Source organism: Cricetulus griseus, chromosome 3, assembly GCF_003668045.3.
Source record: "Cricetulus griseus strain 17A/GY chromosome 3, alternate assembly CriGri-PICRH-1.0, whole genome shotgun sequence".
In the NCBI taxonomy this organism is placed as follows: domain Eukaryota; kingdom Metazoa; phylum Chordata; class Mammalia; order Rodentia; family Cricetidae; genus Cricetulus; species Cricetulus griseus.
Genome location: NC_048596.1, coordinates 105,935,237 through 106,079,415, shown reverse-complemented (window position 1 = coordinate 106,079,415; position 144,179 = coordinate 105,935,237). Strand labels below are relative to the sequence as shown.

Sequence of the window (144,179 nt, the reverse complement as noted above, 5' to 3'; positions counted from 1 at the left end):
TGGCAGTAGTAGGAGTATTTTGAGAGTTTAGAATTTAATGTGGGCTTTAAAAGTAGGATAGGAGTCATAGAAAGTGCAATGGAATTGTGGTTCTTGGGTTCAGTTTTATAGAAATGTAACCCAATGCACAAATGTTATGCTTATTTGATGAAAGACAATTTACTAATCATGAAGATCAAGGGCAGAACAACAAAAGCATCCGTTGACAGGGGAATCTATATTCTCTTCTCATATTGAAGGGTTAGAGGCGAGGGCTTAAAATGTAAGTGTGGTGTCCTAAGACTTGAAAGTGCTCTCTTTTAACTCATTTCCTCCCTTGATGTACTCAGGAAGTGCTCTCCTGAAAGAACAGGCAAGCTTAATGCAATTATTCAGTGCCCGCCCTCCCCAGTGTAGCTCTGCGCTGGGCAACTCCAGCTGGCCTCTCACAAGAGAAAGTAAACCTCAAATGTCCCTCTCGCCATTGTTTTAGTAGTCTGTAGAGATGTGTTCCAGGGGCTGATCGGAGCTGCTTAAGCTGTTTAATTGAATGAATTCAACCTCATATAATAGGATCTAGGTCTTTAAGCATTTCCGTCTGGTGCACCGGATATTGAGCTGTTGGGCTGCTCCAGGGGCCAGGCCTTACCTCAGCACTGGGTGTTTTTAGCTCACATTCTTATATTTTGCTGCAAACCTCTGTGAGCTCACAGAAGACTTAGGCTTTGTTCTGACAGATGCCACTCCACATCAATGCAACTGGAGTCTAGTATCCCTAGGAATTTGAATAAAGTCTGAGCTAAAGAGGATGCCCTGTAGAAGTTGTATAATTTCCCTCATTTCCAGGAAGAAGAAACATTGTTACTCAGAAATCAAAGCCTTCAGCTCCATCTTGGCCTCATCTGCTTGAGTCTGCAGTGGGAGTGCCATTCACTCTTTGGATCAAAAACTGGTGAATTAGAACAGAAGAGGACGAAAGAATGGAAAGCAGGTTGATTTTTAGTCGTTTTTTTTTTAACTGTCAATACAATTTATACTGATGAGAAGCTGACTTTTCTTTCTTTTGTATAATTTATAAAGACCAACATGATGGATCTTAAATATACAGATTTGACTTTTGGCTATGGCTGGAGAGCCCTCCATGGCTTCATCTGATGAAATGCAATGCAACCCTTATTGTGAGGCTGGCGATTATCTGGGTATGGTGTTTAGAGGCAAGGATGGGGGCATAGGAAGTGATTAGGATTAGATAAAGTCATTAGGGTGGACCCCCATGTTTGAATCCTGGAGGCTTTATAAGAAGAGAGAGAAAGACCAGAAGACACACACACACACACACACACACACACACACCACACCACACAACACACACACACACACACACAGAGAGAGAGAGAGAGAGAGAGAGAGAGAGAGAGAGAGAGAGAGAGAAGGGTGGGGTGGGATATTATATACAACATGTACACATACATATGTTCCTCATTTCTAGCCATGGAATGCCCTGTACCACTTTGGGACTTTGACAAAGAGAAGGTCATCAGGGTTAGAGAAATGGCTTGTAACTTAAGAGCACTTACTATGTAGTCATGAGGTAAGGACTGCCTAACAAGATGGGCATCTAGCAACCACCTTTCACTAGCCCTGCAGGATCTGATGCCCCATTTCTGGCCTACATGTATAGACAAGAACATATAATAACACACACACACACACACACACACACACACACACACACACACACACACACACACACAATACAGTAGCTTTTTAAATGAACACAAACAGATGAGCTCCCCAGACCTTGGACCTCTAAAACTGTGAGCTAAAATAATCCTTTTTATAAAGTAGCTTAGGAACAAAGATGGACTAATATACATCTGTAAATTCAATGAGGATTTAAGACACACTTTTTCTGACATGAAAGTTGTTCTGTGATGCTGGTCAGTCAATCCTGTGGGCAACTGCTATTCCGTTTCCATGCATCCTACTTGTCTCATTTAATATCTTTTGATATTAATTTATATTGCACCTATGCTTTGGACTTTTTAATAATAAATCATATTCCATTCCATTACACAAAGTAATATCTAAAGTAACCCAACACCCATTCTTTTTTTCATTCATTTATTTAGCTCATAAATAAGGTCATGCACAATTATGATACACAATACAGTATGTTCACAATTGCATGGCTAAATTAAACTAATTAACATGTTATATCACACATATTCATCATTTTTGTTTTGAGAACACTTAAAGTATGCTATCTCACAACTTTTAAAATATAGCATATTGTTATCAACCATATTTATCATGCTTTCAGTAGACCTCAAGACTTCAGAGTCCATGCCTCTTGTCTAACTGCAGTTTTATATCCTTAAACCAATCGTTTCCCCATTGTTAAAAGTCCCACATTGAAGCCTAATAGCCACTATTTTTCTCTCTGTTCCCATAAGTTCATCATTTCTATGTTACACATAAAATTGAAATTGTGTGACATTTGTCTTCCAGTGTATCATTATTTTTTTTTGGCAAGCATGTAACTTTACTACTTACTAATGCATCAAATTTGCATGCACAGGTGAGCACTCACTGAAACACCTTGGATTCATCACATATTTGAGTTTCAATTAGCATATATATATATTTATATAAAAAGAGCAATAATGGCAATATGTTATGCATCAATAGCAACAACAGCTTTTCCAGGTTCTGCAGTCATTTGAACAAGATTGTAGAGACATCCAGCACACTCCGTTTTAAAAAAACAAAAACAAAAAAACAGAAAAACAAAAAACAAACAAACAACAACAACAACAACAACAACAACAAAGTAAAAAACAAAATCCCAGAAAACAGCGCAGTTCTGTTACTCTTGTGGTACTTGGCACAATTTTTTTTTTAAAATTAGCTTCTTAGTCATCATCTGGGAGGAAACCATTCTGAGCAACATCATTAAAAACAGCTCTGATAAAGCATGGTCACTACTATGTATCATAAAGCAGGTCCACATATGAGTGAGTACATATCATGTTTGTCTTTTTGTGATTGGGTTACCTCACTCAGAATGGTTTCTTCGAGTTCCATCCATTTTCCTGCAAATTTCAAGATTCCATTGTTTTTTGTTCTGCTGAGTAGTACTCCATTGTGTAAATGTACCACAATTTCTCTATCCATTTTTGGGTTGAGGGGCATCTAGGCTGCTTCCAATTTTTGGCTATTACAAATAATACTGCTATGAACATGGTTGAACATATGTCTTTGTTATATGAATGTGATTCTTTTGGGTATATGCCTAGGAGTAGAATTGCTAGATCTTGTGGTAGACTCATTCCCATTTTCTTGAGGAGTCGCCATACTGATTTCCAAAGCGGCCGTACATGTTGGCACTCCCACCAGCAGTGGAGGAGTGTTCCCCTTTCTCTGCATTCTCTCCAGCATAAACTGTCATTGATATTTTTGATTTTAGCCATTCTGACAGGAGTAAGATGGTATCTCAGAGTTGTTTTGATTTTCATTTCCCTGATAACTAAGGATGTTGAACACTTCCTTATGTGTCTTTCAGCCATTTTAGATTCCTCTATTGAGAATTGTCTATTTAGTTCTGTGACCCACTTTTTAGTTGGGTTGTTTGGTGTTTGGGGGACTAGCTTCTTGAGTTCTTTGTATATTTTGGAGATCAGCCCTCTGTCAGATGTGGGGTTGGTGAATATTTTTCCCAGTCTGTCGGCTGCCATTTTGTCTTGATGACTGTCTCCCTTGCCTTACAGAAGTTTGTCAGTTTCAGGAGGTCCCATTTATCAATTGTTGACCTCAGTGTCTGTGCTACTGGTGTAATGTTCAGGAAGCGGTCTCCTGAACTAATTAATTCAAGGGTATTTCCCACTTTGTCTTTTAATAAGTTCAGTGTAGCTGGATTTATGTTGAGATCTATGATCCATTTTGACTTAAGTTTTGTGCAAGGCAATAGGCTTGGGTCTAACTGCAGTCTTCTACATGTCTGCAATCAGTTATGCCAGCACCATTTGTTGAAGATGTTCTCTTTGTTCCATCGTATAAATTTGGATTGTTTGTCAAAAATCAGGTGTTCATAGGTGTGTGGGGTAATATCAGGGTTTTCAATTCTATTCCATTGGTCTACCAGTCTATTTTTGTGCCAATACCAAGCTGTTTTCAGGACTATAGCTCTGTAATAGAGCTTGAAGTCAGGGATGGTGATGCCTCCCGAAGTTCCTTTATTGTATAGGGATGTTTTGGCTATCCTGGGTCTTTTGTTTCTCCATATAAAGTTGAGAACCAACAACCATTCTTTGTTCACAAAATTCCTCATTGTCTCCCTGCTGTTTATACAGTAAGACCATGGATTTGTATTATAACATTCAAACTCTACAATCCAGCTATGACCTCTTCTCTTGTCTCTCATACCAATGCAAACCATTTTCCACACAAGAACCTAACTATCCTTCAAATACATTTATCTATCTCCTCTGTGTAGTGTATCTGAGGGGCTTTTTCATTACTGGAAATGCTCTTTGTCCATCTTACCCCCCATGCAGGCCTTTTCAGCCTTCAGATCTATATGAAAGTTCCCTGCTTTCTTAATTAGGGTATTTATTGCTATGAATAGACACCATGGCTAGGGCAACTCTTATAAATGAAAACTTTTAATTGAGGGGATTCACTTACAGTTTTAGAGATTCAGTCCATTATGATCATGGTAGGGAGCATGGCAGCATACAGGAAGATGGAACTAACAGTCCTACATCTTGACTAAGAGGCCACAGGAAGCTGACTAATTATCACATTGAGTGAAGCTTGAGAAAAAGACATCTATGCCTACCTCTACAGTGACACACTTCCTCCAACAAGGGTACGCCTTCCTAATAGTGCCACTCCCTTCGGGGGCCATTTTCTTTCAAACTACTACACCCACATTGGTCATCTAGTTACTTCTTTTGCCTCACCTGACATTTCTCTGTATTACAAATTGTATCTTGTGATTTGAGAATGGGAAGGTGACTAATGGGATGTTGTGGCCAAACTAGTGTCAGAACAGTGCTGAACTCTGAGTAAAGAATTAAAATATGCATATTTCATTTACTTTTTGAAATTATAATATCATCACATCATTTCCTCTTTTGCTTTTTTCCTCCAAATGTACCCATATACCCTCATTCCTCTCTTTCAAATTAATAGTCTTTTCATTAATTATTATATACTTACACACATATGTATCTATACATATACATATGTTTTCACAAATACATAAGACAACCTGCTCAGTTTGTGTAATATAACTTGTATAATGTTTTCAGCACTGACCATTAGGTATTGGATGGCCAGTAAGTATGCAGTGGACAATTTTAAGAGAGAAAATTGAGAATTTAATTGTATTAACATTTGAGGTGATAAAGTTGCCAAACAACTAGAGTTCCACATGAATTAGGACTTTGTGGCAATCGATAAAACTGGCTGGGAAGTGTGAGCAGTGAAGGGTTATTTCTCAATTGTTGATTCTATTTTTAGATATCTGGTATCCATCTCTGACAATGTAGGGAATTTTTTCTCTGAGTTTTCAGAAATATATATACACACAGTGATATATACAAATAAACACACACAAGTAAACTTACATGTACATAAATATACACACACATGGACACACAGTGTCATATATTCTAAGGTTCACTCTTTTAAAAATTTTCTATAGTTGAAATCATTTTATTTTGAAAATTTATTTGACAAGTAATAATTGGATATTATAAAGTACTAATGCTGTGTTTTGGTATAGGAGGCATTGTGGAATGATTAATCCAAACTAACACTATAGCATACCATTTATTTTTTATGGTGACAATATCTGAAAATTACTCATTTTTAAATATGTAATGCTTTATTATTGACTATACCCATCATGGTATAAAATATAGGTCAAGTATTTACTCTTCTTGTCTGACACGGTATTTGTTTTATTTTATAGTTTTTAAGGACATGGTCATAATCTGAAGACTCAGCAGGCCTAAAATTCATTTGTAACCCAGGCAGGCTTGAAACTCAAGGTACTTTTTGTCTCAGCCTCACAAGTGCTGTGATTATAGGCATGTACAGCATGCCCAACAGCTTGGTACATTTTAGTGAACATTCCTGCCCCACAACATATCCCTATTGGGCTCTCAGTAACTACCATTCAACTGCATAAATATGAGTTTGATTATTTTTCTATTGTAAGATTACAAATGAGATCAAGCTGGCCATGGTGGTGTATGTTTATAAACGAAAGCTTCTAACCCACAACACTGGAAGTTTGTGATATATATATATATATATATATATATATATATATATATGTATACATACATATACATACATATATGGTAAGTGCTTGCCTAACTTATGTAAAGCTCTAGGTTTCAACCCTCCGTTCTTTTACAACCCTCATTTTCTTTAACAAAGTAAGCACAATGTGGGTGGCTGCTAGTGATTAAAAAGACTCAAGAGATACACAAATTCCTTGTTATTTCTTTATCAGAAGGGTAGAAGCTAATGTCCCATCTCTTAAATTATTGCTAGCCTTAATCACTTGCTTAACCAATAAAAAAAACAGCAAAAGTGACATCCTGAGGATTCAAGGACTAGAAACTTGAAAGATGCCTCATGGAGCCTCTTTGAACATCTCTGGGACCTCCTACATTTCTTCCTAAGAAATTGGAATCCCCTTACAACAGAATGCTGGAGACACCAGCGTGTGTTGGTACAGGAGCCAGCCTATGAAAGATGTTGATTTGGATCCTCTAAGTCAGCTGTTTTCAAGGTTTCAGACTAGATGCTTCAACCAGTCAAATTACTGATCTATAACATTTCAAGCTTTGATAACATGGCTATTGTTTTGAACTGCTGAATTTTGGAGTGACCTACTGCATAATGATTAGATGGGAAAAGTAACACATCATAATTTTTAACTTGTATTTTGCATTTATTTGTGTATGCATGTGCATGTATGTGCATGTGTATGGGCCATGGTACTTGTGTAGAGGTCATAAGATATTTTGTAAGAGCTGGTGCTTTCCTTCTATAGTGTGGGTCTTAGAGATGGAACTTAGGTCCAGGCTTGGTGGCAAGAACCTTTATCCACTGAGCCATCTCCCTTGCCCAACATTTCATATTTTAAACCAGAAGTTGAGATGTTGTGTTGGTAGATGGTTTATGGGGCTGGGTGGGGTGTGGGGTAGGGTTGGGTGAGAAGGCAAAAGACACATTGGGTATGTGTATGTAACATTTGTAAGGTAACAATGTATTAGGATGAAAATGATACCTTATAAATTGTGTGAGGAATTAAGTTGCCTTACTTGAGATCTCCCAACTATCCAGTGATAGCAAATTGGTTTGGGAAGAGAGAAAAAAAGATGCATGATTATTTCTTTCATTATGAATGTGCATTCCTGACATCTCTGAGGACTAAGATTGTCCTGCAGGGAATATGATTAAAGTTAAAGAGAGAAAACAAAATAAGTAAGTCAGCTTTTGATCGTGCTGCTATATTTACCCACAGAAAGGAGGCAGCTCTCAGGTGGGCTTTTGTTTGAGTAATGTCCTGAAATCCTTGTGCAAAAGAACAATATGAAATCTCAATTCTCCCAAATGGTTTGGGGCGAGTTCAGCTCTTGAGCCCCTGGGGGGCTCGGTTCCCAAGGAGACTAATCCCACTTGCTCAGCATTAGGCATCACCAGGAGGAAAGAGCTCTCCATTGGAGATCTGCAGATCCCCTGGTGCAGGCTGGAGTTGAGTCCCTAGGATCTATAGGAAGTGAAATGTATTGATGTCAAAGCCATCAAGTGAATACTTTCACTCAGGGGGTAGGAGGAGGGGCTGCAGGACCTGGCAGGAGTGAGCCACTGGCTCAACTGAAACCAATTTTATCCTAGATTGGGCTCTTCCAAAAAAGGAAAACACATGTAGGGAAAAAGCAACTGAGGCTACTGTCTGGATAATATAACTGTATAGTTTAAGCCCTTAGAACTCCCTCTGGTTTCAGGAATAGAATAATTCAAGCAAAAGTATTCTCTGTTGATTATTTTCCATAAACATCATTGCTTTCACTTTTACTCATGGCTCTGGGCTGTTCTATCAGAGAGATAGAGCATATTTGCTTGAAACACTCAGACATATCTTTTGAGTCTTTGCTCCAATACTGTCTTTGTAAATAGCTTATCTTCTTTGGGCAGCCTTGAGGGTCCTTTTATCCCATCAGCTCTGGCGTCTTTAACTACTTAGGTTATATACTACAATGACTTGTGTGCATGTCTGCTTTTCTATTAGAAAGATCTGGAATCATAGCTTCTTACCTCTGTATCCCCAGTATTAGCTCCAGTATATGCATAGCCCAGAGTGAGTGTCAATATTTTCTGCCAACTGAATAAGTGATTGGATTGGCATAGATGTCAGCATTGTGAATCATGAAAAGTTATAAGTATTTTACTTTTCTATACATGTAGTTGTCAAAAGTTTTTCACTTCTATTGTCTTGTTGGTTTTTCACTGAGCAGTTCTCAGGTTATTTCTATTTTGTAGGTTAGAGTCTGCAGGAGAAGTTTTGCACTGCCGGGTAATAAGGCAAAATTGTTAGCCTTTGGATAGAATTTCAGCACTACTTCCACTATAGCCCACTGTCCTTTTAAAGTTCCTGTAACCCACTAGCACAGCTGCTTTCTTGCACTTGGAAATAGGCACTTGGTTGGGGGACAAAGGACAAATGATGCTGATTTTATAGTCTGCTATGTTGGAATAGAATGGGTTGGACATAAGAAATCAAGAACATGGAGTTCACTGGGTCACAATTTTATGCCAGATGAGCAAGTGAGAGACCATTTACCATACCAGGAGAAGAATATGACTTGCCAGTAACATATGCCTATTATGTCATATAACCCTCTCAAAACCCATAAAAATAGGTATGACTATTCTTATTTCTTAGATGAGGAATGGCAATGATATGGAAAAATAGCTTTGATGTGTGGAAATCCAACTGTCTAGAAATCAAGTATTTTGAGGAGAGGAGGGGAGGGAGAGGGAGCTGGGATTGACATGTAAAACAATCTAATTCTTATTTGAATTTCTAATTCAAATAAAAAATGGCAAAAAGAAAAAAGAAATGAATTATTTTTACAGATGAATCTTCATAGTCCATTTATTTTAAATATGATTATGTTATTAGAAGTTTGGTTTCTTTCAGACTTTCAAGTGTAAAATCCTGTGCAGTTGGCCTCTGGACATTTCTAATTAAACTCTTGGCATCTCTCCTGGACTCTGGGTGTCTCTGATCTAGGACATTGCTGACTGAACCTGAATGAAAGGTACATGGTAATTGAGCCAACTTGGATTCAGCTTTCCAGGTTTGAATAAGTGCCTATTTCCATCACTTAAATAAACCTGTCCTCTTTGGTAAGAGTGTATGGATGCTCCAACATGTTCCTGTTAGTGCTGCAGAAAAATGAGGCTTGAAATAAAGCTTTGGAAGAGATGGTCTGCACCTCCTTGGTGACTGACACCATGATAACCAAGAGAACTCTGTCATGTGCATAGGGCTTTCCTATTTCGGCATCAGCTAATCTTCACAAAAACCTGTGACTGAGAGGGCATGTCAAGGAGTGTAGCCATTTCCACCGGCTGCTTCTTTTATAATAAATCCTGTATATGCCCTGAGGGCAGCCTCACCTGTGTTTAACATGAGTAAGCTAACCAAAACGAAGTATTGTGGGCTCAGAAAAGCAAGGCATTCAATACGAGTCACAAGTCATTTGAATGGTAAAGCTTAGAACAGAACCCACGTCTTTTTCTCAATAACTTTTCATGTTGGACCATGTTTATTTTCTCTGTCCCAAGAGGAATGAACCTGTGGTTAAAAGTATGTCTTAGGGAACTTCAAGGTGGTCATTTAGATACAATGGAAATGTGCGAAGGACAATCTGTGTGGCTTGAGAGGTAGGACAGAGGAAAACCTATGGGGCTGGGAGCTGTACACACACACACACACACACACACACACACACACACACACACACACACACACAGAGAGAGAGAGAGAGAGAGAGAGAGAGAGAGAGAGAGAGAGACAGAGAGAGACAGAGAGAGACAGAGAGACAGAGAGAGAGAGAGACAGAGAGAGACAGAGAGAGAGAGAGACAGAGAGAGAGAGAGAGAGAGAGAGAGAGAGAGAGAGAGAGAGAGAGAGAGAGCTGGGGCTGCCACCTGGCTCTTTCCATCAAGAACTGGCATAGGGAGACTGACTTATTTCTCATTTGCCTTTTCAGCCAAGTGTTGCCTTTGATTCACGATAAGCCAATATTAACTTCTAACAATCAAGCAGTAAGAACTTGAGAGTCCCAGGGAAACTGAGGAATTTTGGAAGTGGAGTTTGAAGAAACACAATTTTCCTCCCACCTTCAGAAAGACGAGACCAACAAAGAGCACAGATTAATCAGTTTGGGAATGACGTCTGACTGGGCTTGATGTGGCTGTGGCCAATTCTCTGAACTTCTCAGAGGTCCAGTTTCTTTTGTTGAATGGTGACAAAAACACGCAGTTCACGAGGCTGTTGGACAGTATTAAAAGTGATGAAGTATGGACAATGACTGGCTCAGGGTAACCATCCAGGAGCTGGAAGCTGGTGGATCTCACTGATTCCAGAGCTGGGATTGAAGCCCAGGTTTGAGGACTCATGACTACTCTGCTTTAGGCACCCAGCCCCGGGCCAGGGTGTGGTTTTACATGGCCTGAGCTGGGGTTTGAACACAGGCTTTCTCCTCACCCCTGGCGTTTGAGGCCAGTCAAAACAAATGCCCCAGGGCACAGGGTAAAGAAAGGGTTAAGGCTTGTGAAAGCTCCGAAAACAAGAAAAGCCCGAGTTCACCCCCACTCCCCACCCCTGGCCCGCCCTTTAAGCTTGGCTAGGCAAGCCCCACCCCTCCCTCCGCTACCGGGGCGGTCGCCTCGCGCTCCCACCCTCCGCCTCTGCCTTACAAGATCTAATGAGCTCCCCCGGGAGGCTGAGCCGCGAGCCCCGGCCGGAGCGAGCAGATAGCGCCGCGCCTGGAGCGGGTGGGGAGCGGGCGGGGAGCAGACCGGCCGTGTTGCGGACCGCTCTGGAGCTGTGGCGATGGCGGTGCAGGCTGCGCTGCTCAGTTCGCACCCCTTCATACCCTTTGGTTTCGGAGGTTCCGCGGACGGACTGGTGAGCGCCTTCGGAAGTTTGGACAAGGGCTGCTGTTTCGAGGACGATGAGAGCGGGGCGCCTGCAGGAGCGCTGCTGTCCGGATCCGAGGGCGGGGACTTACGCGAGGCCACCCGCGACCTGCTCAGCTTCATAGACTCGGCGTCCAGTAACATCAAGCTGGCGCTGGACAAGCCCGGCAAGTCCAAGCGGAAGGTTAACCACCGCAAGTACCTGCAGAAGCAGATCAAGCGCTGCAGCGGCCTCATGGGCACCGCGCCTCCCGGACCTCCATCCCCTAGCGCAGCAGACGCTCCCGCTAAACGGCCGCCGGGCGCCCCGGGAGCCCCGACTGTCGCGGCCCCAGCGCACTGCAAGGCCACCCCGAGGAGGGAGGCGACGCAGGCCGCGGCTGCCGCCAGCCTGCAGAGCCGGAGCCTGGCTGCACTTTTCGACTCTCTGCACCACGTCCCCGGGGTCGCAGAGCCGGCAGGCGGTGCTGTGGCCGTGCCGGTCCCGGGTCTCGGGGCAGCGAGCGCTGCAGGAGACGGGGCCAGCACCGCGGGGAGCTCAGCGACCCCTGGCGCTAAGAAGGTCCCTCTGCGCGCCCGCAACCTGCCCCCGTCCTTCTTCACTGAGCCGTCTCGAGTGGGTGGCAGCGGCAGCGGCGGCTGTGGCTGTGGCCCCTCGAGCCAGGGAGTGAGCCTGGGTGACCTAGAGAAAGGGGCGGAGGCCGTGGAGTTCTTTGAGTTGCTGGCGCCGGACTTCGGTGCTGGCAACGACTCGGGCGTCTTGCTGGCCGCAGAGCCCCTGGACGCGTTTCCCACTGGAGCCACAGTCCTACGGGGACCCTTGGAGCTGGAGTCTGGCCCCTTTGAACCGCCGGCGATGGTGGGGAACCCACTATACTCCGAGCCCTGGAGCGCCCCGAGCTGTCCCCAGACCAAGAAACCTCCTCTGGCTGGCGTTCGCAGCGGCGTGACCTTGAACGAGCCTGTGCGCCTCCTGTACCCCACCGCCTTGGACTCTCCAGGTGGGGAGGACACACCAGCGTTGGCCTCTTTCGCCCCCTTCTTCCCAGATTGCGCACTGCCGCCGCCCCATCAAGTGTCCTATGATTACAGTGCGGGCTACAGCCGCGCAGTTTACCCCAGCCTCTGGAGACCCGACGGGTTCTGGGAAGGGGCTTCTGGGGAAGACAGGGCGCACACAGTCTGACTGCGAGGTCCCTTCGTTTCCCTTATGACTGCTCTGGGCTGCGTGCCACTGTGGGTCTCTCCTGAGTGGAGAGAAGATGTGAAAACGCCCGTGAAGACGAAATGGGATTAAAAGAAAAACAAACAAACCACAATTCATCTAATAAAAGAATCTTCAGGAAAAGAGATGAAGAGGAGTTGGGAGTTGTTTTAAACAGAGTGTCAGATTTTATTTTCTTTCTTCTGAGTGGCCATTAGATTCTTACTTGGACCAGAAGAGCCCCCAAAGCCCGAGACGGTTTGGGGAATAATAGGGTGGGGATGATGGAAGGGTCAAAAACAAGACAGGGCTTTTGTAGCCACCTGTCTCATCTCAGTTCAGCCAAGGTCAGGGTGTTTAATGTCATTACCCCTTTAAAGCAGTGCCCTGGTGTCTCCCCTTGAGTACATTATGAATTAAAGCTTTTATTGAAAGAATCGGAGCAGAGATATGTGGTCATTGAGTTGAGTGTTTTCTTAGTCTTAGTGTTTTCACAGATCTCTCAATGTCGCTAGGTGGACGCTGTGGGTGGTGGTTGCCTTCTGGTAAGGACTTATCCCAACGCTGGTCTCTCTTCTTTCCCTTTTTCTTTTCTTGCTGGTTTTTGGGAGTAGGGTGGGGGGTGGGGGGCAGATGGTGCCATTACAACTATTCTTTTTCATGGTGCTGGCTATTGAACCAAAGGGTTCAGACAGGCTAAGCAAAGTGCTCTACCAACGAGCTTTATCCCCAAGCTGTGAGTGTGAGTTTCTTCTTTCATTCTTGAGATCCACCCCCTCTGGCCACACACACTTTCCCTTCTCTTTCTGCGGTTACCTGCGCAGGGGTACCTCTCCCTCTTGCTAGAGCAAGCCTCTCATTGCTCTCTATTTCTGTTTGCTATCTTTGGTTCTCTTAAATCTCTGAGTCAGAAAAAGACTTGGCAAGTCTAGAAGCCCATTTCTCTTTTCCTTTTCCAACCATTTTGGGAGGGGGAAGGGGGCGGGAGCCTCTTTGATTCTAAGTTTCCTTTTTTACAACAAAGAATGACAACCTTTCTCCACTTCTAACTTTACAACTGTTTGGGTGGCTCAGAAGTGAAGTACACAAAATGTCTCGAGACTGTTGCATTGTGCGGGCTTGAGGATATATATGTGTCTTTGTAAGCATATGGCTTCTACTCTGGAAACCACTGGACATGTTATTCTCACATTTTATTCGTTTGTTTGATTTTGGGCCTTAAGACAGCTGGCTGTACAATTTTACTAACTCTTTTCCATCCACATCCTGGCTCCCCAGCCCCTACCTCCCTGATCTTCCTCACTCCTTGTCCCTAACCATGACAGGGGGTGGTGGAGGGTACACTATTTCCAAAGGAGATTTTCCATTCTCTTTATTAACTGGTCAGACAATTGTATCTAACTGGGAATGGGGTGCAGTGGGGGTGGGGGTGAGGCTGGAATGGAGACTTCCAGGGGGTAAAGGCTTCCAGAGAAAAAGTTTAACCAGTCCTGAATGTGGCTGAGAGGATTTACAACACCGTCAGGATGATTGAGGTCAAGAGGAAGAAAGTGCCTGTGGGAAGGGAGCAGCTGGAGACAAGAGAGGATGCTGCTGAGTACAGGTCCACAGGTAAGAATGCAAGAAAAGACCAGTGCCCAGAAACGGGGTCACCTACAGATTGACTGCTGCTTCTGTACAAGACAGCCAAGACTGTCAGAATAGCTACAGGTGAGAAAGAAAAGTCAGTGCTGCTGCCAGGAATTAAAAAGCCAGGGCCAATGTCTACCAAAATCAAAAGTACTGCTGTAGATTTTGGAAAGGTGTATGAAGCAATGATGGGTAGGGCTCCAAATGCTGTTACCGAATCACTCTTCTCCGAGCAAAACTTTTCTTAGGAAAGCTAAGCGTTGCTAGGGACAGAGCAGTAACATGAAAAGAACCTTCCAATTCCAGAAACCTGGCTGCTGAATTCCTTCACAGGGCAGAAAAGGGATTCATTTCATGATGTTAGCAGTGCAGTACTCAACAGCCATTTAACTTCTCTGAGTTATTTTACAGTGAGAAGAATCCAGGGTAGAATTTCAGTCAGACATTACCACCATGGCTGTTTGTAAGGTTTGAGGCTACTGTAGTGTTTTCTGACTCTCTTCTTTCTCCTAACCCCATTTAGAAAGAACAAGATCTCTTTTGATCAGTGCCATGTTTTCTATGCCTTCTGTTCATGATAATAATGCTGACAGCACATGTTTCTATGTGCCAGGTGGTGGTGGTGGGGCAGTTGTGTGTTGCTGCTCTGAAAGCCGAGGTTCAGATGGGCAAAGTTCTAATTCACTGAAAGCAAGTGGTGGTCCAGATCATAAGTACCTGGACACCAAGACCTCTCTTTGAGGTTTTGCCAGGATTTGCACACACGGGTTTCCCAGCCTTTACACTAAAAACAGGTTCCTAATCCTCAGTGCTGTTGAAATTTTGGGTACCACAATTCTTTACTTTGCTTACTGTCCTGTGCATGGCCAAATGTTCACCTGGGCTTGTCCATTAGATGCCAGTGGTACTCTGCTGGTTGTGATAATGAAATCTATCCCCATTGTCACATGTGCCCTCAGATGCAGAATTACTACTAGTTGAGAACTATAATGCTGGACAAACATAATCTCAGTGGTCTGTGAGGTGTCCGGCACTTTCATATGATTCTTATTTATTTATTATCATATTTATTATACATATATAATATTGATAGAGGCTCAAATTTAGGTATTTTTATTTTTCTTAGTATTGGTAAATAATAAAAAAGACTGAGGGAAGGGTTAAATCAGTTAACTTAGTTACATATTACTATTGTTTATTTACTGGCCATGGTCCAGTTACTGTATCGAATTGTGGTTTTCCCATTGAAAAACTGGAGAACAATCTATCACAGAGGATTATTGTAAGAATTTGTCATAAGGTGTTTATAAAAGCCCACTAAGAGGGAGGTGTAAGTATTTGATAGTTCAGGTTCGCCATTATGCTAAACTGTCTTGTTTTCCAGGCTTCTATGTATACCAGGCCCTGACATAGCCTCCCCCCAACCCATTTCCTTACCTCTGATTCCTCTTTTCCCATGCTCCCTTCCAATCTGAGTTTGTCTGAATCTGCTATGACACACACTGTAGGACATTAAGTGATACTTGTAGTGTCCCTGCCAAAGGTGTCCTTTCAGTCATTTTCAAATCTGTATCTTATCTCTTGTGTAGCCACGTAATTATCCATAAAAATATTTTTAAGAGCAATGAAAGATACTTCTCAAGGAGTATAATGTACTTCTAATTGTTAAGACTGGGCAATCTTTATTTAGTTGGAAATGATAATTATGTATGTAGAACATATATTCTTTATTGCCTCTTCTGTCTGGAATGAGTTCTTGGTGTCATCCTGCAATTTTGTAATGTCTCAACTCTTTGTCCATCTTCATTCAAGCTGCTACATACCCATTATCACACCACTGGGTCCTGACAAGATAGAGACCCTTTGTTTCAGTCTCCTCTTTTCCCATACCCTTTCATCTTTTTCCTGCAGTTACCCACCTTTCTGTTCCAGGATCCTGCCTGCCCCACTCCAGGGAGAAAACATTGCTCCATTTGTTATTTGTATTCTGTATCATTGGCCTTCCTATTTCCTCATTTCCCCTCACATTTGGGAAATATTTTTTCAGCATAAGTTAAAAAATTACAAGGGGAGAGGAATACTTGAGTGAAAATTTCAACTTTTGACCATTTTCCCTCTAAGCACCAATCTATTATCTCAAGGATCAAGTTTCTTGGGGAAGAGCCCACACCATTTGCCTCTACCCCATTGGCTATTAGAACTTTTATTATTTTGAGTCTAGTGTGATCAACATTCTAGCTTTTCAGGGATGCCCAGGTTTAAGACTGCAAGTCGCACATATTAAAAAAATCCCTAAATCCATAGTATGTTCTGTCTTTGCCCACCATTTCCCAGGAATTCATTCCAATGAGGCCCCACCAGAACTCAGTTTTTTTGCCTTCTGTCCTTCATATGAATAGAAGTGTTCCATTTTCCTTAAACATCCACCATGTGATTGTGGAACGTCATTTTCCCTTCCTTAACCTTGTGCCCTTGTCTTCTCTCCTCACGGGATCCCTTGCTTGTTTGTGTTCTTCAGAGTTCTTTTGTCTGCCCTTTATTCTTCACACTCCTTCCATTCTTCCCAGAGATGGTGGCTTTCCTCACATCTTCATCTATTCTGTATGATCGGATGAATACCACCCTAACTCAGATGTGTACTTATAACTTCTTTCCTCCATATTAGACAGTTACATACTCTTTAGACAGTATATCCTGGGACCTCCTTAACTCCCCAAACTCTATGTTTGAAATTGAACATACACTCAAACTGACTAGTCACAGTCAACTTAACCACACCATCTCTATCCATCCAAATGGCTACCGAGGCCTGCTAAGTAAGTATAAATATTTTTGTGTGACATCTTGCTCAATATGCCTATATCCACATTTATATAAATTCATGCTTGTATATTCTTATACTTAAGAATTGAAGTGTTACTAGGTCATTATCTATACTAAGATGTATTTCTCTGTTTCAATAAATGACTTAGAAAAACAAAGCTTATGCTCTTGCCAAGGAGTTCTAGGACACTGATATTTTATTTTCCATTTATTCTTAAACACAGCTAGTGTTCATTAGACTGAAGTCACTACCTCCTTGGTGTTCTAGTAGCTAGGATGATTTAACAATAATGAATGGGTTGAATCTTCAGTTTAAAAGGTAGTGGTTTAAATTCTAGCCTATTTCTGTTTTCCCCATTCTGCTAGTTACACTTCCTTAGTTTGAACCCTCCGTACTTGTCACCTGGCCTACTCCATTGGTCTCTCAATGACTTTCTTGTCTATGGGCTTGCAATCCTCTTATTCATCCTCTCCATTCTTTGCTGAGATGAGATTTCAAAAAGCAACCCTGCTGTAACTACTTTCCTTAAAATTCTTGAATGGCTTCCTGTTGCTTCCTTAGTCAACTTCGAAGTTTTTGCATATAGGTGTAACTTCTGCCATCCTCTCTAGCCTCATCCATGACTCCTCTAAGAGAACTTAAGTTTAAGGAATTTGATAGTAATCACAGTTGCTTGACTGCTCCATCTCCTTGACTTTACTGAACTCTATTATGAGTTTACTTCTGCCCCACTTAAGCCCAGAATACACTCTCCTGATTTTTCTGCTTTCTTTTTCGCATCAGCATCACCCTATTCTAATGATCCAATTCCAAGATTATTTTTTAGCAGTCTTATTGCATTTGGAATTGGACAGCAGCAATGATGCATAATCGATGATTTCTGGATGAATTTTATAATCATAAAAGAGACTTCCCACTCAATCTCTCATTTGAGTCTTATCCAAGTCTTGTAAAATGGCATTCACTGAGGACACATTATGCAAAGAGTAGGCCCCTTCTGTAGGAATTAACTTGTGGAAGGAATTGTGCATAGGTGTAGCACCCTCTTGAATAATTGCAGAGAACCCAAAGGCACAGTTATTTTGCCTGGAACAGCACATTTGTGGCAAGCAGAGAGGATATTGGTGATATGCTTCTAATGATTTGCCCTGTCTGGTGTGGCCAGAACTGTCCTCAGTGAGTTCATCAGACTAGAAGCTTTTCTCTTTCTATAAGAGTTTTCATTTCTCATAAGTAAGTTTTGATTAAATTCAAAATTAGTGGAGCTAAGAACACTATTGTTCAATTTTTTTTGCCCATGATGCAAAAGTAACAATTTTTCTCAGGGTAGAAGCAGTAATGAAGAATTGTCAGGTTTTCTTATGACAAGTGTCCAAATGCCACTTTCATCATGCCTTTGTGACAAAGGTTGCTGCTTTTGACATGAAAATTTGGGCACACACTCTTGTACACGTTTAAAGAATTACTTGGAAAGAGTATCTTTTCTGATGAGGGAAATTGCCTGGGTGAAGAGTCATCCATGTAACATTAATTTAGTTGCATAATCAGAGATCATTTATAGAGCTTCTGTGTGCCTTCCATTGTGTGCCAGGCATGAAGCTGAATAGATGAGAACAATACAGTTCCTAGCATAGGTATCTTGTAACTTACTGGGGCAGATGGGACTGAGACACATAATACTAGCACCAAATAATAGGTTTTGAAAGTAAGGCATAAATGAGATCCCAGGATCACCAGTTTGGATCACTCATTCTAGAAACCTCCCAAGAGTTGTACCACCCCTCTATCATTTTAAATATCTTTATTAAACTGCCCACTGAGAGTAAGCACTGCTAAATGCTAGGGATATTATGATGGGAAAGATTGATAAAGGAATGTACCTAGTGTGTGATAAAAGTGCAAGAGCATACATCCCATGGAGAAGAGAGGATGGGCATAGCAGCCATTTGCAGAGATTTGATGGCCCTTGGTCCAAATTGACCAGTGTGAGGCAGAAACCATTTTTTTTGTTCCTGTAAACAAGCTAGTTTTGCTTATTCATTGTGGCACTTGCTTTCTGATCATAACTTTAGCTTCATCTACTACTATCCTACTATCTTCCCAAGTTAAAGCCTGTCTCCCATCTGGAATTTCTTTATGTAGTGACAGAATTCATCCAATGGTGGAAGATTGATTTGTGATATCCAAAAAAGTCACAAAAGTTCAACTTACAGGCCATAAGTAATTTTGCTAATATTCAGGACTAAGTAGACATAAATCAATTACCACTGACCAGAAAAATTCCTAGGCTCTCCCTACATAAAAGATATGCAAACCAGAACTCAGGGAGCAGGCACTTTGGGCCAGAGATGTAATATATCTGTGAGAACAACTCAAGTTGGGACATCAAAGACTAGATTCCTTTTATGTTCAATTTGCTGTTTAAGCTTTATCAAATATGCCTCAGAATCTGTATCTTAATGTCATTCCTTTTCCCAAGAGTGTACCAGAACCTTGTAGGAGTATATACCCCAAACACTTATTTAATCCAAAGAAGGGAATCAGGGATTTCCATTCAGGGGAGTCCAGACTTTGAGTGGGTAGTCTAGTAAATGTGCTATCATAATTGTTTGTCATGAAACACTGGGTTGCAGAGATCATACATCATGAGCATGCGTAGCCAATGAGATGAGTGGAAGGTAAGATGGAGCCTATGGTTTCTCTAGCTACTGTTACAGAACTAAAATGCAGCGTTGTCAGCTATGAGGCTTGAGTTGTCCCCATCAAGGCTTCAGGGAGATTCTTGCTCTGAAGGTGCACACAGGTCCTTGATATCTGCCACAGGAAATGTTTTCAGAAAGAGTCAAGAGTGGAGGAAAGTTGTTTATTGATACACTTGCATCAAGTGCGGGTGTAAGGGGAGGAAGGTACCCACATGCCTCAGAAGTTATGTATGTGATTTGTTTCTTCAAGCTGCTTAACATGTAAGTTTAGATGCTAGGGAAAGTATGTGCTGGTTAAACCCCTTTTCCTCCCCACAGAATCCTGCTCCTGAAGAGATTCTTTCAGTATACTGGTGTAGACTGGCAGTAAGTAGACATAAAACACTCACCAAATGGCCACTTCCTAACCCATAGGTCACAGGGACTTTGAACTTCTGCATAGTCTAGTAGCTCTTTGTAGCAATTCTGCTTGTGAAGTTTCTCAGAATGGGGGATATAGTTGTCTGGTCAGTTATGTTGAAACCTGGACAGTAACCAGCCAGGGATGGAACCCAGACTCTGGAGACAAGGGAGGCCGTTCTAAACGCCTTCTCATGATGTCATTGTTTCCTAACCATCTATCCTGTCATACTAGTTGCACTCCTGTGAAATAGTCTTTTAAAAAGTGTTCTCATAGCCTCCACATAGCTAGTGATAGTCTTGAAAGCCACCCTGGCAAATTTGTTATACCCAGAAAAGCAGACCAGCTAATGTTGAAAGTTTCACTTGCTGCAGAGCTGTTCCCCTCCACATGCATTGTGGGAAAACAATCTCTTTTGGGGTCAGGCTTCAGGTGTGCTGGACCAGAATAGATTCAGAAACCCGACACCACTAGAACTCAGAACTACTACAATTCCTCTTTATTTCTGGGGTCTGATTGAATCATGCAATTTTTGTTTTGCATCCTGGATTATCAGATCCTTGGGCCTAAATCTTTGTTTACTTCCTGTTGCTGATAAACCGAATTTGTTAACTCTTCTTATGAAGTCTTCTCTACTGTTGTGTGTGTGGTTCCTGGCTACCCGGTAAAGGAATCTGAATGTTGATGGACTTCTTTGTATCCACCGGAGTCCCCAGAGGTGTGCCCTTGGGCAGGTATCACTAAACTAGAACTCCACGTTCCTCCTCTGTCAAATGGAATCAATGGCACCACAGGGAGTCACAACTGCCTTAGATACATAGACAAAATGAGTGCCCGACGTTCTATAAAGACCAACTTTGAACAGTGACTATTATTGTCCAAAGAGGATCGATCAGAAAGCTGAAAAAGAGCCTTGAACTTCCCAGTGCCTTCCCACTGCACCCAGACGAGAAGAACTAGATGCTGTGGGGTATTCTGCTCAGGATTTAAAGGGCTGGGCGAAGCTCTGCTACTAAAAACATGCTGGCTCTTCTCAATACTTGGAATCCGTGACTAACTGGTCCCTTCAGATGAGCTGGCTTGTAAAGAAGTGATGGTGGAGTGAGCTTTTGCCCTGGAAGACAAAACAAACGCCACACAAAGGGCTGCTGCCTCTGGGCAGGAGTGATCCCCCCACTCCTCCCTCCCCCAGCAGCTAGGAGACACTGTCTAGTCCTTCTGGAGCTGAGCAGGCCTCCCTTGAGGGCCCGATCCTGGGTGGTCAGCTTTGTGCTTGAGCCTCAGGGCTTCCAAGTTCTGGGTGCCCAGTGCTGCTCAGACTTGGATCTCTTAATTCCCATCCTTAGCGACAGGATTTCAAAGCAGCGCGGAGGATAAAGTGGCCCAGAGAGACTCGGGACACGTTTGAACAGTAGCCCAAAACTCAGATGCAATCTAAATCGTATTGGCACTGGCCCCGGTCATGGGTTGCTGCCAGAACATTGTAAGAAAACCCATTCTTGTCTGTACAATGGTGGGGAGGAAACAGGAAGTGAGGCAGCACGGCTTCAATTATTATCCTCTCTGAGAGTCTGAGCAGAGAGGTTTCCCCTACCCGCCTGTAAATTGCCACACATCAAGTGCAGAGAGTGAGTTGGACAGCAGTGGGGAGTGATGCAGCAGCAGCAGCAGTAGCAGCAGCACAGATCTGAGTGGCCAGGGCCAGGCTCTGTTTCTGCTGTTTCCTACTGCTGCCACTTTGCAGAGCTGCTAACTTTGTCAAACAAAAGTATCACCTGGAAAGTGGTTCTAAAACCATTCTCTGATTTTGGGAGGAATGTGAGGATGAAAAAAAAAATCATGCGTGTAGCTACTGCCAAGCATCAGACATGGAACAGGATCCCAGGGTCTGGTATTATTACTTCAAGACCTAAGATCTGGAAATAACCCACTCAGGGATGCTCAGTATCAGCCACTTGACACACTGAGCATCAGCGTTCTTGACCTGAAACGCAACTACCTTCTAACACTGATTACTAATGCTACGTGCAAGGCATTGCAAATAGTACAGGAGCTAGAAATCACACAGGTAGGGGATGAAATACACCTCACCCCTAGCTTCCAGGACTGATATTTAAACTTAGGGCCTTACATGTGCTAACCGATCACTCTATATTTCCAGTCCTAAAGCTACATTTCAACTGTGAACTTATTTCAGATTCAGATGAAGTCAAAGATTTGCATGCTATCATCTAATTAGTCACACCAGACTCTATGCTAACACTCACAATTGACTTTCAAATTGCTGGTATATTTCCTCTGAGTGGCTTAAAAGAAATGCTTTTAGATGTATTTATTTTATTTCGTGTGTATGAGTGTTTTGCTCAAATGTATGTGTGTTCACCTACCAAGTGCCTGTGGAGGTCAGAAGGAGGCATCAGATCCCCTGGAACTGGAGTTACAGGTGGTTGAGAGCTAATATATGGGTGCTGGGAATCAAATCCAAATCTTTTGGAAGAGCAGCCAGGGCTCTTAACAGTTAGTTGAGCCTTCTCTTTAGATCTTCATGAGTGGTATTTTTGACTTCCTTTGGCTGAGGTGGAAGTTTGGAGCTAGATCCTATCTTAGTGAGGTGAATGATCTTCAGTTTGTGGGTTTCACCCATGCAAGGTGAGAAGGCTGAACAAACAGCCCTTGGTCCATCCCCAACTTCTGCAGCTGGACCACTGTGGAGAACACAGATGTTTCTCACAGAGACACCCTGGAGTGACTGCTTACTTTCTCACCCACAGGCTCTTCAACCAATTATTATTATTATTATTATTATTATTATTATTATTATTAGGGCTGATTTTGACATGGACCAAAATTATAGGATCATGTTTAAAAGGAGAGACGGAAAAGATTTTTTTCAAAACAGTTGAAAATAATTTAAATATTTAGTCAGTGTATCTGACAGCAAGTGGGGAAAATTTTATTGACTGATAGTCATGATGCTAATATTAACGAATGAATGCTAAGAAGAAATACAGAAATGGAAGTTATATATACCCTTATGCTTCCCCAAATGGAAAGGTTACCTCTGAATCCAGGGTCTCCCCATTTATGCAGTGAATACACAGTGTATCTCCTGAGGGCAGTACTCATCCTCCTTAGTGAGAAACACTGGCAAGTTTAATAAAATTCATCACAGAGGAATGGCGACTGATTTACTTGCATCAGACCTCGGCAAATTATTTGTCAATTTTGTCTCTTTTAGTTTCCCCACTTGCAGTGTGACCTCCCTTGGATGCGCTCAGACTAAAGCAGACTAAAGAGACGCTTGTGAAGGCACCTGGAGAAGCTGGAGAAAGGCATTAAAGAAGCATTAGGTAACCATTCCACAGGAAATGAAACCGAGGTAGCATGAGGCTATGCCCCACTGAGCACTCCAGGGCAGAGCTGCAGCTGCGGCCAGGGTTTCCACGCGGAGTGTCTGCTTTCAACGGACTCCCCCAAGCTTAGATTAAGCGCTCTGACTTCTCTTTTTTTCCAGATTACCAAACTCCCCGAGGTGGGGGCAGGTCCAGATCAATTCTTTGAGTGAGGCTTGGAATGAATAATAGGGTCATTTACATCTCTGCTTAGACGACTGGAAAATCCTTTTATCCTCTTCACTGCAGAGGAGGCAGAGCAAAACTTGGGGACTCCACAGCCCTACAGAGCCATCTTGTGGTCACACAGGAAAAATGGTTTCATTCTTTTTCAGGTATCTTGGTGATAAAAATATTGCTTGCTTGTTTTGTGGTCTTCAGTTGCTAAATAAATTTCCCCCCTGGAAGCCACTAAACAGGGATTGCTATAACTGTCCAAATTCTCTACTTGGAACCCTACTCTTCAGAGGGATTCTGGAGGAAGGGAAGCAGATCTGAGGTGCTGTAGAGGCGTGGCTTCCAGGGACCCTGTTTGGTGCTGGACCACCTCTGTGAATCTGAGTTGAGGTGATAGAGTGTGAATGGGGGATGGCTTTCTCCCCCGCAGGTCGGGACAACTGATATCTCCGCTCCCTTCCTCTCCCCCCCACCCAGTCTCTTTCTTCTTTGGTGGTCTTGGACAAATGGGCACGGTAGTCTTAGAATTCATGTGTTGAAGCTGGAGCCACAAGACAGGAGGAATCTGTTTCTTGCGTTTTGAATTTTAAACGTCTCTCCACAGTCTTATGTTTTGAGAGTTTGATCCCCCTGTTTGTGGAACTATTTTGGGAAGCCATGGAGCTAGGAGGTAGGAAACAGCTGAAAGAAGTGAGTCACTATGGGTGGGCCTCGGAAGGTTAAAGATAACCCTTGGTCTGGGCCTCCTTCTTTCCTTCTTTGGTGCCCTGAGTTGTAAATAGACTATGCTGCACGCTCTCACTGCTCTGCCTTCCCCACTGTAATGAATTCACTGAAATAGGGAACGAAAATAAATCTTTCCACTCTTATGTTCTCAGTTATTGTGCTTACAACAATATAAAACTAACTGACAGCCGGGTAGTGATGCATGCCTTTAATCCCAGCACTCGGGAGGCAGAGGCAAGCGGATCTCTGTGAGTTCGAGACCAACCTGGTCTATAAGAGTTAGTTCCAGGACAGGCTCCAAAGCCACAGAAAAACCCTGTCTCGAAAAACAAAAAACAAAACAAAACAAACAAACAAACAAAATGTAACTGACAGTCTCCAACATCTTAGAGGAGAGCTGACAGTCAGTTATTTGTTACAGCAGTTAGAGTTCCTGAACCAGTACTAATCAAGTTAACAGTGGGAGTCAGAGACAGACCTCAAATGAAACAATGGACTGTCTTCAGGGACCCTCTATTGCACAGGCATTTCTAAGGTCTTGGGCTTGTGTGCCATTGGGTGTATTGGTGCCATCATCTAGCATTGTGTTCTAATAGTTACTTTTTTTGGTGAAATGTGCAAAATTAAGTTTTAAATCACAGGCAATTCGTCAGGACCCCTTTCCCCCATATCACCTTTAGCTTTGTGTTGAATGATATTGGTCAGGTCACAGGCATTTTTGAGATCTGGATAATGGGAAGTTGAGTACAGATACCTTTAGTTTGAACTGTTTTTTTTTTTTTTTTTTTTTTTTTTGACCCTGTGGCTTTTGATCTCTTCCACGTGGAGTTAAATGGTCACCAGAACTTCTGGTTTTTCTCTGGTTTCCAGAAACGGTTCTGTACCACTGTACAGTTGGGAGAAGATTCAGGGCCTGGGGTTGTCTTGTGTGTGAGGATCTCTTCACAGTGCCTGGTGCAGAGAAGATGGAGGGAAGGAGAAATTAGCTTGAAGTTCATGGACTCAGAGGGAGTCTTACACTTTTTTCTAGACCTCTAAATGTGTAAAATTATAAGTAGAAGTTCAGCTTTTACTCTTTCTTTGTCAAGATTGAGTTTCCCTTGTCAAGAATGGACTTGCTGGCTTTGAAAAGAAGTCTATCTGACTCTCAATCTATTTTACATGATCCCTCTTGTTTGTGATGCAAATGGCTTAACTGATAAAGCTTGAGCATATCATTTAGCCTGCATCTCCAACAAGTGTTTGGGGGCATTTTAATGAAAGGGAGGTGAAATTGGAGATGTTTGATTTGGAAGTCACTTTAAATTTAGCTATTTATGGACCGACAAAGAAAGCAATACATAAAAACTCACAATGAACAATAAATATTCTGACTTTGAGAAGTGAGTTGTAACAATTCTTTTCAGCCATATTCAAAGAAATAATTCATAAGAAGAGAGGGAGTTCTAACAGTAGCATTTAGCTTAATTGAACAATGTAGTACTATTCCACTTACTGGTGTGGAGCGAACATGCCAAGATCAACTTAAATTTACTGTCAACTTAACATAAAAAATTCTGACATTGAAAAGGTAACAAATCCCTTGAAATACATCACTCCAGTGAGAACGCTGGCAGGCTTAATGAGCACAGCCCATTTAAGACTAGGTTGAGACTCTCAACTACAGAAGAAATCTGGAAATCAATTGAAATCTTGTCCTTCCATCATGAAAGAAAATGATAGAGGTTTAACCACATGTAATACCAGCTCTAAAAATGTCCAAGCTATTATTGATAATAAGCTGTGAAGGTAAAAAATAACTTTTTCCTTTTCTGACATGGGGAGGGCATCATAGACAAAAGTCTGGTTTGACCACAGAAACAGCTGACCTGAACAAGTGGGAGATCATGGACCCCAGATTGATAGCTGGGAAACCAGCATAGGGCCGACCCAGATCCCTGAACGTGGGTGTCAGAGGAGGCCTGGGCAATCTATGGGGCCTCTGGTGTGGATCAGTATTTAGCCTAGTGTACGAATGGGCTTTGGGAGCCCATTCCACAGAGAGGGATACTCCCTTAGCCTAGACACATGGGAGAGGGCCTAAGCCCTGTTTCAAATGCTATGACAGACTTTGAAGATTCCCCCATGGAAGGCCTCACCCTCCCTGGGGAGCAGAAAGGGTGTTAGTGGGGAACAGGGGAGGAGGGGACGGAAAGGGAACTGTGATTGACATGTAAAACAAGCTTGTTTCTAATTTAAATAAAAAGTAGGAAAAAAGGTCTGGTTTGATTTTCTATTATTTCTGTGGAAAATTGCAGGGGGTCCAGCTTTGGCTCAGGTTCAGGTCCTGAGATGGGGAAGGAGCATTGGCACAAGGAGAAATTCTGACTACCAGGTGGATTGCATTCAAGTGGCCTCAAATAGCTAGGGCTCTTTTTATTTATACTTAACAGAGTATTTTTTCCTACCAGGCTTACATGAACAACTTTAAAATTAGCTTTTATTTTTGACTTTTAAGAAATACGTCGTATTTTAAGAAACATCATAGTCATTATAAAAGCCCCCATTGTTCCTCTTTATGCTTCCCCAAATACACTTTCCCACCTTCTACATACCTTATTCTAGACACAGAGTTCAGCATTTTTGCAGGTTTAACTAAATGTAGAGCCAGACACATCCTGCTCTTGTAGTACTTAGGCCAGCTGGCAGCTACTTGTGGTTCCAAAGTTAAAAAGTAATAGACATGGGCACAGTGCTCTAAGAACAACACTATTCAAACACAAACAATTCTTTAAGGTCTGCAAGGTATACTTTTATACAGTTCCCTTTTCTACAAGAGGGTCCCATGTCTCAATTTTTTTATAAAAGGCAGACTTTGAGAAGGAAGTCTTTTCCCATTCCACTCCATCATACTTGTTCCACTAAGCTCCTGTGTATGATAAAAATGGATCCATCCATCCCATATTTTACACTGCATTTTTCCTACTGTATTCTACCAATGATTCTATGCTTGGTGTCTAGGGAACTTACTCTCGACAGTTCACATGATGTTTCCCCCTATTCTGTATATGTATGCCTTACTCTACATTCTAGAACTGTGGGATATGATTAATGCAAGGTTTTTTTTTTTCTCATATGTACCTACCTGTTTCTACTGAGTCAGAGAAGTTCCCAGGATTAGGAGGTGTAGTTAGCAATTCCAGATAAGAGATTTGAGATGCATTAGCCCCCTGTTGAGTCTTAGGAGAAAATATTCCAGAAAGAACAAAATTTCCAGGGAAAATTACAACTGTTGCAACAATAATTTCTCCAGGACTATGATAATACCATTAAGCTGAACAAGACCAACTAAAGATCAGCTTTGGACTACAAACTGCTCAGAACAGTTTTTAGGTGGCTAGCTGAGATGATCCAGCCTCACAGACTACTCTAGCTAGGACTTGAGACAAGTCCTGTACTTTCCCATTATACAGAGACTGGACAAAAATGATACAACTTGACAGTTAACCAAACATTTCCTTTTCAGGATCCCCTAAAGATGCCACATTCATGAGAGGTGGGGTGGGTGGTTTTTGGTCACTCATTGGGTTATAGATATTTGTCATTGTTTAGAGGGATTGATTAAAAAATGTTGTTGGTTACAGTCAGGAAGAAAGTTGAGCAAAGGGGATTAGATTCAAGGTTTTTGTTTAAAAAGGGGGGGGGCAGAAATTCAGATACAATAGGATAAAAAGGGTAGATTATCGAATCTATTCTGAAAAGAAAAAAGGGAGGGTATAGATATAAGATGAAAAGGTATATTATTTTATCTACTTTTAAAAAGTAAGTACTAGTTTTGAATATTTTACATTGAATTGGACTTTTGCATATTGTATACAAATATTGTATATTAATACAAATTTGAGATTAATTTTGTTAAAACGTACTGTACATATATTTATAATATTATTCAAAGTATTGTACCTATACAGTTCATTTAACAATGCAATGTAAAATTTTAGTCTTTGAAAGTTATTATTATCAACTATATAGGATAATAAGGAAATGTAGGTTAGTAATTAGTCAACTATTATAATCAAACTTGTAGTCATATTAGACATATTTTCTAGGTCAAACAGAGATATTTTAGAAAGACAGGTTGTCTTCAAATACTTCAAATACTACAGAATATGGCATTTAAGAGGTATTAATAACATAGGTTTTTTTGTTGATTTTTTTTTTTAGATTTTATTTATTTATTATGTATACAGTCTTCTGCTTGCATGCCAGCAGAGGGCACCAGATCTCATTCAAGGTGGTCGTGAGCCACCATGTGGTTGCTGGGAGTTGAACTCAGGTCCTCTGGAAGAGCAGTCAGTGCTCTTAACCACTGAGCCATCTCTCTAGCCCCTTTGTTGATGTTTTTACAATGAGACATGTATGCTCTTGGCAGCATCAATCCACTTCAGAGAAGATGATGGGCATTGAAGAAACTCCACACAGAGTTTACTGTCCCATGCGCGACAGTCTTGCTGGCAAGAACCACACAGGACATTCGGATCCTTCTGTAGTAAAGCTTTAATGCGTCTTGAGAGGAGAGCATAAGCTTACCAGAGCGGAGACCCCGAGCCAAGAATTCCGTCCCCTAATAAAGGCTGGCAGCCGCCGCCTGGGACATGTCACCCTATGATTGGCTGCAGCTCATCAGGCCATATGACGCCACGGAATAGGCAGAGATCAAGGAATGGAAAATTACCCAGCGCCTGTGCAATAATCTTGTTTACATTCGGTGCCTGCCGGATGCAGGCGCCATCTTGTAATGGAGAATGCAGGGACGGCTCCCTACAGTTTACTTTCTTTGTGGTAAAAGTTAGCCACTGGGCAAGAAAGTGCCCTTGCCTTGGCTGCTGACAGTATGCTGTACAAATTGGACAAACAAGACACAGAAGAAAATGACTGCAAAAACCTTGCCAAGACAAGGCAGAACAAACCTTCAGATAATCCTGCTTCACAGAAAGGTCTGACAGATGCTCGGTCTGTAGGCCAAAGATGGATGCCCCAAAGCTGCAGAAGAACCTTGGGTGACTGTCCAGGAAACCAGCTGTTTTTGTCATTTCTCCATTTTTTTAGAAGTCACTTGCTTGCTCTTCCTGCTTACTCAGTTAATATTATTTACTTCTCAGGTCTCTGAAGGAGCTGAAGACTAGATAGTGATAGTTACAGTTTTCCTTGTTTATACCAGACTCAGAAAAGAAACTCATTAAAGATATGTAAATTATAAAAGGTTGAGAGACATTAAAAGATAATTTGATAATGCAAATAGAATAGAAAGTAAATTGGGAACAAGACTTTGGACTCACCAAGATAGGATATATAATGAAGTATTTTCTCTGAATTTGTCAAATGCAAATGGACTAGACATAGTTGATTAACTTGTTGCCTGTATATATTACATATACTGATTGTATATAGTTTTCTTGTGTTAGTTGTAGCCTTCTTTTTTTTGTATTAGACAGAAAAGGGGAATTGTGGTGACATATTACTTATGATTTATTAAAGCTTGCCTGAGGATTCAGAAAGCAAAAGCCAGCCACAAGCTATAGATGTCAGGCAGTGGTGATACACACCTTTAATCCCAGGACTCAGGAATAAGATGTAGAGGGGTCTCTGTTAATTCAAGGACACAGTAACTACATGAAATTGATTCAGTCCTAAAAGAAACAGCTCACACAAAGGTGATCTCAGCACCTGGGATAACATACCTTTAATCCCAGCACTAGGTAGATGGGGACAGGAGGATATGGCTGGGCAGGGAAAGGAATGTAAGGAGAAGGAGACAGGATTTCAGAGCCTTTTGCCTCTGAGGGTTTGTGGAGACAGGATTTCCATTTCAGCCTGAGATAGAGGTAAGAGCTACAGGCTTGGCTGCTTTGCTTCTCTGATCTTCAGCTTGAAGCTTGAACCCCAGTATCAGTCTCTGGGGCTTTTATTTTTTGGGTTACAACATCAAGTCTCCACAGTTTGAATCTTGTGGCTTCTCTCAAATTCCTCTCCTGTCACCACACATTTTTAAATGCTTTGCCATTAGAATAGGCATGCTTGGATAATTTCCCTTTTAACTATTAGTTGGATAATAAGATATAACTCAGTCACAGCAATGATAGCTCTTTACATTCAAGGGTTCTGGGGATTAGAATGTGGATTCTTGAAATTCTAGAAATTCTGTCGACTGCAGACTGCAGTTCCTGTTTGGTGTCTGTTCACGTTGGCTCCTGTTCTGTCGCAGATCATTTAACATCGTCTCTAATCTTGCTTCCTCATATCCAGAGTGGTAATGTTTTCTACTGTTGTTAATTCCTGGGTCATCACTGTCCATTACTGCTTCCCTCATCTCTGTATTGTATTATCTATAACTAACTAGCATTTTGTAAAACTGTTCCCAGTTTCTTTTTGAGCACACTGTCTACTTCATGCTGAAGCTTTTGATGTTGACCTAGGAAAACATATTTAGTGAGAAGTCGTCATTTTTGCATTCTCTGTATATTCTGAAAAGATACTAGATTGTAGACTTGAGACAACCCCCAGGGAAAGGACAGAATTTTAGTCATGACCTGTGAAGACAGAAAATGTATTGTTTATTCCTTGTTGAGGATGGAATCTGCTAATTATGTCAACGTGATTCAGACAAAGCATGGGGTGGCCTTATATTGCTTATGTTCAAAATGTGACTCATAATTTATCAGTTGTGTGCTCTTATTTGTTTTCTCACCTGGAAAATAAGGATGACAGAAATATTCCCACAATTAAGAGGAGTAAATGAGTTGATCCATGTAGGACATCCATAGTGCCTGACCCATAATTAGTACATGGTTGATATTCCTGATATTGTTTGGGCTATCTTAATATAATCTATATCCCATAGATTTTCCAGGACTGGGCCTGGCTATGACATGGTAAAGACATAATGACATTTGCTTTGTGTGTTTTTGATCTCTATATTCAAAGTCTGAAATCTCTGAGGGTAATCTTACCTGAAAGATGGATTTTAAATTTTTCTTTTCTATTTTTTCATTGCTACCTTTAATTAATTAATTAATTAATTAATTAATTCTCTTTGAGAATTTCATACATTCACATCATTCCAATGCAGCAAATATCTTAAATATAAATTATGATACGAAGAGAAAATACCCCAAATTACTAAGGAAATTTTCTGCCTGTGTCCTATGCTTCCCAATTTGTAATTCAGAGAAGTCCCATTCTAGGTGGGTAGTAGATTTGCCAGTTAATAATAATAGTTAAGATCATTGTCCTTAAAGTTTGGTCCCTGACGGGCAAGCATCTGTATTGCCAAGGGACTTGTTAAAAAATGTACAACTCAGAGCCTATCCTAGACCTAGCATATTAGAAGTTCTGGGATGGTGATACTTTTCAGGTAACTCAAATATGTCCAGAAGTTTTGAATTACAATGCTGACAGGTTTGAACCTTGTTTTAATTAACCTGAACTATTTTGCACTTGAGAAAATAAAATCAAATGCAGTAACTTGTCTCTTTCACAATCTAGTCCTTCTATATTCTCCTCTAAATGATTCATCACTGATTTTCTTTGTCTTTTAACTTGGATCTCAGAGTATAGTGTTGAGGTAACAATAATCCTGAGGCACCTTATCATCATTGGCTTCTGTTATTCTTCGCTCACATATGTGTGTGTATGTGTGTATGTGTGTGTATGTGTGTGTATGTGTGTGTATGTGTGTATTCCTATCCATTCATTTATGTATGTGCTTAATATGTATTTTTCTTAGTGTTTTGTAAAATGTGTATTATTTTGTGTGTGCATACTTTTATTCACAAATTGGCATCGTGTTGAACATCCTGCCATCCTATTTCATCGATGTCCCATTACTCCTTACATTTGAAAGACTTATTTGTATTGTTCTGTGTTCCTACTGGCTGTCACTTCTTACTGTTCTGGTGCAAGGTGGGCCTCTGTCACATTTTACCTGATGGAAATCCAGAGTGCTTCTAACTCTAACTTTATAAACCATTGTTTATGAGGAACTTCTAGCCCAAGAAACTCCTGATCTAGCTTGAGAACCATGCTGTTGGGTCACCTGGAAAACTGGTTCAACTGAAGTTTATTTGCTCAGGGCTCTGAGGATTCTCTATCTTAAGGAATAGAAATGCCCTGATAGAGACATGTTATCCAGCAAGGAGGTCTCTGCTAGAATGTCTCCTCATCCGGTCCAGGGTGGCGGGGGGGGGGGGGCGTTCTGTGTTCCTTGGAAAGAGGACTAATGAGTATGAACAGTAGAGAGACTGTGAGATTCACGTGCTGGTTGCTGGGTTTGCTTCTAAGTACTGGATAAGACATGTTCTGTGTGTTATTAGACATACTGTGATGGAACTCAATTTACATATAAAAGCAGAGGTAAGGCATTCCGCCGACCGACCCAGGAACTAGGTAAGTGAGTCTCTGCTCTTACCCAACTCCCGCCCAAAACATCACTCACCCAGAACCCCCCCTCGCCTGCACCTGCTAGCTTGGGATAGACACACCCAGGCAGGGAGGAGCTCCCTGCTCCCTGAATCTGGTAGCACACCACTCTTCAATCCTTTCTGCCTTCCCAGGAACGAGGTGAGTGAGCCTCTGCCCTTACCTAACCCCCACCCAAACCATCACTCACCCCGACCACCCTGGGCCTGCACCCGCCTGCTTGGGGTAGACATGTATAGACAAGGAGGAGCTCCCTGAATCTGGAAACACCCCACTCTTCCATCTCTTTCCGCCAACCGATCCACAATGAGTGAGGAGACTACCAGGAGAGGGAAGACCATCCAGAGTTGTCGACATTGAATTCCTGGCCCCCACAAACCACTGGGTCACAAGAGGAGATAGAGAAACCCCACCTGCACCCACTAAAAGAAGATATGGGAAGAAGACAGAATAAGATTTCACTCAACAACAGAAAGACCAATATGACATGACCAGAATCTAGGGACTCCACTCTAGCAAGATCTGAAAAGCCCAACACAGAGCATGAAGATGAGATGGATCTCAAAAATTATCTTAGCAAGATGATAGAGACCTTTAAAGAGGAAACAAGAAAATCCCTTAAAGAAATAGAAGAAAAAGCAAACAAAAAATTACACCAAATGGAGGAAAAGACAAACCAAAAATTCAAGAAATAAACAAATCTCTTAAAGAATCTAAAGAAACCCAAGAAAAAACATCCAAACAAGTGAAGGAAGTTCTTGAAACAGTTCAAAGCATGAAAGCTGAAATAGACACAATAAAGAAAACACAGAATGAGGCATGCTGGAAATGGAAAGGCTGGATAAACGATCAGGAACTAAAGATGTGAGTATAACCAATAGAATTCAAGAGATGGAAGAGAGAATCTCAGCTATTGAAGACTCGCTAGAGGATATACATTCATCAACCAAAGAAAACCACAAGTCCAACAAATCCCTAACACAAAATATCCAGGAAATATGGGACACCTTAAAAAGACCAAACCTAAGAATAATAGGTGTAGAAGAAGGTAAAGAAACACTGTTCAAAGGTACAGAAAACATATTCAACAAAATCATAGAATAAAACTTCCCCAACCTACGGAAGGATATGCCTATGAAAGTACAAGAAGCTCACAGGACACCAAACAGACTGGACCACAAAAAGAAGTCCCCTCAACACATCATAATCAAAACACCAAATCTACAGAATAAAGAGAAAATATTAAGAGCAGCAAAGGAAAAAGGCCAAGTAACATATAAAGGCAAACCAATCAGAATCACACCCAACTTCTCAATGGAAACTCTGAAAGCCAGAAGGTCTTGGATAGATACCCTACAAGCACTAAGGGAGCATGGATGTCAACCCAGACTACTGTACCCAGCAAAACTTTCAATCACTATAGATGGAGAAAACATGATATTCCATGACAAAAACAGATTTAAACAATACGTATCCACAAATCCAGCACTACAGAAGGTTCTGGAAGGAAAACTCCAACCCAATGAACATAACTACAATCACAAAAAAACTGGCAATAGATAATCTAATTTCACCAAACACAAAAAGAAACAGGAGGGCGAAATCCACACACAATGACACCACCAACAATAAATCCAAAATAAAGAAGAACCAATGAACAATGGACATTAATATCCCTAAATGTCAATGGTCTTAACTTACCCATAAAAAGATATAGGCTAACAGAATGGACATGAAGACAGAATCCATCCTTCTGCTGTTTACAAGAAACACACTCAATTTCAAAGACAGGCGATACCTCAGAGTAAAAGGATGGGAAACAATTTTCCAATCAAATGGGCTAAAGAAACAAGCTGGTGTAGCAATCCTAATATCTAACAAATTAGACTTTAAACTAAAATCAATCAAAAGAGATGAAGAAGGGCATTTCATACTCATCACAGGAAAAGTCCATCAAGATGAAGTCTCAATCCTGAACATCTATGCCCCAAATGCGAAAGCATCCACATTTGTAAAAGAAACATTACTAAACTCAAACCACACATAAAACCACACACACTTATAGTAGGAGACTTCAACACCTCCTTACACCACTAGACAGGACCACCAGACAGAAACTTAACAAAGAAACAAAGGATCTGAAAGAAGTTATGACCAACTGGGTTTAACAGATATCTATAGAACATTCCATCCAAACACAAAAGAATATACCTTCTTCTCAGCGCCACATGGAACCTTCTCAAAAATTGACCACATAGTTGGCAGCAAAGCAAACCTCCACAGTTACAAAAGAATTGAAATAACCCCCTGTATCTTATCAGACCACCATGCATTAAAGCTAGAATTCAACAGCAATACGAATTGCAGAAAACCTACATTCACGTGGAAAATGAATAACACCCAATTGCACCATTCCTGGGTTGAGGAAGAAATAAAAAAAGAAATTAAAGACTTCCTAGAATTTAATGAGAATGTAGACACAACATACCCAAACTTATGGGACACTCTGAAAGCAGTGCTAAGAGGGAAGTTCATAGCACTAAGTGCCCACATGAAGAAACTGGAGGAAAGTCACATTAGAGAATTGACAGAACAACTGAAAGCATTAGAGCAAAAAGAAGCAAACTCACCAAGGAGGAGTAGACGCCAGGAAATAATCAACCTGAGAGCTGAAATCAACAAAGTAGAAACTAGGAAAACAGTACAAAGAATCAATGAAACAAAGAGTTGGTTCTTTGAGAAGATCAATAAGATAGACAAACCTCTAGCCAAACTAACCAAAAGGCAGAGAGAGAGCATGCTAATTAACAAAATCAGAAATGAAAAGGGGGATATAACAATGGACACTGAGGAAATCCAGAGAATCTTCAGGTCATACTTTGAAAACCTGTACTCCACAAAATTGGAAAATCTAAAGGAAATGGACAGCTTTCTGGATAAATATCACTTACCAAAATTAAACCAAGATCAGATAAACAGTTTAAATCGACCTATAACCCCTAATGAAATAGAAGCAGTCATCAAAAGCCTCCCAACCAAAAAAAGCCCAGGGCCAGATGGCTTCACTGCAGAATTCTACCAGAAATTCAAACAAGAGCTAATTCCAGTACTCCTCAAACTGTTCCACACAATAGAAGCAGATGGTATATTGCCAAACTCTTTCTACGAGTCTACAATCACTTTGATACCCAAGCTACACAAAGATATGACTAAGAAAGAGAACTACAGACAGATATCCCTCATGAACATCGATGCTAAAATACTCAATAAAATATTGGTGAACCGAATCCAAGAACATATTAGAAAAATCATCCACCATGATCAAGTAGGCTTCATTCCAGGGATGCAAGGATGGTTCAACATATGAAAATCCATCAATGTAATCCACCATATAAACAAACTGACAAAGAAAAACCAAATGATCATCTCACTAGACACTGAAAAAGCCTTTGACAAAATCCAACATCCCTTCATGATAAAGATCTTGGAGAGAACAGGAATAACAGGAACATATCTAAACATGATAAACACAATATACACCAAACCAATAGCCAACATCAAACTAAATGGAGAGAAACTCAAAGTGTTTCCTCTAAAATCAGGAACAAGACAAGGCTGTCCACTCTCTCCATATCTCTTCAATATTGTACTTGAAGTTCTGGCTAGAGCAATAAGACAAGAAAAGGGGATTAAAGGGATACAAATTGGAAAGGATGAAGTCAAACTTTCACTATTTGCAGATGACATGATAGTCTACATTAGTGACCCTAAAAACTTTACCAGGGAACTCCTATGGCTGATAAACACCTTCAGCAAGGTAGCAGGATACAAAATTAACTCAAAAAAATCAGTAGCTCTACTATATACAGATGATAAATCCAATGAGAAAGAAATCAGGGAAACATCACCTTTCACAATATCCACAAGCAACATAAAATATCTTGGGGTAACACTAACCAAAAAAGTGAAAGACCTGTACAATAAGAACTTTGAGACTTTAAAGAAAGAAATTAAAGAAGATACCAGAAATGGAAAGATCTCCCATGCTCTTGGATAGGTAGAATTAACATAGTAAAAATGGCAATCCTGCCAAAACCAATCTACAGATTCAATGCATTCCCCATCAAAATCCCAACACAGTTTTTCACAGACATTGAAAAAACAATACTCAACTTTATATGGAAAAATAAAAAACCCAGTATAGCCAAAACAACTCTTTACAATAAAGAATTTTTCTGGAGGCATCACCATCCCCGACTTCAAGCTCTACTATAGAACCATGGTTCTGAAAACAGCTTGGTATTGGCACAAAAATATACAGATAGACCAATGGAATCGAATTGAAAACCCTGATATTGACCCATGAACCTACAAATACCTTATTTTTGACAAAGGTGCTAAATCTATACAATGGAAAAAAGATAGCATCTTCAACAAATGGTGCTGGTACAATTGGATTCGGACATGCAGAAAATTGCAGATAGATCCATACCTGTCACCATGCACAAAACTTAAGTGAAAATGGATCAAAGATCTCAGCATAAATCCAGCCACACTGAATCTTCTAGAAGAGAAAGTGGGAATTACCCTTGAACAAATTGACACAGGAGACCAATTCCTGAACATTACGCCAGTAGTACTGACATTGAAGTCTGCAATTAATAAATGGGATCTCCTGAAACTGAGAAGCTTCTGCAAGGCAAAGGAAACAGTCAGTAGGACAAAACAACCAGCCACAGAATGGGAAAAGATCTTCACCGATCCCACATCTGACAGAGGACTGATTTCCAAAATATATAAGGAGCTTAAGAAGCTAGCCACCAAATCACCAAATAATGAAATTAAAAAGTGGGGTACAGAACTAAGTAGAGAATTCTCAACAGAGGAATCTGAAATGGCTGAAAGACACTTAAGAAAGTGTTCAAAATTATTGGCCATCAGAGAAATGCAACTCAAAACAACTCTGAGATACCACCTCACACCTGTCAGAATGGCTAAAATAAAAAATACCAATGACAATCTGTGCTGGAGAGGATGTGGAGAAAAAGGAACACTCCTCAATTGCTGGTGGGAGTGCGAACTTGTAAGACCACTCTGGAAATCAGTATGACGGTTGCTCAGAAAAATGGGTATCAGTCTACCTCAAGATCCAGCCATTCCAATCTTGGGTATATACCCAAATAGTGCATGTTCATACAACAAGGAAATATGTTCAACCATGTTCATAGCAGCATTGTTTGTAATAGCCAGAACCTGGAAGCAACCTAGATGCCCCTCAACTGAAGAATGGATTGAGAAAATGTGGTATATTTATACAATGGAGTTCTACTCAGCAGAAAAAGCAATGGAATCTTGAAATTCGCAGACAAATGGATGGAACTAGAAGAAACCATCCTGAGTGAGGTAACCCAGTCACAAAAAGACAAACATGGTATGTACTCACTCATATGTGAATTTTAGACATAGAGCAAAGGATTACTAGCCTATAATCCTCTTCACCAAAGAAACTAGGAAACATGAAAGACTCTAAGGGATAAATGGTCCCCAGGAATGGAAGTGGCATGAGCTCCTGAACTAATTGGGAGCATGAAGGTAGGGGGGAGGGAGCTGCTACAATAAGAGCAAGAGAAGAGGAGTAGAGGAGAGGAAATGTAGGGGCAGAAATATTGAGTTGGGGAAAGAATAGAGGAAAGAGAGCAGGATGAGAGATACCATATCAGAGGGAGCCACTATAGGTCCGAGAAGAGATCTGGAACCAGGGAGATCTCCAGAGACCTACAAGGATGACATAATCTGACAATCCAGGCAGTGGTGGAGAGGATAACCTAAAAGCTCTTCCCCTAAAATGAGATTGATGACTTCCCTTTATGTCATCCTAGAGCCCTCACTCAGTGGCTGATGGAAGCAGAGAGACATCCACAGATATACACTGAGCTGAAATCGGGAATTTAGTTGAAGAGAGGGAGGAATGAAGAGCGAAGGGGTCTGTACCAGGTTGGAGAAACCCACAGGAACCGTTGGCCTGAACAAAGGAGAGCACATGGACCCCAGATGCTGTCGGGGAGGCCAGTACAAGACTGATCCAGACCCCTGAACATGGATGTCAATAAGGAGGCCTCTGCACTCCAGGGAGCCTCTGGTGGTGGATTAGTATTTTTCCCTGGTGCAAGAAGGGACTTTGAGAGCCCATCCCACGTGAAGGGTTACACTCTGGACCTGGACACATGGGGAAGGGCCCAGGACCAGCACAGGAAGATTTGGTGGACTTTGCAGAGCCCCCTTTGAGGGCCCTACCCTGCCTGGGGAGTGGTGGGTGGATGGAGTGGGGGGTAGGCTGGGGGTGGGGGAGGAGGGATGGGGGTGAGGGGATGGACTGGGAGAAGGGACTTACATATGAAACAAGCTTGTTCCCTAACTAGAACTAATAAATAAATTAAAAAAAAGCAGAGGTAAGAAAGAATAGAATTTGAATTTATTTTGTGGGGAGCGAGGGTAAAGAGTTTTACTATATAGCCTAGAGTGGCCTTAAATTTATGATTCTCCTGCCACTGACTCTTAGAGTTCTAGTACTGCAGGTCTATGCCACTGTACCTAGTGCCTCCAATGTCATTCACAGATACAGTTTTGAAGCTTTGGACATGTGACCATACAAAGAAACTGAAACCCTTTCAGATATATTCTTTCACCTTGGGTATAGACACTGAACTCTATCACCATGTACTAGATACTGAGTTGGGGCTAATAGCTGCAATTCAGTTTGTGCCTGGCCTAGGGCATGGATTTTTGTTAGGGAACTGTTGTCCCCAATAAGACAGTTTTCAGTGCTTAGTCATTGCTATGGCTTTATCAATACAATTGTATAACAGGAAAGATCCAATGAAAGCTATTTTGTATGTTTAGACTTAGGTGATTAAAGAAATGAATTGTTGCTGCCATCTCCCCATTAAAAAGGAGGGCTGATAAAGTTAGGAATGCCTCCCCCCCCTTGCTGGACTGTGATCCTCATGTAGTTTTTTTGGAAACTATTCTGTTCTGGAATATACTTCAATGAGCTCTTAATCCCCTAATTAAACAGTTCTGCTGGATTATCCAAATACATGGTGTGGGATGAAATGTTTTACAAGATTTTCCTTTAATAAATCTCATTGGGCTCCAACTGAAGTCTAATTAGTTCCTTTGATTGGTGTGTTGTACACAAGGGTACTAGAGCCAACTGCTGGTACTAAAGTGTTCTCACTCTGCTAAGAGCTTCAACCCTTGATTTTTGGCAGCTGTTATTTACAGAGACAGATGGTGGGTGGGCTCATCATCACAATGACTTGTGTACCTGGTAGAAGAGAGAAAACGAATGCTCAAAGCAAGAATTTTAATTAGGTCTCTAGAAAGTGGCTTTATGAATTAAATGAGCCTTATTTTCAAATTTTCAGCCATAGGTCATGTTACAAAGCTTAATTTGCATGAAGGTGTACATCCATGGGATACCTTGGACTGCCTCTTTTACTTGTTTTGTGTATCTGTGTTGGTTAGTTTTCTCATCACTTGGTCCAAACAACTGAATACAGTAGGAAGGGTTAATTTTGGTTCAGAGTTCTAGGGGCTTCTGTGTATGGCCACTTGGCTATGGTGCTTCTGAGCCTTGGTGAGACAGGGCATTGTGGGAAGAAGCATGTGGTGGTGTTCACTGTACAGTGGGGAGGAGAGACAGAGACACAGAGAGAGACACACACAGAGAGAGACACAGAGACAGAGACACAGAGAGACAGAGACACAGAGAGACAGAGAACAGGGCCCAGGACAAGGGCTATCTTTTCCAGGGACCTTGGAATGATTTACCACATTGCCCAGCTTCAACACCTCCCATGAGTCTTTCCTAATTTCCCATCCAGCAATGGATTGATCCATTGATGAAAACAGAATCCTCATGACCCAATCAGTGCCTTCAGAGCCCCTCCACTGAGCATTGGTTGAACCAGGAACCAGGCCTTCAAGGAGTGAGCATCTTGATGGCCGAGCACCTTACCCAAAGCACAACACTACCTTTCTCCTAGTCCAGGCCCCATTTAAATGCTAGCTCCTTGACAAATCACCTGTGACATTCACCATAAAAGGCAACACAGTGTCATTTACAGACTGTGGGTTATGAAGCTAAAGTTACATTTGTATTTAATTTCCAGTAATGGTTAATTTTGTGTTGTTCAGATTCCATAAAGTCCCCAAATCTCAGTACAATGAGTAGATATAAAATAAGCTTAGGTATGGGAAAAGAACACATTGTGATGTGACAACATGCATTAAGTTGGAAATAACCATTTCATTATGTATGCTTTTCCTCACTGATAACTATATCTACTTGTCATTACCTATCTATCTATACACCATTCTCCCTTATACAGGCATAACGCTGAAACTCACACAGAAGCACAAAAGATCTCAACTTACACTAGAGTCATAGGAACAAAAACAGCAGGTGAAGACTAATGGAGTAGAGCAAAGGACTCATAAATGAACCTGTGCAATTACAGCCACCTGCTTTTTTCCAAAGATGTCAAGCATGTTTCTTTTTCAACAACTGGTGCCGGGGAAACTGGATATCCATGTAGAGAAGAATGAAACTAAGCCTTTTTCTCTTACCTTATACAGACATCAGTTTCAAATGAGTCAGCAAGCTTAAGTTATAACTGGAAAAACTGAAAGTGCTAGATGATAGCATTTCCAGATATAGGAAAAAGCAAGCACTTTCTGAAAAAGTCTCCAACAGCTCATGGAACCATTGTAAGTATTGGTAAATGGGAGTTCATGAAAATAAGAAGCCTCCTCATAGCACAAGAGGATTAGCATCTGTAAGATATAAAGAACTCAAAAATTAATCATCAGGAAAACCAACATTTCAATTAGTAAGTGGGATAATGCAATGATCAGACAGCTCTCAAGAAATTCAGACAGCCAATGAAAACAGGAAAGGCATTCAATACATTTAGCCATAAGGTGAATACAAATTAAGACCATGGGGAGATTTCATTCTACCTCAATCAAAAGGCCTATAATGAAAAAAATATCAAATTATGGTTATGGAATCTTACACATTATTAGTAGGAATGTAAATTATTGCAAATAAGTATGGAAGTTACTTAAAAAACTAAGACTGGAATTGATATATACCCAGCTGTACAACTCCTGGGGATACACCTGGAGAGTTCTAAGGTAGTGTGCCACAGAGGTACTTGTAAATCTATTCTTATTGCACTGTTCACAATAATGAAGACAAGTAACAAACCCAAGTGTCCATTAACACATTGGATAAAAAAAATGTGCGCAATGGAGTTTTATCTATTTGTACATCATTAAATTCGGTAATTTTCAGAAAAAAGAATGGAACTGGAAAACATATTAACCAAAAAAGCAAGACTCAGAAACACGAGTAGCATGTTTTCTCTCATATGTAGGATTTAGATATCATGTCATATATAGGACAAGAAAGCAGAAGGGAGATTATTTGGAAAAGAAAGGGGACCAGCAGGAAGGGGGAAGAGTACAAACTAGGGTAAGGCATTGGGGAAATGTGTTTAAAATACATTATATACTTGTATGGAAACATCATGAGACCCATCACTCTGTACAGAGAATATGCATTGATAAAAATTTTTAGAAAGAAGAAATATGTGTGTCCAGTATATGGCATGATAGCTCTGCAAAGTCTGCACTTTGTTGGATGTTCAGAGCTGCTGGGGACCACATTGATGATGGGGAATGTACTGTGTATGTTTATCTTATTGATTGTTAAATAAAATACTGTTTGGCCAATGAGACAGCAAGTAGACGGGACTAGGAGTCAAAGAGGATTCTGGGAAATGTAGTAGAGAAGTGCTGATCCAGGCAGGAAGTGACATAGCAAGGAGACTCATATTTAAGCGAAGGAGAAACAGGAAGGGCCCCTTTTTCCTCTCCTCTCTTCCTCCAGCAGCGCAATGTGATCCACCGACAAGGAGGGATGCCAATAAGGCATCCGATAAGATAAGTCTTATAAAATATATAGATGTATGATGATTGAGATTGAGCTAACAGATGAGAATCCTAATCATTGGCCAAGCAGCATTGTACCTAATGCAAGTTTCTGTGTATTAATTTGGGCCCTAACTCGGGCGGGCAGCTGGCGTAAAGCACACATGTGGCCATGGGTGGTGGTGGGGTTTGGCGGCTTTTGGTGGAAAGATTTATCATAACACATTGATGCCTTCTGAATAACAGACTTTCATGTCCCTTCTAAGTGACATGTGAAGTCTCTACAATATTAGTAGTTTTCAGGTTGGCCAAGCATGAAGATGCTGTTACTATTATATTGAAGTGCACTATAGAAAATTCAAAGAACTCATGTAAAAAGATGGGGGAGGGACCCCCAGCATCTTTGAATTTGAATTAGATATTTTGGTTCTGGACAAAACATGTGTGTGTGCACGGGCATGCACGGGCGTGTGGGCATGCACGGGCGCGTGTGCGCGCGCGCGCACACACACCGAGGGAATGTGATTAGTTGCTCTGGTGATGGAAAAGGTGTTAAAACAAAAAAAAAGAAAAGGCTGCCACAAGAAAATTTTTTTTCCTTTAACTTAAATGTTCAAATGGACCATTCATATTTAGCTGGGGAAATAGCTATGCCTTTTTCAATGAGTAACAGGTCACATAAAATCAATAAGCTCAAAAGTTATGTGATCCAGATGTTTGTCCAGTGTTTCAAAGTTGCTATAAGGACCTCAAAAACAGTTTTTGGTTTATCATTGACTGGTTCACTTTCATAATTTGTTGTTTACAAGATAAAGTGTTATATTTGGATGAATTTGGGGTTTTGCTTAAAATATAGAGATATTCTGGTTAATGAATAATCCTTGACTGGGAGAGCCAGCAGTGACATTTGGACAGCAGAGGTAGAATTGGAGAAGACAAGTCTGAGATTGCATATGGAATAGAATGGCTTTGGGGGATGCCTTAGCAATGAGACTTGTGGAAGAGAGAGAATGGAATCAATTAGACAAAGGAGCCTCATTACAGCCTCAATAAGGACAGCTCCAGCTGAGTTAGTTCTTGAGGAGCTCTGGAGTGAGAATAACCCTTCAGCTGTGTTTTGGGTTAGCCTGGCTTTTATACCAACAAATCAATCAGTCGCTGTATGTCTGTCACCCTGGGAATGGCATGACCTTGGGCGAGGCACCTTTCCTTAGGAGAGACAAGTAGCTGGAGTCTTTCTTCCAGGAGCATATTGCCAGCAACAGGAAACAAATTCTTCATGTAGAGGAGTGAGTATACATGACAATGTGTGTGTGTGTGTGGGGGGGGGCAGGGAGGAAGAGAAAGGAAGGGAGAGTTGGAGATAGGAAAGGAAAGAGAGAGAGAGACAGAGCAAGCAAGCTAGTGAGTGAATGAGATAGCATTATTAACTATAATTAGACTGATACAGGGGGTCTTACTGCTGTCCTGTTTATGTGGCTCAATCTGGATGGAATAATGAGCATTGAACAGAAGATGGCAGTATAGTGCCAATTTCGATGTGCTTTTATGTAGCTCAAATTTCAGAGGTAAGAAAGTAGAATCATCTTATTGTTTTAATAAAGAAAAAGAGCAAGAAAGATGAGATGCTGTTTTCATGTTTTTTTTCTCACAGCTGAAATACTTTGAAGAGGTGACATGTGGTGTGTGTGTGTATACGTGCAGTGCAGTGCATGTTGGCAGCTACAAAGGAGGTATCAAATGGCAAAGCTGACTCTTCCTTTTTCTTATCTCTTCACCTTCTTCCTGTAAATCTCTCTTCTTCTTCGCTTTCTTCCCAAATTCCCAAATGCCAGCATCTGTCCTCTAGGCTCTTCATGGGAAGTTTTGGTAGATTAAGGAAATGGTACCCCTATGAATCTTGCAAAATGTAAGTACCATGGCTGTTAGAAACCCAACTCAGAGGTTAAGAAGTGATTGAAGGTGCTGGGGAGGATGTGGAATAAGTCTCAGAAGGTGGCAGTTAGTACCGTGTTTGAGAAGTGCTTACAGTAGAGTGATGAGCCCATTGATGTAGAGTCACATTGGTGTCTCTGTCTGCTCTTTACAGATGCTCAGAACTCAGATGATTGTCTCTCTCTGTGCCTTTAAATGCCCTCTTGGCTGGGAGAATTAGTAAAGCTTATCTAGCATAGGTCTGCTTGATGAGTGGCAGCCAACAAGTATAAATGATTAAGTTCAATGAAGGACAATGAAGGCTTGGTAAAGTCTTACAGTTTTTATTGCTGTGAAGAGACACCATGACAATGGCAACTCTCATAAAGAAACCATTTAATTGGGGTGGCTTGATTACAGTTTCAGAGGTTTAGTCCATTCTCATCATGAAGGGGAGCATAATGGTGTATAGGCAGAAATGGTGCTGGAGCTGAAAATCCTATTCTTGCAGGAAACAGGAAGTTGGCTGACACACTGGGTGGTATCCTGAGCATATGAAACCTCAAAGCTCAGCCCCACAGTGACACACTTCCTCCAACAAGGCCATACCCACTCCAACAAAGCCACACCTCCTAATAGTGCCACTCCCTGTGAGATTATGGGGTCAATTACATTCAAACTACCACAGTAAATGTTAGTGATTAAAAAAAATGGTTTTTAAAAATTCTTGAGAATGTATACTATGTTTGAAATTGACCTGTCTGCCTCAGGAGCAAAGATGAACACAGTATCCTCATGGAACTCACGAGAGGGCACATAAAATCAGATAGTGTGGCCCTAATACTGAAATACAGGCACAGATTATGGGAGAACAAGGAAGGCACAGAATTCTGTGATGATGGAAATGAGCTTGAGGAATGCTTCCTGGGGGTTACTTTTCTTTTTTAAACATTTTTATTGATTCTTTGAGAATTTCACATCATTCACCCCAATCCCACTCATTTCCCAGTGAAGCAAAAAAAAAAAAAAAAGGAACCCCACAAACACACACACACACACACACACACACACACACACACACACACACACACAAAACAAAAACGGAAAAGCAATCAGCACTTCGCTCCTCCATCTTTCCTGCCTCTCCATTGCCTATTCAGTCGTCTTAGTGGCATAGGTGGTAATAGGAGCCACGGACATCAGCACAGACCCTGGCTACAGTAGGGCCATGGACCCAGACATGGGCCTTGGCTACAGCTCAGGCCCAGATGTCTCCTTGGCCCCTGGTGGCAGTGCAGGCCATCCAGATTGGGATGATCCCTGTGGTGGCATGACCCTCAGAAACTAATGTGGCCACATGTGGTGGCCCAGTCCCTGGGCATCCTCATGGGTGTCTGGTAATAGAAACCATGGATATCAACATAGACTGTGGTTGCCGTAGGTCAAGGATCCAGACATGGCCCTGGGTGGCAGCCAGGACATCCAGATCTGTATAGCCCTGGCTGTGGCACCATGGCCCTCTGATAACAACATGACCTCAGGTGTCAGCCCAGACCCCAGGCATCTGCATGACCTTTGGTGGTAACATGAGTCACAGACATCAATATAGACCATGGCTGTGATAGGGCCACAGACCCAAACATGGCCCTCAGCTGCAGCTCAGGCTCAGTTCTGGACTTCTCCTTGGCCAGGAGTGGCAAGCAGGCCATTCACATAAGCCTGTTCCTCACCACCTTTGCCTCTTCAGATCTGTCTCCACAGGACATGAGTCATTCTGCCTTTGGGGAGGCATCAGAACATGAGTGTGGGTATGGATAACTAGGCTGGAATGATGAGGTGAGAGAAAGACAGGGAAGCCAAGCTAAGATACTTGTGAGCAGGGCTTGACTGACCATTTAGTGTTGCCAAATGACAGAGTTGGAGTAGGAAGCAGAAAGGGTGTAGGTTATGGGGGCAGATCACATGCTTTGTGGTGTTTCAATGCCTGGAGGACCAGCCTCCAGCAGTGCAGGGCTCAAAGGGAATCCATGAAGTCTGTGTACTATAACTTTTTATCTGAGAAGGTAAAGGGAAAAGACACTCACATTCTCTTTATGGTTTCCTTCAGACCTTTCCTTTATTTTTCTTTGCATTCTCTATTCTTTATTTTCCTGGTGATTTCCTTCTCTCATTCTTGATGTTTTCCTTCTATTTCATTTTAACTCTATCTTTATTCTTTCCCTTACAGCTTATATACCCCAGAAAAATCTTTCAGGCAATATAAAAATTACAATGTGATTATAACCTTTCAAGTGAATAATTACAATGAATACAAGTAAAAGCAGCATGTTTTCCATATCTCTTACATGAATAAATATTTTACATATTACACATGAAAAACAAATTATCCCAAGAAACCAGGTACATTCATACCTAAGCAACTTGTTATAGATTAACAGTGTGTAAGCAAGCAAGATATTCTTTTACTGGAAGGCTGCATTTTGAGGTTACAAAGTAAGGACCAATCACTTTATTACTTATCTAGAAAGGTAATCTTATAAAGAATCTTAAAGGAATCACAAATCTAAACTTTTATATGTGAAAAAGAATCAGCTCTACTTTAAATCGTTAGGGAACATACCCATTCACCAATAATTTTTATATTAGGTTATTGAGGGAAAAATGGGTACAAGGAATTAATCATCATCTTTGATTGCCAGCCAATCCTAGCAAGAAAAGTATGCCGGCTAGTAATAACTGGACTGCTTTGTATTTGTTCCCTGACCATAAAGAGTTTCTCACTCAAATATGTGACTTTCTAAAACTTTAGATTGTCTTCTTGGGTTTTTCACCTCAAAGCTATTTGACAAAAACATTTAGTCTAACTTTCAGTTATTTTCAAAGCTTTGTTTCAGCTATGATGCACTCCAAAACCTGTGAACACATCTCCCAACATTAAGATTAAAAGAATTTAAACTAGCTGGGCTACTGGGACTCAATTGTTTTTCTTAATCATTAACCAAGGCCACAGTCTATGTGACTCCTCAATAGAAACTCATGTGTTCTAGCTGTGTGACACTTCCATGTTTTTTTTTTTTTTTTGTTTTTTTTTTTTTTTTTTTTTTGTTTTTTCGAGACAGGGTGTTTCTCTGTGTAGCTTTGGAGCCTATCCTGGCACTCGATCTGGAGACCAGGCTGGCCTCGAACTCACAGAGATCCGCCTACCTCTGCCTCCTTAGTGCTGGGATTAAAGGCGTGCACCACCAATGCCCGGCCCATGTTTTATTTTTTTATCATTAAAACTCTATTTAAACCAACATCATTATTATCAATTAGACAATACAGCTTAAGAAGAAATCATCTTCATAATAATTCACAAGTAAATATGCTCAGTAGAATGGGATAGTTCCATGAGATAAACACACTACATTACAGGCAGTGGGGATCTCCGTACACCCATTCACACAATGTCAGTTACCAGAGAAAGATGGTCACAGCAAACATTTAAAGGCACAGAAACAAAAGACATTCTGGAGGGTGTGGTCTCAGGGCCTTACCTATCCAATATTCACCCATCATGGATTTTCCTCCTGGTGGACTGACACCTGAACTTCAAATGCCATCTGCTGCTCCTCTGATGAGGCCACTAGCAGTGTTGGCCCAGATCACTGACTGGCTGCAGTTGACTTTGAATTCAAATCTTTTACTTAACAACCTCCTAAATATCCTACCTGTTAACATCACACTAGTGATTTAATTTCAACAGATGAGAGACTGAACCAAGGCAAAGGTTCTTGTACTGAACTAACCCCCCAGACTTTGACATAAGAGTTTTGAGGCACACATTTAAACCACAACAGCAGCAGGGTGTGTGAACAAAGAGATGGTGAGATTTTCACTTGATTGTCACCTGGGTGTGCTTTCAAATGTTAGAAAAAGTAACCCCTCAGCCATACTCCTGTAACTACCCTCAACAAACTCTGACTTGCTAAATTTGGCACTGGCACAATTTCTTCTTTCAACTGTAACTGGACAAGGTGACACCTGGGATGCAACCATCCCTAAATGGACCTTTGAAAGTGTGGACCTATTTCAGTTCTTTTACAGTGTGTGTGACCAGTTCTGTTTCTTCTCATCTTTGAGGACAGTGAAAACCACTAAGCCTTAAATATTTTGCCAGACTAACAAGGATGTAAATTAGCATCTCAGTGTTGATTTGATTTGTATCTTCTTAATTATGAATGTGATGAAGCATGCTAAAAATCTATTTATTGGACATCAGTATTTCTATTGAGTTGTATAGCTTTTCATTATTGATTTGTGGAACTCATTTGCAGTAAAGAAATTAGCCTGCTGTCTAGCAAAAGCACAGCCAATACACTCCTGGGCATTTTTGTAATCATTTAACTTTGTTTTTATATGGATTCAAATTAATGGTTTTACTTTAGAGGTTCTGGGATTAAATCATTTTTGAAATCTATTTACCTTTATTTTAAAAATGATTATTTTTCCTGTGTATATATCTGTGCAGCATGTGTGTGCAGTGCCCTCAGATTTATTCAGATTCCTTGAAACAGGAGTTACAGATGATTGTTAGCTACCATGTGCATGCTGGGAATTGAACCTGGGTTCTTTGGAAGAGCAGTCAATGCTCTCAACCACTGAGCCATCTCTGTAACCTGAGGTTATGGGTTTTATGTCATGTTTGAAAAATGTTGTCCATTCCAATATTATAAAACTACAGATACTTCTCAATTGGTAGTGGGATTATATTCTTATAAACCTATCATAAGTTGAACATATCAACTTAGGTTGTAAATGTGTTTACTATACCGGGTCTATCAAACATTATAGCAATACATTACAATGTACATTATTGTATACCTTCATGATCACATGGTTGAGGGGGACTGCTCAGCACCAAGGACAATATCATATGCCTTATAACTTACCAGGGAAAGGACAATCTTCAGATTTATTTCTACTGTTTCTACTGAATAAATCCATTTTACTGTTATGAATAATTATGTCAAATTATCATAAGGCAGAATCTATTTGTTAGATCATACTTGTCTATTATATCTACTATTCTGTTTTTGTTTGGTGTTTTGAGGGTCTCATGCAGCCTAGTCTTAAATATGCTCTGTAGCCAAAGATGGTCTCAGACTCTTGATCTCCCTGCTCTCACTGCCTGAATTCTAAGATTACAGCTATGTGCCAACATGACCAGCTAATTCTCTTTTAATTTTAAAGTGAATTACATTTTTTATGAATTTTATTTTGTTTAAAACAAAAAAGAAAAAAAGCCAACCATTATCCCAACACCTAGACAGGTAGCTTCTGTTAACAGCAATTACCATAGTTAAGAAAAATTATACACATGAGATTTTATAAAATTAAGAGGATAGAATTTAAATATTAAACACTTATCTTTATCATGAACACAGAGATCCCTCAATGCGCCTCTCCCAAGAGGTTTGCCTGCCACCAATTTCTTATGTCCTTTTTACTAGAAGTATAATTAAAGAATATGGGAAGGAAAGGCAGAAGATAAAATTCTCAAACGCTGAGTTGGCACAGGATGTCTCAGCTCTGTGTTTAACCACTTGTCTTCAATTAAGTTCGAGCTTTATTCTCATTATTATTTATAAATGTAGCACAATGTTTAATGAGTGTTAATGATGTTTAGTTTAATGTCCCATAGTCTGGAACTGTCTCCAAATGGCATATTAGTGTGTTTAATTGTGTGAATGTAAAGTAAAAAATATATTTGTCTAATGAATAAAAGAAAAATGTAAACTTTGGCATCTATAAATCTTTTGAAAATGTATGTACTATGTTGCTGTTTTGTCTTCCATTCAAAATAAGATGAATTATTGTTAAAAAATAGAATTGTGCTTAAAAATACCCCTGGGAATTGTCTCATCATAAGAAACAACAAAAGAACGTAGCCCAATTCACTTTTATAAAATGCCACCAAGAAATTTCAGTGCTATTTGTTGAATAGGCTGTCTTTTCCTGCTGACTTGAAATGTCTGCTTTTCCAAATAGTAAAGCCTTTTGTCTGTTTACAAGAACTTGGCCTTGTCACCACTTGAACTTGTCACTAATCTCTGCATGATCATCTTTGAAGGGGTACCCTGGACCTAAGCTTACTTCTGTGTTGGCCACAGGATCAGGCATTGTATTACTATTTATTGTGATGAAATGGCCAGCAGAAGCAAGTTAGGGAGCAAATATTTCCCTTATTCACTATGGAGAGGAAGGTACAGTGGCTGGGGTAGGTAGATCTGTGGTAGTGGGAACTTGAAGAGATACGGTGCTGACCAGGAACTAGAGAGTTAGCCTAGAACTGGAGACAGGATAGCTTTCAAAGCCCACCCCTGACAACCTTCTAATCCCTATATCCAGAGACTTCCACAGCTTCCCAAACTGGGAATTAAGTATTCAAACACATGAGCCCATGAGATGCACTGCTTGTCTCCTAGTCCTATCCTGTATACTGCCCCAGTTTCATTGTGATGTCAGGTTCTCCTCTTGATTGAGTCTTCTTCAGCCCATGATGGGGACAAGCTCTCCTCTCTCCTGGTACCTGCTATCTGTCCTCAGACCTTCATCACTTAATTTTTTCATTATCTTTTTGTTCATGAAACCATTTTATTGAAAAATTGAAAGTATAAGCACTCTCTCATATAAATTGTTGCGTGATTTGTTGCAACGAAAAGAAGGGACTGAGAGGGTCTTTATAGACGCTTTTAAAATTGGGTCTTTGGTTCTGTGGTCTCTGTGTCTAAGGAATTGTGAAGACAGCAGTGGAAGACACTTTTTTAAAAAAGAACTTTAATTCAACATAACTCATATTGGTTAATAGAAAACAGTTATCCTACATAATAGAACACATCCTACAATCTTGACCAGTAACTCAGTACATAGTTTACAATGAAAACATTGCAATATGGTTTATTTCTATCTATTACAAATGTATAAAAGATCCTCCATCAAATGCTTCAGAAAGCATCAGAATCCTGAGACATACACTTTTGGTTTGCCTCAGAAAGGTACCACTTATTACACTGTAAAGAGAGATGCTCTTTAAGAACTTGAAAAGCTTTCTGAAAATCGGAATGTATAGACTCTCTTTAACATCAGATTTTCTTGCTGTGTAGAAGAAGGCTTTCTACACAGTGACTACAAACTAGTTCATGCTATTCAGGGGAGAAATGAGCAAGCATGTGTGGAATTCCAGGTTCTCTGCACATAACATTCAACTCATTTTCTTTCTAAAAACCATCGAGATCAGCATCATCATCTTCATTGTGAAGATGTGAATAGTCACCCAAATGTCAGTAGGTTTCAAATCCTAGGATTTCAATTGAAGTCCAGACAAAACCTTTGCATTATATTTTCCATATTCCAGGCTTCCTAGAGGTAGACATATTGGTCATTAAATATCTTATTGATTACTTTTAGAAGAAGGAAATACATTTATCTCCCTTGGTAGATAATTGTAGTACAAAATGTGAACGTTATTAATGATTCATTTTCTGGGATGCAGATCAGATGGCATTACCTCTGGAACTGAAGAGGCTGTGATAGCACAAGCATCTCAGCAGAGGGCATTGTAAGATCAGCAACGTTGTTAGCTTTGGGGCTGTGGCGACCTGGATGCAGATACAGAATCTTCCAGTAGATGGCGTTTTCCCCTTACACTTACAGCAAGTTTGGCCAAGAGGAGAGTCTGCACTGAACCTCTGTTATTAACGAAGGCTCCAGGGGATCCCGGTTCTTTCCCTGGTCTGGAGCTGAGCACAGGGGGTTTTCTTTGCGTTTGGGTGGGCTTAGGACCAGTGGTCAGCGAGGTCGTTTTCTCTCTGCTTTTGCTCCGGTGTGAGTAGATGTGAATTGGCAGGCCCTGCTGGCAAGGCCACAGTGAGCTGTAACTCGGGTGACACTGCTGTTAAGTCTGGTGACACTGATGTGCTGGAGTCGAACAGCAGGAAGAACCATCACAAATTAAGTGTCCTTTACTGGATACCCAACTTGTATTTGGTACCAAGAGAGGAACTTTTGATCAAATTATTTTATGTAGTTTTCACAGTAACTTTGCAAGTAAGTTTCCATTGTTGTCTACATTAAAAAAATTGGTAATTGTTATATGCACACAGTAACATTTTATTGAATACATCTCTTTTTTAACAATAAAAATGTGAAGTGTTTTATTGGTGAACATAAAATGTGTTTTTTTTAACATTTATTGTGCTTTATTCATATTTGACCCAAACTGAGAGCATTCAGCTATCTTTTTTCTCTTTTTTCTACATTTTATAGATAAATTAACTAAGCCTTAGAGAGATTAAGGAATTATTTAAAACCATGACACAAGAATTTATACTGTCCAAAACCCAAGAACCCTGGTAGAAGAAATAAGTATATGCTTAAAATCTGTTATGTAGTAGCGACTGTGGTCATCACCAATGCCTATCTTTATTTTTAAAACTTTGGTGCATGTAAATGTTCTAGAGACTCTATAAAAAGGAATAGTTATAGATACAAATTTGAGACTCAGGAAGACTATACTACACATTCAAGGTCACACCCAGCAATAATAAACACAGCCAGGACTCAAATGAAAATCTCTGTGACTTGGAATATTTGTTCTTTTGCATATGCAAATAAATAATACTTGGAATGTGAACATTCACTCACCCAGCAACACTGACCAGCTACTCTCCAAACACTAGAGTTTCACAGCTTCTGCATTCTCTTAAGATTGGCAACATGTTAACATTCTTTAGTCATCCAGGTTCATTTTAGAGGCATCTGTCCTAGCATGGTACCCAGTCATCATAGTCAGGCAATAAAAGCTTATTAGATGGGATGGAATGAACTGATCAGATACAGCTGGAGTACTTGAAGTGGTACGGTTCTTTGGACTTTGCTTTCCAAGTCTTCTGAAACCAAATTTGTTGAAACGAATTTGACTCAATATGCCCAACACATGTTGAGTGCCTGCCATTCTTACTCCATTGTTATTTATCTGTTTTTGGCCACACCACCTTGTCTGTTGCCAAAAGTAGATTATACACAGTCATACAAATTTACATTAAGGTCTAAAGTAAGGGCTGAGCCTACTATCCTCATACTGGCAGACTGCTAAAGAGGTTACCCTAAAGGAGGCTATGGGAAATCAGTTTTTGAGGCTTGGTTAAGCTGTTAATTGTCTGTGTGAACGTGAACTTGAACAGGAGCCATCACATCTTTATCAGATGCCTTCCTTGTCTTAGATCTCACTAACACAAGCTCCACAGAGGCATAGTCTAAGGCCTAATTTTGTCCTTTGCAGAAGGCCTGACTTATAGTAGGTGGTCAGTGAACATCAAAAGGAGGGAAACTAGTCTTTGAAGTAGTTGAAGAAATTTTTTTTTTATAATTATAAACTATTTGTTCAATGCCTCAGGCTTTTTTATTTAAATTAGAAACAATTTCATTTTATATATTATTCCTAGTTCCCTCTCCCTCCCATCCTCCCATGCCCCCCACTGACCCCCATCCCATCCCTCTTCTGCTCCATAGAAAGGGTGAGGCCTTCCAAGGGGGAATCATCAAAGTCTGTCACATCATTTGGGGCAGGGTCTAGGCCCTCCCCCATGTGTCTAGGCTGAGAGAGTATCCCTCTATGGGGAATGGGCTCCCAGTGTCCATTCTACACTAGGGATAAATACTGTTCTACTACCAGAAGCCCCATAGACTGCCCAGGTCTCATAACTGACACCCATGTTCAGGGGGCCTGGTTCTGTTCTATGTTGGTTTCTGAGCTGTCAGTCTGGGGTCCATGAGCTCCCCTGTGTTCATGTCAGTTGTTTCTGTGGGTTTCCCAAGCCTGGTCTTGACCCCTTTGTTCATCACTCCTCCCTCTCTGCAACTGGATTCCAGGAATTTGGCTCAGTGCTTAGCTGTGGGTCTCTGCTTCTACTTCCATCAGCTACTGGATGAAGGTGTAATTTTATTAATCCATTTTCAGAAACAGGGAAATAGTTGTAAGGCTCATCTTTGAGAATTTTTTAAATTGAAAATAGATTTTCTTCATGCAGTATATTCTGATTATGGTTGTCTTTCCCCCAAATCTTCCTGGATTCTTTCTTCTTTCCCACCCATCCAAATCTATACCCTTTTCTTTTTTCTCTCTTATTAGAATACAAACAGGCACCTAAAATAATAAAAGCAAAAACAAACAAACATGAATATGATCAAACAAACAAGCAAACATGGAAAAAAAAGCCAAAGAAAAAACACAAGAGGCACATACAGATGCTGAGACCCACCCTACACCCACCCACCCACCCACCCATACACAGAAGACCCACAAAATGAAATTGGAAACCATCATAGATAAGGAAAAAATTCCCAGACAAAGCATTGTAAGACAAAACAAGACAAAACAAACAATGCCCCAAACAAACAAGAACAAAAATACCCCCCCTCCCACCCGCCAATATCATTGAGTTCATTTTCTGTTGGCCATTTACTATTGGGCATGGGGCCTGCACTTAATTGTGCTTTGTGTACCCAGTAAGACTGTGTTAGAAACAATGAATTTTTTCTTTGTGTGTGGTTATCAATTGGAGATAGCTTCTGGGCTAGGGATGGGGGCTTCTGTCTACTACTCCTCTCAGCATGGAGACCCCCATCTAGCTTAGACTCCATCTGTACTTGCTGCCTAAGTCTCTGTGAGTTCATATGTGCATCAGTTCTATTGTGTCTACAGGCTTTGTTTCCCTGGTGTCTTCCATCCCCATGGCTCTTGCAATCTTTCCATCTCCTTTTCCGAAGAGTTCCCTGAGGCCTCAGGGAAGAGAATTGATGGAGACATGGCATTACAGACTGACTGTTTCAAGGTTTCTCACTCTCTTGTACAATGTCAAGCTGTGGGTCTCTATGTTTGTTCCCATCTACTGCAGCTTCTCTGATGATGCCTGAACAGGATACTGATCTACAGGTACAGCAGAATGTTCTTAGAAGTCATTTTATTGCTACATTCCATTCAAACAAGTATTTGATTTCCCGCTAGGTCCATGACAATCTAGCCTTGGGCTCTTGGCCACCTAGGCATTGCCAGGCATGGATTCCAATTATGTAGTGGTTGGTTACTTCCACAACTTTTGTGACACTATTGTACTAGTGTATCTTGCAGGCAGGTCACTGTTACAGATCAAAGGGTTTGTAGCTGGATTAGTGTTTGCCTTTATCCTCTAAACTGTGAAAAGTACCATACTGTGAACACTAATTACTAGGGGTGAAGGCTCTAGGTTTGACTTCTCCATGTTTACTGTGTTATGTAGATGTTGTCTTTAGCAGTTGGGTCTTACCTTCAGTTTGTAGAGTGCAACTAATAGCCATAATCAATGATCAGGATTAAGATGGCTACTTGGAACTCCCACTTGTTTATGTGTTCACTCATGCAGTATTACTCTTTGGACATTTACTCTATGCCAGACCTTTTTGCTATATTTTGATGGTAAACACAAAGATGAAACATGGTTCCTGGTTAAATCAACCAGGGGTAGTAGAAGGTATAGATAGTAGCAATTATAAAACAGGCAGTTGGCACCATGACAAGGGAAGTGGAAGATGCTTTGGAGAACAATGGAAAGAACCTCAGCAGTCTTCTGAAAGATGTATCACGTAGCAAACTGAGAACTTGAACAAGTATAGAAATCAACCAAGAAAAGGGTTGGGTGAAAAATATGTCCTGGATACTACCGGATATATCAGGACTTTTGCTCTTGAACCTTTGCTCTCCTTGTCTGAAAGAAACAGGTGCAAGCCTTTCCTGAGAGTGGTATGAACTCACATGTTATTGCTCCACAGAAAATTTAGCTCTGTGGCAGCAGAGTTAATGATTTTAAGTGTATCCTGATGTACCTTTTTTTCTTATATAAGGATGGAGGTTGTCACGTGTTATTTAGCTATACCTCCCTGAGCATTCATATTGACAAAACCTGTATCCAATGACACTTATTTCCAGGTGTGCTATGATGATATTTAGGTTTGGTTTCCCCAGAATTAGTCAAGGATTCAAATGCAACTAACTGGAAGATGGATAGAGTGTGGAGGGGAAAGTAGTATAAGGAAGAGCAGTCAGGTCCTTAACTCAAATGACCAACTCAGCTTGCACAGTAGGCAACTGTTGTTTAGTCAGTGTTCTGGAGAATACCAAAAACAAATGTTCCAGCATTTTTTTAACGTCTCCCTCTATTATGGTATCTCCATTCTTGTTATTTTCTATGCTTCCCCCTACTCAACTTTTCTGCTCCCTCATGTCCTCCTCACCCCCCTTCTCCCCTTCTCATTCTCCTAGCTCCCCCCCCCTTCCCATGCTCCCAATTTGCTCAGGAGATCTTGTCCCTTTCCCCTTCTCTGGGGGACCATGTATGTCCACAGCAACTCTTATAATGGAAAATAATTGATTGGGGTTGGCTTACAGTTCACAGGTGTAGTCTATTATCATCATGGTCAGAAACATGGCAGCATGTAGGCAGACATGGTGTTAGAGAAGGAGCTGAGAGGTCTACATCTAGATTTGTAGGCATCAGGAAGGGACAGTGAGCAGCTAAGCCTGGCTTGAGCATCTGAAATCTCAAAGCCCACCCCCAGTGATCACATACTTCAACAATGTCACACTTACTCCAACAAGGCCACACCTCCTAACCACTCCCTATGGGCCTAAGGGGACCATTTTTATTCAAACCATCATAGGTGGTTAAGGAAGTGGGGTGGATCTGAGGGGAATTGGGGGAAGTGTATGAAAATGATCAGAACGCATCGAATGAAAATTTCAAAGACCTAATACAAAAACTCCAAATAATCACATCTAGATTCTGATGTAGCCATAATAACTCATCCTTCCAGTTGGGCTACAAATCCTTTTGGTTCTTGAAGCTTTGTAGTTCCACTCAGATGATTTTACTCTCATCACCTTGGTATACATAGAAAGGATTTAACATTTAAAAGCATGAGTTTGATTATTTTCCTTTGAGAGGAAAATGAAGGGTCTTGAGGCATCAGCTATAGGTTTGAGGACATGCTTCGACATTTGCTAGCAGTGGGTCTTGGATGAACCATAAATCTTTATGGATCTGTTTTCTCACCAGTAGAACCTCTAACTCTTGAGGCTTCTATGAAAGTCACATTTAACAACAAACGCCAATGTTCTTCTGACAAAAAGGCCCTTTATAAGAATTTGCTATGAGGGTTATTTCTACTTGAAACTTTCTAGGAAGCCTAAATGACACCGTCTGGTTTATGTGTCACAGCTGTTCTGGTACTGTTTCCTTCATATGGGTGAACTGTTGACTCTGAGGGAATGGTTTACTTACTACTGGGTTGTAACTGCTGCAGATTGCATGTGGTGCCTCCCACCTAATGTAAAACACAATCTTCATCATCTCAAGAGCCAGATGCCAGATGCCACACTATATGTGCAACAGAGAGTAGCCAGGCCTGCTGTGTTGTAAAAATGTAATGGCAGGTACTTAATGTGATTAAGGCTCGGGTGAGCAAGCCTGATCCAGTAACATGTTGTTCTGAATCTCTCTATAGACATTCTTGGACAGCAGACTCTGTTTTTCACTTGGTTACTCAAGGAGTCTCCTAAATTGGGCTGAACCTTTTATTTGTTCTTTACTTACACAAACACAGTACACTGGAGTGAACATGTGCTTTGGAGACACAACATTGGGTTTCAGCCTTGCTTCTTAAAAATATGCCACTTATGAGTTACTATGTATTATTACCCTCTAAGTCTTCATTTTTCTCACCCTCTAACTGTTGATTTTTAGTTATTTTAATAGTAGATATTTATTTGTACAGGGGTAACACACTGTATTAAATATGTAAGGTCTTATTAAAAAAAAGAAGGAATTTTGAGAGCCCATCCCATATGAAGGGATGCTCTCTTGACCTGGACACATGTGGAAGGGCCTAGGCCTGGCCCAGGATGATGTGGTAGACTTTGGGGAGCCCCTTTTGAGGGCCTTACCCTGTCTGGGGAGTGGAGGGGGGATGGCTAGGGGCAGGTGGGATGTTGGGGGGGAGGGGAGGGAGAGGGAGATGGAGAGGGAGAAGGGATTGACATCTGAAGCAAGCTTGTTCCTAATTTGAACTAATAAAATAAAATAAAAATAAAAATAGTAGATATTTATAGATGATAGCATGATAACATGATATATTTTGTGTAATGATCAAATCAGAGTGAGCAGTTACCATTTGTATCTCCTTAAACATAACAAATAAATTGCTGCATAATGTACATATTTTAGAGGTCCAGTGTGATATTTCAATTGATATGAACTGATTGAATCAGGTTAGGTAACATTTCTATCCGCATATCATTATTTTGTGTTTGGAGTCTTTGAGCTCCTTTTTATGGTTCTTCATATGAATATTGAATAGGTATCATGAGCTATAGTTACTATGTTGTGCTATAGAGCACTAGAACTTAGGGCTTCTACCCACATTTTGATACTTGTTATCTAACGTCCCTCTGTTCTCCCCATCCCTATTGCCAGCTTCTCATGATTATTAATCTACACTCAAATTGATGTTTTTATAACATGACATTTGTCTTTGTCTAACTGGTTTCAATTAATATAAATATCTTTCAGTTCCATATATTTTGCTACATATTACAGGACATCAAACCACTCTTTTATGTTTAACTTCTATTGATTCTTTGTGGATTTCACATCATGCATTCTGATCCTACTTATCTCCCTGTCCCCTTGCTTTCAACCTCTGCTCTTCAATGCCCCCGCCCCCCAAAAAACCAAATTTAAAAGAAAAGCCAAACTCTCCCCCCAAAACAAAGAAATGAAACCAAACAAACAATCAACTAAACAAACAACAAACAAGAAAAGAAGAATCTTATTGTGGAAGCTGTAGTGTGGTCCATTGAGTCACACAATTTACCTTTTAGTATATTCATCTTTACTTGCCAGTGTTCATTGCTGAGTCATTGGTTTGACTCCAGGTCTCTGGCTTCTGCTACACTACTGTTAATGGACTCTCTCTCTGATATCCTGCTGTCCTGTGTCATAGAGATCCTGCTGTTTTGTATCTGTAGGTTACTTCCCTTCACCTGCTCCAACAGTTTGTAGATGAGGTGGATTTTGGAGTGGGCCAACTCATAGCCCTGGTTCTGGACTTGGGTAGCTGGTTGGTCAACCTGCCAGCTTTTCCTCATCAGCACTACCTGGGCAATCTCTCCAGTACTGTCCTGGCTGGGTCACCCAGTGCAGTCTGTAGTAAGGAGTGGGACCCCTTCTGCTCTCAAACCCTCAGTTCTGGTCCACATGTGTGCATATCACCAGGGCCAGCTCTACTCTTTTTTTTGCTCAGGTGAGGTGTAGGGCTCTCTTTCCTGATTGCTATAGGGGGCATATATTGGGGGTGGTGTCAGTTCTCCTGTTCTTACTCAGGACTGTCTCACTAGTGTCCCTGACAACAGGGTCATTTCTAATGTGCTGTTCAGGTGGGGTGCAGGGCCGGCTCTCCAGTGTGCTTCAGCTGGTGAGGGGCAGGGCTAGTTCTCTAGCTCTCACGACCCTTGGCTAGCTCTTTTACCTGCTGCAGGTGGCAGTGGGTGGGAGGAGGAGGGTATCTTTCCTCACCCATGCCACCATATGGCAGATGTGGCAGAGAAAGGTCAGCCTTTCTGCTCTCACACATCCAGGGGTGGCTTATCTGCATACCCTACCACAGGGTTAGGTCTAGTGTGCTGCCCAGACAAGGTGCACACCTGAGGTGAGGGGTGGGGCCACCTTTCCCAAGTGCAGGGGGCCAACTCTTCCCTGAGGGGTGGGACCAGATCTCTGGCTATAGTATCCAGTGAGGGGCAGGGCCAGCTGTCCCAGGGCCAGTGAAGGGCAGGTCTGGCTCAGCACAGCATGGCTCCAATGACTCCCTGTGCTAACATGGGCCATAGACACCATCACAGACCCCAGCTGCAGTAGGACCATAGACCCAGACATGGCCCCTAACAGCAGCCTGGAACCAGATGTCACCATGGCATCAGTGGCAGTACAGGTCACCAGGATTAGTATGGTGCTGATGGAAGGATGGCCCTGGGGCACCAACATGGTCTCAGGTGACTGACCAGAACCTGGGCATCTGCAGAGCCCTCGGTGGTAACAGGAGCCATGGGCATCACTCCAGACCCTGGCCACGAACCCAGAAATGGCCCTAGTAAGAGCTTGGGTCAGCACTCTCTCTCCATGGCCTCAGGAAGCAGCATCAGCCACCCAAATCAGTATGGCTCCTGCAGTAGCATAGGTCTCGGACACTGACATGGTCTCAGATGGCTGACCAGACCCCAGTCATCTTATTGGCCTTTGATGGTAACAGGAGCCATGAACATCAATTCAGACCCAGGCTGCTATAGGGTCATGAAATCAGCCATGGCCCTGGGCAGAAGCCCTGGCCTGAATAACACCATGGCTTGGGTGACAGTGTAGGCCACTCAGATCAGTACAGCCCAGTACAACTCCTTTTCATGGCAGAGTAACATTCCATTGTTGAAAGAATCAATATTGGTCCAGGACACCCAAGACCAAGTTCTCAGCACCAAGATTTATTTGCCCCAGAAGGATAATGGGCAGGGAATATGAGTCAAAGACAGGAGACAGAGGACGAGAGAGAAGAAGGAAAGGAACAAGTGAGAGGGGGCAGGGGTATTTGTCCTGGGGTGTGGAGGGAGATGACAAAGCACTGCCTCCAGATAGATAAGAGATAAACATGGCCCAAAAGAAAATGGTGGTTTATAAAGGTCAAAGGGGAAACCCTGTGTTAAGGTGAAGTATGTAATTGGGCATGTTAATTAGGTGAGCCAAAGGGGGCTTTCGACACTTTGACATTTTGATCGCTGGACCTTTGTAGTCAGCCTCAGGAGGAGAAAGTGGCCAAATAAGGGAATAGACCTTGGTGGCTAGCTTTAGGAATGTAATCTAACAGTTTTTAGCAAGGAATAGGGCATGGAGGAGAAGGGCAAGGCCTGCCTTCCAGGTTTGCCATGCTCAGGCTGGTTGGAGTCCCTTCAGTTGTGTATATTGAATTCTTTTTCTTTCTTTTTTCCTTTTTTTCTTTCTTCTTTTTAATTTGAATTAGAAACAAGATTGTTTTACATGTCAATCCCAGTTCCCTCTCCCTCCTGTCCTCTCCTACCACCCTGCCCCCAACTAAAACCCTACCTATCACATATCCTTTCTGCTCCCCAGGGAGGGTGAGGCCTTCCATAGAGGGTTATCAGAGTCTATCATATCCTTTGGGATAGGGCTTAGGCCCACCCCTGTGTGTCTTGGCTCAGGGAGTATTCCTCTATGTGGAATGGGCTCCCAAAGTCCACACCTATGCTAGGGATAAGTACTAAACTACTACAGGAGGTCCTGTAGATTTCCGAGGTTTCCTCACTGAAACCCATGTTCCTGGGGTCTGGATCAGTCCCATGCTGGTATCCCAGCTATCAGTCTGGGGAACAACAGCTCCTCGTTGTTGAGGTCAGCTGTTTTCTGTGGGTTTCACCAACTTGGTCTGAACCCCTTTGCTCATCACTCGTTCTTCTCTGCAACTGGATTCCAGTCCAGTTCAGTGACTAGTTGTGGGTGTCTGCTTCTACTTCCACCAGCTGCTGGATGAAGGCTATAGGATGGTATATAAGTCAGTTATCAATCTCATTATCAGGGGAGGGCATTTAAGGTAGCCTCTCCTTTGTTGCTTAGGTTGTTAGCTGGTGTCATCTTTGTAAATCTCCAGGCATTTCCCTAGTGCCTGATTTCTCTGGAAACCTAAAATGTCTTCCTTTACTATGGTATCTCCTTTTTTGTTTTCTTCTATTCTTCCCCCCTACTCAAACTTTCTGCTCCCTCATGTCCTCCTCACCCGTCCTCTTCTCTCCTTCTCATTCTTCTATCTCCCTCCCCCTCTCCCCGTGCTCCCAATTTGCTCAGGGGATCTTGTCCCTTTCCCCTTCTCCAGGGGACCATGTATGTCTCTCTTAGAGTCCTCCTTGTTTACTAGTGTCTCTGGCATTGTGGATTGTAGGCTGGTAATCCTTTACTCTATGTCTAAAATCCACATATGAGTGAGTACATGACATGTTTGTCTTTTTGTGATTGTGTTACCTCACTCAGAATGGTTTCTTCTAGTTCCATCCACATCCATTTTCCTACAAATTTCAAGATTCCATTTTTTTTTTCTGCTGAGTAGTACTCCATTGTGTAAATGTACTACATTTACTCTATCCATTCTTCAGTTGAGGGGCATCTAGGTTGCTTCCAGTTTCTGGCTATTACAAATAGTGCTGTGATGAACATCGTTGAACAGATGTCCTGTTGTATGAATGTGCTTTTTTTGGGTATATGCCTAAGAGTGGAATTGCTGGATCTTGTGGTAGACTGATTCCCATTTTTTTGAGGAGTCACCATACTGATTTCCAAAATGGTGGTATAAGTTGGCACTCCCACCAGCAGTGGAGGGGTGTTCTTGACAATTCACTTTTTAAATATCCCACATTCATCCCATTGGCAAAATCTATGAAAACAACCACAGAATCCAACCATTCCTCACCATCTTGTGTCGTGACCCAGCGTGTCTCAGACGTAATCCATGAGGTTCAGCCTGAGTGGGGGTGTGTGGACCTGGAAGCTCCTATCAACCCAGCTGTGATAATGACCAAACACAGGCATCTTGTCATCTTTAGAGAGCTCTCAGTTCCATGCTGTAGAATTAGAGTCATTTCTTTATTAGCCATCTTTTTTGCTGTTTCTTAACCATCCCGCTATGACCACAAGGGAACCATTTCTCTCTTTGTTCCCTCTCTGCTCTGGTCGCTTGCCCCTAACTCCTAACCTTCTGTCCTCACAAAGTTACTCACACACCTCTCACCCCGCCCAGGTGAGGGCCTATCCAGATGCTTAGGTACATAGAGATGCAAATTAGGAGGCATATTACCCTGAGGCCATGGTAAACAATAGTAGCTTTACTGGCATTAACAATACAATAGTGGACTGGAGCTTTCTGGTGCTCCATGTTTAGTGCAACCCAAGGCTGGATCTCAAAATATTCCATAGCGGAAATATTTTGGTCCCCCACAATCTTGTTAGCAGTCCTCATTTAAGCTCCTTTTCCAGCAGCTTCCGCAATGATCTCATTAGTGTTTCCCTAGCCTCTAAGGCTTCTTTCCAATATGTCACCTGGAGTGCTTACATTTAAATAAAAGTCAAATTATGTATTCCTCTACTTCAGTGTTCCCAAACCTTCCCAGTTTTCTTCTAGACTTTGAAAAGACTAGTCATACAAGATCAGATACCTTCTGTGACCTTGTTGTTGACCATTGTGTTTTGACACTATATTGTAGAACATGTTTTAAAAAACTGTAACCTACCCAGCTGTAAGCCCTACATACTGTAAGAGTTTTTGGCAGGCCAAGATGCACCCATTTGTGAGATACTGGCACTACTGTTACAGAAGTAATAAACTGCTCTCTGATTGGATCTGAAGCCTACTCCACAGGAAGGAATCTATGCATGGAACTGTAAACCTGATCAAAAACCTACACTGGGGAAAATCATAGGCTGTAGGGGGGGCATCGAACACTGTTGTTTTAGCTAAATTAATACAGCATCAAACTATCTTCCAAATATTTGTGTTTTTGTCCATGGACAAATGCTGTTCTTAACCTTAATCAGAGAAGCTACTCTTTTCAGTGAACAGGGGTAAATGCGTTGACTCGTGGCTATCCAAGATGTTGAGAACAAGCAACATCTTGTATAGTTGAGTGTATAGCTACAAACAAACATTTACATCACTACCTCTAAGGCACACAGAACATGCAGAAGAGAGGGTGGAAAGAATGTGAGGACAGGAAGAAATGAAGAAGGGCTACAAAATGCCATCTTCTGGGCAAGACACAGCCATTGAAATCACAAACCCACAGTAGCTGTTGATGCTTGCCCTCAGTCTGCAGCAGAGTAGGTCTACCAATAGTAAGGCATGTGTGCAGGAAGAGCTGGGGTCGGGGAAGCTCTGTTCACGGCTGAACTATTTGCTACTGACATAAAGAGACTGGGAATCATTGCCTTCAGTTGTAAATCCACTGCTGTCCCCACAATGGATAGTATCAATTCAATAGTCACACTGTCAGTTCTGGTTAGACTAAGTGGTCCATAAAACAAAACAAAAGCCTTGAGTCTGGGAAAAGACAGGTAGAGATTGTGTGTGTGGAGGTGGTGAATGAGAAAGATAAGAGAGGATGTTGAGAGTTGTCACAATATACTATATACATATACAAAATTCTTTTAAAATAACTTTTTATTTAAATTAAAAACAATCTTATTTTACACACCAATCCCAGTTCCCTCTCCCTCCCATCCTCCCATGTCCCCCACCAATTCCCCCAACCCATCTCCCATCCACTCCCCAGGGAGGGCGAGGCCTTCTATGGGGGATCATCAAAGTCTGTCACATCATTTGGGGCAGGGCCTAGGCCCTCCCCCGTGCATATACAAAATTCTTAAAGAACAAAGTAACAAAGACAACAACAAGCAAGTGAATCCAAAAGAGCAAATAATACCTACCTACATTCTAGTTCTTTCCTTTATTGAAGATGTTCTTCTCCCAAATCTGTATAACCAGATCTCCAAGGATTTGCTCAAGTGTCATTGTGATGCCAAGACCACAAGTGTGAATCTCCTCCTTACCCACTCTGCATCCAGAGCCTCTTTACCTAATTCTACTTTTACAATTCACCATCATTTTAATAGGCTGTATTAACTAGAATTTTTATTTCTATGCCTATATAATACCCGACAGAAACATTTGAAAGGAGGTAATATTTATTTTGACTCATCTTTTTAATAGGATTTCTGTCCAGCATGAGGTAGGCATGGCAGTAGAAGTGTGTGCTAGATGTGTTCACATGCTGTACCAGGAAGAGAGGACTTGGCCAGATCCAGGGTCTGTCTGGGTTGTAGCCTTCAAAACCATTGCCAGTGACTTTTGCAAGTGAGGACTCACCTCGGAAATCCCTTAGCCTCTCAAACTCAAAACATGAGTCTCTGATGACATTTCAGAATCAAACCCTAATGTTCTGCCTTTGGATCTCCAAAGGTTCACTGCCATCATGACTGGAAAGATGCACGACGTCCAATATTGAGATTCCACAGAGCCTTGGCAGTTTCAACACTGTTCAAGATTCCAAGTCTAGCATCTCTTCTATGACTCAAGCTGTGAGCCACTGAAAAAAAAAATCAAAAAGCAGATTTTGTATTTCCATATGGCAGTAGTGTTGGGCAAACATTCCAACAGTGAAAGGGAGGAAGACAAGTTCCCAAAAGAAGGTGGACCACAAGGCTTTAACCTCACAGAAGGAACTACAGGCAACTGAAGGAAGCTAGGAAGCAGAGAGGTGTTTTTCCCCAGGAAGAAACACAGCAGATGGGTGTCCAGTGCCAATCTGTCATCCCTGAAAACACACATACAAGTAACTTTATAGGGACTGAATTGCTATATTTAAGAACATATATACATATATACATATTGCCTATCCTCATAGAATTTCCATGGAAATCTTGATTCAGTATCTCATGACCTCCTAAGTTTTTCTCGTGTATGGTTACAAAACCAGCACCAAGTGTATAACAGTGTTACACACCAAGTACGTAACAGTTTCTTCTGAGATTGGAACATTCCATCCTTCAAGGAAGCTCTTTAAGCAGAGAAGTAAACAACTCAAAAGAGCTTCAGAAAGTTCCTGAAACTGACCAGATTCTTTAGCCCCTCCTTGCCAGAGTAAACAATAAAATAAGAGAACCCCTCTCAGAAAAGCCCATGTTGCAAAGAAGACTGAGAGCTGACCACCCACCTGGAAGAAGCAGAAACCAGCAGAACTGGAAGAGGATTCAATCAACTGATGCAGCTGGAAGGACCCTCTCCAACCCATTGAGCTGCTGCAGGCGGTGCAGCATGCTCCAGGTTACCATATTTTGTGAGATGTTACCCAGGCTGGGGTGGTCTTTGGTGATGTATCTATCGTTGAGTCATTTCTGCTCTGTAAGTAAAGACTGTACATAAAGTACAGTCATTTCTGCTCTGTAAAATTTTGATGTTATTTGTACTTTGGTCTGCCATGAGTTCCCTGAAGGAGACCCTGGAACAGTTGGGGCTTCCTCTTGGACCCCAGATTAGGCACAAACCACAGTCAAACACCTGTGTTTTTTTTTTTTTTTTTTTTTTTTTCTCCAGAGAGATTCCTCATTAAGTGGGGAAGAAAAGTTATAGTGGCTGCTTTCTGACTCAGACAGAAAACAGCAGCAAATGACCTTGAAAGTGTAATTTTTAAGAAAAGGAAAGCAGGAAGCTCTGTGTTAGAATGGGCTAGGAAATGGTAAAGGAGATAGGGGACAAGGGAGGAGGGAACAAGGAAAAGGGGGAAAGGGTGCTTCTCCCAGAGGACAAAGGACTGCCTCTGGATGAGAGGGAGACAGATGTGGCACATAAGCAAACAGTGATTTATAAAGATCAAGGGGGAAACCTCTCCCCTCCCCCAGGTTAGGATGAGGTTTTTAATTTTAATTGGGTATGCTAATTAGGTGAACCAAAGGGGGCTTCTGATGGCTGCACTTTGGTAGTCAGCCTCAGGAGGAAGATGTGACCAAATAAGGGACTAGACCTTGGTGACTAGCTTTAGGAATGTAATCTAATGGTTTTTAGCAAGGCAGAAGGAATGGGGAGAAGGACAAGGCCTGCCAGAGCCACATGTTCCAGTGGCCTAGTGTCCTTTCAGTCTTTGTCAAATAGACCCAAGAAACAAGCAGGGGTAGCAATCCTAATACCCAACAAATTGGAATTTAAACTAAAATCAATTAAAAGAGATGAAGGAGGTCACTTCCTACTCATCACAGGAGAAATCCATTAGGATGAAGTCTCAATTCTGAATATTTATGCCCCAAATACAAAGGCATCCATGTTTGTAAAAGAAACACTACTAAAGCTCAAATCACACATAAAACCTCACACACTTATAGCAGGAGACTTCAACACCCTGCTCTCACCACTAGATAGGACCACCAGACAGAAACTTAACAAAGAAACAAAAGAACTAACAGACGTTATGACCCAATTGGGTTTAACAGAAATCTATAGAACATTCCATCTGAACACAAAAAATATACCTTCTTCTCAGCGCCACATGGAACCTTCTCTAAAATTGACCACATACTCGGCAACATAGTAAACCTACACAGATACAAAAAAAAAATTGGAATAAACCCCTGTATCTTATTAGACCACCATGCTTTAAAGTTAGAATTCAACAACAACACATATTGCAGAAATCCTATAAACTAATGGAAATTAAATAATGCACAATTGAACTATTCCTGGGTCAAGGAAGAAATAAAAAAAGAAATTAAAGACTTCCTAGAATTTAATGAGAATGAAGACACAACATATTCAAACCTATGGGACACATTGAAAGCAGTGCTAAGAGGAAAAAGTTTATAGCACTAAATGCCCACATGAAGAAACTGGAGAATAGCCACACTAGAGAATTAACAGCGCAATTGAAAGCTCTAGAGCAAAAGGAAGCAAACGCTCCTCGGAGGATTAGATGCCAGGAAATAATCAAAACTGAGGGCTGAAATCAATAAAGTAGAAACTAGGAAAACACTACAAAGACACAATGAAACAGAGAGTTGGTTCTCCGAGAAAAGTCAACAAGATAGACAAACCTTTATCCAAACTAACCAAAAGGCAGAGAGAGAGAGCATGCTAATTAACAAAATCAGAAATGAAAAGGGGGACATAACAACGGACACTGAAGAAATTCAGAGAATCATCAGGTCATGCTTTGAAAACCTGTACTCCACAAAATTCGAAAATCTAAAGGAAATGGACAATTTTCTGGACAGATATCACTTAACAAAATTAAATCAAGAACAGACAAGCAATTTAAACAGATCTATAACCCCTAATGAAATAGAAGCAGTCATCAAAAATCTCCCAACCGAAAAAAGCCCAGAGCCAGATGGCTTCACTGCAGAATTCTACCAGAAATTCAAACAAGAGCTAATACCAGTACTCCTCAAATTGTTCCACACAATAGCAGTGGAAGGGACACTGCCAAGCTCCATCTATGAGGCTACCTTTGTACCCAAGCCACACAAAGACACAACTAAAAAAGAGATTTACAGATCAATATTCCTCATGAACATCAACGCAAAAATATTCAACTAAATACTGGCAAATCGAATCCAAAAACACATCAGAGAAATCATCCACCATGATCAAGTTGGCTTTATCCCAGAAATGCAGGGATGGTTCAACATATGAAAATCCATCAATGTAATCCACTATATAAACAAACTGAAAAAGAAAAAACCACATGATCATCTCGTTAAATGCTGAAAAAGCCTTTGACAAAATCCAGCATCCCTTCATGATAAAGGTCTTGGAGAGATGAGGAATAACAGGAACATACCTCAACATGATAAAACCAATATATAGCAAACCAACAGCCAACAACATCTAAATGGAGAGAAACTCAAGGCAATTCCTCTAAAATCAGGAACAAGACAAGGCTGTCCACTCTCTCCATATCTCTTCAATATTGTACTTGAAGTCCTAGCTAGAGCAATAAGACAACAAAAGGAGATCAAGGGGATACAAATTGGAAAGGATGAAGTCAAACTTTCACTCTTTGCAGATGATATGATAGTTTACATAAGTGACTGGAAAAACTCTACCAGGGAACTCCTACAGCTGATAAACATTTTCAGCAAAGTGGCAGGATACAAGAATAACTAAGAAAAAATCACTACTATATACAGAACATAAATGTGCTGAGAAAGAAATCAGAGAAATATCACCCTTTACAATAGCAACTAACAACATAAAATATCTTGGAGTAACACTAACCAAAAATGAGAAAGACCTCTATAGTAAGAACTTTGAGTCTTTAAGTAAAGAAATTAAAGAATATACCAGAAAATGGAAAGATCTCCCATGTTCTTGGATAGGTGTCTTGCCAAAAGCAATCTACAGATTCAATGTAATTCCCATCAAAATACCAACACAATTCTTCACAGACCTTGAAAGAACAGTACTCAACTTTATATGGAAAAACAAAAAACCCAGGATAGCCAAAACAACCCTATACAATAAAGAAACTTCTGGAGGCATTATCATCCCTGACTTCAAGCTCTATTATAGAGCCATAGTCCTGAAAACAGCTTGGTATTGGCACAAAAATAGACAGGTTGACCAATGGAATTGAATTGAAAACCCTAATATTAACCCACACACCTATGAACACCTGATTTTTAACAAAGAATTTTAGGGATTCTCTAGTTTCTACAAACTGCCAAAATTCTACTATAAAAATTTTCAAAGGCCTAAGAACCACTTGATCATATTTTGGCAAAACAATGACACTGCTTTTAGTATCTTTTTTTTTTTTGGGTCTGGAATAGTTTGCATTCATTCAGAGAATTTCAGCCCATCATGGCTGGAAAGGCATGGCAGTATGACAATGTAGGGAGATCTGTTAGTATCACAGAAGACCAGGAAGCAAGGAGTAAGGCTGGACCAATGACCTTCCATCACCAACTAAGCATCCCACAGCCTCTCAAAATAGTACCACACATAGTCAAAACATGAGCCTGTAAAGGATATCTCTGTTTCATATTAAAAATGTATAACATAGCATTTTCTGATTCTTGTTTGTCTTGGCCCTCAGTAATGTTATTCCTCTGAGGTCAGATAATTATTTTGCCTCTTAAGTATTCTCTAGACTGAGAATGCCCCAAATAACAGTGTATACTCTATATGTAATTTTTAGGTAGATGACTGGTGTATGTAAAATGCTAACTACAGTGCATGGTACCTAGGCAATGTTGAGTAAATCACAACTTTTCAAAATAACTTTTAAATACTTTAAAAGCTATCCCTGGCTTGGGCACCCCAGCCTAAAACTGCAAAGCACACACTTGCCTCTCAGAAAACTCACTCCCTAGCTGTATGAGGTATGCGAATCTGAACTTTCCACTTCATCTGTGGAGAACAACCCGTCTCACAGGGACCAAATGATTCGTATGGCCAGTGGGATGTAGAACTTGAGGTGAATAAATTCTTGGCCTCTCAATTCTGAGTGCAGTGTTCTGTATTTCTGTAAAAATTAGAAAGAAGAGGAAATGGCTTCTTACAGCAAGTTCTTAGTTTTCTCAAAGCCAGCTTACGTGTTAATCAAATAACCAAAGTGCTGATGTGCCCAGGTGTCAAGATAGGGTCAATAGTTGAACTCATGTCTCATTTGTCGACATTACAATGGATGAGAGCAGATCTGTAAATGCAGCGGCATTGAATTGAATGACAAGGATCAATTACAGCACTTCCACACAGTGGATTAAAAAGAATCATGGGTTCTCCAAGGAGATTGTAAAGTCTTTTCTGTTATGTGGATAAAACAAAACAGTTTAGAGTAATGCAAAGCTCTTCTTTTAAATTTTTTCTTTTATTAAATGATTTTTTAAATACACTATATGCTGATTATGGCTTCCCCTCTGTCTACTCCTCCCAGGACCTCCACATGTCATCTCCCACCCAGACCAACCTCTTTCTGTCTCTCATTGGAAAACAAACAGGCACCTAAAGGAATAATGGTAAGATAAAATTAAATGAAATAATATAAAATAAAACAAACACATAGGAATAGGACAAAACAAACAGGAAAATAACCCAAGAAAAGGCACAAGAAAGATACAGATGCAGAGACCACTGGGTTGCTCACGAATCCCATTCAGGCATAAAACCAGAAGCTATAACATAAGTGCAAAGGACTCATAGTATAAAAGTAAGTAGAAAAAAGATAAAATTAAAGAAGAATCAGGAGCCCTATATGAGCAAAGAACCTCAAGAGACGATAAAACTCCCTGCCCTCAGGCTTTATTTAACTGGGAGAGTTTTAATTACTGCTTCTCTTCACTATGAGTTAAAGGGCTATTTAAATTGCTTATCTAATCTTGATTTAACCTTGGTAGGTTGTATGTATAGAGAATATTATCCATTTCTTCTAGGTTTTCCAATTTACTGGAGTACAGGGTTTTAAAGTATGTCTTTATGATTCTCTGGATAATCGCAGTGTTTGTTATTATTTCTCCCTTTTCATTTCTAATTTTGTTAATTTGAATCCTTTCTCTTCACTCTTTAGTTAATTTAGACAGGGGTTTGTCAATCTTACTGATTTTCTCAAAGAACCAACTCAGTTTCATTCTTTGTATTTTTTTGTTTCTATTTTATTGGTTTTAGTCCCAAGTTTTTAAAATTTCTTGTCTCCTCCTTTTGGGCATGATTTCTTCTTTTTGTTCTAGAGCTTTTGGGTGTGCTGCTAAGTTATTAGTATGAGATATCCCCATTTTTGTTAAATGTAGGAACTTAGTAGGAACTCATGAATTTGCCTCTTAGAACTGCCCCCCCCGTGTGTCCCATAAATTTGAGTATGTTGTATTTTCATTTTCATTGAATTCTAGAAAGTCTTTAATTTCTTTCTTGACACATGTTTCACTCAGTAGAGTTGTTCAGTTTCCATGCTTTCAGCTTTACCCCATGGTGGTCTTTTAGGATGCAGGGTGTTATTTTAGTTTTCTTGTATCTGTTGAGAGTTGTTTTGTGTCTGAGTATATGGACACTTTCGGAGAAAGCTCCATGAGGTGCAAGAATACCATTAAAACATAAAAGCAGAAGCTATAATGTAAGTGCAAAGGTCCCATAGTGTAAAAATAAAGAGAAAAAGATAAAATTAAAGAAGAATAAAGGTTAAATATTTGGGTTAAATGTTCTATAAATATTTGTTAGGTTCATTTGGTTTATAGCATCTGTTAGTTCTGACATTTCTCTCTTTAGTTTTTGTCTGCATGAGATACCTATTGGTGAGAGTGGGGTATTGAAGTCACCCATTATCACTATGTAAGGAACAATACGTGATTTAAACTGTAGTAGTGTTTCTTTTATGGACTTGGGTGTCCTTGTGTTTGGTTCATAGATTTAAAAAATTGCAATGTCCACTTGGTGTATTTTTCCTTTGATGAATACATAGTGTCCTTCCCTGCCTCTTCTGATTACTTTTGTTTTGAGTGCTATTTTGTCAGATATTAAAATGGCTACACCAGCTTGCTTCTTGGGTTCATCTGCTTGGAGTCTGTTTTTCCATTCTTTTACCCTGAGGTTGAAAGACCCCCGCCCCTTAGCTTTTTCTTTTAAGTTTGCCTCCTCCTCCGGTCGGTGGCTGGCGGGGCGTGCGGCGGATGCATCCTCCCCTGCACTCCCCAACCCCCGATCCCCACATCCGCCGGCTTCCACTTCCCCCGCTGCCACGCAAGGCCGGCCCCCCGCAGGGCCCAGAACGCGAGCCGGAACCAGCCAGCAGCCCATGAGCGCAGAACGGCTTAGGACACTTCCATACGCGCACGCCCGGCTGCCGGCTCCCCCCAGCCGGTTCACCCCGGCGGGGCTCTCGCCCCCGGCACGCCCGCCTGGCACCACGCCCTGAGGAGCCCGCGGCGGCGAGAGGGCGCCCCCCCCCCCCCTCGGCCCCTGCTTGACGGGGATCGCTCCGTCCCAAGGTCAGCCATCTGGACACGGCAGAAGATAAATGAAGCCAAGGCCGTTTCGCCTGACTACTAGACCTTGAGAAAATGCTGATTTGATACTTTTCGCTTCTGTACTGTGCTTTTTCTCCTATATAAGGACCCCCCTTCCTGGGCTCGGGGCTTGGCCTAACAGAAGCTAAGCTCCCGGGTACCCGCGCCACTAATAAAGCCTCTTGCTTTTTTGCATCCAAGTTCGTGGACTCGCTGATTCCTGGGTGCGGGTCTCCTTCTACGAAAGTACCTCTTCTGAGGTCTTTCAAGGTGATCTCTATCATTGATACTAAGATGTGTTTTTGGATGCAGCAGAAGGATGAATCCTGTTTTTGAATCCATTGTTAGTCTGTGTCTTTTATTGGGGAACTCAGACCATTGGTGTTAAGAGATAACAGTGAGCAGTGTTGGTTGATTCATGTTATTTGTTGTGTTGGTGTGTTTCCCCCCTTCTTTGGATTTTCTGGTCTGGTAGTATTTATTTCTTGTGTTTTCTTGGACATGGTTACTTTCTTCAGGTTGACGTTTTCCTTCTAGCACCTTTTGTAGGGCTGGATTTGTAGATAGATACTGCTTAAATTTGTTTTTATCACGGAATGTCTTATTATCTCCATTTATTGTGATGGGAAGTTTTTCTGAGTATAGTATTCTTTGTTGTCATCTGTCATCTGCAGGATACATGCCCTGACCCTTTTGGCTTTTAGGGTCTTCACTGAGACAGGTGTAAGTCTAATAGATCTGCCTTCGTACTTCCTTGATTCCCTCCTCCCCTTAAGCAGTTTTAAATATTCTTTCTTCTACATGTTTAGTGTTTGGATTATTAGGTGTTGAGGGGATTTTCTTTTCTTGTCTGGACTGTTTGGTGTTCTGTTTGCTTCTTGTGCCTTGAAAGATATGCTGGCTAGTTTTTATGTCACTGGAAAGGAGAGAACCTCGATTGAGAAAATGCATCCATAAGGTCTGGTTGTATGGCATTTTCTTAATTAGTGATTGAGCAGGGAGGGCCTACCTGATAGTGTGTGGGACCATCCTTAGGCCCTCATGAATGGAATTGGTGTCTAGGCTGGCTTGAATGAAAAATGTTTCACATAAGCTCATGTAGTTGGATGCTTGGTCCCTAGTTGATGGTGCTGTCTTAGAAGGTTTTGGGATCTTTAGGAGGTGGAGCTTGCTGGAGGAGGTATATCCCTGGGGCCAGGCTTTGAGGGTTTATAGCCTGGCTTCACTTCTTGTCTCTGCTTCCTGTATGTGGATGAAGAAAAATGTGATTAGGCAGATTCCTGTCCTTCATGATGTTTTCCCTGCCTGTTGTTATGCACTCTGCTCCATGATGGACTGTATCCCCTCTGGAACTGTGTGAGAAAATATAACTTTTTCTCAGTTGCTTTTTGCAAGGGAATTCTGTCATAGCAACAGACAGATAATATAGCATCCTCATGAAAGAAACCTCAGAGAGCTTGCTAGCCTCTTTCCATGAAAGAGAAAATGACTCTCATCAGGTAGTGTCAATGCCTTGGTATTGGGCTTCTCCACCCCCAAACTGAGAAATGTCTTTGTTATATGTAAGCTAACCAGTCTGTGATGTTTGTTATAACAGATAAAAATACTCTATTGTTACTTTCCAGATATCTGAATTCTAGTTTAGATTCTCTAAACTGTCTCATTTAGACAGAATTTACTGAGGTAGGCAAAGGGCTCAGAAAACTTGTATTTTAATCTTAGGTATGCTGTTTGTAAAACGTGTTTAAACACCAAGGTGTGATTAAATTTTTATTATAGTAGAAGAAAAACAGCCCAATTACTCAAAATTGACTCCTGAATTCCTAGAAGCTGTTCTGAGGGTTTGCATCTACATTTTGGCTGTTGGACAGACTCATTAGTAAGATGTTTCCTACAGTACCTATGAAATGTTTTCTAATGGGGTGATTATATGCAATAGTCAGATGAACCTGCTCTTGACTCTAAAATCTTTAAGCAATGACTGAGAGGGTATTTATACCTTCTCTGAAATGGGGATAATAATAGGGTTAAATGGAAATTTAAGCAAAGTCATGCCCATCACATATCCACCAGTGTTTAGCATTCAGCCATCAAGAATGTTCATTTTCTCTTTCTACCTAATTCAATATCCCATGATAGGTTAGTAAATATTTTCATTATTGTTTATCAGAAGCATTATGGGGGTATGACTTTACTGTAGAATCAATGTAGTTTAGTTTGATTTCCATGAAATACTTAGCAGTATTTTAGGCAGCCTTCATATTTCTAGGACATTTTTCTAGAGATAGCTGGCTCAGTTGAATGCATTCAGAGGTAATAGCTGTCTTGTTGGCTATTTATTTCAGTAATATTTACTATATATGTAGTGTATTTTCTGGTAGTCTAGGTAGAATAGATTTGTTTTCAAGCTCCAATAAATGTGTACATCCAGGACTTCCATTCTGGATGCAGAGGTGCTTGTAGTTTAAGAACATAAATATTGCCACAAATTGTCCACGAGATGGAAAGTAATAATGTCTTTCATCCATTGCAAGCTTATCTGAAAAGGTCTTTATTTTGATACTGAGAGACAAAACAATTCTATTTCCATATCACTCATTTTACATAATATGTTCCTATGAGTCATTTTAAACAAATCTAATGCACTCTCCTGAGGGGTAAGACTTGAAAGCATTTTTCATTGGGTTCAGTATGTGCAAGTTTTAGTTATTTGTACTTCCATACAAATATTCCATGCATTATTTCACATGTGATAAAGGATAGGTAATTGAAAAGTACAGTAACCAGGGCTCAAATCCAAGTTTTAGTTCCAAACTTATTGTCTTTTTTTCAACAATCTCGTTCCTCAATGAAGTATTATAATATAGAAAATCACTGGCCAATGTCCTGGAGCAGGGATTCAAATTTCACTAAATCATCCATTTCAGAGTCTCATGGATCTCATTTGTAAGATGAGGAACATAGGCATGATTTTCTGTTTTTAAAATCCACATGCCTGTGGAAGATCAGGAGGATGTGCTATCCCAGGACTACTGTCCAGATTTGGAAATGAGTTTATGGGACTAGTTTCAGATTTGGAATGATCTAATTACTGGGATATCCTGGCCTCTTCTCCGCTATCTTCATTTTCAATATACACAGTCATAATGAACAGGGCATACCAGAAATTTGGAGCTTGGCGTTATGGTTTTCTGTTTAATACTTGTCCTTATTAAAAAAGAAAATAGTTTGTTATAGTTTGGGTATCATGTGTCCCTCCCATCAAAGTCTCAGGGTTTAAATTCTTGGTTGCCACTGATGGACTTAACAGTTGATGGATGGACTTAACAGTTGACTAATAGCTTAACCCAGTGATAGATTCATTATTGAGTGGGATTATGGCAAGGTAGTTCAAAGAGGTATCTAGTCATGAGATTAGCACCATGACCTTCTATTATGGTGTTCCTGCCTTACCACAGGCATGAAAGCAATGGTGCCAGTTGGTAACCATGGCTCAAACTCGTGATCCTGTAAACAAAATGAAGCCTTCATTCCTTATGTGGATTTATTGAGTACTTTGCTACAAAAGTCAATGGACTCAAAGGACAATAATGGAAGAAATGTGGTTTGTTTTTTATAATAATCTCAAATGCATAGGTTGTTATATTTGGAAGGGATATTGAAAAACATTTGTTTCAGTTATATAATCAAAACACCAGAAAACTAAATCCTGAAGCAAAAGAGTAAATTAGAGATAGTCAGGACTAGAATCTGTTGTAATTAAAAAAAAAGCAGCCCCCAGAGATAACTCAAGCAGAAAGTTATTTTTTAAGGGAAAATAATCCTAAAAAGGGGAAAGGGAGGGGCAGACATTGAGGTGGGGGGACAGGATCAGTGGGAGAGAGGAAAGAGAGGAAGAGAGAGAGAGAGAGAGAGAGAGAGAGAGAGAGAGAGAGAGAGCACATTCAAGTGCCCACCTTGATGCTCTCCCAGGGTTGGGCTAGGGGCTAGACAGCAGGCAGGTAGGGTTTTTCTAAAAGGAGTCTGAGAGTGAAAGGTAAATAAACCAGCTCACACATGTGTTCCTCTTATGGCTCTTTATTCTTCAAAGATGGAGACTTCCCCAAAAAGTTCACTCTCAAAAGCTCTCTTTAAGATTTCTCCCTAAAAGCTCTCTCCTCAAAAGTTCTATCTCTAAAAGCTCTCTTGAAATCTAAAAGTTCCTTCTTCTAAAAGTTCTCTAAAAGTTCCTTCTTCTAAAAGTTCTCTTAAAGTTCCTTCTTGTAAAAGTTCTTTCGAGGTCCCTATAAAAAGTCTCAAAAAGTTCCTTCTAAAAGTTCTCATGAGGTCCCTTTTATCCCACAAGGCTTCTAGTTTTTATACCTACAGGCACATTTAACAACTCTCTGACAAAAGGGGATGAATATCTCTCAGTGCCAGGAAGGTGGGTAAAATCTTGAGAAAAGCAGGTGCCTCTAGTCTCTTCTCTGGACATGACTTGCAAAATGTCCTGGAAAACTTAAGTCTCAGGGGTGACTTGCAACTTATGCTGTTAACTGATTAAAGGGGGCTCCTCAGAGCTATATCAAAAGGAAAAACTAAGGCTATGTAGTGTGAGATCCAGAGGCTTCATGCAGCTCTACTGCTGACACCCCAGTGAGAAGGAATTTCCTTTCGATGGGGCCTATTTGAGAATACAAAGCACCCAGTATATGTTCTGCATACAACCAAATTCATAGTAGCAAATATTCTGAAGTTGGTACCTAGAATATTAATTGCTACTTCTGTAGTAAATGTTAAAGGCTTCCGAGAGAGAGAGAGAGAGAGAGAGAGAGAGAGAGAGAGAGAGACAGAGAGACAGAGAGACAGACAGAGAGAGGGAGAGGGAGAGAAAGAGAGAGAGAAGGATGGGAGGTGTGCAGGGCCCTTTTAAAAGGGAACATAGGGAATAGACACAGGTGGTGCTCTTAGTGGCTGCAGCTGAGGGCGTATTCTGTCAGAACCCCAAGGACAGACCAGTACAAAAGCCTGAATACTAACAGAATCCAGGCTGGATCCTGGGCACGTACCACTACCAACTACAAACTTGGAAATGCTTCTTCTTGGATTCCTGCCAACCAGAGGCACATAACTAACTATGAGTTAACTAGTGCATTCTTAGCTTTCTTGAATTCAAGTAGCAGAAATGCATCAAGGAATGTTGTGGAGAAACTGAAATTTGAAGTCCCTTTTGCTGGGGTCATCAGCAGATGAACTTGGGCATACTGCCTAAATGCCCCTACGAAAACAAGCATGAGGGATGAAGAGATGGTTACACTTGAAACTGAAGAGGCCAAAAGGGTATGGGTCACTGAGATTTATGCATTTATGAATGTATATCTGAATAGCTCACTTTCGCATGTCCAACTTCTTTTTTATTTAAGAAACACCAACCAAACAAACAAAGGTCTGGCATTGGGATCAATATTTGCCTAGTTGCCATCTTCACTTCTCAGTTTGTGTCACTTTGGCATGACAACCTTTGTAGAAAGTGCTGACCTCAAATTTATGGAATCCTTATATACTTCCTGTTTCATATTCTTTTGGTCGCTTTATTCTAGCTCTAACTATTGTGGATGGTTTCGTAGGCTCTTGTCTCAGTTTAATGCTTACAGGCTAAGGTATTGTTTATGAAATGGTCATCATATTATAAAATCTTCCTGTTGGGCTTTAAATGAACTATACATGCTCATAGCATAATAAAGGTGAAATAAGACAGGGGCATATGTGTTCATATGCAAAGTATATCATGGTCTCCAGCTCAGAGTCAGTGCTTATGATGTACCATGTATTATCACATGGCTGCTTTGTTTGTTCATGGGCTTGTATCATTAGTTCTGTGGCCTATATCATGCATCTCAGTGTGATATATTTTAATATTGTAACATGATTTTGTTTTCCAGATAGTTTTAGCATAAATTACAAAAAATAAGAGCACATGTTTCTCTATATCTACTAATCTATCTCTAACAGAAGGACAAGTTACTTTACCCCTTCTATTATTTCCTAGTCTATTTTTGACATCTCTAGGATCAGACTTTAACATACTTTTCACTACTCAAGGGGTTCTGACATTTCCTTTCTCCCTCCTGGCTGTATATAGGAAGACTGTGTTTCTTGTTCATTTGAGGTATAAAATTGAAGGGTAGGTGTATACTTAGCTTGTTGCTATTCACTATACTCCAGAGTGGTAGATTCGGGGATTGAACTGAGTCTAATTCAAAACCCAAGTTCACACTCACTTTTAAATAACTATTGTATTCTAAATTGGGACAATTTTTTCTTTTTTTTTTTCATTTCTGATCTATCCCTCAATATAATATCAACAGTTACCCTTATTATCTGAAGACTATCGGTACTTTAATTTTCTTTTATTCAGAACAAAAGCATTTTATCTGATTGAAATACATAGGGCAAAAAACCCCAGAAAATAAACTTACAGAAAAATAGAAGAAGTTTTCTTTGAGTGTCTGTGAGTCAGAAACTTCTAATGAATCTCATTGTATTGTTTACAAACCTAAGATCATCTCAGATGTCAGCACATAAAACACACCTCTAGTGTGATAGCAGAAATATGAGGGGCTGAGATCTCTCTGTGCTAAGAGATAATAAGGGGGTTGACAGGGATAAGTTGGAAGGAACAATGGTTACCAAAAGGGGTAGTATTTTTTGGGTGTTAAATAAAATCTTTATGAGGCGGGGAGTTGATTACTCATGGTTTTAACAATTCAAGAAAAAATAAATCTCTGAAAGATGTCCCATGTGCTGGAGTAATTCAAATAACTGTGTCTTGCATAAAAATAATTCATCACCATATTTTGGAATGCATGAAGATTTTAATGGGATTAAAAAACATTTTAGATGTTAAGTCATAACAGTATAACATGTTGGAAGGATTAAAATATATCCTGTTGTCATAGACACCATTTCATCCTTTGTCAGCAGAGAATATTGTTTAATTTTGGATATAATAACATTTATTGAATACCTACCATATGCCAGATATATTTAGATTGGCTTCAAAACTGAATAATAATGAAATACATAAGGCATGTATTATCATTCCATTTAATAGATAAGAAAACTGTTGTTTAAGCTGCTTAAATGATGTGCAAACAGTCCGCCAGGAAAGTGAAGGTTGGGCTTGTTGTGACTCCAAATGACTATCTTTTCTTAATGTTTTGTCATTTAGACATTGCTGTCACATAATTTGTGATTTAAAATTGGGTCATGGAAGCTTGGGTATGAGATCTGCTTTCTTGGTGGAAGAATCCAAGCTATGCATTATTTTGAGTGGAGATGAGATGAGATGAGGGAGGTGAATATTATCCAAGTGTTTCCATGGATCGATTACCTGAAAAATCTTCCTCATTGCCAAAGGTAAAAAGTCTGTGAACCACTCAGACAATTCTATATCCTCATTTTACTGATGGAAGTTGGGGGTGGATGAGACTATGGATTTTACTTTTTATTTTTAATCTAAGGTTGATAGATGATGTCCCTGAATTCATTTATTAGAGTCTGTTCTCTGAACTACATGAGAAAGTATAATTATTTCCCTTTTTACATTACAGTTATTTAAGTATTTGATGGCAGCCAGTGCTTGGAGTCTTCTTCTCTGTAAATGAAGCATCTTTCCATCACTCAAGCATTCCCACTGTTGCAGTTTATAGACACTTTATCATGCCCCAAGAGAAAGGATGGCTGGAGTGCCACTGATACAGGTGGAGATTTCACATAGAAACAACACCTAAACCCAAGAGGACAGCTGTTGTAGCATCCAGTTGATTGTAAGACTTTCAATGGTCTGTCATACAATAAATATTCTGGTTTCAGACACAAAGACAGACAGACATTAGGCAGACAGATCAAAAGAGTCAAAACAATAGGGACTGTGGAGCCAGTGACTTTGAGGCTAAAATAGGCAAATTAATACACATTGTAGAGGTGGTTCAAGTGCAGCTGGACTCCTATAGTACTATAGGAGATGGTCTCACAGTCACATATTAAAAAGTCCCACAAAGGAGCCAGGCATGGTGGCTCATACCCACAATTCCTGAGGTGGGATGTTGAGATAGAGGGATCACCATGAATTCAAGGTTAGCTTGGGCTACCTAGTGAATCACAGCACAGTTTGGGTTATAGAGTAAGACACTATTCAAGAAAATGTCATTGTCATGAGGGAAAGGAGAAAGCGATGCAATCATTAACAAAAAAGGTAAACATTATCTCTAGAAATAGAAATAACAGAACAATCTGAAAGAGATGCTAAAATAGATGAAAAAGATCAAAGATACAAAGGATTGAAGAGCAAAAGAAACAAAAGATACAAACAGGATGATTCTGGTAGATTTGAAACAGAATCAAAGTAAATATTTAGAAACGGAAAAAAGTCTCCTGCAAATAAGGTATTTTGTTGACAGACAAAGAGATAATGAATTGCAAGACAGAGCTGGAGGAAAAGGGGTTCAGAAATGTTAACAAGAGACTCCAATATAATCAGACGACAATAATAGAATATAGAAGAAAAAAGTGGTGCCTGATCATTTTCCAAAGTTAAATATGGAATCTATACAATGAGAAGGTATGTGGGTCCTGATCAACACACACACACACACACACACACACACACACACACACACACACACACACACACACACACCTATGTATCTATGTATCTATGTATATCTATCTATCTATCATCTATCTATCATCACTTAGTGCATTCCCAATACTGTTGTAGATGCTGAACCAATTCAACTGAATGACATCTTGACCTCACAGAGTTTATACCGAGTTGAAAGTTGGGACAAATAGACAAAAACCTCATAACAAAAAGAAGTGAGAATTAGGGGAAGTAGGTCCCACTACAAGACCGCTGGTCATTTGTGTGTGTGTGTGTGTGTGTGTGTGTGTGTGTGTGTGTGTGTGTGTGTGTGTGGGTGTGTGTGTGTGTTTGTTAGTTTTATTCCAGCACCTTATTTTTTCTTACATAATTATACAGTGATACATTGATGAAGCCCAGTATCCTTTTTTTTGTCTTATTAGTCTTTGATTTTCTTTTTTATTTAAATTAAAAACAATCTTATTTTATATACCGGTCCCAGTTCCCTCTCCCTCCTATCCTCCCATGTCCCCCACCAACCCCCCCATCCACTCCCTAGGGAGGGTGAAGCCTCCCATGAGGTATAATTAAAGTCTGTCACATCATTTGGGGCAGGGCCTAGATGCTCCCCCAGGTATCTAGGCTGAGAGAGTATCCCTCCCTATGGAATGGACGCCCAAAGTCTATGCACTAGGGATAAATACTGGTTCCACTTCCAGAGGTCCCATAGACTGCCCTGGTCTCCCAACTCACACTTATGTTCAGGGGGCCTGGTTCGGCCCTATGCTGGTTCCCCAGCTGTCAGATTGGTGTCTGTGTGCTCCCACTTGCTCAGGTCAACTGTTTCTGTGGCTTTCTCCAGCATGTTCTTGACCCCTTTGCTCATCACTCCTCCCTCTCTGCAACTGGATTCCAGGAGTTTAGCTTAGTGCTTAGCTGTGGGTCTCTGCTTCTGCTTCCATCAGCTACTGGATGAAGGCTCTAGGATGTCATATAAGGTAGTCATCAATCTCATTATAGAGGAAGGGCATTTAAGGTAGTCTCTCCACTATTGCTTAGATGCTTAGTTGGGATCATCCTTGTAGATCCCAGAACATTTCCCTAGTGCCCAATTTCTCTTTAAACCTATAATGGAAGCCCAATATTCTTACTCGTGTAGAAACCAACAATTTTCTGACATTTAAAAATGAATTTAAGATAATATTAGAATTACAACATTCTTCCTTTCTTCCCTATGGACTTGCCCATATACCCCTTCCCATTCTTTTTCAAATTTGTGGCCTCTTTTTAAATTAAGTGTTTATTGATGCATATATGTATATGTATATCATACACATTCATAAATATAACCTACTCAGTTCACATAATGTTACTTGTATGATTTTTTTAGACTGAACATATTTTTCTTTTTATTTATTCTTCTCTCATACAATACATCCTGACAACAGTTTCTCAGCCCTCCTCTACCCTCCTCTCCCCTTCCCTCCCCTCTTCTCTCTTCTTCCCCAGGTCACTGCTCCTACATTTCCAGCTTGAGTAAAGAGCTTGCCTCCCAGGGATATCAACCCTGCATAGCACAACAAGATGCAAGACTAGGCACAAACCCTCCTATCAAGGCTGGATAAGGCAGCCCAGTAGGTGTGGACAAGGGACTCAAAAGCAGGCAAAAGGGTCAAAGATACCCCTGATCCCACTGTTAGGAGTTCCACAAAAACTCCTAACTAAACAACTATACTGTATATGTAGAGGGCCTAGTTCGGCCCTACGCAGGCTCTCTGGTTGGTGCTTCAGTCTCTGTGAGTCCCTATGAGTCCTGCTTAGTTGATTCTTTGGGCTTTGTTCCTGTGGTGTCCTTGACCTCTCTGGATCCTACAATCCTTCCTCCCCATCTTCCTCAGGGTTCTCTGCACTCTGCCTAATGTTTGGCTGTGTGTCTCTGAATCTGCTCCCATCAGCTGCTAGATGAAGCTGCTCTGATGACAATTGGTCTAGGCACCAAACTATGAGTATATCAGATTATCATTAGGAATCATTTCATTGGCTTTATTCCCAGTTTTGTTTGGTGCTTCCCTAGGTTTCTAGGCAACCCAGCTTCTAGTTCCTGGCCATCCAGGCAGTGATGTGTATGGGCTTCCTCTTGTGTGAGCCTTAGGTTAGACCAATCATTGGTTGGCCACTCCCACAAGTTAAGGGCCACCATTGCCACAGGACATCTTGCAAGTAGAACAACTTGTAGGTTGAAGGTTTTGTGGCTGGGTTGGTGTTCAAGTTCCACCATTCAGTGCCTTGCCTGGTTACAGAAGATGGAGTCCTAACTAGGTTTACCCTAATAGATTCCAGGAAGTTTCCACTGCACTAGGTTTCCACTCTCTCTCAAAAGCCCCCTAATTCTAGTGGTCTTTCTCCTGTAGAGCCAGAGGTGCATCAGTACCTCCCTCCCTCTCCAACCTGACCCCTCCTGTTCTCATCATGTTGCCATCCGCATGCACCCCCAGCATGCCAGTCTCATAATCTGACCATTTCTTAAAGAACTGTGTACAACTGCTTTTACATAATGAAATGGTGCAACATATCAAAAGATGGGTGTTGATGTTTCCAAGTCAAGGCAAAGCCAGGAGTGAAAGCACCAGTAAGAACAGAAACCAGGTCCTAAGGCTCAGATTTCCTGAGCTTGTTCCTCTCCACACAGGACAATCTGTGAAATATCATAATTCCAGACACAATCTGTATGGCCACTGAAAATCAGAACTTCATTTCAAATTTATGACCCCATCTTTAATTACAACTATTTAAGGCAGCGTTAATTGTTAGAAGTAACCTAAAACCTTTTTATGGTCCCACAGAGATGTGCTTGGAATCGACATTCTCATTTGTGCCTGGCCATTCTGTGTGTCTATACTTCTGCTTTTCAGCAAGTCTGTCCCTCAGTGAGTCTGCCTTCCCTAAGTTTCTTTCATTTCAAATTATCCATCCTAACACACAAGATGAATTGTCTCTCAAAGGGCCTGAGTTTGGCATTTTTTTGTTTGAAGATCATCAGTGATTCCCCACACAAGATATTCTGTGAATGGGACTCCCTTCCTCCCCAGACATCCCTCTCCCTCTGCCTCTGCCCTTACCACACCTACCATTCTTACCAAATGCACGATGGTCTTCCAAAGAGTCTTTTCTTTCAACATGCTCTGCCCATTTATTCTTTTCTGCTATATTGTGTGACAAGATTTTCCTCCCTCAATTCCCATTCATGACGGCCAGACACATTTATTTCCACCTTAAGATTCATCTCAAGTTTCACCTCTTTGTGCTTCTCCTGACCTTCGTTTTGTAGTTGAATTAATCCACCATTCTTTGAGACCTCATATACAGAATTATATTTTTGTCGTAATGCTCTGACACATGCTTTGAATCTTTCAAGCTATTTGCTTCTTTTATTCTTGAAAGTAGATGCTGTTTCTTCTCCCCCTCTATTTCCTTCCATTCCATCCCTCCTCTGACCAAATATCTGACCAATATATCAAATCCCAAAAGTGTTTTCTGAAAAGAGAAATAGATAAAGGAATGATGGTTGACACAAAGAAAATGTCTCTTTTGAAATGTAGAATTGATTTTCTGTCTCACCTTGGAAATTTGATTTGCTACTCTCTGGACACAGAGAGCTAATCAAAGTGTGGGTATTTTGGGGCGTGACTCCAAGTCCTCAAACTCTGGCATCTTAATTATGCCATTATAGGAAGTCCCTAGAAAGTTGGGGACACTGAGACTTCATTCCTCCCTAAAGGTAAACAATGGCCACATTTGATTTAACCACAGAAGCAATTAACTCTCTGCCAGTATGGAAAACTGCTTTTGAGTTGTATTTATTGATGCATAGGTTTCACAGAGCTGTTATATTTGAAGACAAATGACTATGTCTATAATTGAGACTGCTAAAGAATTGGCACCTGTGATATAATGATGGAAGACATGGAGAAAGGGTAAGGAATCAGAAATAATCTGGATGACATTGTCTTTGGGACTTTGATGCCCTTTTCTTTCCATTGACTTCCAAATCAAAGTTTCTCATTTAGTCAGTTCTCATATTATCTTAGGTAGGATTTTATTGTTGTGATAAAACATCAGGACCATAAATATCTTGGGGAGGAAAGGGTTTATTTGGCTTACACTTCCATATTAAAGTTCATCATCAAAGGAACTCATGACAGACACCTGGAGCTAGGAGCTGATGCAGAGGCTACGGAGGAGTGCTTCCTACTGGCTTGCTTCTCATGGTTTATTCAGCTTACTTACTTGTAGCATCTAAGCCCACCAGACCAGCTGTGGTACTGCTTGCAGTGAGCTGGACTCTCCCATATCAATCATCAGTCATGAAAATATACAATAGACTTTCTTACTGACCAGTCTGGTTGGGGCATTTTCTCAGTTGAGGCTCCATTTTCCTAAATGACTCTAGCTTGTGCCATGTTGGCATAAAACTAGCCAGCATGTATATACAGCAAGTATTTGATACTCTGCTTTAGCACATAAAAATGACCTACAGATGAAACTGTAGGAAAGAATGATGTGTTACTTTATGTTTTCATACAATATCACAGGATGGTGCAGAAGAGGTTCTTCATTAATAATCCTTCCTCTGAAAACTGCCTTATTATGTAATAAACAATAGAGTATGTAGCAGTTACAACTCTTAAGAGCCCTGTATATTTGGATTGAGTTTGAGTTAAGACTACACTACATTTAAATGTTTTATCTCATTTAATTCTCACAAAATTCCATAAGATACTGATTCCCACTCTAGGGATGGGAAAATGAGTTAGAAAAGTCCATTCATGACATCCTAAAATTTGCAGGCAAATGGACAGAACTAGAAAAAAACCATCCTGAGTGAGGTAACACAAAACCAGAAAGACAAATATAGTACATACTCACTCATAAGTGGATACCAGACATCAGGCAAAAGATACCCCAGCTTACAATCCACTACCCTAGAGAAGCTAGAATCCTCTTCTGGAAATGGATGGAAACAGATGCAGAAACCCACAACTAACCATTAGGCTAGGGAGGAGCAATGATATGAACAAAGGAGTCAAGACCTTGATGGGGAAACCCATAGAATCAGCTGACCTGAGCTAGTGAGAGATCACTGACTCAGGTCTGACAAATGGAGAACCTGCATAAGACTGAACTAGACTCTCTTAATATAGGTGACAATAGTGTGACTTGGATATTTATACGAGGCCACTGGCAGTGGGTCCAAGATCTAACACTAATGCACAAACTGACTTAGTGGAGCCCATTCTCTATGAAGTGATACCTTGCTCAGCCTAGACACAGGGGTGTGTGGGGGGGTGGAGAGGTGCCTTGTTCAGACTTAGTAGACTTCCTAGGGGAGGCCTTGCCCTCTCCGAGGGGCAGATGGGAGGTGGAAGGGGGAGTGGGGAGAGCAGGAGGAGAAGAGGGAGGGCGAATTGGGATTGGAATGTAAAAAATAAATTAATAAAAAATTAAAACAGAAAAGTCCTTTCATTTTCTAAAGTAATTACTATGTGGTGTGGTGTGGTTCTAAAGAGGTAAGAGTCAGGTTGCTTTATTCAAATGCCCAATTATTGCACTAACCATTTCCCACAAAGTGAACTTGAGTATCACTAACATGGGCATGCAAGCCCCTCTGTGTGCTGACACACACTTTCCTCTTTCACCTTATGCCCTTTCCTTTTTATACATGGTTTTCCAATAACACAGAACTGATTGTTGTTTCCAGGGCCTTTTTCTCATTTTTCCCTTTCTCATGCTAATAATCTCTGTCATGCATTTCCCACACTTCACTAATTCATACACATTGCTTAGTACCCAGGTAATACACTCAAATGTAACATTCAAATAGAAAAGAGCATCTTTGAACTAATTCATTCATGACAATTCCTTTAAATCTGCATGTTGGGTGAAAGAACACTGACAATTACTAATGCTCTATATATCTTAGATTGCATTCATCACCTATCCTAAGCATTTCTTGGCTTTCTGTGTTTCCAATTAACCTGTGAATTCTTTCAAGGAGGATAATGTCTCTAGAACTTGAGGGATTAGCAGAATGTCTTACAATTGTAGGAACAGAATACTCAAGAGTGTGGGATAATACTAAGCACCCACTTAAATCCGCTTATGACATGGTTTTTAAAAGATTTATTTTTATGTGTATAAATGTTTGCCTGCATGTATGTATGTGCACTGTGTGCATGCCTACCGCCCGTGGAGGTCAGAAGAGGGCATCAGGTCCCTGATGTGGAATTGGAATTACAGACAGTTGTAATTTTCCACCTGAGTGCTGGGAACTCAATTTGGGTTCTCTGAAAGATCAGCAAGTGCATATAACCATTGATCTATTTTCCCAGCCCCTGATGGTATCATTTTGACAGGCTCATCAGGTGGAGTGAATGGGTTTACCAGCAAGAGGGGATTAAGGGCTCACTTTGTACATTTCTAGACAGCTAGGATTTATGTACTGAAGGTCTTTAGTTTCCAGACTTAATTCCTTTGGGTGTGAAGTCATGAGTATCATGTTTTCTGGAGTGTTGAACTTCCTCAGACCAGATACGAAGTCTTTTTGAACTTGGCTTTGGTGTCCTTATCCACATATATGTTATTAGACTGGGTGGATCTGTTGATCATTTTAGTCTCCCTCACTACTATGTATGTATCCTTGGCTTTATGCACCCATGCTATGGAAATTTTGATTAACTATTATTTCTCATGTAGCTACTTGAACTTCTGAGAGTAAATGCTTAAGTCTCTAATATTCAGCAGCTCATATGGCCAGTAGTGAATGAACTTCTCTACGCAAAACAGACAGCTATTTAGCTTCAACTCATATATATTCTAGATAAGTAAAGACAATGGATACATAAATGTCTATAGGCTCCTGACGCTGTGTCCCAGCCCATGAAATTGCACACTTCTGAAGATTTATTTTAAAATTTAGGGTTTATACTAATATTCTTTTTGGATTGCATTAAGATCAAGCATGTCTTATGACTAGGGTCATTAGATGATGACAGAGGGCCAAGGGAGTGTGAGAGAGCCCTTCAATACTTGAACAACTCCTTCTGGATGAAAAAAAAATTCTGCTTTGTATTTTATAGTGTAATGAGTTATGTACTCTAGGGAGATAGAGATGGCAATATAATAGTGAAGAAATCAAGCTGCTCAGGAAATTAAGACACATTTTTCTGAATAGCATTTCTCATTCTTCTTTTAGACACCACCAAGTTCCTAACTTCTTATGGGAGTTTTAGAACTCTGAGAACTACTCACTGACTGGTCTGGCTCTAATTAGACCATTGCTACTCCCTCTCCTCTTTCCTGATCATTGATAGGCTCTGGTTGGATGCAGCAGTTATAATGAAGGGTTTTATTCACAGTCTTCACACAGGTGATGGATGCTCCCTGGGATGCTTGCAAAGATGGCTTTATTTGAGAAGATAGCCTTACGACTTTGCCCCTCAGCAGGCTGACCTTCACAAATGGGAGGCATCGCCTTCTCAAGGGCAGCTTCAGTGTCTCCTTCGAAAAAGTAATTTTCTTTTGTGAGTCACATGCTGTGTCATGGTTTATAACAACAGGAGGAACTGAAAGTTACAGAACCCAGGAGGCAGAAAGGGGCTGTCTGTCTGAGGAATAGCAAGAACTGGTTTTATTCTCTGCCACGCTGTGATGAAAAGGCTTTTTGTAAAAGCTTTTAGTTGGCTTCCTTTTGTCCTAATCATGTTCCAGAATGTATCTAATGCATGTCTTACCTTTGAAAGGAAAAAAAGGAACCATTTTAAAGAAGAATTGCCTTCATTTAAACAGATTTTATCTGACTTGGGGTTGGAGACATGACCTCCTTGTGACGTTCACAAGTCCTCACCAAACTACAGGGACATAGAATACTCTGCTTGCAAATTGAGAAGGATTCCATCATGAAAGGGGGTGGATCTGAGTTTTCTACATGAAGGTGAAATGGAATGGTTTCCCAATCTAGGGAGAAAACATGGACAAAGGCACAAAGGCACAAAAGTGTTCTCATAATTCTCTGTGTAGTTTTGTCTTTTTGTAGGTACTCATCACCTCCCCTGCCCCCGACAGTATGACAAATGCTGCTTATGTTTCTAGAGTTTTGCAATTTACCTAAAACATATGTTTAGACCATACATGCAAAATATCAACAGAACAGTGCAATTTCAACTGCATTCTTTCATTTATAAAGCATCACTGAGTGTTTGGAAGTGTAACAGCTGTACCCTAGTTGGGTGATACAACAATGAGTAAAACTGGGGGAAAAATCACTTTCCTCATTCTTGATGGCTTCTGAGTGCTATTTTTTTTGGATATGACCTTTATTGAGCTTATCTACCAGAGTGGAAATAATGTCTGTACAAAACCAAATGTTAGTTACTTTAACTTCTGCTAACAATTAAAATCCAAACAGTTTTTAAAAACAGTCAACTCAATCAAAACCCACTACTTCAGAATCAATAGCATCTTTGAAGCCACAGTAACACTTAAATATGGTTAAGACTCGAATGCAGAAAGTTGGTTGGCTGGAAGGCTAATTGAGCTAATTTGAGCAAGCCTCCAACTTGCTCAAATAGAATTACAAAAAGGCAAAATTGTGTTTTTCACAGAGATACAGTCCACTAGAATCACCACAGTGGACAGCTGTTAAGAATATTCAGAGTCCTGAGATAATAAGGAATCCAGGCATCCTTCTACAGTCTTCTGTTGTCCTTTCTTCCCAATCAGAGATTTGTGGATTTGTGAGATAACACCACCACCAGCAATTGTAGCCTTGATCAGAGAGTCCAATTCTTCATCCCCGCGAATAGCAAGTTGCAAGTGAGAGGGGTAATACACTTTACCTTTAAGTCTTTTGATGCATTTCCTGCCAACTCTAGTACCTCTGTGGTGAGATACTCCAGGATGGCTGCGCTATACACAGGGGCGGTCGCGCCCACACGGCCTTGGCTGGTTGTACTAGATTGCAGGTGTCGATGAATACGGCCCACAGGGAACTGCAAGTGGGAAACCGCCTTTGTCTTGGCCTTTCCGGAGTCCTTTCCAGCCTTACCGCCAGCCATCTCGGACAGTGCTAAAGGTCGCACAAGCGAGCAAGAGACGAGGCCAGGTGACCCGCACAGCAAGATCCCGGCGCCCACTCCTCTGTTGTAGGGCGATTCAAACTGCCCATTATTGAGTTTTGATTTGAGGATGTTGGGAAAACTCTCCATTCTCTCTCTGTTTTCACGTATGTATGTAGGCACATGTGTATGTGCATTTGTATATTAGTGGGGGTATGTAGATAATTTCCCACAGCTGTAACAGGAGAAAACACAGTGTGAGACATGGAAAATCCAAGCACACATTTCCTTATTTCCTTGATGGCTTCCCAGATATAGAAAATCTACCATGACTTGGATTCTTGCTGAGCATGGATCAACTATAGAATCACTCCAAGCTGGCACACCTGGTAGCCTATCTAATCAGATGTGACATGGAATATGAAAGCTTTACGTCATTATGTGGAGTTCTAAATTTTGCCTGTTCAATGAAGCTAAACACTCACGTAGTAAGCTATTTTACTGTGGGTGTGGGCATCAGTTTGTACTGGCTGCTGCTGATAAATATCGAATCTTGTACTTCAATACAGAAATTACCTTCCTCCCTCCTCCCTCACTCCTTCCTTCTCTCCCTTCCTTCCATTTTCCTTCCTTCCATCATTTGGCCTTGCACATTCTTGGTAGCATTCTAACATTGAGATACATCAACAACAAGTTAAAGTTCTTTTTAAATTTTTTTTATTATTTTTATTTTTTTCCATTTTTCATTTGAATTAAAAACAAGATTGTTTTACGTGTCAGTCCCAGTTCCCCTCCCTCCCCTCCTCCCCTACCACCACTCCCCAACTAAAACCCTATCTATCACATACCCTTCCTGTCAGAATGGCTAAAATCAAAATCACCAATGACAGTTTATGCTGGAGAGGATGTGGAGAAAGGGGAACACTTCTCCACTGCTGGTGGGAGTGCCAACTTGTACAGCCACTTTGGAAAGTGGCTGTACACTCCTCAGGAAAATGGGAATCAATCTACCACAAGATCAAGCAATTCCACTATTAGGCATATACCCAAAAGAAGCAAGTTACAGTTCTTGTTATCAAGGGACTTAAATTTCACTGAGTGAGATGTTGAATTGATTGTGAAACAGTTGGTCAAAGGCACTGTCATGAAGCCGCCTTAAAGAAAGAGGGGCACGTAAAGCTTTGAAATATTCAGAGACTGGTGGGGATTCTGAAGAAAAGATAGTCCAAAGGGCATGTACTGAGATTCCCAGTGGAGGATATGGAGTGGTTAGTATATTCTGCACATTTTCTTCCCTGTTTCTAGCCCTTTTCAATCAGCTGTTATCATTTTTTTGTGGAATAAAAAAGAATGGAGTCCGTTGGTGTTGTCCCTCCTGGATGGGGCAGCTAACCACTTACACATTATGCTAGTTTCTTCCTGTATAGGAAAACTCACAGGTGAGATATTTTGTCTTAGAGGAGAGGTCATGTAGATAAAATGAGATAAGTTTTCTTGCCCATTTCCACTCATCTATTCTCAAACTGTATTATCTAATGGTTTGCTACAACTTGTTGGCTGGAGCCTTAAGTCCCTGCAAAGGTATTCTTATATGTTGATGGTTGTTTATATTGATTTTTTAAAATGGAAATATCATGGTAGAAAGCTAATATGTTTTTGATATCACTCCTGGAATCCAAGTGCATTTCAAAAAATAATTGGTAGCTTAGCATGTGTATAGATGTTTGAACTAATGGAATTCTGGATGAATGAAAACAAAGAATTGGAACCACAAATCTATGTGGATTATCATTGCATGAATTGTGGTGATTGGAGAACTCTGTGTTTCTAATAGATACTGCTTGAGGGAAGAAACCAAGATTAACATCTCCATAGCTCCAGCTCAAAGTATATGTTTAATAATTGTAGAAAGAGGATTAGCTAGTTTTCCTTTATCTATATGACACTGTCACCTGTTTTACTAGTATTTTTACTGTAGTTTCTAGTATCTTTACTACAGTGTTTTAGAGTCAGTTGCATTAAGAAATAAATTTAGGGGCTTCAGAAATAGCCCAGCTCTTAAGAGCACTTAATGGTCTTGCAGAGGACTTAGGTTCAGGTCCCAGATCCTACATGCTGACTTATAAACAACCGTAATTCTATGTCTAGAGGACCTGATGATCTCTTTTGCCCTGTTCCCTGCATGAAAGCACTGCACATAAACTCATTCAGAAAAACATAATACAAATAAATAAATAAATGCATCTTTAAAAAGAAGTGAGTTTCCAGCAAGACAAAACGGCAGCCCACAGACTGGGAAAAGTATTTACCAACCCCACATCTGACAGAGGGTTGACCTCCAAAATATACAAAGAACTCAAGAAGCTAGTCTCCAAAACACCAAACAATCCAATTAAAAAGTGGGGAACAGAACTAAATAGACAGTTCTCAACAGAGGAATCTAAAATGGCTGAAAGACACATAAGAAAGTGTTCAACATCCTTAGCCATCAGGGAAATGCAAATCAAAACAACTCTGAGATACCATCTTACTCCTGTCAGAATGGCCAAAATCAAAAACACCAATGACAGTTTATGTTGGAGAATATGTGGAGAAAGGGAACACTTCTCCACTGCTGGTGGGAGTGCCAACTTGTACAGCCACTTTGGAAATCAGTATGGTGACTCCTCGAGAAAATGGGAATCAGTGTACCACAAGATCCAGCAAGTCCACTCTTAGGCATATACCCAAAAAAAGCACATTCATAAACAAGGATATCTATTCAGAGATGTTCATAGCAGCACTGTTTGTAATAGCTAGAAACTGGAAGCAACCTAGATGCCCCTCAACTGAGGAATGGATAGAGGAATTGTGGTACATTTACACAATGGAGTACTACTCAACGGGAGAAAAAAAAAAAACAATGGAATCTTGAAATTTGCAGGAAAATGGATGGAACTAGAAGAAACCATTCTGAGTGAGGTAACCCAATCACTAAAAGACAAACATGGTATGTACTCACTCATATGTGGATTTTAGACATACAGTAAAGGATTACCAGCCTACAATCCACACTGCCAGAGAAGCAAGTAAACAAGGAGGACCCTAAGAGAAACATACATGGTCCCTTGGAGAAGGGGAAAGGGTCAAGATCCCCTGAGCAAATTGAGAGCACGGGAAGAGGAAGGAGGGATCTAGGAGAATGAGAAGGGGAGAAGAGGAGGGATGCAGAGGACATGAGGGAGCAGAAAGGTTGAGGAGGGGGAAAATGGTGTAATTATATTATGATTTCAAAAAATAAAAAACAATAAAAGTCAGTTTGATTCAATTCCATTAATCAGGGTGATTTTCTATTCTATTCCTCAGAGAATTAGGGAAGCATCCAACAGATACCATCTTTTCCATTGAGTTTCTTTCCAATATCTACAACTAGAATGGCTCTATAATTAATCATCCAAACTTGTTCTATTCAAAACTTACTTTTAAATCAATTTAACAAACAAAGAGATGAATTTACCATAATACTTCCTTTTTAAAATTAGTTTTAAAGTTAACATACAAAGCAATAGTATCTTCATACATATACATTCTTTTTTTTTCTGATTTATTCCCTTTCCCAGATGCCCTTCTTATCTTCCAGTCCACTTCATGCAGCCCACTTTATTTTCCAGCATCCCCATTTCTGCTTTTGTGGCACATGTATTATATTATTCCCCCCACCCAGAGCTCTTCTTCCACTCTCATAGTCCTCTTTTTAGTTTTTGCAATACACACACACACACACACACACACACACACACACACACACCCTTAGATACTACATAGTAAAGAAAGGGTGGAGGTGTTTTTGAGTCTAGTTTATTTTACTCAACACAATGACATTCAGTTTTATCTATTTTCCTACAAACGTTATGATTCTATTCTTGTTTATGGCTAGATAAGATTCATGACTTATATTTGATAACTTTTCTTTATTCATTCATCTGTTGATGAATATTTAGGCTGATTCCATTTTTTAGCTTATGTAAATAGTACAACTGTAAATGTGGATGCAAACCCAAACCTTGTTGGATGTCATAAACATGTGCCATAGTAAGTATATTAGCACAGAAAATTAAAGACCAATTTTCCTAATGAACAAAATTGCAAAAGTTCTCAACTAAATATTCACAGACTGAATTTATGAAAACATTAAGAACATCATACAACACGATCAAGAAGGCTTCATTTAGAGATTCAAAATTGGTTTAGTATGCAAATGCATAAATACAATGCCCTATTTATAGAAATTTAAGGGCAGAAAGCACATACATGGTCATGTAGATGCAAAAAAGGCATTTGACAAAGCTCACCATGCTTTTATGATAAATGTTCTGAAGAAGTTAGGAATAGATAGGAATACAGCAAAGGAATCATGACCATACATGGCAAATCTAAAACCAATACTATACCATGGGGAAACCGAGAGTGGTTCTTTTGAAACCGAGAATGATACAAATATATCCAATCTCACTACTCTTATTAAATATAATATTTGAAGTCTTAGCTAAAATATTAAGACAACAGAAATAACTAAAAGGAATAAGAATAGGAGAGGAAGAGGTCAAATTATCCTTATTTGTAGATGGCATGATTCTGTCTTTAAAATAATATGTTTAATTTACCAGGAAACTCTTAGATATAATAAAAATTCTCAGTGAAGTTGCACCATACAAACCAAACATACTAAAATCAGTAGCTTTCATATTTGCTAATAATAAACTCAAAGAGAAAGAAAACAGAAAAAATCCCATTTATCATAAACAACAAACATAATATAAATACAACTAACCAGACAACAACCTCACAAACAAAACTGCCCCCAGAAACACTAGAAATAAACCTAACAAAGGAAGTGAAAGATATCTATAGTGAACACTTTGTGACATAAAAAAGAAAAACAAATGCTATTGGCAGAATGTATGTTATTAAAATGGCTCTTTTACTAAAATAAATATATATAGTCAATATATTTGCCCTAAATTTTAATAACATTATTCAAAGAACTAGAAATACAATCCAAGAATTCACACACACACACAGACAAACACACACACACACACACACACACACACACACACACACACACACACACACACACACACACGAAGGGGGGTAGGGGCAAAAGGACACATGTGACATGAAGGTGAAGAGACCCTGGGAGAAGGAGGGAAGACTGAAGGCAGATAAAGGAGGAGGGGGAGTTGAAGGCAGAGGAAAGTAAATTGTACTTAAAAACACCATAATGAAATCTAGTACTTTATATGGAAATTAAAAATTAAAAGGTGAAGATAATCACACTATTGTAACTAGTATAAATTGGCACCAATCACTGGGAAAAGAATCAATTTGACATTCTGATGTGGATGATGAAAATAGTGAAAGATGAGGTGGTCTCAGAACCAGAATGAAGCTGGCTTTGACAGGAAGACCTAGGGGCAATCTGCAGGAGAGGCCCAGCATTTGAGCTGGCTCTGAATAGTGTTTGAGTTTAGATTTAGAGAGAGCAGGCACTGCTGCCCAAGGGGTAGTGTATTCAGTTTTGGAGGCAAAATGCTGTTCATCTGGGGGAAGCAATGAATTATTTAGTATTTCTGGGGTTATGAGATAGGGCAACTGGACCCAGACTAACAGTTCTTCTAGCTAAGGAGAGTATGAAAATAATATACACTTCTGGAATAACGCACATGAAATCTGCAAAGGCTTGGGCTGTATAGCTCATTACTTAAATAGCGCAGTCTTGTCTGTAGCCAACCATAATTCCTGTCCTTAGTATAGTGCATGGTGTCAAATCTTTTGTTTATTTTCGGGTTCATCTTGGACTTCCATGGTTTCCAAGAAATTTCTTTCTTATAGCTCATACTTTCATGTTTTTTTTCAAGGTATTTTTGAAAAATATTTTCAAAACATTTTAAACTGTTTTAACTCTTGTTTTAGGCAAACTGAATTTTTTCTTGCTATTCTCACTATCTCATGGCTAGTTTTGTTGTATTATTATGGTAAAAGAATCTTCTCCTCAACAAAAATTAACAAAATTAGATGATGAGAAATAAGAACACCACATTACTTTATTAATTTGTTCATTTATTCATTAAATAAATATTTGTTTTGTATGTGTATCTATCGTGTTAAACAAAATATTTTATTCATGTCCTTTGGAGGCTCATATTTGCATTTTGGAACTAGTCATTACTGAGCTAATAATACAGCAATTAATATTTAATCATAATGGTGGCAATTGCAGTAATAAAAATATCCTAGAGTGTTCTAAACCTAGCTTGGAATGGACCAAAAAAGGCTTTTTGTTGGTACTTCTAGAGATGTTTTGCTAATATTTCTTTTCATCACTAGTTTATGATACTTCATTGTACTTTGTTAAAAAATTTATAGATAAAATTATGTGTGTTCAATGCATACAACAGGATGTTCTGAAGTATGTACACTTATAGAGTGATTATATTTAGATAATTAATGGTGTGCATTACCTTAAATAGCTACCATTTTTGTGGTAAGAATACTCTGCATCCACTCACTGTCCTTCAAAAATTACACGGTATTTTTGAAGAATACCATGTAATTACTACTAACCATAGCTCACATTGTGCAATAGATGTATAGAACTTATTCCTCTTAATGAAAATTTTGTCTTTTGATCAACAGCTCTAGAAACCCCCCTCACCAGCTACCCAATTCCTAATAACTACCATTCTGCTATTTCCATGAAATCAACTTTTTAATAGTCCACATATGAGAGTGACTATAAACATTTGTCTTTTCATACCAAACTTATTTTACTTGACATAATCTCCTCCAGGTTTATCTATCTTTCACAAATGTCAGGGTTTCCCTTTTATGGCTGATTATTATTCAGTTGTGTAATTATACCACAGTTCTTTACCTGTTCATCTATCAGTGGACACTTACATTGCTTCTAGACCTTGCCTGCCAGGAATAGAGCTTCAATGAACATGGGAGAGCTGGTGTCTTCTCTTTTACAGACTAAATTTCATTTCTTCTGTATTTATATCCAGTAGTGAAATTGCTGGGTTGTTATGATAGTGTGATAGTTTATTTTTAGTTTTTTGAATCATAATGGGTTCACAAATTTACCTTGCCACCAGCACTATACAAGGTTACCTTTCCACCAGCACTATACAACAAGTATGTTCATGACCTCACTAGCATGTATATACTGTAAGTTTTTCATGAGATAGGGTTTCTCTGGGTGTGGCCCTGGCTATACTGGAACTTACTCTATAGACCAGGCTGGCCTCAGACTCAGAGATCGGCCTGCTTCTGGCTCTCAAGTGCTGGGATTAAAGGCATGGACCACTACACCTGGCCTTGTACTGCACTTATGATAGTAGCCCATGTAGTTGATATGAGGCATTGCATTATTGTGCTTTTGATATGCATTTCCTTCACGTAATAAGATGTGTTTGTAGATGTGATGAATAAATGGATCTCCATTAGGAATCAGCAAATGAGATCGGAAAAAAAAGAACAGTAGCCTGTAAAAAGACTAGTGGATTATACTAGTGTGAATGTAGAGAAGTACTTTCTAGAAATACAGATGGCTAAGTCAAAAGACTCAGTGATTGCAGGATGTGGGTAAAGAGGGAGTGGTGTTGGGCCTAAAAAGGCTCAGATGTGAGCCCAGTGAGCCTGGCTAGAGTTTGGTGACCTGTCTCTGGCCTGTAACTTCCACGAGGGGGTGACTCAGCAAGGCCTGATGTAAGACTGCCTCTTGCCTAGCTACCTGCCATCTTGGTGGAATATTATTGGCCCTTACTCCTCATGTCACCCTACCCCATCCTAAGATTTCCCATCCACTACCTCAACCCTATATAAATTCCTGCCTGTTGGAATAAAGTGAGATCCTGCTTTGACAAGTCTCCCGACTCAGTGTGCATTTCTTCCTGGTAACTAGGATGGGGGAGGGTTTGAGTCATGTACGCTCACCATCCTGCTCAGCCCTGGGAAGAGACCAGCTGGATAGGCCCTTCCTCAGCTCTACCTGCCAAGAACCCAGCAGAGAGAGAGGTACTGAGGATGAGTCACAGATTTCTGATTTTATTTGTTGGGTGCATGATAGTGACATAGATTGAGATGCTGACATGATAGGTTTGATAGCCATTTGTAATGGCTAAATTTAAGTGTGAACTTGATTAGATTAGGGAGTATCTCGAAACCAAATGCACTGCTTTGGTATGTTTTTGAGGGTGTTCACAAACTAAGCCGAATTAGGTTTTGAATCAAATACATGGGAAAGAGTTATCTCTAATGTGAGTGTGTGCCACCCAATTGCTGGTGACTTAGAACAGATTTCCTCTGGAAACTGGAAAACACTAATTTCCAGTCTTCAGTTTAGAACTATAGGCTTTTCAGCCCCTAGACTCAAGGATTTGAGTCTCTGAGGCTTCCTCTATGATGAAATTGCTTTTGTATTTGACCTGGAAGTTGAAGCCCAATCCTTTGGTCTTGTCATGAACCATAGTAGAAATATCCCAGGGTCTCCTGCCTGATGATAACTTCTGAGGCTTTGTATAATGAGAGAATTATGATCTCTTTTACATGTCTCTTTTCTGGTGCACATGCACGTTTATTTAAACAAGGGTTTATTTAGCTTATGCTTCTGCATCATAGTTCATTATCAAAGAAGTCAGGACAGCAGCTCAAGCAGGGCAGGGACCTGAAGGCAGGAGTTATTTCAGCAGCCATGATAGAGTGCTGCTTATGGCTTGTTCTCATGGTTTTCTCAGCCCTCTTTCTTGTAGAACCAAGGACCACCAGCCCAGGAATGGCACCACCCACAATGAACTGGATCTCCGCCATCTATCACTAATTAAGAAAATACTTCACAGGCTTGCCTACTGCCTAATTTTATGTAGTTATTTTCTTAATTGAAGGTCCTGCCTTTCAGATGATTTTAGCTTGTGTCAAGTTGACATAAAACTATCCAGCATATGGTTTTTCCTTAAAAGAAACCTGTACATGCTCTTTGAGATAACATATATGTAATTTGTGTAAATATTTAGTACTTACTTATTCTCAGAGCTCTGAGATTTCTTGTTGGTTTTATTTGGTATCAGTCTATTTTAACCATCACTTTAGTGACACCTTGAAATATAAAAATTTCTATTTTTAAAAAATGTTCTTTATTTCTAGAGTGTCCTTCGTGCATATTGTTCTCACACTCCAGAACTCCTAATATTTTGTTTATACAAAATCAGAAATTCTTTTGATTTTTGATACTCTCTTTCTTGTCTTTTGACACAAACCCTCAATTTTCTGTTCTAATTCTGTGCTGATTTTATTGTTGTCACTATCTTTCAAAATTTCTAATTGTTATAATGTTTCGTCATTCCATTTCACTTTATTTAAAAAATATTTTATTATTTAGTGTGTACGGATGTTTCCCCTGTATATATGTGGACCATGTTACGTGTAGTATCTGCAGAATCTAGAAGAAGGCATGATCCCTTGGACTGGAGTTACAGTTGTGAGCTGCCATCTGGGTCCTGTTGATCGAACCTGGGTCCTCTAAAAAAGAAGTTAGTACTTTTGCCCACTGAGCCATTGTTCCAGCCTTCCCTTTATTTTTATTTTTATTACATGTATATTTTTTAGCAAACTTAATTGTCATTATTATCGTCATCTTTTCCTTCGTTTTTTTTTTTGTTTTTTTTTTTTTTTTTTTTTTTTTTTGAGATAGGGTTTTTCTGTGTAGTCTCAGATGTCCAAGAACTTGCTATATAGGGCAGGCTGGCATCTCAAGTGTTGGGGATTAAAGGCATGCATCACCACACCTGCTCCCTTTATTTTTAATATCTTTTTTAGTGCATACAGTGCCTTACTTTATCTTTTCACATATACTTATAGCTTTTTGTTCTAGTTTTGTCTTTAGGTATGGATAATTTCCATATTAATTTGTTGCTTTTTGTAAACCTTAGTGTTTATTTTTTATTTTTCTGTCTCATGTGTTTGGTGATTGTTGTTGATCATTAATATATAAGAGTCAACGATTAAAAACAACCTCTAATTGCAAACTCTTTGCATTTGGGTAGGACTTCCTGTGAGCTTTATTAGATGTGTACTTAAACTTTCATCAAGGAGTCCTTCCCATTACTGTCTTTAGGCTTTTCTCTTTGGTTGGTGAGATTGTCATTAGAGAATCTTCCCATCTGCTATACTAGATGCCAGCAGGCTAAGTCATTAAAGGTTGCCCTTTGGATCATTTATGGAAGGGGATAAAAAGAAATGAGATAACAGAAAGAGAACTTTGACTATGGAGCACAGTTAGTGAAGGTCTCTGCAGGCCCTATGGGAGGTCTGAAGTTAAGATGGCCTTCTGAATTGTCTGCCTTGGGATGAAGGATGCTGGGCCTTTATCTTCATGCTAAACAGACATTGGACACACACAGATGGCTATATCTGGTCTTTGTATCTAAGTTGTGGGTTCAGAGTACTGCAGGTTAAAAATATTTTAAGAACTATATTCAAACTGACTTTTTATTGTCATCATTCCTTAAATAACACAACTGCTTACATAGTGTTATATTGTGTTAGGTATGATTTGTAATCTAGAGATCATTTAAAGTAGGAGATTACATGTAGTAAATCATTTTGCATATGGTACCTGTGCAACAACCGCTAAAACTTAGTGGCTCCACAGGAGGTCATTGAATAAATCTGTCTCCTGTAGAGTGACTGTAGTTGTTTGGACAAGGGTTGTAAAGTGTGGGACTAACTAGCCAAGGCATGTCTTGATAGCTGAAGGCTGTCAACAGACTATACGTTTGATTGCTATAGATGACTAGCTACTAACCTGAATTTCTTAATTATATATTACATTTTTAAATGAGCTTCATAAGCACAATACTCCAACCAAGAGTAGGAACATATTCAGCAGAACAAAATAACTTTAAATTTGCATCAGTTGGGTTGAAATATAAATTGAAATTTGAATGGAAATGTTGTTGTCCTGTATAATTTGTATTCTTTGCCATCTTTACTCCTTAAAATAACCTAATATACATGTATTAATTGACTATATCTTTTCAATGCAGTGCTAAGTTTCAGGAATTTAATGAGGGTCCTTAATGCCACATAACCATTGCTTGGGTAGAATTTCAGACCATTGCTATTTTGATATAAAATTTATGTGCATTCCATAGTGATTTAGTTCCTCTGTTTTAACTTGACTGAATCTTACTATCTACATTCAAGGAATACTACTGTGCATGCATGTACAATGGCTTTGGTATCTAAATCACCATGCTATATTCATTCACTCTTCACTTCTCTATGCTGGAAGAGAGGCCAAAAAGATTTTGACTATTTAAAATATTATTTCAAAAGTGAAGAAAAAAGAGATGAAGAAGGAGAAGTAGAAATGCATAATGAAAAGAAAGATTAATTTAAAGTAGGTCTTTGGGAGGAAAACAGTGTAGATTATTTAAACCCACATTTATTTGATTGAGAAAGTACCAGAGAATGCACTGGATGCATGTTAACTGCTTGATACTTAAGTGTTGAATGCAAATTAATTACCAAAACCATCTGTTAATCATTTGAATCTGGCAATAAAAGTGATGAGTGAGGCATTTATCATCAAATTGAGGGCACATTTTTCTAATGGATCTTTTATTCAAGCTTCATGTTTCTGTTGCAATTTTATCTTTCTAGTCACACAGAGCTTCCGATCTCTATTTGTAATTAGGATGATCCAAATGACAGGGTGGTGGCACTAGAAGGAATATTGCAATTGGCTGTCAATGATCAACAGAGCAGTCACCTTTTAACCTCTTTAAATAATGCAAACCTTGATTAAATTAGGAGAAAAACTAATTAATATATTTTGATTTAAGAGAGTTGTTTACAGAAGTTGGAATTTGCATAGAAGTGTGTGTGTATATGTGTAGTGTGTGTAATGGGGGGGTTCACACAATTTGGGTTTCAACTGTACATTACTGCAGAGATGCTTCCATGGTTTGGACAATGGTGTCATCCCCAGGAAGAAGATTGAAGTTAATAATACCATGAATGTGGGAGGTACCCTTGAAAGAATTGGCATAGGAGACCGCTTTCTGAACATAACACTAGTATCACAGACACTGAGATTGACAGTTAATAAATGGGACCTTCTGAAACTGAAAAGCTTCTGTAAGGCAGGACACAGTCAACAACGACGTGGGGCAAGGGGGAGAAGAGGAGGGGGAAGAGAACAGAATGGGATAAGATATTCACCAACCCCACATCTGACAGAGGGCTGATTTCCAAAATATACAATGAGCTCAAGAAGCTAGTCACCAAAACACCAAACAATCCAATTAAAAAGTGGGGTACATTATCCCTAGCATAGGTGTGGACTTTGGGAGCCCATCCCACATAGAGAGATACTCCGTGAACCAAGACACATGGGGGTGGGCCTAGGCTCTATCCCAAAGGTTATGACAGACTCTGAAGACTCCCCATGGAAGGCCTCACCCCCTCTGGGGAGCAGAAAGTGTATGGGATAGGTAGGGTTTTAGTTGTGAAGGGGTGGTAGGGGAGGAGGAGAGGGAGAGGAAACTGGGATTGACATGTAAAACAATCTTGTTTCTAATTCAAATAAAAATGAAAAAAAGTGGGGTACAGAACTAAATAGAGAATTCTCAATAGAGGAATCTAAAGTGGCTGAAAGACACTTAGAAAGGTGCTCAACATCCTTAGTCATCAGGGAAATGAAACTCAAAACAACTCTGAGATACCATCTTACATTGGCCAAAATGGTTAAAATCAAAAACACCAATGACAGTCTATGCTGGAGAGGATGTGGAGAAAGAGGGACACTCCCCCATTGCTGATGGGAGTGCAGACTTGTATGACCATTATGGAAATCAGCATGGTGGTTTCTCAGTGGGAATCAGTCTACCTCAAGATCCAGCAATTCCTCTCTTGGGCATATACCCCAAAAAGCACATTCATACATCAAGGACATATGTTCAACTATGTTCATTGCAGCAGAACCTGGAAGCAATCTAGATGCTCCTCAACTGAAGAATGGATGGAGAAAATGTGGTACATTTTCAAAGTGGAGTATTACTCAGCAGAAGAAAACAATGAAACCTTGAAATTTGAAGGCAAATGGATGGAACAGGAAGAAAACATCCTGAGTGAGATAGCCCAATCACAGAAAGACAAGCACTGTGTGTACTCACTCATATATGGATATTAGACATAGAGCAAAGGGCTAACAGTCTACAATCCACATTGCCACAGAAGCTAGGAAGAAAAGAGGACACCAGGAGAAGAACTCATGGGCCCCCTGAAGAAGGGGAGGGAGACAAGAAACCCTGAGGAAACTGGGAGCTTGGGGGGAGACGAGGAGGGGGGAGGAGAACAGGAGAGAACAGGAGGATTGCGACAGGGGAGGAATAGAGGTGGACAAGAAAGGAGATACCTTGATAGAGGGAGCCAGTATAGGTTTGGAGAGATGTCTGGTACAGGGGAAAAGTTAGAAGATCCACAGGAATGACCCCAACTAAGAATCTAGACAGTGGTGGAGAGGCTGACTTTGATGCCCTTCCCCTATAATGAGATTGATGACTACCTTGGTTGCCATTCCTAGAGCTTTCATCCAGTAGCTGATTGAAGCAGAAGCAGGCACCCACAGCTAAACTGGGCCATACTCCTTAAATCCAGTTGAAAAGAGGGAAGAGGGATGAGCAAAGGAGCCAAGACTGTGCTGGAGAACCTGCAGAAACAGTTGACTTGACCTAGTGAGAGCACAGAGACCCTAGTCATAAAGCTGGGGAACCAGCATTGGACTAAACCAAGCCCTCTGAATGTGGGTACCAGCTAGGAGGCTAGGGCAGTCTATGGGACTTCTAACAGTGGAGCCAGAGTTTATCCCTAGAGCACAAATTGACTTTGGGAGCCCATTCCCTATGGAGGGGTTCTATTGCAGGCCAGATACAAGAAAGAGGACCTAGGCCCTCTCCCAAATGATGTGATGGACTTTGATGGTTCCCCATGGAGTGCCTCACTATCCTTGAGGAATGGGTGGGCGTGGGTTGGGAGGGTTGGTGGGGAGCATGGGAGGGCAAGGGAATGGGGGATTGATATGAGTGCTTCTAAAATAAAAAAATAATACCATAATGTCCAACTATTACCTGAGGAAGAGAATCACCCTCAAACTAGTCAAAGATGTTCACTATGCAGAAGCCTGTGCTTTGTAAATCCCACAAGTAGCAAACGCATCAAAATAAAACTCAGTATGTGGTACCTGGATAGCCTTTTCACATAGCCTATTATTGCTCTTTCAAGGTGAGACAACAAGGATGTGTGGCCTAAGATGTAAATGCAACAGGATACTTGGCCTAAGATGTGGTCACTGCATGTCCTGCCTAAATAACAGAATACTTAGAATATAGTTACTTGATGTTTGGGTATTTAGAAGGTAATGAAACTTGTTTGTTCTTTGTATCTTGATAAAGCAGTCTTTTGCCTTCTCCCCCTCTTTTGATGGGGTACAAAAGACTTTGAACAATAAACATGGGCTGTTCAGTATTCACTGAATACCCTCCCAGTTCTATCCCATGTTTCTGTTTTTCTTTGGTATCTTTATTTTTCTACCCACCATTTCTCAATCCACACTCCTCCTTTCAATCATGGACTGGACAGACAAGTCAGCAGGACCAGAAGAAGGCCCCAGAAATTAGGTTACTACATCTATCTATCTATCTATCTATCTATCTATCTATCTATCTATCTATCTATCTATCTAATCATCTATAGGATTTATTAAAGGGGCATGTAGCCTGTGGTATGACTGTTCTAACAATGGCTGTATCTTGATGGAAAGCTAAAGAATCCAATAGTTGCTTGGTCCACAAGGATGAATCTCTCAAGTGGTCTTTTGTATATGCCAGAATCAGAAGAACTAGGCTCTAATACCAGTGAAGGAATGAACTTGATAGTGGGGGTGAGGGCAAGCAGGCAAAGAACAAATGCTTCTGTCTTCCATGTCCTTTATGTAGACTGACACCAGATGGTGTGGCTCAGATCTAAGGTGGATTTCACCTCAGATGATCCCATCAAGAAAAAAAAATCCTTCACAGATGTGCCCAGCTGTTTGGAAAGTTGGTTAAGTACAGATATAGTCAAATCGACAATCAAGAATAGCCATCACATTCACCATGTGACCACTGCCCCATCAAGCTCTCATGACAGTGTGGAGAATTGGGCCACCTTGCCCTGTCTAAGGTTGCCATTGCAAACACTTAGAACCTCAGGGCACACGTAAAAGTTCCATACTAATGGATCAAGCACATCTCAGATTCATCAGAGTGCAGAGGAAAATAAAGATGGACATTCCAGATAACATAGGCATCCCTTCCCAGGGAACCATGCCTAGGTGAGCATGGTGAACCTTTCCCCAGTGTTTACTTCTGGATTGGCTCACTTCTCTGGAACCTGCTGTTTTATGTAGCACCTTTTTATGCTTCTCAGGATAATGGGCTCCTCTCCCTTAGAAAACTGTGCTTATGCCACATAACGAGTAGGGGATAATGCCTTTGAATTTCCAAATTTGTATTTTCTTGTAGTTCACAAATTGGATGCATATTAACACTGGTGGTCATAGAAGTGTTTTGAACAGGAGGTGGTGTCTATAAAGATAATACCTGGGCCTTGCTAGTTTTCCTTACAAGGTCACCAAAAAAAGAAGCAGAACTTATATACATAAGCATTTTTTTTACCCATTTACCCAGATTTTTGCAAATTCCCCATTGAAGAAGAGTATTTCTTTTGTTAGCTGGGTTTGATCTTATGATTTATAGCCTCTGTTAGTACAGGGCTGAACCACATTAGGCTTTTCTTGTCTCTCCTTTCTGATTACTACTAAACAGTCTCTTTTATACCTAAGGGGAAGGGGTGATATCAACTTGATTTGTTAATTCTGATTAAAGTTTTAATTCTCAGTCTCTTTCTGGTAAAAGCTCTTGTTTGTGATGGAGAGAGGAGGGCTGGTTGATCACACTACAACACAAAAATACCAAGTTCAATACAGTATTATAATACATATGATGAGAATCTAGACTAATTTAGACCCATGTGGTGGTTAATGTTGAATGTAACCTTGACATGTTCTAGAGTCTATTAGGAGACAAATATCTTGGTATGTCTGAGGGCATTTCTAAATTAGATTAACTGAAATGAGAAGCCCTATCTTAACTGTGGGTGTCACTCTTCCATGGATTGGGATCCTAAATGGAATAAAAATGAAAGGAACTATGACTGCATGTATCTCTCTTTCTCTGCTTTATGACCACAAGGAACTACCTAAATCTCCTGCTTGCATGCCATCCCAGCTAGGATGGACTGTATCTTCCGTGAACCAAGGTAACCCCTGTTTTCCTCACTTGCCTCTTTTTGGTATTTTTCTCATAGCTAGAAGTAAAGTAATGAAATACAATGCCCTTATTTTGGAATAAAACAGACTTCTCTAATAATTACAGTCTAATTGCTTATGGACGTTTTAGCTTCATCTCTGAATATACCAGGGAGTCCCGAAGCTAGGGGCTCATGTTATTTATGTCTGATACCAGAATCCAGCACATTCACTAACCATTTATTTTGCATTCAGAAAGATGTCAAACTCAGGAAAACTAATGCAAAAGCAGCCTCATTAAAATAATCATTAGAAGCCCTTTATTAGGACAAAACTCGTGCAAATTATTTTGAACAATGTTCTCAAATTCACATATTTTTCCTACAAGTGGGTTAGTGTTTTTTTTTTTTTTTTTTTTTTTTTTTTTTGCCAATTACATCCCAGGATGTGGATTTTAGTGACCTCATATCTGGTTCTACTCTGGTCTCCTTTTGGAGCTCATCAAAGTAACTGTAGCCTGGGGTGGTTCAGCCTGCTGGCAGGATCTCACTCTAGGAATGACCTTATTGAAGAATAATTTCCACCAGTTAAGTTGTCTTGATTGTGTTGCATTGACCCACACTGATACTCAAAGACTTATCTGCAGCATCAAGGCAGGTTTTTATTTTAAACATATTGATTTGTTTCCCTTTTCTCCCACTACCCACTGTCAGCATTTGTTTTTGAGCTTGTATATGAATATCCCCTGGTATTTCTCCTAAAACTAACTTATACTCAGGAAGAAAAGAGGTTTGATCAGGCAGACACAGCTGTCCAACTTGTTTCAGTAGGAATTTGTGGCCTGGCAACGTAGAAGTAGATTTTGCTCTTGATAGTTGATTTACTTCCTCTGCTGATGGTATGTATTTACATGTCCTCACATAGGATCGATAAAGACAAAGGCAGCAATTCTAATCTGTCTGCCAACAAAGGGAAGAATTATTGATGTAAATAGCAAGATGACAGCTTCAAAGGGCATCCTTTAAATGGAGTTGGCTCATATTGGCCCATGAAAGCCATCAGCATCTCACAGGTGTTGCGCTCTTCTTGTTTCAGGTATATAGTCATTGGTGGTAAAAAAAAAATCAGGATTTAACAGTGCATCCATGAAAGGGTGTCTTCAGTGAGCACTTTCTTTTGACATTTGCAGGGCAAGGCTACAAATGGATGTCCACATGCCATACATCTAAATATTTAAAAGCTATAAATAAAACTATGGCTGCCTCTTGGCTCAGGTTTCTTCTATTTAGGGCTCCATTACAGCATGAGCCTGGGTATTTATTATTTATAGGACATATAGGATAAAATTGCTGCATTTTCTTTCAGGTGAGCATTGTCTCCACAACCTGTAGATCTTCTGGTGAAAGCAAGATAAATATGGGCCTGAATTTAGTACCAGAGGCTGGAAGTGGCTGGATTGCTACTGAAGACAGAGCTGGTTAAACTCTGCAGGGATTGAGGTATATATTTCTCTTCAACACCTACTTTTCCTGCTCAAGGATTAAGTTCTTAGTACTTTGTAAAGCTACACTCTATGAGTAGAAGGGCTGGGAAGAACTGTTAACAAGAGGGGCTGGCTCCTCCTGATGTCTACTATGGGTGAATAGGTAGTGTCCCATGTGAACAGCAGCTTTTTCTTTTATTTCCAAGGTAAGAGGCATGGTTGCTCTTTCTTCTGCTTGTATTTACATTTCTGTGTCTCTTAGCCTTGGTCAGGAATAAGGAGAAGAGGAAGAGAGTTGACTTGTATGATCCTTTTCAATAATTCTTCTAAAATATTTATTTGTTTACATACCTTTTATGTTTCTTTCTGTGCCTGAGTGTATACAGGAATCCACAGAGGCCATTAGAACCATCAAATCCCATGGAACTGGAGTTATAGATGTTGTGAACACATGGTAAATTAAACCCCAGTCCTTAGGATTCTTAAATGTCAAACTTTCTCTTGTTCCACCTTCTTCAGATATTTATTGCTCAATAGGTTATTAAAATGTCTAGAAAATATTTCTAACGAGAATAAAAAGCACAAGGATTTTTATTTTGATAGTTCTTGTGAATGAAACCATCTAATACCTGTGGCATTTGATCAAATGGTAGTTTATGTCCATGTACCTCTGAGTCCTGACTTTGTCCCATCTGTAGTGATTTAGAGTTTCTGAGTAACCAGGAGGCTGCATCATAGCTTTTGCTTTTAAACTCTTAAAATCAATTTGTGATGCTCAAATATTCTTGGGTGTGTGGCCTACCATTGGACAGTGGTTTTCAGACACTTATTCATTTTCCTTTCTTTAAAAAAATAAGATTCTTTTCTCATATAACATATTATATGAGAAAATAGTTTTCCCTCCCTCCATTCCTTCTAGTTCCTCCCAACCTCCCCTTCCTCTGGATCCACTCTTTTGATGTCTTATTAGAAAACAGCAGCCTTCCAAGAGACATGTAACCAAACATGACAAAATAAAATACAAGATGAAATGAAGAGTATCATATCAAAATTAGACATGGCAACCCAACAAAAGGAAAAGCATCTCAAGAACAGGCACAAGAATCAGAGATCCATTTGTTTGCACAGTCAAGAGACACAGAAAAATACTAATAGCTATAAGATATACATAGGAGACATGGTGCAGACCCTTGTAGGCCCTGTGCTTGCTGCTTCGAACTTTGTGAGCTCATATGCACCTTGCTTAGTTGATTCAGAAGGCCTTGTTCTCCTGTTGTACTTCACCCCCTCTGACTGTTACATTCTTTCCACCACTTCTTCCAAGGGATTCCCTGAGCTCTGAGGGAAGGGATTTGATGGGGACCTTCCATTTGGACTCTGTCCACACAGTGTCTGGCTATGGGTCTCTGTTTCTGTTCCCATCTGCTGCCTCTCTGATGATGACTGATCTATGAGTACAGCAAAATAGCATTAGGAATCATTTTACTGATACTTTTTTTTTCCAGTCATGTTTGGTTTTACCCTAGGTTTTTGGGCTGCAAGTCTCACATTCTTGGTTATACAAGCAGTGTCTGGTATGGGTTCCTTCTCATGAAGTGGGCCTTAAGTCAATCAGATATTGGTTGGCTACTCCCACAAGTTCTGTGCTATCATTGCTGTAACTTGTTTTGTAGGCAGGACAGATTGTAGGCCAAACATTTTGTGGATGGATTGGTTTGCATCTTTCCCTTTGTGTAGTCTTCAGAGTACCTTCCCACACCAAAGAGGCTAGAAAGTATAGGTGAAGGCTTCATGTAGTCATCATCTTGACTTCTTCATGTTCATTGAATTGTGTCAATGTCCTTGGTGATGGGCTCCACCTTTTGTCTTAGCAATAGCCTGTGTTGTTTGGGTTTTTCCATGAATACCCCTTGTCCAACATCTCAATTGAACATAATCCATTCCTGTCACTGGAAACCTCACTTGAGGTTCCAAATAAGAGATGGCCTATTAAACTCCAAATCCCCATTATTAGGAGTCCTCATTAGGCTTACCTTCATAGATTCTAGGATGTTTTTTACTGCACTAAGGTTCCACACCTTCCCCTAAAGGCCCCCTAATTCCAGCCATTTCTCCCTCTATCCCTCCCATTTTGAGGAATTGTTGTATTGATTTTCAAAGTAGCTGTACAAATTTGCATTCCCACCAGTAATGGAAGAGTGCTCCCAATGCTCAATATCCTCTCCAGTATATGAGCTGTCACTTGTGTTGTTGATCTTAGCCATTCTGACAGGTATAAGATGGAATCTTGAAGTCATTTTATTTGCATTTCCCTGATGGCTAAGGATGTTGAACATTTCTTTAAGTGTGTCTCAGATGTGTGAAATTCCTGTACTGTGAGTTCTCTGTTTAGATCTGTTTACCTCATTTTTAATTGTATTATTTGGTTTGTTGAAGTCTAGTTTCTTGAGTTCTTTATATATTTTGAATATTAGCCCTCTGTCAATGTGGATGGAGTTGGTAAAAATCTTTTCCCATTCTGTAGGCTGCCATGTTGTCTGAATGACAGTATCCTATGCCAAAACATATAATAAGCATTATGGCTGGTCTCTTTGTCTGATTGACAGTATCCTTTGCCTTACAAAAGCTTTTCATTTTCATGAGGTTCCATTTGTTAATTGTTCATCTTAATGCCTGTATTGTTGGTGTTCTATTCAGAAAGTTGTCTCCTGTGACAATGCTTTCAAGGCTATTTTTCACTTTCTCTTCTATCAGGTTCAGTGTGTCTGGTTTATGTTGAGGTCTTTGATTCACCTGGATTGAGTTTTGTGGAATAATTTGAGGAGTATTAGCATTAACTCTTCTTCAAAAGTCTAGTAGAATTCTTTGCTAAAACTATCTGTCCCTGGGCTTTTTTTGTTGGGTGACTTTCAATGACTGCTTCTGTTTCTTTATGGGTTATAGTTATATTTAAATTGATTATCTCATCTTGCTTTAACTTTGATATGTAGTATCTATTGAGAAAATTATTCTTTTCTTTTGGATTTTCCAATTTGGTAGAGTACAGGTTTTTAAAATATGTCTTTATGAAATCTATGTGGCTCTTGTAGTAGATCAGTACTTATCCCTAACATAGGAATGGACTTTGGGAGCCCATTCCACATAGAGGAATATTCTCTCAGTCTAGACTCACGGGGAGGGCCTAGGCCCTATTCCAAAAGATATGACAGACTCTGAAGATCCCCCATGGACCCTTGCTGGGGAGCAGAAATGGTATGGGATAGGTAGGGTGTTAGTAGGGGGCAGGGGAGGAGGGGATGGAGAGGGAACTGGGATTGACATGTAAAAACAATCTTGTTTCTAATTTAAATGAAAAATGGGGAAATATCTCCTCATGTTTCTCTAGATACGCTTTGTGTCTATTGTTCTGTCCCCCTTTTCATTTCTGATTTTGTTAATTTGGATATTCTCTTTCTGTCTTTTATTTTGGATAAGGGTTTGTCTGTCTTGGTTATTTTTCTCAAAGAATCAACTCTTTGTTTTTCTGGTTCTTTGTATTATTTTCTTTGTTTCTCTTTTATTGATTTCAACCCTCAGCTTTAATATGTGGTGGTCTGATAGGACGAAGGGGTTATTTCAGTTTTGTTGTATCTGTTGAGGCTTGCTTTGTGACCAAGTATGTGGTCAGTTTTGGGTAATGTTCCATAAGGTGCTGAGAAGAACAGGTGCTTGGGTGAAATGTTCTGTAGACAACTATTAGGTCCATTTGGTTTATAATGCCTATAGCTTCATTATTTCCTTATTAGGAAATATTTTGTCTGGATGGTCTGTCCATTTGTGAGAGTAGGGTATTGAAATCTCTCACTCTCCATGTGTGAGGATTGATGTGTGATATAACCTTTAGTAGTGTTTCCTTTACAAATGTGGGTGCCCTTGCATTTGAAGCATAGATGTTAAGATTTGAAAGATCATCTTGGTGGATTTTTCATTTGACAAGTATGAGGTATCTAACAAAACAGACTTCAAATAAAAACTAATATTTAGATATTAAAATGGCTATACCAGCTTATTTATTAGGTCCATTTGCTTAGAATATCTTTTTCCAACCCTTTGCCCTGAGGTAATATTTATCCTTGATGTTGAAGTGTGTTTCTTGTATGCAGCAGAAGGATGGATCCTATTTTCACATTCATTTGGTTAGTCTGTGTCTTTTTCTTAGGGAATAAAGACCATTGAGATAGAGAGATATTAGTTTCCAATGATTTTTGATCCCTATCATTTTATTATTATTGTTATTATTATTATTATTATTGGTGGTGGTGGTGTGTGTGTGTGTGTATGTGTTGTGTGTGTGTGAGTGTTTGTGGGTTTCCCTTCTTTTGATTTTATTGGTGTGAGATTACTTATTTCCTCTGTTTTCATAGGCATAGTTAACCTCTTTAGGTTGGAGTTTTCCTTCTAGTACTTTCTATAAGGGTGGGTTTGCAGATAGATATTGTTTGAATTTGACTTCATTGTGGGCCTGCTGTGGTAGGCTAGCTGGGCTCTAGTGGGGATATAGTGCCCTAGCACTCACTGTTTGTATTTTTAAGCTTTGCCCCAGACCATAACCCCAGGAGATACCTCCGGTTAACCCAAGAACTACTCCTCCCAGAGTGACTAGTGGGCTGAAGGTAGACACACACACTTCTCCTACTGCTCCTGAGATCCAAAACCCACCCACCCATAGTCTCAGCCCCAGCTCTGTAGCAGGAAATGCACAGTGGTCTCCCTTCCTTGTGTGACTCCATCTGCAATGGAGCACAAAGGTCCTCTCCTCCACCCTCTCTTCCGACAGACAGCCAGACAGCCTGTCCCATTATCCCAGCCTCCAACAGCAGCAGGCAGTGACTGGAAACATACCAGTTAAGCAGAACAGGGAAACTGCTAAGCTAATTGAAGACCCCCCACTGCTCCCTCCTCCCCTCCAACCCCAAGCCCCAGTCTGGTCCTTAGTGCTGCAACAGAACATCAGCTGCACTCTTCACCACATCTCCTGTGGATACCACTGTCTTAGTTTGGAGAACGTGGTGATTGTGTGTTACCTGTTTTTCTGTTCTTCTCAGCTGGTATGTTCACAGGGAATGCCTGCTGGTGTTGGATGCTGGGGTACTGGGATGAGTTGGGAGAGGGAATGTTGGAAGAGAAGCTCTTTGTGATACCTTGGGGATGGAGTCAGAGAGGGAAGGGAAACTATAGCAGGTTTCCTGCTACAGAGCTGCAGATGAGACTAGGGAATTAGATCTGGGGAAGAAGGTGTAGACTAGCTCTCAGCCCTGAATATTCCAACAAAGCTGAGGCCCAGGAAAAAGACCTTAAAACCAACTATATAAAGATGATAGATGCCTTAAAGAAGAAATGAATAAATTGCTTAACAAAATCCAACAACACATAAAATGTGTGTGTGTGTGTGTGTGTGTGTGTGTGTGTGTGTGTGTGTGTGTGTGTAGTTTAGAAGGGCAAGATCTGTGGGATTCAGAGGAGTTGAGAGGGGGGCAGAGAAAGTTGCCATGGGTGTTCTGCTGCAGACCTGGGGATGAGACTGGGGGAATTGGATCTGGGGGAACAGAAAGAGAAGAGAAGGTCTGTGGGTAGCCTATGTGGTTTTCTGGCAGGCATGACTCAGATCTTACTCTTAATATTAACATACTATTGCTTTGTACAAGAGGCTCCTTTTTTTTTTCCCTCAGTGGAATCAGGAACAGAGTCTTGTCCATGTTTTTCTTTAGACATCTGATTAATGTAGATTCATTTCTTGCTTTGTTGCACTTTATTGAGATAATGCTTATCTACTTTCAAATTTAATGTTTGTGACAACCATACACCATGCAACTTTGTTGATGTGATTTCCCCAGCAATAATGATTAGACTTATATTAGCATTTTAGCTATAATGCATTTTTAAATTAAGGTATGTATGTTGTTTTTTAGAGAGTACTATTGCACACTTAATAGGCTATAATACAGTGTAAGCATACATTTATAGTCACTGAGAAACCCAAAATTTATGTGAATCATTTCCTTTATTGTGGCAGCCTGAAGTTGAGCCCAAATTACGTGTAGGTATCTTGTACTTGTTTTATCTCATCCACATGTACATACTCAGGTTTAGTCTTGAGCCAAGGTTTAGGACATGTGTTTTTTTTCTTCTCCTAGAGAGCTGAGTAGGCTTTTTGTGATATATGGTATCATAAGCAGGACACCAACCTGAACAATGTTTAATCCTCCAAGCCTGAGATGTTATGTAACATATATTAAACAGCAAAGGAAATCAAGCTAACCTATTGACTTTGCTACAGACAGGGCCAATGTGTTTATCAAAAATGTCTTCTTTTTTGCATTTTTAAAAATTTATTAGTTCAAATTAGAAACAAGCCTGCTTCACATGTCAATCCCTGCTACCTCTCCTTCCCCTCCTCCACAGCCCCCCACCAACCTCCCACCCACCCCTCCTCTGCTCCCTAGGGAGGGTAAGGTCCTCCACGGGGGAATCCCCAAGGTCTTTTGTATCATCCTCAGCAGGGCCTAGGCCCTCCTGCATGTGTCCAGGCTGAGAAAGCATCCCTTCACATGGAATGGGCTCCCAAAGTCCTTTCCTACTCCAGGGATAAATACTGATCTACCACCAGAGGCCCCATAGAGTGTCAAGGCCTCCTTACTGACATCCACATTCAGGGGTCTGGATCAGTCCCATGCTGGCCTCCCAGCCATCAGTGTGGGGTCCTTGAGCAACCCCTTTTTCAGGCCATCTGTTTCTGTGGGTTTCTCCAGCCTTGTCTCGTTCCCTTTGCTCATCACTCCTCTCTCTCTCTCTCTCTCTCTCTCTCTCTCTCTCTCTCTCTCTCTCTCTCTCTGCAACTGGATTCCAGGAGTTCAGTTCAGTGTTTAGCTGTGGGTGTCTGCCTCTGCTTCCATCAGCCACTGGATTAAGGCTCTAGGATGGCATATAAGATAGTCATCAATCTCATAATCAGGGAAGGGCATTTAGGGTAGCCTTTGCTTAGATTGCCAGTTGGTTTAATCCTTGTAGATCTCTGGAAATATCCCTAGTACCAGATCTCTTCTCAAATAATGGCTCCCTCTAGTATGGTATCTCTCATCCTGCTCTCCTCTATTCTTCCCCCAACTCAACCTGCTTTCCCATTCCCTCCTCTTCTCTCCTCTTCTCCCCCTCTCTTTCTCCCAGCTCCCTTTTCCCTACTCTGATGCTCCCAATTAGTTCAGGAGATCCTGTCCCCTTCACCTTCTCTGGGGGACCATGCATTCTTCTCTTGGGGTCCTCCTTGTTTCTTAGTTCCTCTGGTGATGTGGATTGTAGGCTGGTAATCCTTTGCTCTATGTCTAAAATCCATATATGAGTGAGTAATACCATGTTTGTCTTTTTGTGACTGCATTACCTCACTCAGAATGGTTTCTTCTAGTTCCATCCATTTGCCTGTGAATTTCAATATTCTATTACTTTTTTCCGCTGAGTAGTACTCCATTGTGTAAATGTACCACATTTTCTCTATCCATTCTTCCATTGAGGGGCATCTAGTTTGCTTCCAGGTTCTGGCTTTTATAAATAATGCTGCTATAAACATAGTTGAACAGATGTCCTTGTTGTATGAATGTGCCACAAATGTCTTCTAAGAAGAAAATCATTGGTAGAAGAGAAGATGAAGTACTATGAACGAGATAACACTACAGAAATTCTTGTGTAAGGTATGCTTGGTAAATGGCTTCTCATTTTTTAATGACACGTCTATCTGTATCTTTTAATTCAAGCACTTGGTTATCTTATCAGAGTCCTCATGTGTCTTAGTCTTTATTCCACTGTAAGTTATATGAAGGTAGAGACAATATCTTTACTTATGTGTTAAAAGATCTTCGCTTATCAGAGCTTATTATGTGGCCTTCATACTTCCCTTGATCAGAATATCCTTTGCTTCTCAAAAGGATTTACTCATTTGTATCTTATGAGTATGAGTATTTTGCACAGATGTTTGTGCACCTCATGGGTGCATGATTCTAGAGGAGACTAGAAGATGGGGTTGAACCATCTGCAACTGCAGTTTCAGATAGGTGTGAGTCACCATGTGGGTGCTAGGATTCAAACCAGTATCCTCCACAAATGTGTCAAATATTCTTAACTGCTGAGCCACCTCTGCAGCCTCTACTTAGAAAAACAAAACGAAATAAAACAAATGAAAAAACAAAACAAAGCAAAACAAAAGAAGGAATCCAAGGAAAGTCCCTTGCAGTAGGAATAAATCAGTACTGGCAGGACAAGGTTTGGGGACAGAAGGTAATGGATCATTTTCTGTGTTGAAGGTCAGTTATGTTAAATCTTAACGATCACTGAAGTTAGAAAGTTTATATGTCCACACTTATGAATACACAACACTGTCTTGTAGACATTTTCAGGTGTTATCTTGCTTTTCTCTTGGGTTTTATATTGTTGTTGCTCACAAATATTTCTAGAATCAGAGTTACTTCAAAATAAGGTTTTTAAAATTAATGTATGTTTACAAACTAAAGTTCAGTTTTTAGATTTCTAGATTTTAAAAAAGAACCTAAACTTCATTACTTATAAAAATCTATTAAGACAAGGAAGCTCAGCAGGCTCTGGGAAGTCTTGATAATGAGTTAGAATACATTAGGATATTACATAAGTAAGTCTCTTAATGTATGAACTCTAAAGAGATGGTGGCAAATGGAAATTATACATTTGTTGTTAACAACAGAGGTTGGAAAGACATTTTGATTTATAATGCAGGAGGATTGCAATTTCACTTTCCACTGGGTAGGCAGAAAATGGGCTCTGCTTCATTACATTGTGAGATTAGTGTTTGTGCTGAGTCCCCATCCAAGTGAGCGAAGTTGAGTCATTGAAGGATGAAGTATTGAATTTCTTTCCAGGAAGCTCTCAGCTCATATGGAATCTACTGCTGCTTCCTGGTTCTTCCCTCACTGGTTTATTTCTTCTCCTCTTTAGAGGTTGAGTTGTGAGCAGGTACAATAGACACTTCAGATTTCCTCATATTATTAAGTCAGGCTGCTGCATTCAGAGGTAAAAGAGAATTCTGCTTGTTTGTCCATCTCAAGCCAATTTCCATGGCTAGCAAACATAAAAGTTTCTTAAGATGGAATAGGTATAGGAACAACTGTGTACCACTGAGAATTTCCTTCCCTTGTATGATTGTTACTAGTCAATACTCGCTACATAACAAATTACTTATAGAATTAGCTTTATTTTAAAAAGAAAACACCTGGAACTTGGGCTGCTGCCTAGGACCTTGTTTGGGTCTATGGTCCTGCAATAACTGGAGTCTGTATGGTGGTCCATTGCCTATATTACCACCAAAGGCCACATGGATGCCAGGGGTCTAGGTCCTAACCTGTGGCCATGTGGGTGTCCAAGGGCCATGCTGTCACTTGGGCCATGTTGATCTGAGTGACCTGAGCTGTCATCTGGGGCCACAATGTCATCTGGCTCAGAGTTGCTGCATAGGACCATGTCTGGATCCATGGCCCCATAGCAGCCAGGGTCTGAGATGATGTCCATGACTCCTGTTACCACTACAGATACCCAGGGTCTGATCAGTCACCTGAGATCATGGTGGTATCTGAGGGTCATGATGCTGCCAGGGCCATATTGATCTTGGTGACTTGTGCTGCCACTGGAACCATGGTGATGTCTGGGCCCAAGCTCTGCCAAGGGATGAGTTTGTGGTCCTGATGCAGCTGGGGTGTGTATTGATGTTTATGGACTGTTTTACCACAAGGGTCATAGGAAGCATGCATGTTGGAATCTGAGCGCTGTGCTGAGATGGCCCTGCCCTTCACTGGCCCTGTCCCTTGCTGGATACTGCAGCAGGAGAACTAGTGACCCCAGAGCCCCACACTAGAGAAAGATGGCCAGATGACCCCACACCTCACCAAGGGCATGCAACTCACCTGGGCAACATACTAGAGCTGACCTTGTTGGAGGGGGCACAAAGCCAATCCTGAGGGCATGAGAACAGCAAAGTTGACTCTGTGCTCCTCCCACCTCACATGCCCCCTACAACAATCAGTAGAGAAGGCCATATACCTCACCTGAGCACAAGAGTAGTGCTTGTGGTGTGAGTGTGGGTGAGCCTGACCGAGATCTTGAGAGCAGGAGAACTGGCCTAGCTCTGTGCTGCAGGCTGCACTGGGTGAGCTAGCTGAGGCAGTGCGGGAAAGCTTGCCTGTGAAGCGACAATGAGGGAAAGCTAGTGAGCTGACCAGCTCGGCTATCACCCAGGTCCAGAACAAGGTCTGTGAGTTGGCCCATCCCAACATCTACCCTATCTATGAAATTACACAAATCAGACTTCAGGAAAGCCACTATAAACCCATGTTGATAAACTAAGCTAGAATTGTATCACCAGATTCAAAACACTTTGTTCTTTACTGTGTCTTTTGGCCTCACCAAAGCTTGGTGATCTGTTTATGTGTAACCTAGAAATGATGAACTTATGGGAACAGAGAGCAGAATTGTGGCTATTAGGCTTCAATGTGGGTCTTTTAACAATAGGGGAACGATTGGTTTAAGAATATAAAACTGCAGTTGGACAAGAGGCATGGACTCTGTGATGTCTTGAGGTCTACTGAGAGTATGATAAATATGGTTGATAACGATATGCTTTATTTTAAAAGTTGTGAGATAGTATACATTAAGTGTTCTCAAAACAAAAATGCTGAATATGTGTGATATAACATGTTAATTGGTTTAATTTAGCCATGCCATTGTGAACATACTGTATTATGTATCATAATTGTGCATGACTTTATTTATGAGCTAAATAAATGAATGGAAGAAAAAAAAAGCTTGGTGGTCTGACAGGAAAGACGCCATTTTCTTTTTTCTCTTGATACAGTAACTGAAGCTCAGAGGTGTTCACGGGGTGCTGTGAGTCTCATAACTACATGAAACATAGACAGTGATTTGAGTCAGACGATCTGACTGTAAATCCATCCCCTAATCTACTGTCACTAGCTAGCTAGTTTTTGTAAGACTGATACCACACCTGATTGTGTGTCTCATATTAGAATTTTGGCTCCAGGTCATAAAAATGGTAGTAGTCTTGCCATAGAATATTGAACAAGAGATTGTAAAACAAGGCAGACCCAGTTCCCAACTTGTCACCTTCATATTTCCTTAAGTTTATCTTTCTGTTGTATTCATAGACTATTAAAAAATTGAAGGGATAAATAGGGTGGGTTGTGGATACCATTGGTATCTTATATCGAAGACTTAGGAGCAGTCTCACTGAAGAAAGTCTAAGGATGCCATTTGGTACCTGTGGGACTCATTCTGTTATTATTAGAGTTTTGAATGACACTGGAGAGATGAGCTCTGGGGACAGATCCATCTTGGACTTCTGATTTCCCTTTTAATTATTCAGTATGCTTATTTGTATAGTGGTTGCCTCAGTTTTACATCAAATAAATAAGACAATACATTTGAAGTGCTTTATTTATTTATTTTTGATTTGATTTTTCAAGACAGAGTTTCTTTGTGTAGCTTTGGAGCCTGTTCTGGAACTTGCTTTGTAGACCAGGCTGGCCACAAACTCATAGCAGTCTGCCCACCCCTGCCTCTACCACCACCCAGCCATTTGAAGTGCTTCATGCAGAATAAATGCTGAATGGTTGTGTATGTTCCCCAACTGAGGGATGCATTCATATGTGATAAAAACTTCTCTATCAATCATTCCCCAATTCTAGCCTAAACTATATTAGAACAATGAAATATAGTTTCCACCATTTTCATTTATAAGACTTTCTGTTTTAATAATTTCAGCTTGATTCAGTATATTAAATTAATACAACTGCTGTATTAGACACTGTGTTAGTCATTAGGGACTTTGAAAAAATATAAAAAAATCACTAAAATGAATCTTTATCCCAAAGCTCATAACATGCAAATAAGTGGATGCAATAAATGGGTTACACTGTACAGCGAATTTAATATAAATTACATTAGTAAATTACCATGTGCTGTTTGTGCTTGCTTAGAGTAGACCCTGGGAGCAAGGTGGACCTCCTTGTCTTATACTTAAGTATGTTTAGCTAAAATGTCCTCTGAGATTACTTGTCCTGGGACAAGCTGTCCCTCTGATCCAGTGACAAAGAGAAAAAAGAAGAAATGACCTACTGCTGGGAGGAGAATTAGCCTCTCCTAGGGATATGCTCCCTTGTTTGTTCAGTGCAGAGTGTTTAGTCTTGAAACCATATACGTACCACCAACAAAAATAGACTCAACAGTTTGTGTTTACATGTATTTGTGTATGTGCGCGTGCATGCTCGCATGCACACACACACACAGTATGCATATCTATTTCTGACAGAGGTCCTACTGTTTATTCCACAGGTTTAAAATGCCTGTGATGGAAATGGGAAACTGGAAGCCTCATTTATGGGAAGATGTTCTGCCTGGAACTGTCAGGTGGGAACTTCAGACTGAAAACTTCAGTAGGGCTTCCCCAGTCACCTCTGCTGCATTATTTAATTACCCGATTTTATGTTCTGCTATATATCTGCTGATTGTTATTTTTTTAACATCAGCTTATAATACCATTAATAAAATCTCTTTCAAAACTGAAAGTATGTCTATTGTGGAAGATTTTTGGAACAGAACAGTAGATTATGGGGCAAGTGATAATGGAGGGCTGGATGAGGGAGTTGGCTGTAATAGACGTGCGGTGGTGCTTAGGATGAAGGCCAAAAGTGAAGGATTGAAAATTAGGAAATTGTGTAAGATTTCTTAGGAAGTCTTAGGGAGTTCTAATTTGGATAACTTTTCCATTAGCAATCTTCGTTGATATGCCAAATTCTTATCTCTAGACCTATGTTTTCTATTCTAAAATGGCATATCAAAACTGTTTTCTCAAACACATTTTAAATTCAGCTTGTACAAAATTAATCTTCTCCATCCTTGGACTTTGTATAGAGTTCCTCATCCAAGTTGATGATATCTTTCTTTTAAGCTGCTCTTCAAATACCTTAAGTCATCTTTGACTTACCTCTTTCTTACATTCCACATTCAATACAACAGGAAACCCTATTGGTTTTATCTTCAAAAGAAACCTAGAGTCCAGTCATTATCAGCTTTATACTCTACCAGCAACTTGTTCTGGACTCATTCCAATAGTCTCCTAACTAGGATTTCTGCTTCTCTCTTTGTCTCATTCCCCTTTAATCTCTTCACAGGAAAGCAGCCAGATAAACTGATTTGTGTTTACTTTTCTACTCAATCACAGAATATGTCTTCCTTTTACCTACAGAAAAAATGAAAATCCTTAAAATAATCTGGCAGATTCCATGGGATCTTATACAACCTTTCAGGCTACATCTCTTGTTAATCTGTCCTCTTCTCTGTTTTGACGTACTGGTCTCTTTACCCCTTCCCAAGCCTGAAAGGGACATCCCTGCCCAAAATCAATTGAACTGAGTGTTCTTTCTGTCTAGGAAGTACAGAATGATCTCTCCCTATGTATGAGATACATATGTACTGGGTCAACTCTACTCCCATTCCCAGAGAGGTCTGCTCTGAATATCTGCTGTTATGCCATAGCTTATCTCCTCTTCTCAGACATGTATTTATTTTCCTTTGTATCCCACTCCATTTTCTTCCCATTATTATATTCTGCTTTGCTACCTAATTTAAACTTTAATTATAAAGATTTTGGTGTGTGTGTGTGTGTGTGTGTGTGTGTGTGTGTGTGTGTGTGTGTGTGTGTGCTCACTCTTGCTAAACATGCCACATCTGGATACGATATAGACAGGCCATCAAAATACTTGCTGAACAAATGAATGAATTATGAAAACATTTTGTCCCCTCATTATCCTGTCCACATTCTTTTTACGTGTTTTGTAAATTAAATACCCTATTTTGAATAGCAATTCAGTGTATTTTTTAGACAATGTTAGTGTAGAAGAACATGGTTGCTCATAATACATGTACAATACATGAAATTAAAACTAAACCATTTCAAAGAAAGGCACATATTTCTTTTTTTCTTTTTTGTTTCATTTTTTTAGGAATATGTCTTCCAGATCTTACCCAGAAGGGTCTTTATTCCTTCTAGTTACACAAAAGAAGGGGATAAATAATGAGGAAGAAGTCCACAAAATAAGATCAATGGAGTGAAGGTAGTGCCCAGATGCAGGCCATGGGAAATTATTATGGACCTATTGTGATGGCTCATTTATAAATCACACAACTGTTAGTCTAATGACAGTTATGGAGGAGAGAGACATTGAAGGAGTCCTGTGTTTACTTACTCCCTTTACCTCATGGCAAGACTAGAGAAAGAGAGCACCTAGTACCAGCCAATGGCGAAAGGCACATATTTCTATAAATATTAGTAATTTTCTTTTTCAGAATTCTGCACCAGGAAAATAGAAATGTCTGGGGAAACTGGTCATCTTTGGTGCGTGCTCTGCACAGGTATTGCCATTGCACTCTGTTGGAATAGACTTTGTGGCTGCATCATTGTGAGATGGAATCCTCTGTCTTTTGCTTTTCAAGTCATTATTTGCAAAGTCTTGACCTGACCTGCCGTGTCCACTTACTTTAATGAAACATGAAGCTGCCTAAAATGAAATCTCTCATCTTCACATTCTGTTCCTTTGATTAATTTATTGTTGGCATTTAAGCATGATTGCATTCTCTTGGGAATCAGTGATGTTTTAGGTAATTTCATCTGTTTAATTTACATTTTGTTGAAAGACTTAAGAAGGCAACTGCTTTTTAAACCAAGATCCTCAAATGTCCATGTGTCTGATTAGAGCTGGTCTTTCTATTTTCATTATGCTTTCATGAGTTGAACTTATTAAAATATGAAAATAAGGGAGAGCAAATCCACATGTCAAATACAATGCACCACCGCTTTCCATTCTCCACACAGAGATAGTTTTCCCATCATGCTTTCAAGATTTTTAGATTAAATGTCAAATTTTGCATGTGTGCATCAAGAGACTTCATCATGGAGTACAAAATTCTGCTTTACTTTTTGTTCCAGATTGAGTTTATCTTAGTGCCTATTACCAATAAGGCCATTATATGGTTAATATTGGATTTTGATTTTAATATTGAATAGATCTCAAACTAATATCCCATGAATGATTACACCCCATCTATAATGAAAACAATAAGTATTTAAATAGTATTATATAGGTCACAGATTTTTAAAATTGTTTCTCATGTTGTTATAAATTATGAAAGACAGAGAACCAAAACAACTTATTTCTAGAGCTGATGGAGTATAAGCCATTATAATTATGTATTTTTCCCACTCTATTCCATTCTCTGAAGTTGGTTGTAAAAGGCCATAAATCAAAGAGGAAGAAGAGTCTTCTAGAAGCAAGGCTCCCAATTTTTCTTAAGTTATCTAATCCAGCAATCTTTTAATGAGGGCTTTGACCTATTCCAGTACTGAAAATTGGACCAACACCAAAGAGTCAGACACAGGTTTATAGTTTGGAAATTAAATAAACCTCCAGGACTTATGGGTTGAGTGAATGGTCCTCAGCTGCTGATTGGCTCATGAAGATTTTGATGCTGTGAGTGGATTAGTCTATTGGTAGACTAATGATTTGATAACTGCATTCATTTCTAGTACAAACTTGTAAGTTTGAGAAAGTCAGTTACAGGGGTATGTCACTGAGGCTTTATCCTGACCTGGAGCACTCTTTGTCTCTTTCTGGTTCCCAGATGCATCTCTGTTTCATCACAACCCCCCATATAGCCTCAGTAGAAGCCCAGAAACACAGGACCAGGGACCACAGACTGAAACATCTGAAACTGTGAGCTAAACAAATCCTTTTTTCCCCTTCAAGTTGTGTAGACAGTTTTTCTGTCCTGACAGCCTGTCCCCACATAACTGGCAGCTTCTTCCTAAATAACTGACTCAGAAACTTAATATAAATTATAAATGCTCAGCCAATAGCTCAGGCTTATTACTAACTAGTGCTTACATTGTAAGTTAACTCATATTCCTTATTTACTCTCTGCCACATGGCAGTACCTTTATTAGTATGGCACTTTCAGCTCCTGCTCCCTCTAGGTTTGGATGACTTTGCCCTTCTACATCCATCATTCTCAGTTTGTTTTTCTCACCTAACTTTATCCTGTTCAGCTATTGCCAGTCAGCTTGTTTCTTAAACTAATCATAGCAACATATATTCACATAGTGTACTGCAGGATCATTCCATATCAAAGTTGTTCATATATTTTGTTACAGGGAATTAAACTCACTAACACTTAATTCCTAGCTTTTAGAAATTGTGTTTATAATTTTCCTGTCTGAGGAATCTATCTATTCTTTTCTCAAAGTTTAGACTTAAAGAAGATATTCTCTTGTATAGCACCATCCTTCCATTTACATAATATTTGAAGTATTCCAAGTATCAATAACTAAACACATTATCATTTTTATTTTCTGTTATAAGTCTAATGTTACATTCCACTAACATTTCTTTGAGCAGATACTCTCCAGATATTTGTTCAAGCAGCAATAAAATGATCTCAAGAAATTTCCAGTCACAGCCTTCACCATAGTCCATCATTCCATCTAAGAACAGAGTACTTTTCCCTGTTGCTATGTAAGTATAAAATAATGACCCTCTTTTAAAGGAAATATTATATATTTTGAGTCAAATATAGAATAACATTGCTCCAAAAACCTAGATTCAACTTAGATTAAGTGGTATGTTCCATTGTGGAAGAGCTTACAATAAGTTTTACAGTCATAGAAAATGATTGTAAATTTATGTAGTTATCAGCTACAGTGGAGGGAGCATCATTTAAATAGGATATAAGAAGATGGGGCAATCTTTTCCATGTGTTTCAGATACTATAGCATTCTTAGCTTGGGGGTAGGTTGGCTTTCTCACTGGGACCTGGACCGTGTTGATTAGATTAGATTAGGTTAAGCTATCTTGCCCTTGAGCCACATGGATCATCCATCCATATTTGATAGTCACAGCCCTAGTCATCCTCATTGGGGTTCTTTCATGAGTTGAACTTATTAAAATACAAAAATAAAGGAAAGCAAATCCAATGCCATCTTGTTGCTTTATTTTATTATCTTCATATGGATTTAATGACCTCAGACTCTTCAAGTTTTCCTTTATTGTTCCTATGCTTGAAGGTGTAAAGTCTTCTGAGTTCTGTCTGATTACATTCTCTACTATTCAAATGGAGATTCTACTGTGATGTAGAATTCAAGGAATTCAACTATTTTTTTCTTTTCAACCAAGAAATTTGGCACTTTGTTTCGAATGCAGACACTCTTTGTTGCCCCAGGTGCTGAGAATAAGAACTAGGGAATATTATGGAGGAGGAAATGAAAGGATGTAAGAGCTGGACGATAAGGAAAAGGAGGTAAAATGCCATCCTCTGTACATGAAACAGGCACTGAAGTCATGAACTCACAGTATATGCAGTTGGCTTGTCAACAGTCAGCCCTGGATGGGAGAGAGGCTTACAGACCCCTATCTTCCTGCTGAGATATTGTACATAAAAATGTTATGGGGTTAGAGTATCTTTAGGTACATGTCTATTCGTGATCCCAACAGGTTCTATCAGATAGTTCTAGACACATGGTCACTCAGATAGCCCTAAATTGTATGAGTAGCAGAACAAAAAAGATATCATGACAAAAGGATTTGTAAGGAGGAGAAGAGGGATTACCATGAATGGCAAGGAGATAAAAGATCATGAGGGGATGAGAATAATGAGTATATTATGTATATATATGAAATTATCATTATAATTATTGTTATTTTCATTTTATTTTATGTAGTTGGGTGTTTTGCCTGCATACATGTCTGTGCGCCATGTGTTTGGCTGGTACCTGCCAAAGCAAGGAGAGGGTAACAAATTTTATGGGACTGGAATTATAGGCAGGCAAAGTGTGGGTGTTGGGATCAAATCCAGGTCTTCTGGAAAAGCATCCAGTGCTCTTAACAGCTGAGCCATCTTTCTAGCTTCCATGAAGAAAATTATTAAGGAACAAATTTAATTGATTAAAAAAATGATTTACCATTTTGGCACACTACTGAAAGTTTCTCATTAAAATGCTACTATTCATTTTTTACACCTGGCAAGGTCTGGGAGTGTGGTATGGAGTCATCTTTGATTGAATTCTGAATAAGTTAAGATACAAAATAGAAGAGTAAACAAGCAAGACCCCAGAGGTTTGTTAGTGAGACAGTTTTGTATTAGTGTGAGTACCTGACAGAGTAACTTTAAAACAAAAATGGATTTGTTTTTATCTCATGGGTTTCAGTCCATCATGATGAGACCACCTGGAGTGATGGGACATAGGAAGCAGAGAAACGGAAAGGGACTGGTGATCAGGCAAGGGACCCCAGAGGCCTGCTTTACTCAACTAGGTTCCACCTCCTAAAGTTTTCAGAACTTTCTAAAATACTGCTGAAGCTGAATGCCAAGTGCTCATCATTAAGCCTGTGGGAGAGAGTTCATATTGAAACTATCACCCTGGGTATTGGCAAATGTAGCTTTTTTTCTGCAGAAAAATGTATTTTCTATGATCAATCTCTTGAATTCAGTAGAAGCAGGCAACTTTGAGGATATAGGTAGGATGCTCTCTGTAGGTAGATCCAGTCCAAACAAGGAAACAAGGAAACAAACAAACAAGTAGCTTGCATTTTTCTACCTCAATGTTCCAAGAGGGAAAAATGGCTCATGTTCATCCTAGCATGAGCAAGCAGCAGAGAGTTGGGCCAGGAGTGTTACATACCTGAGCTTATACTACATTTAGGGGAATATCAGAAATGCTATGGTTAATTGTAACAGCAGTGACCCCCCATTTGTTCATGTCTTCTATATCCATAAACTTTATTTGTGTCTTATCATACTCACACTGGATTTTACTGTTGCTTCTTGTTTTGGACAATGAAGAAGTAGTAAATATCCAAGCAGTGATTTGAAAAGTGCCTTCACTTTAGACTTGTCTTCTCTCTCTGCTCATGGCAATGTGTGCCTCCATGTAAAATGAGCAAGTAGCATGGAGGAGAGTGAGTGCTACTTGAGGAGAGGGCCAAGTCATTCCATCTGCTTTGGATGAGGCAGACAGTTGACCAGAGACCACAAGAGGAAATCAAGCTAAAGAACCCCACCACTGGTCTAGCCTGTTTTACAAACCTTTACACTTATAATAGAAGTACCCATGGTTTTAAGATACTTGTCCACAATAGTGTGCTAGTCAGTAGGAGATAAGTGACAAGTGGGGAAGATGCCTTCTCATATAACAGGAAGTGTTTGGCTTCCGTATGGGAGGGGGTAATGTGACTATGTCAGAAATTCCTTAATGAGTAATCCTCTGTTGCAAAGACCAAACCTTATCCTATGCTTATTGTATGCTATAACCACCACATCTTCCAGAACAGAACAGAAGGAAAGCATCAGCTGTCTTGTTGGCAGCTATAATAGATGACTGTGAAGTTTCTGGTAGCATAGCATCTGCTAAGTATACACAGTTCAAGACCATGCCTTCTGTATGAATTCATTCTCATACTGTCTATCCTGTGACTTTTCTGTGCTGGTGAATTGAGAACTTCATTTTCTCAGGCAGTTTACAATCTCTGATAGCTATTTACACTAGAACAGATGTGTTTCTACCATTGGATTTATAGTTGTCAGGCCCAGAACCTCATTTCAGATGAATTCTTTTCCTTAATTTGATTTCTGATAATAGAAGAAACAGCACATAAAATGTAAATTCTATAAAAGGTACCACCAAGTATGTTTATGGAGAAATTGCACTCCCTATGGGAGAATTATGCAGCTATTGCTGAAACATGGCATAATATGAGTGCCTGAAATAGAAGTATACATTACACATCATCATCAACTCAGATTTCCAATAAACATGCACGCCACAAACACTTCTTTGCCAAAGATACCTTGATAAGAACACCATGGGAAAATAAAACATTTTATGTGCCTTGTGTTTTGGGGGGTAGGAATATTCAGAGATCTAATTTAGTTAATTCAACAAACATTTAGTGGGTATCTATTCTATGTCAAGCACTATGGATTTAGACATTGTGAACTTGATTATTACCTTTAAGGAAGCTGCTCTTTGGATCAGGCAATGGATGGCATCAGTATAATGGAGAACATACATTCTGGGGACTACAGAGAAAAAAAATGTCAGTGTAGATTGAAGGGAGATCTCAGCAAAGATTTACAAAAGATCATGTGGAAGAAGGAATTAGCCAATTGAGGTTGAGTGGGAAGATTGATTTGTATAGAGGAAATCAATTGTGCAAGAAGCAATTGGAGTTGGTGGCATCAAGCATTAACCTGCTGAACTACTGAACAAAGAGGAGTGAAGTATGGGTTTCAAGGGTACTGGGGGAGAAACGTTGAGCAATGACCCGGGTGAGTGAATGTGGTCCAGATGATAAATGGAAGCATCTCAAACAGCTTAGAGTTACCATGACATTATGGAAGTCATCTAATCATTGAGCATCTTAAACAGGACCATGAATTTGTCAGCTGAGGAGATTTGATTTTTTTTCAGGATGTTATTAGAATACAAAAAATGGATTAGACACATGTCAAAAGGCCATTGCTGGAATTCAGAAAGCAAGAGAAAAACAGCAAAATGAAGTTACTAAGGATGAAGAAAAGTCATCCAAGAAGATATGGAACAAATGAACTTAGCTTATATAATTAAACATAAGAAACAAAAGACATGTTAAAAGCAATTTTGAGGTGAATTTTGGTGAATTATCTGAGAGCTGTAAAGGAGACAGACACTCTCTGTTTATGGAACAAGAAGAGTGATCTCCAGAACCTGGAGAAATGCTATAGGGAAAGACTGACAGGGCTTATGACAAAGTCTCAGTGACAAGGTCCTGTGGAGATGAGGTCACAGGCATGACTGTGCTCTATTTGATGCCTTCCTGAGACTGCCTGTAGGTTCACTGTTGCCCTCCACTTGGAGCCTGCTTTGGGGACATAAGGAAAGGTAGAGGAAAGAGAGTGGTCTGAAGAGGGAAGTGGGGTAGGGGTGGATTCCAGCACAGGGACCTTTTGGATTCAGTGGATCAGCAGCATGCCAGGTGACTCCTGGGATTCTTGTATAGGACACAGGGTAGAGGGTGATCTCATTTGTTGATACAGGGAGGCTCAGGTCAAACCAGCCTGTCATATCATAGAGAAGGGAAGCCTGTAAAAAGTGAGTTTAGTTTTGGAGATGCTGTGTTTCAGGTGTTGAGGGAGAGTTACTGGTTTATTTTATAAACCTATCATGGGCCATGTCCATGGAGATGGATGTCTGTCTATCTTAAGGGCAGAGCATTTTGTCTAACTTTGTATATTAGTACCTGTGATCTTGAAAATCTCTTGAAGCCAATGGAAAAATCTCAAGTGTTTATTATGTTTAAATAAAGTCAGAGGCAGCCAAATATGTTTCCATAATGATGATTAAAGTAAAGTACAGTTTATTGCTTAAAAAATCAATTTAGCACATTAGATTGAGTTGAAATAGTATGAACCAAAAATAGATGAAACAAAAGCTAAGTTTGGAGCCAAACATAATTTAATTAGAGTATAAACTCTGTAAATTACTTGCTTTGTGTATTTGGGCAAATAACACAAGAACATTTCCTCAAATCTTAGTTTACTGTATTTTTCATGGAATTAATGCTTTATATGTCAAAAGCTTCTGACACAGAACTGGGGATGGAATACAGGTGCAGTTAAGTTAAAGTAACATTGAAATAGGTTTTCCCCTCTGGGGTATTAGCAATTGAATGTTCAAAACATTATTTTTGTACTAGAAATCAGTGCTAAAATTATCTACAATAGAATTTTGGCTGAAGAATTCATTTTTAGTATCTGATTGTGATGCAGTTACATAGATTTTTATGTGCCTTTGTTAAATTCCAGTTTAACATTTTCCCATAAAAACATAAGACAAATAGATTATAATTTTGCTACTCAGGTTTTTCATATGAAATAATTATAGTTTGGCCAAATGTGTTCCCACTATCAAGTGATATGTTTCCTTTTGTAGTGGCATCCATGGCCTCACATTCACGTTTTTTATTGAAAAAAACTTTTTATACAATATATTTTGATCATGTTTCCCCTCCACCAATTCTTCCCATGTCCTCTACACCTCCCTACTCATCCAACCTTATGTCTCTCTCTCTCTCTCTCTCTCTCTCTCTCTCTCTCTCTCTCTCTCTCTCTCTCTCTCTCAAAAACACCCACAAAATGAAAAACAAAATCAAAGAACAATAAGATAAAAAAATGACAAAACAAAGCAAAATGAAACAAAAGGTCGGTATCATTGAGTTTGTTTTGTGTTGGTCAACTATTCCTGGCATGGGGCCTGCACTGAGTGTGGTTGATATACCCAGTGAGTCCCTATCAGAGAGAACCTGTTTTCCCCTTGCCAGTGTATATCAACTGTAGATAGTTTCTTGGTTAGGGATGAAACCCCATCTTAATGTTGCCATTGCTCATATTCACCTTTTAAACTGATTCCTTGTTTATTATTTTGTGGACATTTATAAAACTTGGAGTATTCGGATAATACTATATCTCCTTACTATCACTGTATTATCTAGTCACCTGAGACTGAGCCTTGAAGATTGTGGTGTTTACCACAGTTACTCGAGTTAGGTTTTGTACCTGGGAAAGGCATAAGGCTCCAAATTTTTATGGGTTGCCTCATGAGTACCAGGAAGTGTTTCTACCAATTAGTGTTTTTAAAGTAAGATGTACAAGTTCTATCTAAAGGAGGTTATTTATGAGAATTAAAATAAACAAGCAAAAAATAAAATAAACAAGCAGTGCTAGCAAAAGGGCTTATCAGGGAAAAGTGCTTGCCATGTAAGCCTAAAATCCTGAGTTCAATCCCTGGAATCTACAGTAGAAGAGATCTTACTCATAGAAGTGGCTTTTTGTAGTGGCTTGAATGAGGATGGCTCCCACAAAGTCATGATTGACTGCTCAGTTACCAGGGAGTAAAAGTGTTTGGGAAGGATTAGGAGGTGTGGCCTTATTGGAGGAAGTGTGCTGATGAGTATGGATTTTGGGGTATCCAAAGTCCACACCAGGCCCAGTATCTCTGCCTGCTGCCCATGATCAGGATGAGAAGCTCTCCAGCTACTTTTCAAGCACCATGCTTGTCAGTTCCCTGTCATGATGATCATGGATTAACTCTCTAAAACAGCAAGCAAGCCCCCAATTAAATGCATTCTTTTTAAAGGGTCTCTTTGGTCATGGTGTCTCTTCACAGTAATAGAATGGTAACTAACCTTGACATGTGTGTCATACCACACATGTGCCTGCACAGACAGACAGACAGACAGACAGACAGACAGACAGACAGACAGACACACACACACACACACACACACACACACACACACACACAAACACGTAAATACATAAAGAGTTAAAAATAATATTAAAATAAAAATTCTAGTTGTTTGGTTTCAAAAAACAAAAAAGAGAAAGTTAAAGTAAAACCTCTACAAAAGGTAAATGTAAGTTTCTTCTAAAAAAATCTTGGAAATCTATGGGGACTTTGGGAGCTCTTCCCACATGGAGGGATATTCTCTGAGCCTAGACACAAGGGGGTGGGCCTAGGCCCTATCCCAAAGAATATGACAGACTTTGAAGACCCTTTATGGAAGGCCTCACCCTCCCTGGGGAGCAGAAAGGATATAGGATAGGCAGGGTGTTAGTTGGGAGAGGCAGGGGAGGAGGGGAGGGAGAGGGACCTGGGATTGACATGTAAAATAATTTTTTTTCTAATAAAAAAAATCATGGTTGGAATGGGGATACTCTGAGTAGGAACTTCTGAGTGACTAGATCCTGCTGAGGCTGGAGGCGAGAAGGTGCAAGCCAGGATCAGTTCCCTTTTCTTTTTTCTGGGGGGATTTGCTCTCACAGTATAGCAGTAACACTGTATCCTTGAATCTCCTCTGTCCCTTCTTGACTACTATAGTGTTTTCTTCCCACTACCTCACCTCAGATATGCTCCATCTCCTCACCTGCATTTCACACTAACTCTTAGCAACAATATGGCCTACCCATGTCAGAAAATTCCTCTTTAAAACTGACACTAATTTCTCATGTCTGTAATCTTACTTCCACTGTATGGATAGCATAGTAGTCTTTCTGAGCTAGAGTTCCCAAGTTTCAATTCACCAGTCAGCCAGTGGTTGGTTGGTTTGGGATAAAAACACCCATCATTCATATACTATAAACAAGGAGGGGCAGGGAAAGATGCTTATATAGCAAGAGTTGTAAGGGAGGCATGAGATGATAGGCATGTTTTGAACTAGTAGAGACAAATAGTAAACTATAATCAACCTATAGTAGTTCCTAAATTTATTTTGAGCCATTCTTCTATCATTGTGCACTAGGAGGAAATAAAGGGACTGAAGAACACAACTCTTAACATATGAGAAATTGCACAGAAGCAATGGTAGTCTCCAGTTTTACTCCTAGGTACACTTTCTCAGAGATCAAGGAATAGAAGAGTTCATGAACTAAGTGGAAGGGTTTGAATGATATAGTTTGTCAAAGCAATTTAAAACATGTAGTGAGAAGCAAGGAAAAGAAAATCCAAAAGAAATATATTAGAAATATGTTTCTCTGAGATTTGAGAAAAACAGTCCATGATGCCTAAGGACAGAAGGTACCTGGATCCCAAACACATAGCCTTTCATAGAGACATATGAGCTAGTCCACACAGCATATTATAGCTCATTAATTTATCTGAAGGGCAGTTATAGATTTTATTTTTATTTCTTGGGCAGAGGACACCCTGGGATGTGATAGAGCCATACTGGGTGGCTGAAGTTTGGATTACTGTCAGCCCAGAGGCAACATAGTTTATTATTTTTTATACCATTTTCATTTGTTAATGATAATATTGTTGATTCTGTGATGTGTTTATTTCTGAACAGTTGATGAGTTACTTAGTAGTAGTATTTATCTTGTGGATTCTGCCTTTGTTTTATAAACTGCTTGCTAGGTCCTAGCATAAACATTGTTTTTAGGATAATATAGGTTAATTTTATTTGGGGAGAAGTTACTTACATAAGAAACCAATAACACACAAGTTCCAGCTCTGAGGATCAACACTCAGCTGCTTTCTGTGACCTGACCAGAAACAAGAGAGAGCAAGCCTGTCCTGGTCCCCGGGCCAAATCTCACACGCTCACTTATGTACCTGTGACCATGCCCAAAAGTAAGAACATACGCCCTAAAGTCCTGTTGCCAGTGAAGCAACAAGAGCAAATAGCATTAACACTTACAATGGTTCCCATCAGTTCTCTTTATTATATTTGTGTTATGGAAAAGAACTAAATAGTATCAAATGATAAACATATCATAGCCCCACCCCTATGGCACATATTGCTGAGATAAAACCTCCACCTACTTATCGCCCTCATCAGTATTTAGATGTAGCTATAACTACTAAGTAGGAAGCAGAAACTGAGTGATGTCATACAATTTGTGCAAAACTCGTGATGCAATAAATGGTAATACTGTATTTTACATGAAGAAGTCTTTTCTTTTCATGTTGCCAAGACACACAAAGCTGCAAGGGAGTCTGTTTTATCTCTTCTTATACATTTATTCTCTTTCCAGAAATATTGTGATTTCTTAATACAGTAATAGCTACTATTAAGTTACGCAATAATAAATTATAGTTTCTTTCTTGAAGAAAATCTTAGAATTTCTATTAAAATAAAAATTTAGTTTCGCAGACACTCTTTTCTTTGTTAATATTTTTTAAAACTTTGTCATGACACACACCTAAGACTCCCTGTGATGTGGTATCTTGTCCTCCAACATAATTGCATGAAAGTGCAGAGAAAAATACAAAGAAAAATTCTGAATACTTTAAAAGAAACTGCCCTTTGCTTTAGCAAGTCGGACTGTACAACCAGAGCCACGAGTTTCACAAAAACTATCCTCCTATCACATAATTTGTGTTAGGGAATATGACAATAGAAAAGTAATATGACTTACAAAAGGCAAAATTTCAGATACTGAAGTAGAAAAATATGAAAATCAAAACAGTAGCAAATACTTAAAAAATGAACCTGTTGACTGTAGGGAATCTTGACATGTGTGGCTCTGCTGCTAAAATGGCCTTTTATTGAACCGAGGACATCTGCTTATGGAGTTGTCTTCAAGGAACACTGCATATTGCTCAGCCAGGGACAGTGGCTCAATTCTCTCAACATCTTTAATGTCTGACCCACTGTTTCATACAGAAAATATCTCAATAAATTAAATAATTTATTTCAAAAATTGCTAGCTGTTTCTACTATATTGTTTCCTTATTTCCTTCTTCCTAAACTGGCTTCTCACTTCTACTTTCCCTCCCTCTATTCTCTCCCCCCCTGCAAACTTTTCATTTGTTAGATAATTTTGGTACTCTGTCAGGGATGCATTTAAATCAAGCTGTCTCACCCTCCCCTCTTCTCTTGCTCACTGTTATCCTTGAAGGTACTCTCATCACTGAACTAGTATAAAGGAGAGAATGCTTTTTGAATGTTACTAGGTTCAAAGGTATTATGACCCATCTCTTCATAAGTACCACGAATGAAAGTTTTTCTTAATAAGGCAGAAATGAGGCAGAACATCTAAGCTGCTAGCTCAGAAATGATATTCAAGAAAGTTACTCATGTAACTTGTCAACCTCTTGGTTTTTACTGTATAGTCATTCCTAGTTTTCTGGGACATAAAAATGTGTCATTTAAAAGATATTAGGTACATTTTTTTTCCAGTAGAACATGGTTAACGAGTCTCAGATATTGTAAAAAGTTGTGAAGCCTACAATTCTGGTGCTTCCAATACTGCAAATTCTCCTAATGTAGCCAGAAGGTAGCATGGATTATAATGCGTGGGTTAGCAAAGTATAAAATTGCTCTGTTTTATATGTTTTGGATAATAAACTCACAAAATTAATTTGGAAATGAAAATGTTAGCAGGAGAGATTTACAGACATGGTCTTATGCCTTATTTTATTTCATATATATACATTGTAGTATGAAGTCTGAGATTAGGTAAAGTAATGGCATGTCCAAATTCCCACAGTGAACCTGAAGATTTATTCCTACTTCTATGCTATTCATCCATTTACTCATTCATTCAACACAGGCAATAAGTAAGATCAAGTCCTAACTATCCCTAAAATATCTTATATGTTTCAAATGCTGTGATCTTCTCATTCCCAAACACTTTCTTACTGTATGACAATGAGGATTCTCCACAAATGCTCTTCTAGTGAAGGCTTGGTCTCCTGCTGATGCTGGCTGAGAGGTGACTGGTTGATGAGGATGCTAACTGTACCAATGAGTAGGTTCATAGGTTTGTATCAGAAGGGACTGCTAATAGGTAAGGTCTAGTTGGAGGCAGGAAGTCACATGTTAGGTGCCTTTGAAGGTTACTTATTGTCCTGGTCCTCTTTCAGTTGCTCTGCATTCTGACTTCTCTGAATTGAGCTGCTTTGCAGTACTCAGGCTTTCATTGTTATGTTGTTTTGCCTTGCCTGGCTTAAAGCAGCATATAGTGAAACCCTAGAAACCTTGAGCAAAATCAGCCCCTCTTCTATGAAGTTGTTTTTCTTCAGGTATTTGCCACTGCAATAGAAAACTAATGCCCTCTATACCTCTTTGTCAGGTGTCTCCCTTCTAACTTTTCACTTTTCTTGGCTACATCTCTCTCCTACTACTTCTCTTTTCTTGGATACTTAGAGAATTTATTAAGCAACTTCTGGGCTCGAGGCCAGGCATTATAGACTAAAATTTCTACTCAAGGGGCTCATTGTACAAATGTAGATTGATATGTCAAGCTCTGAATTACAGTGTATGATAAAAATCCTGCTTTACATTTACGTTCAGCTCTTCCATCTAGCCCACAATAACATCTCAATTAATTTTTAGAGAATAAATGAATTTAAAATTAGAGACTAGTTTTAAATAATCTTTCATTTTTTAGAGTTGCTTGTGTATAATGTAAATGTAATACATGTTTCCGGGATTAAAATTGAGTGGATTACAATTCCACACAAATCTTGTGAGAACCAGGTCCTGTGTCATTATTGCTGGTTTCTTCTTTTCCTTTATGATCTTTGTTTTGTAGATTGTCTACTTATTATGTGCAAAATGCATTGTGTTGACTGAAGTGAACATTATTATCCTTGTTTTTACATATGAACTAATTGAAGCATAGAGAAATCATCAGTCTATAAAGCAGAGGAAGGTTGGATTTGGTTTCATGGTGCATGCTCTTAATTATGGTTCTTCACCTTAGTTATAGCGTGGGAGATAAAATTATAGGTTGAGTGTGAAGTCACCTGAACTATTTTCTATGAGTTTGAACAAATTAATCCCATTGAGTTTTAGCTTGTTGGAAAATTGGAATAGTAATACTTAAATTATTGCCTTGGGCTTAAATAAATACCCATCATATACCTAGATATAAAGAAATCTACTCTTTCCCTGCTCTTCTCTCTTTAGAGACCAAGCATGGGGCTTGTTAAGTCCTTATAAACCAGGAGATCTTATATTTCATTTCATAGTGTGAATTCTTGTTTGTTACTCTTCACAGCTGTTTATTCTGTAATATACACACCCACAAAGCAACACACACACATTTATATGTCACCATGAAACTATTGCATTTAATATCTACCACACTGCTGAGAGATGGGGAGAGAGAGAGATAGAGAGAGAGAGATAGAGAGAGAGAGAGAGAGAGAGAGAGAGAGAGAGAGAGAGAGGTAAATGTCACCACAAAACCTATTACATTCAGTATTTACCTATCTACCACAGAATAACAAACAAGAATCTCACTTTGTAGATAAATGTATTTATGTGTATACATAGATGTATACATATATACATTCACCCTGTTACACAATTATTCCGACCCTCTTCCTCTTTATCCTCTCCCACATTCTTCATAAGCCCATTTTCCTTTAATGTCTCTATTAGTTTGGGTTTCTATTGCTGTGAGGAAACACCGTGACCCAAAAGCAAGTTGTGGAGGAAACTTACACTTTCATATTGCTATATATATTGAAAGAAGTCAGGACAAGAACACAAACAGGGCAGGAACCTGGAGGTAAGAGCCATGGAGGCCACAGAGGGGTTTGGTTTACTGGCTTGCTCCCCCGGCCTACTCAGCTTTCTTTCTTTCTTTTTCATTTTTTTATTTGAATTAGAAACAAGATTGTTTTACATGACAATCCCAGTTCCCTTCTCCCTCCCATCCTCCCCTAACACCCTCCCCAACTAAAACCCTACCTATCACATATCCTTTCTGCTTCCCCTGGATGGTGAGGCCTTCCATAGGGTGTCATCAGTGTCTATTGTATCCTTTGGGATAAGGCCTAAGTCCATCCCCTTGTGTCTTGGCTTAGGGAGTATTCCTCTATGTAGAATGGGCTACATACCAAACACAGTTCCCCCATCCTTCTTCTCTTACTCCCTGTATCCCCCTTTCCACCCTTCATCTACTCCTCATAGCTGGTAAAGTTTTCCTTGGGGAGTCAACAAAGTCTAGCAGGACCAAGCTCCCCTCCCCACTGCCCCGAATCAAGTCTGAGCAAAGTATCCCATCATAGGGAATGGGCTCCAAAAATTGAATTCATGCCCCTGGAATAGGTACTGGTGCCACTGGCAGGCCCCCCCCAAACAGATGAAGTCAAATAACTGTCACTGACATTCAGAGGGTCTAATTCAGTCCCATTGAGGTTCCTCAGCTGTTATTCCAGAGCTTGTGAGTGCCCAGTAGCTTTGGTCAGATGTTTCTCTGGTTTTCCTCATCATGGTCTGGACCCTCTTTGTTCATATGATCCTTCCTCCCTCTTTTCAACTGAACTCCAGCTCAGCCCAGTGCTTGGCTGTGAGTCACTTCGTCTGTTTCCATCCCACCGGATGTAGGTTTTTTTGATGACAATTAGAGTAGTCATTAATCTTATTAAAGGGGAAGGCCTATTCAGACACTCCATCATCCCTAGGAGTCTTATTTGGGGCCATCCTTGTGGATTCCTGAGAATTTCTCTAGCACCAGGTTATCCCCTAACCTCATAATGACTCCCTTTGTCAAGATATCTTTCTTTCTTTCTTTCTTTCTTTCTTTCTTTCTTTCTTTCTTTCTTTCTTTCTTTCTTTGTTTTTTGAGACAGGGTTTCTCTGTGTAGCTTTGGAGCCTATCCTGGCACTTGCTCTGTGGCCTTGAACTCACAGAGATCCACCTGCCTCTGCCTCCCGGGTGCTGGGATTAAAGGCATGTGCCACCAACGCCCGGCCAAGATATCTCTTTCATTGCTCCCCCCTTCTATCCCTTCCCTAACTTGGTCTTCTTGGCCCTTCTTGTTGCAATCACCCATCCCCTCCCTTCTACCCCAATCCCAGTTGACTCAAGAGGTCTCAACTATTTTCCCTTCCTGGGACCCTCCATGTGAGTCCCTCTTAGGGTCCCCCCTTTTTACCTAGCTTCTCTCAGGTTATGAATTGTAGACTGGCTATTCTTTGCTTTATATCTAATATACACTTATGAGTGAATACAAACCGTGTTTGTCTTTCTGGGCCTGGGTTACTTCACTCCGGATAGTTTTTTCTAGTTCATCCATTTGCCTGCAAATTTCAAGATGCCAGTGTTTTTTACTGCTGAGTAAAAGATGTAAATATAACACATTTTCTTTATCCATTCTTCGGTTGATGGGCATCTAAGTTGTTTCCAGGTTCTGGATATTACAAGAAATGCTGCTATGAACATAGTTGAGTAAATGAGGCCAGGACCACCAGCCCAGGGATGGTTCCACCCACAATGGGCTGGGCCTTCCCCCATAATCACTAATTAAGAAAACACCCTGTAGGCAGATCTTATGGAAGCATTTTCTCAGTTGAGGTTCCCTCCTTTCAGATAACTCCAGATTGTGTGAAGTTGACATAAAGTATCCAAAACAATGTCCTTTTCTCTTTCTTTTCAACTCTACATATATGAGAGAAAACAGGATTTTTGTCTTTCTGAGTCTGACTTGTTTTCCTTAACACGGTCACATTCAGTTCCACTTGGGATTTGCAAACAATACCATTTGTTCTCCTTTATGGCTGCTTAAACTCATTGTATGAGCATGTATATTAATCTCATAACTTGTCTATTGTGAATAGTTCAGACATAGGATAATCAGAAGACCTGGAGGATCTAGTCCTATTTTCTTAATATCTCACAATTATGTTCAAATGATTCATTCTGCTAACCTTTTCTCTACTGTGTTAGGATTCCAATTATTAATGCATGTATATCAGTGTGAGTAGATAAGAATGTCTTTCATCCTCTGGATCACCTGATCTCTGTTGATGCAGAAGCAGCAGCCAGGAAGGGATGTTCCCTCATCCAGTGTTCAGTATGGTATGTTGAACTGCTGCTAAAGTTGTGTGAGTTGGAATTGACCATAAATCTGGGCATCTAATGATATTCTGCAGATGGGGAAAACTGCTGTTTTCCTCAGTAGATAGACAAAAGAATATACTTCCAAATTGCCACTGAAGTTATTTTAGTAATTTGTACTTATCTGAGTAGGGTGTCCTGAACAAAAGACATAATGATCTTCATTTTGTCAAACATACAGAGTCATTTCTGTAGCAAAATGCCCACACCCCTAGAATGGGATATCACATATGGTTTGCAGGATTTGACTTCTGCTTATCTTATGTCTTTTATTTCCAGTCACTCATGAGTATGCAGTCTGAAACCAAGTCACATAAAACAATCATCATCCCCACCCCCAGCCCATTTCACTCTCTCCTTCCAAATCTATTGTCTTTTTTTTTGGTTGGGATTCATTGATTTGGCCGAAATCTCATCTTATTCAATCAGACTTCTTTAGCAATCTTTCCTTTGAGTTTCCAGGAAGAGTTGAATATATTTCTCCCAGTGTTCTCACACAGTTCAGTTTGCCCATCAAGTGTAGAGTATCTCCATTCATTCAGCATATGTTTATTGAGAGATTCTAAGGAATGATGAGCAAGATAGATATCCCTTGCCCTTCTACAGCATGCAGACCTAACAAATGTTTAATATCATTTTTTCTTCCTCTTTACCACTTACTTACCACTAACTTGGGTAAGGAACATAACTTTCTTTCCTATTTTCCCTCATGTTCCTCACTAATATATGCTCTTGTTGATAACAAGAATGGAGGTACCATAACAGTGGGAGACATTTTTGGTTTACAGAGAAATCAGAGACTAGGGAAATGTCTGGAGATCTACAAAGATGACACCAGCTAACAATCTAAGCAACGGAGGAGAGGCTACCTTAAATGCCCTCCCCTAATAATGAGATTGATGGCTAACTATAGCCATCCTATAGCCTTCATCCACCAGCTGGTGGAAGCAGAAACAGACACCTACAACTAATCATTGAACTGAACTGGAACCCAGATGCAGAGAAGGACGAGTGAAGAGCAAAGGGGTGAAACCAGGCTGGTGAAACCCACAGAAACAGCTGACCTGAACATCGGGGAACTCTTGCTCCCCAGTCTGATAGCTGGAATACCAGCATGGGACTGATCCAGAACCCAGGAACATGGGTTTCAGTGAGGAAACCTCAGAAATCTACAGGACCTCCTGTAATAGTTCAGTACTTATCTCTAGCATAGGTGTGGACTTTCGGAGCCCATTCCATATAGAGGAATACTCCCTGAGCCATGACACATGGGGGTGGGCCTAGGCCCTATCCCAAAGGATACAATAGACTCTGATGACACCCTATGGAAGGCCTCACCATCCATAGGGAGCAGAAAGGATATGTGATAAATAGGGTTTTAGTTGGGGGAGTGTAGGGGATGACGGGAGGGAGAAGGGAACTGGGATTGTCATGTAAAACAATCCTGTTTCTTATTCAAATAAAAAAAGTTGAAAAAAAAACGTTATTATAGATCCTTTCTATTCTTTCTGGTTTCCGTTACAGGGAGTTTGTGGCCTGTAGAAACACTGAACTGTCTGTCACTTCACTATATTTTAGAAGTCTTACATTTTAAAGATATATAGATTTATTGACTTATTCTCTTTGCTAGAGATGGCTAATATTTCTGAGTGTCTTAGGATGTGAGTGTATGTTAATTTGAATGTAAAGGATCTCAATGTGCTTACCTTGATCTTTATACTTTTATTACTGTCAGTTCTATTATTAGTTAGCATATGTCAGGTATATTTATTTTAGATCATTGTTCTAAAAATCACACATGATAGTTTATATTCAGCTTTGTTCAATTAATGTTTGATCTGCATTTTGAATAGAGTTCAAAACCAAAACTTTTAATGATTGCACTAAATTGAGATCACAGTCTAATTCATCAGCTCCAAAAGGCTGATTAATTAAACAGCTTATTTGCATTTTGTCATCAGTATAAGCGATTCTATGATTAACATCTTGGATTTGACTTTTTCCATATTTTGAATTTCTACAGATATGCTTAGTAACTATCAATAAAATTCTTCATAGGCTCATGATTTCCAATATTTCCTAAAGCTAAGGAACAATCCACATTGTTCCCAATTATAGAAAGTTCTGTTATATGGAACATGCAGATACATAGATGTATAAAACTAAAGATATATAGATTGTGGCATATGCTGCCTTACCACTGCTATAAATAAAATTGCCATATTGCTATAAGTTATCTTATTAAGATTTATATATTTTCTGTTGATATGGTTTTCTTTTTTGTAATTTGCTTCCTTCACATTTCATGTTTTTTTTTTTTAATTTGTTTTTCAAAGCAGGGTTTCTCTGTGATACAACCCTGACTGTGTATGTCTCACTTCATAGACCAGGCTGGTCTTGAACTCACAGAGATCTGCCTGCCTCTCCCTCCCAACTGCTGGGATTAAAGCGGTGCCACCATGTCCAGCTACATTCCATGCTTTTAATCACTGTGATCTTAGTATATTCTTTATAAGGCCTTGAATGCAACAGTATTATTTCATGAATAATATTTCTTACTTTGTACTCATATTTCTCTTTCTCCTTCTTTTTCTGGCATTGAGGATTGAAACTAGAGCCCACACTGCTAGGCAAGTGGCTTATGGCCCAGGAGTTTATTTTTTGTTATGATTTAAGATGTCCACTTTAAGGATCCCCAGTATTTAATTCAAATTTCATAGAAAAATAAAAAATCAAACAAAAATTACATTAAGCTGTAATGACAAGAAATACAACTAAAATACTCAAAAAAACATGACAAAAGCTTGCATTTGTTGTATGTGAACAAAGCATAGTTTAAATATTTAGTGTTGTTATGCCCTTACTTACACATATAAAGTTGCACCAATTACTCTTTTAGTTAAAGTCAATGCCCACTCTGTTTCTTATTATCAGAATACTTCCCTACAAAAGTATCTTTGTATTCTGGCTTAATTCACATTGCCACATATCTTCCTCAAATAGTAATGTTACTTTACAATGTGGAATTTGTTGAATACAACCTATCAAAGCATCTCATTCTTACATGGTGCCATATCAATAATGCTACTATATTCCTGTATCAGATCTATGTATTTATTTTTCCATATTACAAGTAAGTTATACAAATATAAATATGTGTTTGATTTGTTAATCTCCTGAATGCTTGTTTAAGGCAAGAAAAACTAGCAAGCTTTACTCATTTGTCCATTGTGGCAATAAAGAAGATGCTTCCTTTCACATTAGAAATATACTATATATTATAATATTAAAACAATGACAAAAATTCAGTGCACAATTCAAGAGAATTTTTTCCAAAGATATTATTCACAGTATCTGTCTTTCATACACCATGTGACTATTTTTTTAGAGTAGGGCAGAAATAATAAAGAGTAGGCTTAAAAGTTACAGCCTGTCTTTGAGAGAAGCCAGGACAGGAATGAAGTGTTAATCTAATTAATCTAAATAAAATCCCAGAGTCAGATATTGGGGTAAAGGCTGAAAGATCAGAGAAGCAGAGCAGTCACCAGAGACTTCTTTCCTCTCTGATTTCTCCCACCAAAAGTGCCGAGATCCTCTTTCCTTCCTGCCTTATCACTTCCTGTCTCTGTGTCTACAGTCTTCCAAATCTCAATGATTAACTAGTGGCTATTTCTGCCCTCTGACTTCAAGCAAGCTTTATTTGTTAGAACACAAAGTATCACACAACACAGGAATGCAAGGCAGGAATTAGGA

The 144,179-nt window shown here is 40.0% G+C and overlaps 1 protein-coding gene, 1 long non-coding RNA gene and 1 pseudogene across 4 annotated transcripts; 2 read left to right on the top strand and 1 right to left on the bottom strand.

The window, feature by feature from the left end:
- Positions 1-11,131: 11,131 nt before the first annotated feature.
- LOC113834887 (protein FAM181B) lies at positions 11,132-12,403 on the top strand. Its single transcript, XM_027407948.2, has one exon. It carries the CDS (start codon positions 11,132-11,134, stop codon positions 12,401-12,403), a length of 1,272 nt encoding a protein of 423 aa, XP_027263749.1.
- A 30,424-nt stretch (positions 12,404-42,827) lies between these two features.
- On the top strand, positions 42,828-90,263 carry LOC118237733. Of its 3 annotated transcripts, XR_004769130.1 has the most exons (5): positions 42,828-44,460; positions 71,247-71,328; positions 80,516-80,703; positions 85,800-85,902; positions 89,344-90,263. It is a non-coding gene; the product is annotated as an uncharacterized LOC118237733 (long non-coding RNA). The 3 variants fall into 3 exon arrangements; XR_004769132.1 differs by lacking the exon at positions 85,800-85,902; XR_004769131.1 differs by lacking the exons at positions 85,800-85,902; positions 89,344-90,263 and adding an exon at positions 80,898-81,949.
- Positions 90,264-90,625: 362 nt separating this feature from the next.
- Positions 90,626-91,086, bottom strand: LOC103164383 (annotated as a pseudogene).
- Between the last annotated feature and the right edge of the window lie 53,093 nt (positions 91,087-144,179).

Coding starts and splice junctions, on each gene's coding strand:
- LOC113834887 (XM_027407948.2), top strand. CDS start 11,132: ATGGCGGTGCAGGCTGCGCTGCTCAGTTCGCACCCCTTCATACCCTTT.